The 116,256-nt window shown below is 48.7% G+C and overlaps 2 protein-coding genes and 1 long non-coding RNA gene across 10 annotated transcripts; 1 reads left to right on the top strand and 2 right to left on the bottom strand.

Moving 5' to 3' along the window:
• Window positions 1-17,345: 17,345 nt before the first annotated feature.
• Window positions 17,346-63,813, bottom strand: TEDC1 (tubulin epsilon and delta complex 1). Of its 2 annotated transcripts, none has more exons than XM_077332275.1 (8): window positions 63,647-63,813; window positions 60,893-60,971; window positions 58,832-59,034; window positions 50,382-50,549; window positions 48,977-49,075; window positions 31,864-31,950; window positions 27,083-27,283; window positions 17,346-18,005 (listed from the first exon to the last, which is right to left on the bottom strand). In XM_077332275.1, the coding sequence occupies exons 1-8, from the start codon at window positions 63,776-63,778 to the stop codon at window positions 17,625-17,627; spliced, it is 1,350 nt and encodes a 449-aa protein (XP_077188390.1). In that variant the 5' UTR covers window positions 63,779-63,813; the 3' UTR covers window positions 17,346-17,624. The 2 variants fall into 2 exon arrangements, with proteins under 2 accessions (XP_077188390.1, XP_077188391.1); XM_077332276.1 differs by having other exon boundaries at window positions 63,701-63,796.
• Window positions 63,814-69,571: 5,758 nt separating this feature from the next.
• Window positions 69,572-81,886, bottom strand: MGST3 (microsomal glutathione S-transferase 3). Its single transcript, XM_077332274.1, has 6 exons — window positions 81,731-81,886; window positions 75,162-75,285; window positions 72,375-72,448; window positions 71,776-71,833; window positions 70,542-70,614; window positions 69,572-69,783 (listed from the first exon to the last, which is right to left on the bottom strand). The coding sequence occupies exons 2-6, from the start codon at window positions 75,276-75,278 to the stop codon at window positions 69,668-69,670; spliced, it is 438 nt and encodes a 145-aa protein (XP_077188389.1). The 5' UTR covers window positions 75,279-75,285; window positions 81,731-81,886; the 3' UTR covers window positions 69,572-69,667.
• An 8,207-nt stretch (window positions 81,887-90,093) lies between these two features.
• LOC143835114 (uncharacterized) lies at window positions 90,094-96,045 on the top strand. Of its 7 annotated transcripts, none has more exons than XR_013230002.1 (7): window positions 90,094-90,236; window positions 90,781-90,896; window positions 91,334-91,617; window positions 91,972-92,249; window positions 92,573-92,865; window positions 93,371-93,416; window positions 93,765-96,045. It is a non-coding gene; the product is annotated as an uncharacterized LOC143835114 (long non-coding RNA). The 7 variants fall into 7 exon arrangements; XR_013230000.1 differs by having other exon boundaries at window positions 93,371-93,474; window positions 93,771-96,045; XR_013229999.1 differs by having other exon boundaries at window positions 93,371-93,474; window positions 93,768-96,045.
• Window positions 96,046-116,256: the final 20,211 nt, after the last annotated feature.

Here is a 116,256-nt window from a genome sequence, read left to right as displayed (position 1 = left end):
TCTGTAGACGGAAAACGGGGGCTGGCGATTGCCCCATCTCAGGGTAGGCTGATGAGTGGGGACCATGGCTCAGTATCATGACTTTGCTTTGCCTTTCTCTCCAATCCCATGCTACTGTATATGCCGGCGTATAAGACGACTGGACGTATAAGACGACCCCCCAACATTTCCACTCAAAATATAGAGTTTGTTACATTACAGTACCTGTCGTTATCACCATTGTACGGCCACAGCGCGACTGCAGTGCCTCCGGCCCGCCCCTGCATCTCCGTGACCGGCACTAGTGTGCAAGTGCGCATGTGCAAGCTCTGTGTAGACAAGGGGTGGGACGGAGCGCCGCTGCTTCCCGCCGAGCAGAACGGGCCGGTCATGCCGAAAAGGCTGGCACCCCTGTCTCGCTGCTGATGCTCACCGCAGCCATGCTGATGACCTGCCGCGGCCGCGCTGGATACCACGCGATACTGGATGGTATGTAGAATGAGGTGGGTGGGCATTGGGAGGCCACTATGGGCAGCTATGTCTATCCCAATTGAAGTGCACCCAGCGTATAGGACGACCCCCCCCCCACACACACTTGGAGGCATGTTTTTCAGGGGGGGGGAAGTAGTCTTATACGCCAGCAAATACAGTAATTTCTCCCAGGATAAAGTGCTCCACAATGCCATTTTCTTCCTCTTTTAAGGTGAGTTGTCAGTCTTTTGAGTACTTGACTGCATACTGCTCCGTCAGTTGTGCAGCCCGTCTCCAAATGCCCTCAGAAAGGAAATCGTCTCGCTGGCCTGCTAATGGGAGCAGAGCCTTTCAATTCAGCAGAGTCAGGAATCCACTCTGCTACGACCGTCCTTCAGCCTTTTTGGGATGGAATCCAAAGGTCATTTTCAACTGGCTTAACTCGCCTCCTGCAACAGGAACGAGGACAATCTTTCCTGCCAGTTTCCCTGCCTGCTGAACTACTACAAATGCTTTTTTTTCGGGGGGGGGGCTCTGAAGCCTCAGGAATGGTGCAGAGGTAAGGCTGTCAGCCCCCAGGTGGTGGTGGGAGATCAGTGATTTCAACTGATCTCTACATCAGGGGTAGTCAACCTGTGGTCCTCCAGATGTTCATGGACTACAATTCCCATGAGCCCCTGCTAGCAAATGCTGGCATGGGCTCATGGGATTTGTAGTCCGTGAACATCTGGAGGACCACAGGTTGACTACCCCTGCTCTACATGACAGAGATCAGTTCCCCTGGAGAAAATGGCTGCTTTGGGGGGTGGACTCTGTAGCATTGCACCCTGCTGAGGCCGCTCCCCTCCCCAAACCCTGATCTCCCAGGCTCCACCCCCCAAATCTCTAGGTATTTCTCAATCTACAGCAGGCAGCCCTTTGTGTGTGCACCTGTGTGTGGGGGTCTATAGCAGAAGAAAGGATAGAAACTGTCACCATTCCTTCCCAGTGACAGGAAACATCAACCCATGGGGGTCTTTTTGATAGGAAGGAAGACCCTGAAGGCAGGATTCAGAAAAACAGCATACACAAAAAAATCCAAGGCTGAAACATGACTGGAAGGGGGAAAAGGAAGCCATTTTGGTAGTTTGGGTCTAGGGCCAAGCAGGGTCCTTGGCCTAGAGTGAGTTACCCAAAATCATGCCAGACTGGAATACCATTTTATGTGTTTGTGCATGTGTGTTTTATTTGAGCTGCAGAGAAAAAACAAAGTCACAGGGAACTCATGTTTATCAAAACCTGTGCACAAAACAGAGGGTTGTATAGGATCTTATATATCTACCTCATAGGATTGGCTCAGAGGCCTGGACTGATACAATAATGCCCTCCCCGAAGTCTCCAGGTCAGTCCTGGAGCCCTTATCTGATGCCTCTGACGTGGCTGGATAGCCAGGTCAGGACTCCTCCTTCAGGTTTGTACTAAACAGAGCATACTCCGAAACAACCATCTACTTCTGGCATCAGCCTGTCCTAAACATTGATCGATCAGGGATGTAAAGTCATAGTGACCCAGAATCTTAGTTTAAATACGCCCAGGCTATCTGCATGCTACTTTGGGCATAATTCTTTCGCTTATCTATATTCGAGCTGTTCTGCATTCCCCTGTAGGCGAAAGGTTACAAAGCAGACAGCATTTCTTAATACAAAGACCAGCGAGCGATCAGATCTTAGTCTCCAATACAGAACTAAAAACCCATTTCTGATAGCTGTATGATCAATCCGAAGGCTGTAATCAATTCCTTTAAACACCGCGTCCTCAGTAGGGAGAAGCGGGTCTGACTGGATCTTTCTTCCAATGACAGGTTTGAAAAAGGGAATCATCAAAGAATATTAAAAATATATGCAAATACCAGCCAGGCACGAAGTCTCAGTGCATTGACACTGATAGGAAATTTGAGTACTCAGTTATTGTGTCATTGTTAATGCATTCAGAAGGGAAATGTAGTCATAATCCGAATTTAACATATTTTTTCTCTTTTAAAATTCATGCCGGCTCTTAAAATAACTAACCCTTGAACCTGTAAAGATACGCCTCAGAAAATCTTTTCCTTGGTGCCAAAGTTCTAGGAGGGGTACTTTGGATTAATGGTGTGTTCACCCATTAATTGATTAATAAATCTGCATATTAACAAACCTTTTAAAAAGAGAGAGCTCTTTTAAATATAGGTTAATGCTCAAAGCCTAAGAACCATGAAGGGATGCTTAGCAATAAAAGGAAACATTACTGATTTACTTCGGTGTTCAGTTTCAAGCTCCCCACTTGAAGAGGGATGTAGACAAACTGGAGTGTGTCCAGAGGAGAGCAACAAAGATGGTGAGTGGTTTGGAGAGCAAAGACGTATGAAGAAAGGTTGGGGGAGCTTGGTCTGTTTAGCCTGGAGAGGAGACGACTGAGAGGGAATCTGATAACCGTCTTCAAGTATTTAAAAGGCTGCCATATAGAAGATGGAGCAGAATTGTTCTCCCTTGCCCCGGAGGGACGGACCAGAACCAAGGGGATGAAATTAATTCAAAAGAAATTCTGTCTAAACATCCGGAAGAAGTTTCTGGCAGTCAGAGTGGTTTCTCAGTGGAACATGCTTCCTCGGGAGGTGGTGGGTTCTCCATCTTTGGACATTTTTAAACAGAGGCTGGATAGCCATCTAACGGAGAGACTGATTCTTTGAAGGCTCAAGGGGGTGGCAGGTTACAGTGGATGAGCAATAGGGTTGTGAGTGTCCTGTGTAGTGCAGGGGGTTGGACTAGATGACCCAAGATGTACCTTCCAACTCTATGATTCTATATGTACCTCATTTTTCTCCCCAATGGGAACCTCAAGTGGCTTGCAGCCTTCTCCTCCCCTCTACTGTATCCTCACAACCACCTTGTGAGATGGGTTAAGTTGAGAAAGTGTGACTGGTCCAAGGTTATATGCCTCTCCCCTACTTCCCCAAGCAAGGAGAAACTCCCGGGGCTCCCTGGACAGCAGAGTGATGACCTAGCCAACCCATCCCAACCAAATGGCCTAGCCAACCCAACACCAACCCATCAAGAGTGCACTGAAGACATGTGGCAGTTTTGAACTCGGCTCCTTGCCGGACACTGCATGCCCGATCCCTGTGTTTCCCACAGCTGTGCCAAAACAGGGATTGATTATTGATTGATTATCATATTTCTAGACTGTCCCTATTAACCTGTCATCTCGGGGCAGCTTACAACATTAATAGATATAACAACAATCAAAATCATTAATAAAAGCAATTAAACAATTGAATCAACTGAACAGTTGGTTCTCTTTGTTGGGGCAGGCGGTGAGAGCTATCCGGATTGCAGCAGGGGGAGGTCCTTTGTTGTTCGTGTGTTCACTTGGCCGAACTGGCCTCAACTGTAAGCCTAGTAGAAGAGCTCCGTCTTGCAGACCCTATGGACTTGTGGTAGGTCCTTGATGTTCTCAGGGAACCTATTCCACAAGGCAGGGGCCTGGGCTGAGAAAGCCCTCGCCCTGGCCCTGGCCCTGGCCCTGGCCAGTCAGACTTCTTTTGAGTCAGGGGACTACCAGACAAGTTGCTATTGTGGAGCGAAACACCCAACAGGGGAAATATTCAGACAGGAGGTCCCTTAGATTCACGGGACCCAGACCGCATATGGCCTTAAAGGTAAGGACCAAAACCTCGAAGCAAACCCAGAACTCTACGGGGCCACAATACTGGTCTAACGTGGGCCTTCCCTCTTTTACGCTGCGTGGAAAAGACTGCGGTGTTTGTCTCCTTTCCTGGGCATGGGTACCCATACAAGCATTCAAACAGGACCACTGCAAATGGTAGCTCCACATTCTTAGTTCTGTCTGTTCTCCTTCAGCCTTCCCCTCCCGTTCGCTAGCCTTCTGTGGGCTGGAATGTAGGGTTCATTTGTGTTTGGGTACAGTGAGGGCACACCCTCCTGGCCCATGTCCAGCACAGTACATGATGTGGTTACCATAAGAACACTGCATGATCATCTCCTGATCACTAATCTTCAAACATTAGATAATAGGGCTTGTAGTTAACAATGTATCGTTAACAATGTATCAGCATACAGCTGCGCAAAAAGGCAGCCTTGAGACACTGTGCACATGCGCAACGGTAATTTGTGGGCTCTTGAGGGAGTCAAGGGAGTCAGCTGGACCAACTCCCCTGTACGTGTGTATCGTTCCAACACTGAAAGATTTGAGGCAGCGCTCCAAAGGCAGGGGAAATCTGCAACGGGGCAGATTTCTTTACCAGTACGGAAAGCAAAATCAAAGATAGGAAAAACACGAACACAAGTGGTTTAACAGTAGGCTTTAAAACACTAATACGAATAAGAAATGTTTCCTCCCAAGAGATGGGCTAATTACACCACTTTCTGAGAACCATAATGCTCTGCAGTAGATAATGTATAAATTGAGCTTCATTTTCGTGATGCTTTTCTTGGGCTGGGGGCAGGAGATGCAATCATGTGGTGAGAATCATTCTGAGATCTGTAACAATGAGTGGAAAATCTGTGCTTCAAATGTGTGTGACCAGCAAATGGTGCTTTGCAAGCACCTCTTTTGCCCTCACTGCCTCCTTCACTCCAGAACATCTGGACTGCAGCCCTCCTTGCTCCCCCCCCCCCCCAGGGTTGCCTGCTCCTTTCCAGTTTTGGTTTGTTGTGTCATTCAAAGGCTCCCCTATAATTGCAGCCTAAACCTCTTTCAGGCATAAGTAAACTCAAGCCATTTTCTCAGTGGGTTTGGAGGCATTTTTTGTGTGTTTCTGTTGAACGGGCACCGGGCCGATCTCTATCCAGCTGTGCCGTCTGCCTGTTCTCTGCCAACCTCCCTCTCTGAGAAATCTGACTGCACCACCTTGCTGGCAAAGAGCCAGCGAGACAGCGATGTAGCTCATTTCTCCCTCTGCCCCTGAGATACCAGACATGAGCAGGCTGCATAGCTGCTCCAATCTGGGCTTAAGTCATTTTCCGCCTAAACTCTCTAGTAAAACAGTCGGCCAGATACCGCTTTAATTTTGCCACATTCCAGTGTGCTCAAATAGTCCCTCCAACGGCGTACAGAGATCTGTAGGAGTTGTGTTTGAAAACTGGTCTTTCTGGGAACCGCTATCCTGAAATTGGAACATATCTTTGTGGCTTGAATTGATACTCAAGCATGTTAACATTTGAATGGTTATGGATGAGATAAACATCTTCTGTGACAGCCACAGGGGGAAATCTTTACGGTAGGCAACGAAAAAGGAAACAGAAATATGTTACGGGAGAAGAGTTGGTTCTTATATGCTGCTTTTCTCTTCCAGGAGTATCAAAGTGGCTTACATTTGCCTTCCCTTTCCTCTCCCCACAACGGACACCCTGTGAGGGAGGTGAGGCTGAGAGAGTCCTGATATTACTGAAGAAGAAGAGTTGGTTCTTATATGCCCCTTTTCTCTACCCGAAGGAATTTCAAAGCAGCTTACAGTTGCCTTCCCTTTCCTCTCCCCACAACAGACACTCTGTGAGGGAGGTGAGGCTGAGAGAGCCCTGATATTACTGAAGAAGAAGAGTTGGTTCTTATATGCCCCTTTTCTCTACCCGAAGGAGTTTCAAAGTGGCTTACATTAGCCTTCCCTTTCCTCTCCCCACAACAGACACCCTGTGAGGGAGGTGAGGCTGAGAGAGCCCTGATATTCCTGCTCGGTCAGAACAGCTTTATCGGTGCTGTGGCGAGCCCAAGGTCACCCAGCTGGCTGCATGTGGAGAAGCGCTGGCTTCTAATCTGACAAGCCGGGTTTGATTCCTCGGCTCCTCCACGTGCAGCCAGCTGGGTGACCTTATTTATTTATTGGGCTCTCTCAGCCTCACCTCCCTCACAGGGTGTCTGTTGTGGGGAGAGGCAAGGGAAGGCGATTGTAAGCCACTTTGAGACTCCTTCGGGTAGAGAAAAGCAGCATATTATTATTATTATTATTATTATTATTATTATTATTATTATTATTATTATTATTATTATGCGATTTATTGCCCGCCACTCCCTTGCGGCTCGTGGCGGGTTACAACATTCTAAAACCCCATAAAATCCATTAAAATCCGTTAACGATAGTTACAATCCCTCAATTAATAGTTAGCAGGCTAACATGGCAAGATTGGCTAGTCCACTTCTCCCTCCCCCTACTAGCAGGTGGAGAGGGGATAGTGATGGTCCCATATAAGAACCAACTCTTCCTCTTTCAACCCATCAGTGGTTACCGGCACTGGGCACAAAAGGGAACATTGATATTCAAAGGCAGCAAACCTCTGAATGCCCGTGTTTTATTTTTATTTAGTTACATTATTTATAGCCCAGCTTTCTCCTTGGAACTCAAGGAAGATTACACAGAATGGGTCAATACCATCGACAAGATGGGCTATTTGGTAAATAAGGAAATAGGATTTGGGTTGTACAATCCCCCAGAGGTGTAAAAAAAAAAACCTGAATTAAAGCAAAGCATAAGTGTTAATACGGCACACTAAATGATGTAAAATTAGTCCATGGACATCTGGAGGACCACAGGTTGACTACCCCTGCCTTACGGAATAATTCTGTTTGCAGAGTCAGCAGAAAGCCAGGAAAGTGAGAGCCTTGCTCGTTTCCTCAGGTCAGTCCACAAGAGACAAACAAACCAACAAAAACCAGTGCCAAGGCCGATGGCGCAAAACCAGATAAAATATTTTATTACTCAGTTAAATTCCCCTGTGCCTTTCGCCAACAGGTCTCGTCAGGGGAATCTGTTTGTCTTGCAGGAGTTTCTTCAAAAAGAGTCACAGATCTGTAGGCCATTCCATGAGCAGCACTGGGGGAAGGCCTTGGCCTCTGAGCCTTGTTTGGGGTAGCTGGTGGGCCACTGCATGAAACAAAATACTGGGCTGATATATTGGGGCTCTGATGATGATGATAATGATGATGATGATGAAGAAAAAGAAGAGTTGGTTCTTATAGGCTACTTTTTCTCTACCCGAAGGCTTACATGTAAGCGGCTTACATTCGCCTTCCCTTTCCTCTCCCCACAACAGACACCCTGTGAGGGAGGTGAGGCTGAGAAGCCCTGATATTACTGTAGAAGAAGAAGAATTGGTTCTTATATGCCGCTTTTCTCTACCCGAAGGAGTCTCAAAGCGGATTACAATTGCCTTCCCTTTCCTCTCCCCATAACAGAGGTGGGTGAGGTGGGTGAGGCTGAGAGAGCCCTGATATTGCTGCTCAGTCAGAACAGTTTTATCAGTGGGGAGCCCGAGGTCACCCAGCTGGTTGCATGTGGGGCAGTGCAGAATCGAACCCGAATCAAACCCGGCATGACAGATTAGAAGTCCACACTGCTAACCACTACACCAAACTGGCTCTCCGGTAACACATAAAGCTGCCTCATTATGCATCCGATCCTGTCCTGCACTTCCTTTCTTCCTAGCCTGGGGGGTTGCGTTTCAGGTGACTCTGCTCTAACCATTCAGCAACGGCTTCCAACAATCTGGCAAATGTACCGGAGGGGGTGAGGTCTGGGTGGCATCCACATATTGGTGACAGCCCAGCCCATAGCTCCTGACCAGCTGAGCCAGAAGGTGCATAAAGATGTTACATAATGTGGGGGAAAGAACTGCTCCCTGCAGGACCCCACAAGGGAATCGATAGGGATGCGATAAATCCTCCCCCACAGCCACCCTCTGTGTCCGGTTCTGGAGAAAAGAGCGCAGCTACTGTAGGGCTGTCCCCCGAATTCTGGTCCCAGCGAGGCGGTGGCCGAACTACTCGTGATCGACCACATCAAAAACGGCTGTCAGATCGAGCATCACAAGAATGGCTGAACCATTGCAATCCAGTTGGCACTGGAGATCATCCACAAAGGTGACCAACACCGTCTCCACCCCGTGGCCAGGACAGAAGCCAGACTATTACGGGTCTTGGCCCGAACCTTCCTCCAAGTATGCCAGGAGCTGGACCTCTGCAGACCTTTCAACTACCTTTCCAAGGAACACAAGATGCGAAACCAGGTGGTAGCTGGCTGGGTCCCACGGGTCCAGCAGTAAAGGGCGAACCACCGCCTCCTTCAGCACCTCCAGGATGGCTGTTGGGGAGAGCCCTCCGACCCTCTGCCTGCCGTTTCAGGCTCAAGCAAAGTGGAAAGAAAAAGGTGTTAAAATCCTTTAAAAAATTCTACCCTTATTTGGGCAGGTTGACCCACCCCCTCTCAAACTGGCCAGTGATGAGCCTAGAGGGGGTGGGAAGGGGAGAGGCCCAAGCATTTAGCTGCCCGAGCCCCCGCTCACTACCGGGAAGATGTGGTAAAAAGGTGCGGCCAGTTGATATCACTTCCTATCACAGAATCATAGAGTTGGAAGGGGCCATACAGGCCATCTAGTCCAACCGCCTGCTCAATGCAGGATCAGCCCTAAGCATCCTAAAGCATCCAAGAAAAGTGTGTATCCAACCTTTGCTTGAAGACCGCCAGTGAGGGGGAGCTCACCACCTCCTTAGGCAGCCTATTCCACTGCTGAACTTCCTGGTACCTCGTAGCCTGGAAAATATTTCAGCGGTACCTCCATGGTCAAAAGGTTGAAAAAGGCTGGACTAGAGAACTGGACTGACATGGCAGTACCAACATCGTTAAATTATTTCTAGTTAAAGCATTCTTCCGCTTTCGTGCCTGAATAGTCTAAGAAAATTCAGACCAAATCTTACTGTGATTTGGGACAGCAAAACTTATTTGTTGAAGGGTACTATCTTTTTTGGGTGCAGGGGGGAATTTCTTGGGGTCCCACCCTTCTGTTATATTCCATCTACTCTCATGCTTCACACCCTTTAAAAAAAATTCCCAGGCACTCTCTCGAGGCTCACATCTTGGAGGAAAGCGAGCCTCATTGGTATGCATTTCCGCAGGGATTTGTGTAGTCATTTTGCTTAGAAGGAAGCTGCCAAAACCCATTACAGTCTATGAAATATGGATGGGTCAGAGCGGAGGGACCGACGTTTTCGCTGTCGCTGTTGTCGGAACCAGAGGGCACGCCAACTGGAGCTCCGCACAGGGGAGCATCTCCCGGGGGCAGAGTCAATGGCCATTACATGAGTGGGACATCTGCCGACACAAAGATTCACACTTAAGTTAATACACTGTAGGGATTCCAGCCGCAACCTCCCCGAAGATGCTGTACAAAGTCCTGGCGCGGCAGCCCATTAATACTGGCACTTTCCAGCCGAAGAACGGCCACCGAGAGAGAGTGATTAACTCACACCCAGCTGCTGAATCCACAGTATCGTCTTTTTCTTATTTACAAGTTGTAAAGCACAGCAATTTGCATCAGCAATCTTATTTATGACGTTACTAAATAAGGCTCGACCGGTATCTGATTGCTGGCCATATATATATATATATACTTGGCAGGGACCCAACTGGTCATCGCATCCCATCGCATCGCATCTGGGGGTGACCTTAAAAGCCTCATTAACTTTGAAGGCTCAGGTCAAAAAGGTAGCCGGCCAGGCATTTTCCCACTGTGCCAGGCCTGGCTACTAGTGCCCTACCTGTCACCTGAACACCTAGCCACAGTGATTCAGGCGACGGTCACCTCCAGAATAGATTTCTGTAACTCGCTCTACGCGGGCTTGCCCTTGGGTTTGATCTGGAAATTACAGCTGGTGCAAAGTGTGGCTGCAGGGACATCTTGGAGGGCGCACATCCAGCCTGTGTTGAGGCAGCTGCATTGGCTACCGATTGCTGCCCGGATCAGGTTCAAAGTTTTGGTATTAAGGCCCTTCACGGTCTGGGACCCACATACTTGAGGGCCTGCCTCTCGCCCTATGCCTCCCACAGGGCTTTACTCTCAGCCGGTATTTTATTCTCAGCCCCCAGGAAGTGCATCTGGCCTTGACCAGGGCCAGGGCCTTTTTGGTCCTGGCCCCACCTGGCGGAATGAGCTCCCGGAAAAGCTACAGGCCCTGCATTAGCTTTCAGCGTTCAGCAGAGCCTGTAAGATGGAGGTTGTCTGCCAGGTTTATGGTTGAGGCCAGCTGACTGACTGATCTCATGAACCTAGCATCCCTGCATCCATGGGAAACACATGCACAGTGCTGGCCACTTCAAAGAGCATCCTCCTTCCTCACCCCCCCCCCCTCCCCACTAAACCAGCAGATCTCAGAAGAAACTTCTTACTTCTGAAATCCCCTATCGACCCAACCTAACACCAGCTTGTCAAGAGCCTTATTGCTCTATATAGTCACCCAGCTCAAACCAGGTCCCAGGTTTCCCAGATCAATTTGATCACTTTGATCCTGGACATCCTGGATAAATCAACCTTTCGAGCCCACATCAATGAGGGAATCTGCGATCCTTTGTCCAAAGCCCACATATCTAGCTAAGGAAAGGGTATAAAAACCCTTCCCTGGAGCCCCCCAGGATGCTCGCCTCCCTCTGACGGCGCCCGACTCGGATGCTGGTTTCATTCGTGTTGCTGACCCCCCTCCTTCAACGTACCCAACTTCTCCATCTGTGCAAGATAGGTAATTGTATGAACCTTGCTGTCCTCTTCCTCAAACGTAGCCATTTCCTATCTTATTTCTTCCTGCTATAGGTGTTAGTGTAATTGCTTAGTCTTATTCTGTAAAGAAAGCTACAATGTTATTTTAAACAGTATTTGTTGTCTGCCTTGGATTCCTGAGGAGCTTAATCACCTTGTAAACTGTGCAAAAGATATCCTAGTTGGTATCCCCTTTTTATTTTATTTTATTGTGCTACTTCAGACCAACACGGCTATCCATTTGTATCTACCCTTTTTTGCACAGCTTAATTTTTGATCGGAACATTTTGGGATAACAGGACATTTCGCTTAACAGATTTGAGACGCCTTCTGGTAGATAAGAACCAATCATTCTTCTCCTCCTTGACAGACCTAGAAGGGTTTGCTGAATGGGTTGGGATTATTTATTTTTTAATTTGCTAAACATTTATTGGGTGATATGACCATATACGGTCTCGATCCACCCACACCAAATGGCCAATGACGGGGCTAGAAGGAACAGGGAAGGGAGGAGCCTGGGTGGGCGTTTACACAGCTGCTCTTCCCAACCATATTCTGCATGATCGCACCACTTCTGGGGTTTCTTGAAGCCTGAAGAATCTTTCAGGGGTTTCTCAAGGGTAAAAGAGTTGAGAAAGGCTGGTGTAAGCATTGTGAAATGTGTAACACGAACCATAGCAATGTTGATTTTCAACAGCACCCTTGCAAGGCAGAAAATACTTGGGCACACTTGATTGAAAACTCCACACCCTTCCAATTCCTGAAATGCCGTCAAACTGACAGGTCCAACTTCTGTAATGTTATCTGTTAAATGGATTAAGCTGTCAACGACCTCCCAAAGCGACTGGATACTCAATAACCGTTCTGTGACTGGTTTGTGGAGGCGCATACCTCTGCTGCAGCATCTGTGGAGAGGCACCGGGAAGGGCTGTGACTCAGCGGAAGAGCATCTGCTTGGCATGCACAAGGTCTCAGGTTCAATCCCCGACACCTCCAGTTTAAAGTACGAGGCAGTAGGTGAGAGAAAGACCTTCTCGAGGCCTGAGACCCTCGAGAACCGCCGCCAGGCTGAATAGAAGCCACTGAGTTGGATGGGCCAGCATGGCAGCTGTATGTGCTCATTCCTCTGCTGCAACCACAAAACACTCAACTACATCTGCAGTGCCAACTAATCCTCCAAGATCATGATTTGCATTGCTGTTTTTCATCAGACTAAGAACTCCTTACATGACCGTGGTCTGACGAAGAGTGCTTGCACTCGAAAGCTCACGCCCTGAATAAATCTTTGTTGGTCTTAAAGGTGCTACTGGACTCTGGACTCTGCTCCTATTGTTCTACTTCAGACCAACACGGCTACTCATTTGAATCTATTGCTGTTTCAGTAACTGAATAAAATAGCACTCTGTGAAATCCGCCAATTACCAAGGGTGAACTGGCCGTTAAAAGTCCCAGCAGGCCCAAAAGGGGGGGAGGGATCTACACCTCGACTGTTGCTGCTTCAGCCTGCAACCCCCAGAGCCATCATGTCCCAAAAGAGAGGTCCCACTGTGGTGATTCAGAAGTGGAACGAAGGGTGATGCCAGGCCCAGAGTGATGAAGGATTCACAAGGCCTGCCGTTTTCAGCACCTGCCCACCCACCCTGGCTTGGCCATGGCAGAGGCCATGTTCTCCTGCTCTGGCAAGTGAGGGGCTGGCCTAGGCTTGGCCACACCCTACCTGGCTCATGTTGTGCTGAAAAGATGAATTCTTTCTCCTTCCTTTGGGGAGGTCAGGACAAGCTGTGGCAGGTCCCTTTTCCAAGGCTGTTTCCCCCTTCCCATTCAGCCTCTGCCAAATGCCCCTTTTCTCTCTCCCTGTCACGGAATCACAGATTCATAGAGTTGGAAGGGGCCATACAGGCCATCTAGTCCAATCCCCTGCTCAACGCAGGATCAGCCCAAAGCATCCTAAAGCATCCAAGAAAAGTGTGTATCCAACCTTTGCTTGAAGACTGCCAGTGAGGAGGAGCTCGCCACCTCCTTAGGTAGCCTATTCCACTGCTGAACTACTCTGACTGTGAATTTTTTTTTTGTCTTGACAAAGGCCTCTGCGTTACATCTGTACTTGATCTCCAGCTTTGGGATTCAGTGGCATCTTCTTCGGGCCGGCGATTTCCTGACAGCGATCCATCCTGGGGCTTTGGGAAACAGCAATCTATCACTTCTGTAACAACTTCTTCACTTGGAGATGGCGCGCGATGTTTAACATGCCTTAGAAAGAGGCCAGTGATGTTCCTGTCTTATAGCTAACGGGCAGTGGCAGAAAACTGGGAGGTATTTTCCCACTGTTGCAAACATTCAACGTCATTTAGCAATTCAAATCAGGCTTCAACAGCACTGATGTTTGTTCATCTCGTTACCTACAGACAGAAGTTTTTTTTAAATGGCAATCAAACACCAAGATTAGGGAACTGACCTCTGGGAGGCTAGATTTCTTTCTTAGCAGCAGAACGGATTTAAAAAATAGAACAGGTCTGCCAAAAAAAAAAAAAAACACCTCCCACAAGCTTCATATCTATAATTAAACCCATAACGATTCCCTGCCCCGCATTTAAAGGCTTAGACGTGCCAAACCATGACGTATTATTCATCGAAAGACAAATGAGAAATGCAAGTTATTGCAATACCAAAGCGTTGTAGCAATTCAAAATTGGTCTCCTAAGTACCAAGATTTTGACCTGGATTCACCTCATTCTGGCGTTTATTTTTAAGATGGCAGCCAAACACCACGATTAGCAAAGTGACTCTCCAGCTCAATATCATCCTGGATACTTCAAAAATGATTTCCAGCGATAAGAAGAACGAGGAGAAGAAGGGCCTGCTGTCGAGCTTCAATTGACTCATGATGAGCCTGGCCACAGGCCTTTCCAGGCAAGAGAAATGCAGAGGTGGGTTTGCCACTGCTTTTCTCCTCAGACCTATTTATTTAAAACATTTATTAGCTGCCTTTCTCTCTTGAGGAACTTAAGGTATGAAGAAGAAGAAGAAGAAGAAGAAGAAGAAGAAGAAGAAGAAGAAGAAGAGTGGGTTCTTATACCCCACTTTCCTCTAGCAGTCTCAAAGCAGCTTACAAGCACCTTTTCGCTTCCTCTCCCCACAACTAACGTCCTGTGAGGTAGATGGCTGAGGAGTGCTCTGTGAGAACAGCACTATCAGGGCTGTGATGAGCCCAAGTTCTCACAGAGCCATCCTGTCAGAGACACCTCAGCCTCGCCTACTTCATGGAGTAGCTGTCACAGGGAGAGCAAGACAAGGCGATTGTCAGCTGCTTTGAGAAGGCTCCTAAGGGCAGTGAAAAGCAAGGTATACAAAATTACATTGAAAATTACCAGGTGTTTAAAAAAAAAAAACCTTCCATAAAGACTTCCTTGACAATGGATTTTGGAGATGTATGGAATATTTTCGAGTACTGTATGCTCAGCAGTACTACCAGAAATCACCTTTCTATATTCTCAGTGAGATTGGCTGGAAATTACCAGGAAAATAACGGCATTTAAAAATATCTAACCCACTTCTATTTTTAGCCTGCGTTCTGTGAATAGCATCGCTAAAGTAGAAAAGACCAGGGAGACAGAAAAAAGCCATTTCAATGCTGCAAAGCAGAAAGGAAAAGGGAAGTTACTTAAGCAATGATATGCTGTTAAATCCAGTGTTTCGTTTTAAAAATCCAGACCCGAACAGAAAAATGCCACATGAAGTCCCTGTGTTAGAGAGGGGGGAAATCACCAAAATAAAAGTTGCAATCCCAAGAACACTTCCCGGGAAGTAAGATCATGTAGAAAAATGGAACTTACTACGAATTTTATCTGCTTAGGATTTCTCTCAAATTCTTGCAGTTTCTTTAGACCAGTGGTTCTCAACCTGGGGGTCGGGACCCCTTTGGGGATCGAACGACCCTTTCACAGGGGTTGTGGCAGGGCAAGCAGCTTAAGGGGGGAGCCATCTACATAACAGCCTTGTGGGGTAGATTGACATAGAACATTCGTCTGTCTGGAGCAGCGGAAAAGAGCGAGATCGGCATGGTGGGACAAAGGGCAGAACTGTACTGAGAAACCCCGGGAAAAAAACAATTTATATACAATCATGAACAATGGATCTTTACCCCATTGATTAGTTTCAGGTTAATTTCTGTGAAAGAGCACTTGCATAATTTTATGGTTGGGGGTCACCATAACATGAGGAACTGTATTAAAGGGTCATGGCATTAGGAAGGTTGAGAACCACTGCTTTAGATAGTCAATGGTCTGTTTATTTCGGTGCCTTCCCGAACTTTCTCATGCTTCTAGCACACGTGTGAGCGTTACCGTGAGGTCATCTATAATCCTTCAATGATATCAGCCAGCTTTTGGCCAATGCAGGAGCCTGAGCAGGGAAACGGAATGACAGACGACTGGGTCCCTTCCGTTCCATCCTGATTAGGATCTGTGCCCTCTTTTTAATCTAGAGGCATGGCTTCAATGACAGCAGACGGAATTGGGCAGAGTTCCAAAGCAGAGCAAAAACTTGGACATTGTCCCTCATCACTATCGTTATTATTTTTCAACCCTACATGTATGCCCAGCTGGAACCATGGGAATCAGGGAAACAGGAAAAATATTATCGATGCACCCCTACAGCGAACAACAAAATAACAGCAGTTCCTTGAAAACGAGCCCCTAGCAGCGATGAATAGTTAAAATGGCAAAACATATGCAAAGACTTGTTTGGAAAAAGTTACTAATTTTGTTTCTTTCTGTGTTACAAAGTGTGGGTGTACTTTTTCTCAAATCTCTATAGAACAGTCTTCCCCAACCCCTGGGCTGGCGGACTGGTACTGGGCCATGGTGCCCTCGGTTCCGGGCTGCGGCAGGGGGAGAGGGAGGCGTGGGCACCAGTGCACCAGCGGGCGCGCCTCCTCCCCCCCGCCCCGCAGCACAGTGCTCGTTGTGTCGGTAGCAATCGAACAACCGATCGGTCTCAGGCTCCGGCACAGCGAGCGCCGCACTACGGGGGGAAGTTGCGGGCGCCAGCAGGTGCAAACACGCAGGCATGGAGCTGCCACATCTGCGCATTTGCACCCGCCAATGCGCCAGCACCTCCCCCCCCCTGGTCCCCGGCCCGAAAAAGGTTGGGGACCACTGCTATAGAACATACTTATAGGGTTTGGGTCTTTTTTTTTTAAATCACCCGTATTTATAGCCTTTTGGGACCTTTCGGCATTCCACAGGGCCTGCAGAACGGAGCTCTTCTGCTAGGTCTTTGGTTGAAGCCGGGAGAGTGGGGAAGATTGATGCCTCCTTCCCCCAACCGTGGTGTTAAGCTGCAACACTGGTTATCCTGTCTCTCCATCCTCTTCCCTCTAGAGGTACGGGTGGGGTGGGGGTTCCGCCATGTTGTTGGTTTAATGTACCTTATATTTTTGTGTCCATTTTAATGGTCTTTTGATGGGGCTTTTAACTGGACGTCGGTAAACCGCCACGAGCCCGCTTGGGAGTGGCGGGTGACAAATATGATGATGATGATGATGATAACAATAACAATAATGGAGTTCGCTGATTGGAGGGAAAAGTTCAGAAGCAGGACTCTCTGCCTGTCTACTCATCATAGATGAGGATGGGGTCCAAAGAACAGTCCAAAGGGCCAACATCCCCTCCTGATTAGGATCATCAAAGCCTCAAACAGGCTTTGATGACTGCCCCTTGCTTTAAAACTTTGGAGTGCTTTTCATCTGTCTCAACAATGCTGCTGTCAGGGGCCTCTGCACTCTGCCTGAACTCTTACAGCTTCCTGCTGGTACACTTTGCATCCAGGTACTCAAGAATTTCCTTTCTTGTTCGGGACGCCTTCCGCAAAAGAGATCCAGAGCACTGCCCACGCTCTGGAAACAAGAAGTGGAGGGGAGGTTTTAAATGCCCACTTGCAACCCCATGACTGCGAACATCAAATTACAATTGATGTAATAATGTATATTGATTGAACTTCCAGCCTCATGGGCAGAGCTTCAGCCTGCATCTCTGCTGCCTTACCACTCTGCGCCACAAGAGGCAGCTGGCTCAAGGTTGACTCAGCCTTCCATCCTTCCGAGGTTGGTAAAATGAGTACCCAGCTTGCTGGGGGGTAAACGGTAATGACTGGGGAAGGCACTGGCAAGCCACCCCGTATTGAGTCTGCCATGAAAACACTGGAGGGCGTCACCCCAAGGGTCAGACATGACCCGGTGCTTGCACAGGGGATACCTTTACCTTTAATATATAATAATATAATATAGTATATGATAATGGATATTATTTCCCCCTATTATAAAACACAGGGCAATATACAGAATATTGTGGAAAATATATTCTGCAATAAGAGTCAGAATTACACACACACACACACACACACACACACACACAACATCGCAGGAATAGATTAAAAATAAAACATCGTCAGAAGAAGAGAAGAGATACACACATGAACAAAGCAGGGGAGCAACCTTAGGACATGGCCCAAAGTTGAGTTTTTAAAAGTTCAGTGTCTGAGGCCAGGGTCAGAGCCTGCTCCCTTCCCCACTTGAGAAATAATCTTACCAAAGTTGGCAACTGGTTAAGATTCTCACGCGTGTCACCTTTTCATTGGGGCGATTAACAGCACTTGACCGAGTCCCTCCACAGCGTCAGCCACCTTCCGCCGACATGCCTCCTGCCGTTGCTGCAGCTCGGCCGTTAGTCTGGCTTTTCTCTTCTGCAGCTCGTTGATGACGTGGGTCGCAGTGACTCCATCTCCAGCAGCTTTCGTTGCTTCCGGCGAGATGGAACCAGTTTTAATGGTGTGTGAACGCTTCCCTGTAAACACAAGCCTGTACGGGCCATGGGGTCCATCGACTCGACAGGGACTACTGTGGCCTTTAAGATCTGACAGTTTCCGCCTCACGGTTTCTTCTGCTCTTTGGACGATCCTGCAGAACTCCCTTTGGCCCAGCAGTTCTTGCTTTCGCACTCCGGCCTGCGGGGAGGAAACAAGGATTGGGTCACGCTCAGCAAAACAGCAAAGATAAAACAGATCTTGGTTGCGTGAGCTGGTGGATGGAGACGGTTCAGTGGGAACCTGGATGCCATGGGAAACACAGCCCACGTGACAATTGTCATTTACAATTGTCATTTTTGTTCTTTTCCTTCCCTTGGGTACTAACCGAGAATACATTTATACAAGGATTTTGTTGATGGTGTGATCTACAGAATGTGCAGGCAAACCCTCCAGCCTCATAAATCCCATCTCACCCTTCTGTCACATAGCAATCGGATGACAGACATAATTAAGAGATTTCACCGTGGGCAGCAGTGCACACACGATTCTGCCTTAAGCACATTATAGGAAACCGCATGGACTTTTACACAATAGCTAAGTGCCCTTGTGGCCCTTTCTTGCAGGCCCAGCAAAATGCCAATCGCCAGACTGGCCTAGGATTCTGGTTTTTCTTGGAGGGGGGGGGCATCATCTGGTCACTGTGGGTAGGCAGGTAGTTGTGAGCTTCCTGCATCCTGCAGGGGGTTGGACTAGATGACCCGGGAGAGTCCTTTCCTTCTTCCATGATTCTAGAAGAAGAAGAGTTGGTTCTTGTATGCCGCTTTTCCCTACCTGAAGGAGGCTCAAAGCGGCTTACAGTCGCCTTCCCATTCCTCTCCCCACAACAGACACACTGTGGTGAGGCTGAGAGAGCGCTGATATCACCGCCGGGTCAGAACAGTTTTATCAGTGCCATGGCGAGCCCAAGGTCACCCAGCTGGTTGCATGTGGGGGATCGCAGAATCGAACCTGGCATGCCAGATTAGAAGTCCGCACTCCTAACCACTACACCAAACTGGCTCTCTATGATAATATGCCCTAATATATTTCAGTGGACATCGAGGACATATCGAGGACATTTACAGAAACACAATAAATGTACATCTCGGTTGCTAATAAAGTAACTCAAGGGAATTATACAACATGCAAGATCAGAGCAGGTGCCCAGGGGACATAAGGCACCATCTGAATGGGGAGGAGGGGACGTGATGGTGATGTAAGTGCCATCATGTCACAGTTAATGTATAGTGATCATCTAGGGTTTTAAAGCCTGCAGGCATTCAGAGGTTGCCATTGCCTGCCTCTGGGAAGTGACCCTGGTCTTTCATGGTGGTTTCCCATCCAACTAGCACCTGGGTTTTTATGCCCCGCTTTTCACTACCCAGAGGAGTCCCAAAACAGCTTATAAACACCTTTACTGTCAACTCAACAATGGCCACATGATTGGAAAAGGTCAGTTTACATTCCAATCCCAAAGAAGGGCAATGCCAAAGAATGTTCAAACTACCGCACCATTGCACTAATTTCTCATGCTAGCAAAGTTATGCTCAAAATCCTACAAGCTAGGCTCCAGCAATATGTGGACCGAGAACTTCCAGAAGTACAGGCAGGATTTCGAAGAGGCAGAGGAACTAGAGATCAAATTGCCAACATACGCTGGATCATGGAGAAAGCTAGGGAGTACCAGAAGAACGTCTACTTCTGCTTCATTGACTATGCTAAAGCCTTTGATTGTGTGGAGCACAACAAATTGTGGCAAGTTCTTAAAGAGATGGGAATACCAGAGCATCTTATTTGTCTCTTGAGAAATTTATATGCAGGTCAAGAAGCAACAGTGAGAACTGAACATGGAATCACTGACTGGTTCAAAATTGAGAAAGGAGTTCGGCAAGGCTGTATACTGTCGCCTTGCCTATTTAACTTGTATGCGGAGCACATCATGAGAAATGCGGGATTAGAGGAGTCACAAATTGGGATCAAGATTGCAGGGAGAAATATCAACAACCTCAGATATGCAGATGATACCACTCTAATGGCAGAAAGTGAAGAGGAACTAAAGAGCCTGTTGATGCGGGTGAAGGAGGAGAGTGCAAAAGTTGGCTTGAAACTCAACATCAAGAAAACAAAGATCATGGCATCCGGCCCTCTCAATTCCTGGCAAATAGATGGGGAAGAAATGGAGATAGTGACAGATTTTATTTTCCTGGGCTCCAAGATCACTGCAGATGGGGACTGCAGCAAAGAAATTAAAAGACGCTTGCTCCTGGGGAGGAAAGCTATGGCAAATCTAGACAGCATCCTAAAAAGCAGAGACATCACCTTGCCAACAAAAGTGCGTTTAGTCAAGGCTATGGTATTCCCAGTTGCAATGTATGGCTGCGAAAGTTGGACCATAAGGAAGGCCGAGCGTCAAAGAATTGAGGCTTTTGAACTCTGGTGCTGGAGAAGACTCTTGCGAGTCCCTTGGACTGCAAGGCGAACAAACCGGTCAGTCCTAGAGGAGATCAGCCCTGACTGCTCTTTAGAAGGCCAGATCCTGAAGATGAAACTCAAATACTTTGGCCACCTCATGAGAAGGAAGGACTCCCTGGAGAAGAGCCTAATGCTGGGAGCGATTGAGGGCAAAAGAAGAAGGGGACGACAGAGAATGAGGTGGCTGGATGGAGTCACTGAAGCAGTAGGTGCAAGCTTAAATGGACTCTGGGGAATGGTAGAGGACAGGAAGGCCTGGAGGATCATTGTCCATGGGGTCGCGATGGGTCGGACACGACTTCGCACATAACAACAACAACTGTCATTTCCCTGCAACAGATGGGCTGTGAGATAGGGTGAGGTGGAGGGAGCTCTAAGAGAACTGCTCTGCAAGGACAGCTCTAAAAGAACTGTGACTAGCCTAATGTCACCCAGCTGGCTGCATGTGAAGCAGGGGGGGAAATCAAATCCGGATTACCAAATTAGAAGCCACCTCTCTTAACGACACCAAGCTGTTGCGTATGTAATATATATAAGCTCAGTTTGGCCTGAGCCTCAGCTGGTTCTCAAAAGTATAAATGTTTTACGTGTAACATATGCCTGAGAATAAATAAGTTGTCATTTAGAAGTGGGGTAAACAACACTAGGTCATTTTGACAGGACCTTCCCTCCCACCCGCCATTTTACAATTCTCCAGAAGCTTTCAAACAGGACAGCTAATGGTTCTGAGACCTGCCTGGGTAATTCCCTTAGGATCCTTGACGTTCACTGTCATCAGGCTCTGCTGAAGTGAACTAAATCAGACCGATGCGCATTCTTTTGGTACCACCTCTGCATTTCCTGCATTCAGGAGGTGTCCCCCCCTCCTAGGATTTGCTGATGTGGACAAAGGTCTTGCCACGGTTTCCCTTCTTGGTAAAAGGAGAAGGGGTCCTAATCGCTGTTGCCTGCCTGGAACTCTTTTTAACAGGTGACATCCCTGGCTCCAGCTTCTCCGGGTAAATCAGCCTCTTTGCTGTATTTAGGGAAGAAAGCTTGTTTTCTTTCCTTTCAGATGGCTCATCGCAACAAGAACTTAGACAAAGGGGAATCTTCCTGCCCACAAGTGCCTGCCTCCCATTTAAAGTCTTCTCCCCAAAGCCAGTCATGTTCTTCCCCCCATGATCCATCACAAAGTGTTGAGGGGTAAGGGGCAAATGACACCCACCCACTGTTTTTCATTAATAACCTACTCAGCTTTTAATGAACAAGTCACAGGTCTCCCAAACCCAAGTGCATCCAAACTGCAAGATGGCTCTCACCTCCCCCCTCCTTTTTCTCTCTCTCCTGTGCAGGAAGTGACACAGGGAATTTAGCTTTAGCTTTTAAAAATCTGAATTTTAACTTATGATATTTTAGTTTAAAGTATTTGGAAGGTGGTCACTTGGAGGAGGGCTGTAAGCGGCTCCTGTTGGCAGCAGAGGAGAGGACCTGCAGTAGTGGGTTTAAACTACTCGTAGAACGGCACCAGCTAGATATCAGGAAAAAAATTTGCAGAGTAGTTCAGTGGTGGAATCGACTGCCTCAGGAGGCGGTGAGCGCCTCCTCACTGGTGGTCTTTAAGCAGCAGCTGGACAGAGACTTATCCTGGATGCTTTAGGCTGATTCTGCATTGAGCAGGGGGTGGGACTAGATGGCCTGTGTGGCCCCTTCCCACTCAATTAATCTAGAATCATAGATTTCTTCTTTATATTTCTGTATATTTAGTATATTTATATTATATTGTATGTTTTATTATTTATTTGATGATTTATATCCCACTACACTCCACGGACTTATGGCGGGTTACACAACAGACTAAGAACCCCCCATAAAATCCCCTAATACCCTTAAAACGGCGCTATAATCCCTAATCTTCCCCCATCTACAGTCAAACGACCATCACAAGTATGGATTCGCAGAATAACATAGCATTGGCCGGAGGAGAAGCTCCAGTTGTCCCTGAAGCCCGGCTTCAGCCAAAGACCTGGCGGAAGAGCTCCATTTCACAGGCCCTGCAGAACTGTGGCAGTTATATGTCACCTGCCTTGAGCCTTTGGGGAAGGGTGAGATACAAACACAAGGATTAATTAATTAATTAAAACCAAAACAGCCACCCACCCTTTCCAATCAAGCCTACAGTCTTAAATGCCCCAAACCACACCCCTGGAGCACAGGATCTTGCCAGGACCTGTCATTTTCTGCAATTGGTGAACAGGGCCTCCAAGGCGGAGCTATTTCCACCAGGTTTATGGTCGAGGCAGGACTGCAGACAACTGGTTTCTAACATAAATCAATCATTCTTGACAGAAATACTGGCCTTGCCACTGGGAGGGGGAGGAAAATGGGAAGATCGGCTCCTTCCTAACAACCCCCCCAAAAAGGGAATTTTAGTCGGGGGCGGGCATTAGAAAAACTGTAAAATGTTTTTCACTTCTTAACATTTGTATGCTGTTTTATTTCTGGTACCCATCCTGAGCGATGTGGTAGGGTGGGATAAAAATAAAAAAATATTATTATATTATATTACAACATATGTCTCATACGTTTTGGAAGCGAGAGGCTCCTATTTAAAGCCGCCATGAATTGTTATTCTGAGACACGCGGAAAAGCAGGAGGATGTGGGACTGCAGACAACTGATTCCAGACAGACATGAGCCGTCCTTAACAGAAGAAGAAAAGCGAATCCTTTGAATGGTGTCTAGGTCTAAGTTTTGAGGCTGGACGCTGGAAAGAAAGAACCGCACGGCGAGTTGCGCACTCAGAAGCAGGAAGCGAAAGCACAACCATTGTGTAGTTAAATTAGTTGGCTTGCGTGGTACGTTGTAAGCTTTGGAATCCTTTTTAGACCTGGCACGCCTTTAGAAGCCAGGGAAAGCAAGGTGCAGAAGTGAAGCACATCAACACAGAAAAACACAGCCAAGTGTTATCTGCAATTCGACAGAAGGAGAGATTAAAAAACAATCCAAATAAGTAAATTAGGCTCTCCTGGTCTTAATGAACGCATTTTGGGTTTCAGAAATAAAAAATTGAAAATAAATAAATAATAAATAAAAAGAACAGAGGCGAGCAACTGTAACACACCCTTAATTGAAGGATGCCACAGATGGGGGGGGGGGGGGAAGTGTGGAGGGGAGACTGAAAGAGGGGAAATAACAACAACAGATGCCCGAGAGCCAGTTTGGTGTAGTGGTTAGGAGTGCGGACTTCTAATCTGGCGAGCCGAGTTCAATTCTGCACTCCCCCACATGCAGCCTGCTGGGTGGCCTTGGGCTTGCCATGGCACTGATAAAACTGTTCTGAACGAGCAGTAATATCAGGGCTCTCTCGGCCTCGCCCACCTCACAGAGTGTCTGTTGTGGGGAGAGGAAAGAGAAGGCGACTGTAAGCCGCTTTGAGCCTCCTTCGGGTAGGGAAAAGCTGCATATAAGAACCAACTCCAATGTGTAAGACAAAACACAGAGATTCTTCTCAAAACAACCAAACAAAAAAGCAACCCAAGGCAAGAAAAGGCAAACCCCCACTCCTTCGAGGAGGCACACTGTGGAAAGGAGATGCTCCAGCATTGACATGTCGTTTCATATGGCAGAGAACAACAATGGGGGGGGGGAGGAGGAGAGCATCATATTGTGACAGCAGGATCTAAGCCCTAAGAAAAGACCAACCCCCAGTGGAGGATGAGCAGTTTATTTCTCATACCGAGGATATACATTTTGAAAATGAGCGGAGCCCGAGAGCACTGAGCACCTCCAAGTTTGAGATGCATTCATGCCTCAGCTGAATACCTTTCTTACCTGGAAATTTAAAACACACACACACGCACACACAGAGAGAATGGCATCCGTGTTGGCAAGATGTTCGGCTCTCCCCTCTGTGATTTTAGAGGGAAAGCCCTAGAGATGAAAGAATCTGTCCCTGTAATTTGGGAGTGTTGGAGATTGTAGAACAGTGGTTCTCAGCCTTCTTAATGCCACGATCCTTTAATACAGTTCCTCATGTTGTGGTGACCCCCAACCATAAAGTTATGCAAGTGTTCTTTCACAGAAATTAAACCGAAACTGACCAATGGCGTGAAGATCCATTGTTCAGGATTGTTTCTCAGTTCAGTTCTGCCTCTTGTCCCACTGTGCCGATCTCGCTCTTTTCCGCTGCTCCACAGATGAACGCTCTATCTCGATCCACCCCACACAGCTGTTGTGTGGATGGCACCCCCCTCCCAAGCTGCTTGCCCTGCCGCGACCCCAGTGAAAGGGTCGTTCAACCCCCACAGGGATCCTCACTCCCAAGTTGAGAACCACTGCTGTAGAACATGCGTTATTCAGATGGCCATTCTATATGCCAGTTAGAGCTCATCTTGACTCAGCAAGGCTGGGTAAAAAGGGAAACTTAAGTTCCTCCTGGGGCAAGGGAAAGAGCCCACTTTCAGGCAGGTTGCTAAATTTTGGATACTGAGCATGCCCAAAGATAATTAGTGGTCCAAAACGGGATTCCATTACCTAAAACTAACTTCAATGCACCAACAGTGTTTTCATACTTTTTAAAGTGTTTGTTTTATTTTATTAATAATCTGTCTGTGTAAATTATGTTCTAGCTAGAAATAAATCCTGAAATGAGTGGCATCCCTCCAATTCCCAGGGCCGATTGACTTTCCTGGCTTCACTGAGCCTGAAGATTTTAGTAAAGGAGTGGTGGAAGGGACCTATCTGTGCCCTCCCCATCCTCAGGCAAAGGGCTCAAAGCCACAGCTGCCCCCCCCCCACACACACACATTTCAGCCCTCCCTGCCCAGTGTTTCCAAGTGCAACAGAAAGGAGAAGAGGGGAGGGAGGCAGGGAGTAGCTCTGTGCTGCTTAGGTAGCAAAGCTATCTGCTCAGGAGCTGGGAAGGTAGACAGATTGGTTCCTCTGCACCGTCGTGAGTGTGAAGGTATATGCCCTTGGCCTGAAAGGTGGTGACGACACGCGTAGCATGCCAAGCAAAGGAGGTTGCGGTATGCAGCGAGCAGGAGGCACCTTGCCAGCCTCCCCAACACGAGGCTGGACAGATGCATCTCTGGCATTCTCCTAATGCTCTAAATCCTGGCTGGGTGCCTCTGAAGGGGAGGAAGCGCCAGGTCCACCTTCGGAAAGGATACAGGCACAACCAGCTTCCCTCCCTGAGCCTTTCTGTTCCCTTAAAAACAGCGTACAATGCCTGCAGCAGTAGTTCTCAACCTTCCTAATGCCGTGACCCTTTAATACAGTTCCTCATGTTGGGGTGACCCCCAACCAAAAAATTATGCAAGTGTTCTTCCACAGAAATTAAACCCAAACTGACCAATGGCATGAAGATCCATGGTTCATGACTGTATAGAAATTGGTTTTCTTCTGGGGTTTCTCAGTTCAGTTCTGCCCTACCACGCCAAAATCTTTTCCCCTGCTCCAGAAAGATGAACGCTCGATCTCAATCTACCCCGCAAGGCTGTTGTATGTATGGCGTCCCCCCCCCGCCAAGCTGCCTGCCCTGCCGTGACCCCTGTGAAAGGGTCATTCGACCCCCACCGGGGTCCTGACCCCCAGGTTGAGAACCACTGGCCTACAGGGTAAAACTCTCTGGCATAACTCTCTCAGCACAACCGGGTTTGATTCACTGTGCAGCCAGCTGGGTGACTGTGGGCTCGTCACGGTTCTTTTAAAGCCATTTTCACCATGCAGTTCTCTTAGAGCAGGGGTAGTCAAACTGCGGCCCTCCACATGTCCATGGACTACAATTCCCAGGAGCCCCGTGCCAGCAAATGCTGGCAGGGGGCTCCTGGGAACTGTAGTTCATGGACATCTGGAGGGCTGCAGTTTGACTACCCCTGTCTTAGAGCATTCTCAGCCCCACCTACCTCACAGGGGATCTGTTGTGGGGAGAGGAAGGAAAAGATGTTTGTAAGTTTCTTAGGGAGTCCTTCAGGCAGTGAAAGGCAAGCTATAGAAAAAAACCCATCTCTTCATCGTCTTCATTTTGTCCTCCCAAAAAGTCTGTGTGGTAGGTTATGCTGGAAAGGTGTGACTGGCCCCAGGTCATCCAGCCAGTTTCCATGGCAGAGTGGGGATTTTAACCTGAGTCTTCCACCCTAGTCAGACTAACCCAGCCTTTCTCAACTTTTTTACCATTAAGGAAACCCTGAAACATTCTTCAGGTTTCGATAAACCCCAGAAGGGGCCCGATTGTGCAGAATATGGTTGGGAAGCAGAGCTGTGTAGTTGCCCACCCGCAGCCCCTCCCCTTCCCTCTTCATCCAGGCCCATCATTGGCTACTTGGGGGGGAGGGGCAATCAACATGACCATATATGTCTGGATGCAGGCAAGAGAAAGTACCACTTAGGATCGTGCATGGTCCATTCAGGCAACGTTGGCTTCACCGCTGTTGCGGACACACAACAGTGGTTTGGGACCCCGGGAAAATGCCAGAGATGCTTCTTCCTGGAGGACAGCTCACAGCTAGCAGACTGCAGATCCAGCCTTGCTAACTCATCCTTCCTGACCTTTAATTGATGGGCCCTGTGAGCTGAACCTAAATATATCACAGCTTGCTCTGTCAAATTTGTTAGAACGTGCTGCAGCAGTAGGGAAAGAGAGGGGGATGATGAAGTGAATTCTCTGATTAATGTCATGTGACTCAGGTCTTAGGTGCCTTTTGCAGCAGGGAGAGGAGAACAGACAAGAGACCGCGAAGCAGAATTCTGACCTCATTAGGCAGCATTCTGATCGACTCTTACCTTTCCTTGGCAGCTCAATTTTCGGCATCTTATGAGTTCACGCACTGTGTCGCCGAGGGCCAGCAGGTCTCCCTTGCATCTGTCGATTTCTTCCGCAATTCTGACCACACTGTAACAGGTCAGGCCAGAGTTTGGTGAGAGAGTGGCTTTGTGACGTCCGTTGCGTCTTGGGTCTTCCGCTTCAGGATCCAAAACAGACTCCTGTGGGAGAGGGAGGGAGAGTTCTCAAAGGTTCATTAATTGCTTTTGTGGTCCTCCCTTTGGTAGAAGAGCTTGTTCCCATGCCTGACCTAAAATATTTTAAAACAAGACAAGATGACATCTATTTGTCAAATACTGTGAAGCTCTTGAGAGACACAGATTCTCTTCTTTGAAAATACATGAAGGAATCTCCTTTCCAGCACTAGCACATGGAAATAGGACTGCATCTTCCCTGAGAACAAGGAACATGAGTTCACCAAGGAACAGAAAAATTTACTCTGGAACAGCATCAGTAAGGTATAGGTAAAGGTATCCCCTGTGCAAGCACCCTTGGGGTTACGCCCTCCAGCGTTTTCATGGCAGACTCAATACGGGGTGGTTTGCCAATGTCATTACCGTATACCCCCCAGCAAGCTGGGTACTCATTTTACCGCTCGGAAGGATGGAAGGCTGAGTTAACCTTGAGCCGGCTGCTGGGATTGAACTCCCAGCCTCATGGGCAGAGCTTTCAGACTGCATGTCTGCTGCCTTACCACTCTGTGTCACAAGAGGCTCATACAGCATCAGTAGTATACAGCAATGTTTGTGTCCCAACAAATTTACCAATCATGGCTAGCTCTACCTGATGATATCAGGGCCAGGACCATAAGCCATTCTGCAGGGCCTGTAAGAGGGTTACGGTCTCAGGAAACAGGCCTCCCTGCCTATCTAGCCAACCCAATTACTGAGTTGACATCTCTATATACTGCCCCCTCCTCTCTCCACAGAGAAAAAGCAGAGCTGGGAAAGCACTGCTGTATTTCATACTACTGCAAAGATTGTATTTTTGTATTATAGTTGCATTTTATATTTTTAGAATTTGTGTAAGTTTTATCTGTAGATCTTAGAGAACTGTTGTTGTAACCTGTCCGGAGCCCTCGGGGACGGGTGGGTTAAAAGTTGAAAAATAAATAAAATAAAGACTCCGCTGGAACATCAGATGCTAATGCATCCGTCTGCCACAACAATTAGCGGCTCGTAACGGCAAATCATCCCAATTACATGTGGTTTGCTGCGCGTGCTTTAATGTGGTGCCCTGGTTAACAACAGAAATTACACTCAGTGACCGCTGAAATCAGAGCAAAGTTCACGCAGCGAAATGGCAGCATGCTAACCATGGCTGCTTCCCCCAACTAGATAATTTCTACTCTCATCTGTGGGGGAAGGGCTGAGAGAAACCCGAGCTGCAGACTTTTAAAATATATATGAGGGGCAGAGCCCGTTGCATTAAGGGATACAGGTGCTAGATTGAGGGTGGGTGGGGTAGAAGAACTCTGCTGATGGCCTCTCCCTCCCCCCAGGACCTGGAAAGACTACAGGCTGGAGGCCCCCGGGAAGGGAGCTTACCGACAGGGGCAGCTTTCATGCAGCAGGGATCTGCAGCCTCCAAGCCTCAGAGGGAAGTGGAGGAAAGAGGAGGTGGTCAGGGGTGGGGGACAGAAGACGATTGGCTGATTGCTGGACAATCAGGCAAACCAGTTGGAGGAGGAGACACTCAAGGGCAGGACAGTTGCCCTGAGCGGGTGTTAAGCGCCGAGTAGCACTTAAGCCATGAGACCAGCTCCTCCTCCAAGCCCTTACCAGAAATATTAAGTGGAACAGATGTGCATGAAAATAAAATTCTTATGTTTACTAATTCAACAAAGCCAAAGAGAGATCTTAGTTTCCTAAATCACTGAAACAGGTAATGGTTTGCTAATTAACAACATGCAAAAACAATTGCTGGTAGTCTCCCTTAGTTTCACTGTAAGAATTTAAATTAGGTATTAATTAATTAATTAAATTTATATACCGCCCTCCCTTGTGGCTCAGGGCGGTTTACATAGAACATAGGAGAACATAAAGATAAATGCATTATAATTCAGAATAGCATCAACTGAACAGTAATAACAGTCGTTTTGTAACAATTCGTATTCACACTAATGGTAGCGACATTAACCCTTTAAGTATGCCGCCAAAAGGTTGGTCAGTTCAGGGTTGACTAGGATGAAGAAAGTCCAGGCTGTGATCACTGGTTCCAAAACTTACACTCGCTCTTAGAAATCTTCTAGCCCCTTAAAAATCTCTAGGATCTAAAAATATTCGAGAAGCCTTTGTTATGAACCTTACTGACAAGGCTCCGTGGAAGCCGGCACACATATGCTTAGTAACTTGGGATATATTTTATGAGAAGGTATTATGTAAAAGAACCTTATCACTAGATGCTGCAAGTTTTAAATACGACGGGAAAACAGTTTCTTACGGCTGAAAAAGTACTGAAGGGTCATATTTAAGCAGAATGGATATACTTGTTCTTCGTGTTACCTTATTGATTTTTAACATAATTCAGTGCCATTCGGGGAAATCTGCAATTCCAAATATGCTACCCGACTGCAGTTTCAGTCAGTTCCCAAAATTTAGTGCCCTGTAATTGGCACTGACATTTAAGCATCTCTCTTTGGAGAAGCCATTTGGATTATAGCAAAAGTACGTATTGCCATATTTTAGAAGGCATAAAAGATGAACAGGCATTTCTGTTTGCGATGATGTATGAAGCGAGGTTTTCTCCTGTCAGCCTGAATCTCATCTTGCAGTCAAGACAATGATAAGCAGCCAAATGAGTAAAGAGACGCTGGCTTGGATCCAGATGAGATCCACTAACAGAAAGCGCTTCTGTTAGGGAACTTCCCCCACCTGTCCCCTTCCCATTGCAGCCCACTGATCCCCAAATGCTGTTTCTGGGAGACAGGGAAATCACCACCCCCAACAGCTTGGGAGCAAACCAAATCTGGAGGAGGCAGATTTTGCTAGCAGAAGAAGAAGAGTTAGTTTTAATACCCTGTTTTTCACTGCCTGAAGGAGCCTCAAAGTGGCTCACAATCGCCTTCCCTGCAATGTAGGCGAGGCTGAGAGACCTCTGACAGGTCAGAACAGCACTATCAGAGCTGTGAAGAGCCCACGGTCGCCCAGCTGGCTGCATGTGGAGGAGCAGGGAATCAAACTTGGCTCGCCAGATTAGAAGCCACCGCTCTTAAGCGTGACACCACACTGGCTCCTGGAAATAAAAGCCAATGTTATCTAGGTGCCTGATAACAAAAGCTCCTACTTAAGTTCTTGTGGGACAGAAGAGATCCCACAGAACACTTGTATTCCACCCATGCATGCATTGTTCCAAAGCACAGAACCAAGCCAGGACATGTTTCAAGGGTAAGGGCATGCAGCGTCATCCCCCTTATCGCCAGAGATGGCCGTTGATCCACTCTCGTCAATTGACTCCACTCTGAATCCTGTCTTGAATTTCAAAGTAGGCTTTGCAAGAGAACCTGCCCACCCCCAGCTGTGAATCTGGGTGCTGAAGACGATATAGTCGTATTCACAGTGGCCACAGAGCATGCCCGTGGAAATTTCCCCGTCACCATTTTCCTCTGCCACCAGGCTTTTTTGGGGGGAGGGGGGGAATCAGTAAAAGAAATGGGACCGATGTAGCAGTTCCCAGCTTTTATTCTAAAAAGTTGTCTTTAGCCCTTTTGGTTACAGAGTTGAAAGAATAAATGTGTGGTTGGGGGAGGGGGGGTGTCCAACACAGTATTTCTGCTGACGCAGGCCTTCTGTCTATGAAGTTTGATATCCGGACCGCTCCTCTCTTGGGGCAGCCCCAAATGCTACCCTAAATCCCTCTCCTGGAAGAGAGGGATGCTCAGAGGCAGGATGATCTGGGCTGCTGTGGGACGATGAAACGTGTGCTCCAAAAGCTGAAAAACCTTGTGCCTGTGGAAACACTGCCTTGGATCCACCCCAACACATCTCCTCAAAATGCAGCCCAAAGGGCTAGAAACCATTATTAAAAAAGAAAACGAAAGGTGGAAACTTGTATAATGTTGAAACAGTTTGTTACAACGTTGTAGAGCTATAGCTAGTACTGATTTTTTTTTAAAGCCCCAAATAACCTCTTGAATGAAGGGACAGTCTCTGCAAGGTTGGCTTATCTGGAAGGAGGAGACAGCAAAACACACCCCTCCAAAGACTGTTACGCTCAGCTGGTTCTGACAAGCTGGAGGTCCCTGGCCCACGAGAGGTGCACCTAGCCTCAGCCATGGCAGGGTCTTTTCAGTCTTGGTCCCCACCAGGTGGAACGAGCTCCTGGAGGAGACAAGGATCCTGTCGGAACTTGCCCACAGGCCCTGTGAGACAGAGCTCTTCCACCAGGCATGTGGGTGAGGCTGGGCTTCCAGTAACATCTAGACACCCCCCCCCCCAACACTCTCCCCTGTAGCATCTATACTCTGGCAACCAACCATAGGAGAGTAAGGTGGAAGACGCTTGGCACTAAGGACCCATATGTTACTTTAGATTTTAACAGTTTTATCCAGTGTTGTCTTAAGGGGAGGGTTCACCGTCCTGAGACGGCTGAGTCAAGAGGGGCGGTCCTACAAATCAAGTTGTGAAGGAATGAACGAACGAACCAAGATGTAAATGTACTGCACTCCTCATGGTATTAACTGTCTTTTAACATCTCTATTATCTGTTGCCTCTGATCTTGAGAAAGGCAGGATAAACCATACCATCCATCGCCAATAAACAAGCTCCAAGGGCTTCCACTTGAGAAAGGCGTCCAATCGGCAGCTTTCAGACTCCATCGACTGCAGCAGCTGAGGGAGAAAAGGAAGAAAAAAGAGAGAGTGAAAATTCCTGCCTCATTAGCCCTCTGCAACAGCAGCACTAAGACCTCTCCCGGGCTTTGTGCGAATCTACACCGCGGCAGCTACAATTCTGAACCCAGCCCCAAGATTCTGAAGACACAATTTTGTTAGTTTGGCCCAGAGGCAAATTTGACTCTGTATGGAACTAAATTATGGTGACCAGATTTTAACATTGGTAAAGCAGGACACCATTGACCGGGGGGGTTCTTGATTAAAAATTTGGTCTATATGGAGCAACAAAATTTTTTCATAGAATGCATAGAACGCAGAAACAGTATTGTAATACATATTTTTAAATTTCAATATAAGTGCAATTTGCCAGGTGCCCCTCCAAAAGTGGGACAATCTGGTCACCTTAAACTAAAGGCCGGCTTGGATCTCACCTAGATTTGCGTGGGAGCAGTGGGGTGGGCGATTTTTGCCAACTCTGCCCCGCCCCAGGCTGCCCAAAATACATCCTGAAAAGCTGAGCATGAGGGGTAGGGGGAGGACTCTCAGGAATATCTTAGTGGATGGGGTTGAGAGGTCTCCTGCAGGGGATGGGGTCGGCATAAATCATCCCCACCACTGCACCTGCTGAAATTTGGGTAGGATCCATGCCGTGACTCTTTTGAAAAAGGAAAATCAAATCTTTAAGATAAGGTTAAGTCTAAGGAATAAATGGAATGCTAGAATACCAAGCAGAGATTTCAGTGAGGCTAAATCATTTCTTAGACATTCATTACAGAAAGGGAAATTATAGAGGTAAACCATTGCCAGTAATCTAAAGGTGAACCAGGCATTTGAGTTGTCATCAGATTTAATAACAACCATCAGTTTTTACACTGAGAAACTGTGGTTTACTAATGAACAGGTTACTTGTCAGTAATATTAACCTGTGTATTTTCAGTTAAGTGTGTGGTCTCCTATACTCTTTATGTCTTGCTCTGAACTTTGACATAGCTGGGCTCTTTAATTTAAAGGTTGCAGATCAAACGGAGTATCGTGGCCAGATAATCGGAGGTGATGGTACCGCTTTAGTCTGCTCTGGTTCAGCCTCACTTGGAGTACTGTGTTCAGTTGTGGGCACCACAGTTGAAGAGGGATATAGACAAACTGGAGCGTGTCCAGAGGAGGCAACAAAGATGGTGAGGGGTTTGGAGACCAAGACGTATAAGGAAAGGTTGGGGGAGCTTGGTCTGTTAAGCCTGGAGAGGAGACAACTGAGAGGGGATTTGATAACCATCTTCAAGTATTTAAAAGGCTAGCATATAGAGGATGGAGAAGAGTTGGTCTCTCGTGCCCCAGAGGGACAGACCAGAACCAATGGGATGAAATTAATTCAGAAGAAATTCCTGACAGTTAGAGCGGTTTCTCAGTAGAACAGGCTTCCTCGGGAGATGGTGGGTTTTCCATCTTTGGAAATTTTTAAACAGAGGCTGGATAGCCATATGATGGAGAGGCTGATTCTGTGAAGGCTCAAGGGGATGGCAGGTTACAGTGGATGAGCGATAGGGTTGTGAGTGTCCTGCATAATGCAGGGGGTTAGACTAGATGACTCAGGAAGTGCCTTCCAACTCTATGATTCTATGATTCTAAGATCCCTTCTTTATAGAAAGAAATAAAAAAATTATTAGATTGCACATTTATATACAGCTTTAGGGCTCCAAATGTATTATTGGAATCTGCAAATGGGAAAGTGGGACCTGATGATCTTGAAGAAGCTTCCCGAATGAATTGAACTGGGAACCTCTGCTTCACAGCTCATGCTTTTAGCTGACCTACCATGCTATATATGGCCCGGATCCTACTGAGGCAATAAGCCTGTATCTGGATTGTTCCGTTTTGGACTGTGAAGCAATACATCATGGACTCCCCCACTCACACCAAAAAAAATATTCTGCATCAAAAACTATTATGGCAGGAACAAGGTACATCCATGCTGGTCAAACCAATGCCTGCTAAGCCAGTGGTTCTCAACCTGGGGGTCGGGACCCCTTTAGGATTCGAACGACCCTTTCACAGGGGTCATGGCAAGGCAAGCAGTTTGGATGGGGGAGCACCATCCACACAACAGCCTTGCGGGGTAGATCGAGATAGAGCATTTGACTGTCTGGAGCAGTGGAAAAGAGCGAGATTAGCATAGTGGGACAAGAGGCAGAACTGAACTGAGACCCCCCCCCAAAAAAAAATATATATATATACAAATAATGAACAATGGATCTTCACGCCATTGGTCAGTTTGGGTTTAATTTCTGTGAAAGAACATTTGCATAATTCTATGGTTGGGGGTCACAACAACATAAGGAACTGTATTAAAGAGTCGCGGCATTAGGAAGGTTGAGAACCACTGTGCTAAGCAGTCTGCAAAAGTGTGGCATCCAGGCTACCATGTGACAGCTGGCAACCCCAGAGCAGATCAATACGTTGCAGTCAATACAGCCACTGGTCAACTGCAAGTTCTGCAAGGGAATGGCACTACAGACAGAGCCCATCCAGGCCTTTACTCCTGCCAAGAGTCAAGAGCAGCTTTTTTCAACTTTTTCACCGTTGAGGAACCCCCAAAACATTATTCAGGCTTCGCAAAACGCCAGAACTGACACGATCATGCAGAATATGGTGGGGAAGCTGTGTACACGCCCACCTGTGTAGCTGTGTACACACCCACCTGGGGCCCCTCCCCTTTACACCCCCTTCAGGCGGTCAACATGACCCTACATCAGCGGTTCTCAATCGCCCTAATGCCACAACCCCTACAGCAGGGGCAGCGGTGATACACACACACACATGCGCACCCGCCGCTGCTCCTGCTCACTGAGGCGCTGGCCTCCTCCATGCAGCCTCAGTGATCTCCGCGGCTTCCGTGAGCATCGAGGCAGCATGGAGGAGGCCAGCGCCATGCTGCCACTGCTGTGACCCCCGGGAACGACCCCTCGAGGATCGTAACCCCCATGTTGAGAGCCACTGCCCTATATGGTCATATCACCCAATAAGTGTTTAACAAATTTTAAAAAATATATTAAAAATTAATTAACCCTTCCAGGGCCCTCAGGAAACCCTAGAATTTCATGAGACCCTGCTTGAGAAAGGCTGGCATAATCAAATAAACTAGTTCCAGATAGGTTTGGGTCAACCTTACAAAGCGGGAAAATGTCGGGCTGGCTTCTTCGTGCCCACTTTTCCACGTAAGACAAACAAGTCAAGCAGACCTTTCCCCTCTACCATCCCCCCAGCCCTCGCCTTGACAAGTGTCAGGTCTTGCCACTTCTGGCATTGCTAGCTGTCTCACCAATAATTCAGAAACTGAATATTTTTTCTTAGCTGTAATGCTTTAAATTAGGATGACAGTGCTGAATCTATTAAGGGAGGGGGGGGGGGAAGCCCCGTGGCAAGGCTAAAAACTTGTTAGAGAATCTGAAACAAGTCCCAAGCGGCAGGAGTCACTGGGATCTTAAATTATTAGGAGCTGGTTAGGTTTCGAGAGTTTATTTTTACACTTCATTATAAACACACACACACTTCAGCCTTGCACCAAGCAATATAGCTGGGACCAGGAAAGAATTTGAATAAATAACTGGAGAGTAACAAAACCCAAGGGTGTTTTCCATAGAAAGACCTCCCTTCCTCTCTAATTTGTTCAAGCTGTCATTCCTGTCTTTTCTAACGCAGCGTAATGTTTTGGCAGCTCTCCCAAGAGTTGCGATCTGGGGGGAAAAAAGAGCATCAAATATTGTTTACAGCCAGAAGCTCTTAGAATATTCATTTAGGGCATCTCCAATTAAAATTCAATCTGGGGGGGGGGGAGTGTCAGATGCGCCACATCTATGCTAGGTCTTCTGAAATTTTTCGGCATGGTAACGGAATGGTACGTTTTGTTGCAGATTGGCATAGGGAGGGATGGGGTTCGGTCACTTGTGTATAGCTTCTGGGCCAAAAGAAAGGTGAGGGAAGCTTACAGGTATACAGGGCCCAGGTGTCACAAAGCAGCTGGCTTTCTAAGAACCCGCTTTTCACTATTATTTATTTTTTCGATTGCGGCACTGCCCCTCCCTGCAAGCGGGCTCACAGCGGTTTGAAATAAAACATAGTTTACGTTTATTCAGTTTATATCCCGCCCCTCCTGAGAAGTCAGCTCAGGGCAGCTTACAACTAAAAAGACAAGTAGCCTTTATAATAGTCCATAAAAAAAAAAAAATCTCCCCCCCTCCAATTAAAATATAAACCAATCAGCCCAGACCAATAGCAATAACAAGATGGCGGACAAAACCCAGAAATAACTCCCCAACTCTCCCCCTTGCTATCCATATCATGCCATATGGTAGTCAGATGTACTAGTTTGACATAGGGCGGGACCCACAGATCAATCAATCAACCCCAGGATCTCCCCCCCCCCCCTCCCAGCCTCAACCAAAAGCCTGGCGGAAGAGCTCTGTCTTACAAGCCCCGCAGAACCTTGATAGCTCCATCAGGCCTCTCGGCTCTTCTGGGAGCTCGTTCCACCAGGCAGTTGAAACTGATTATAAACCCCCTCAAAATGCCCACTGCTGGAGATGATGTAGACAAGATGGTAGGAAGCCACCCCAAAGCAGCTTACAAACACCTTTCCCTTCCTCTCCCGGCAACTGCCACCCTGTGAAGTAGGTCGGGCTGAGAGAGCTCTTAAGAGAACTGCAACGAGCCCAAGGTCACCCAGCTGGCTGCATGTGGAGGAATGGGGAAGCAAACCCAGTGCTCCAGGGCAGTGTCTCCTGCTCTTAATCACTACACCACATGCTGGCTCTCAAGGTTAAAGTTCAGCTGCTGCCCAATTATCTCCAAACTAGAATACAACTAAAAGAAGCAGTCATTGAACAGAAGCGTATGGCGAAAGCTTTCCTACAGAATCGCTGAGGGCCGGACACGACTGAACGGATAACATCATCATAGAATACACAGATCCAGATTTGGGAAAGGGGAGGTGGATCAGAGCAGGACTTTGCCAATTTCACTGTATTCCGGCCCCTGACCACAGCATTCCAGGATTTGGTGCCACCACTGCATTTTGGCAGGCGAGAGGCTTGCTGAGCATTCCCAAAAGAGATTAACAGTGCCTAGAGACAGGCAGCCACACTGGCCTCGATGCCTCCAGAGGATCTGTGCTAGTTTCAGAGGCCTTTGTGTATTCCTAGGGAAGCCAAGCACGGCCTGAGAATCCCCACAAGCTATACTGCTGCCCTTTCAGGCATCACTAGGTTAAAGACAATGCTGACCTGATGATAAAACAGGGACCGAGACTAGATTTGAGGACCTCCAGGTTCTGGTAGACTTCTCATTCAACTCTTCTATCCACATTCCTTATAATCCCCTCTTCTGTTTATTTTATTTGGGACAAGGTGACTGTAATGGGATGTAAGTAGTATGTGATGTAATTCAGAATCTAAGTCTCTGCTCTCAGGACAAGATAACAAACTGAGCACCTTGTCACTTGTGGGGAAACTTGAAAGCTTGAAAGCTCACACCTTGAATAAATCTTTGTTGGTCTTAAAGTTGCCATTGGACTCAGTTTTTGTTTTACGACTTCAGACCAACACGGCTAACGACTTGAATCTATCTTGGCAGACTTCAAGGAATGCTGGGAGAAGATGTGGGTTGTGCAGGCTATCAAGGCTACTTGGGGCCAACTCTAGGCATCGTTTGGTGTAGCGGTTAAGAGTGGTGGTCTCTAATCTGGAGAACCGGGTTTGATTCTCCATTCGTCCACATGAAGCCAGCTGGGTGACCTTGGGCCAGCCACATCTCTCTCAGAGCTCTCTCAGCCTCACTCAACTCACAAGGTGCCTTTTGGTGTAGTGGTTAAGAGTGATGACCTCTAATCTGGACAACCGAGTTTGATTCCCACTCTTACCAATGCAACCCGCTGGGTAACCTTTGGCTAGTCACAGTGCTCTCAGAAATCTCTCAGTCTCACCTAGCTTGGAAAGTGCCTTTTGGTTAACCCAGAGTGGTGTAGTGGTTAAGAGTGGCAGCCTCTAATGTGGAGAACTGGGTTTGATTCCCCACTCCTGCATACACAGCCAGTTGGGTGACCTTGGGCCAGTTGCAGTTCTCTCAGAGCTCTTTCAGCCTCACCTATCTTGTGGAGAGAGGAAAGGTAGGCGATTGTCAGCCATTTTGAGACTCCTTCGGGTTGTAAAAAGTGAGGTACAAAAAAACAGCTGCTGCTTCTTCCCTGGGCTGCAGATTTTCTTGGGACTGGAGCACCTGGCAGAATAAGCGAATGCTACAGTGCCCTGGGAGGAGCCTCTTGTGGCGCAGAGTGGTAAGGCAGCCGCCTGAAAGCTTTGCCCATGAGGTTGGGAGTTCAATCCCAGCAGCCGGCTCAAGGTTGACTCAGCCTTCCATCCTTCCGAGGTTGGTAAAATGAGTACCCAGCTTGCTGGGGGGTAAATGGTAATGACTGGGGAAGGCACTGGCAAACCACCCCGTATTGAGTCTGCCATGAAAACGCTAGAGGGCGTCACCCCAAGGGTCAGACATGACTCGGTGCTTGCACAGGGGATACCTTTACCTTTACCTTACAGTGCCCTGGGAAGGTTCCATCGGCATGCTGGAGTGCTTCGGATGACGCACCTCTGGGTGCTTCCGCTCTTCCGTAAGCAAACATTAGATGTTTGACTGAAGCTTTTAGAATTCAAGACGCCGTCTCTGCCTGATCCGGGAAAATAAAAGCCGGCTGTAGCCTAAGGGCCTTTTGTGGCAGTCGATATTCCGAGCACAAAAAGCACAGGGCTCTTTGCCCATTTGTCATGTCACCCGGCCCAAATGTCTTTCCTCGGGGATGCGTTTCTGTGGCGAGGGGACTGCATTTCCCACCAACGACCGTGATCTATTTTTTTTACCGGAGGGGAAATGAAATTCTTCTCCCTGGATAACGTGTCCGTTGAATCAATTCATGATTTCATTGTTATTTTATTAAGGAGTAAGCCTTCCAATGCGGCATCAATCCTGAGCAAAATGCTCTCTTGGTCTTCTCTTTAACGAGTGAAAAATATCAGCAGTGGCCTTTCCCTTCCCTGCAGCAATGTAAACCTTTTTCTCCTCTTATTTTCCCGTCTTCGGCACTGAAGCGTAGGCCCGTTGGCTGGTTTGGAATGGGGCCAGCGGCCTCTCACCCTGAGGTGATTCTTGCCACCCCAAGCCCAGTTAATAGGTTCTGTGCAAACTGGATCCTTTCGGAAAGGGTCGCTGAATGGGACTCCCACATTTCAGAGGCAGCCTAGGGCTCAATCTGCACGGAGTTTTTATTCCAATCCCAGGTCGATTCAATCCCTGCCGTCTACGCTGAATGCGATCTCCATTTCGATTTGGGGGGATTAAAATTTTTCATCTGCAACAAGCAAGTCTAGGAGAACCTCATCCAAGTCCCTCACATGGCCTGGTGGTCTATAACAGACTCCCACCACAATACCACTATTATTTCCTACTCCTTTTATTTTTGCCCAAAGACTCTCAGCTGAACTCTCATGCCCAGACACATGTATCTCCTCACAAGTATATACATTCTTAACATATAGTGCTCTTCCTCCCAAGGCAGTCTGTCCCTGATGGGCTGTGCGCCAGTTCAAAGAATTCCTAGTTCCTGGTTGCAAGATTAATTCTTTTAAAAGTTTAAGGTGACTGTGCTCCAAAATCCACACTTCTGGCAGCAGAGATTTGCCTCATTCTGTGAAAGGCTGCTTGCTATCGCATCTTGGCTCCCCCCCTCCCCCCGCTCGCTTGCAGATTCAGCCCCTGTGAGGTAGGAGAGGCTGAGAAATCAGCATGGGAGGCAGTTCTCTTAATTCTGGAGGATGAAATCAGGGGTCCTAGTCTCTGCTCATCTTGCCCTCCCCCCCCACTCGCCCACTCACAGCCTCGTCCAGATTTGTTTCTGTTTCAAGTCGGGGGTGGGGGGTGGGGGGAGCACAAAGACTCGGCTTCAAATCGATCTGAATTCAGCAGGATCGAAAACAAGGGGAAGGAAACTCAGTGCAAATTCACTATTCATCTAAGTGCCAGGTGCTGAGAACCGAAGCCGGCTGGAACACCTTGTGTGCTTCCTGCAGCACCTGAACGACGGCCTTTGGACTAAAGCAGGATTCGGGCGGTAGGCAGCATCGTCACAAGATCGACTTATTCAACAAGTGAGCCGACGGCATTGTTCCCTAACGGCACGAGGGTGAACGATGCAAAATCTAAGAAGCGGTGGCAGATTGCCTTAATGAAACTGTGCAGCCCTGGGCACAATTTATCACATAAACACATTTTACAGGTGGACCTTGAAAGGTCAGCGGATGTAAGATTCTGAAATCGCCAAAGAACTCATTTAACACTGAGTGGCCAGAAATGAAAAAGAAAAAAGAAAAAAACACGCGGCGGGGAGGGGAAGAACACGTAACTGTGTATGCCTCGGAAATATAAGATGAGGTCAAAAACCAGTAAATCACACGTGGTGTGTCCTTGCAAGATATGACTATGCTGTGTAGCTACATTCAGGTTGCATCCGTGTAGTACAGCATATGCTGGCAGGGGCTCATGGGAATTGTAGTCCATGAACATCTGGAGGACCACAGGTTGACTACCCCTGTACTAGGGTATGGAGGTCAGGCACCATATCCAGAGCACCATGCTTGATGGGGGTGCCACCGGGACCCATTAAGCTGCTGTGGGCAGTGGAAAACACACACTGCCCCTGATGTCCACCCCAGTGGGCTGAAGACAGCTCAGTGATGCGCATGCTGGCTGCAAGTGGCTCAGCCCCTACAAACCACTAACCTGAGGCTGGTTGTAGTGGCTACTCATGATGGTGTGATGCCCACCCAGTGTGAACTCCCACGGACTTCCCTCTGGAAGTGTTTTTTCTGTGTCTGAGTGGAGTTCATTAGAAAGTCCATTAGTTAAGGTCTTTGCGTCTTATCTGATGAACTGCTGGGAGGAGCTTTTAGAGCTCCCATGCTGTTTTATTCTGGTGTTTTTGGTCAGAAAAAAACTTGCTGATGAACTCCACCCAGTCACAGGAAAAGTGCTTTCTAGTATCAGTCAGTCCCCTGAGAGAACGCCAGATAAGGACAGGAATGTGATGCTAATGAATTCCACCCAGATACAGGAAAAGCGCTTCCTTGTTCCAGTCTCCCAGATAAAACAAGTCTGTGATGTTATCCCCCAGGAAGTGAATAAATTCCCTGGCAACTATTCACACACACCACACTTTGGCACAGCGAGATTCCCATCTTGCTGTGTCCTACCTCTGAAGATGCCAGACACAGTTCCTGGCAAAACGTCAAGAGTCTAAAACTTCCAGACCACAGCCACACAGCCCCAGAAACCCACAACAACCCAAATAACACCAGCTGGCAATAGCCCTCTCACACACTACTATGCTAAAGAGGATCCCCTTCTGAAGCAATTGCTTTCAAGATTAAAGTGGATGCTGAACTTCTCCAGAAGGGGCTTGGCGTGACTTTTCGGTTTTAATTGAAACACAATTGCTGCTTCACTCTATCAGTTCCACGTTTCTCCTGTCCAGAACTAACTCCCTCACTTACAATAAATCAGAGCAAGTCACGTCATGGGGAACATTCCCGCGAAAATTTGTTCTCGGACTCATTAAAGGCAAGGCAATGTCTCCTCTGGTTAATTTCAGAGCCTTTCCGTGCACTCAATATGCCTATCTTTTGAAGGATAGCAAAGAGACAAGGCAATTTGGAACATCCTCCAACCACAGGCATATTTACAGTGAAATGTGCTAGCTTTTTCCCTCCTCTGCAGTGCTGGGTATCCTTCAAGGTAACCTCAGACAAAGCATCTGAGCCTGACACAATTCTTTCTGAATAGATCCAAAACTGTCTGACACTGAACTCATTAACTGGAGCTAAAGCCACAGTCTGAAGTCACAACAATGCCGTGTAAAGTCTTTTATTAGAACAGGTGCGTCCTGCCTTCCTCTCAGGACTCAAGGCTGCTTACCAATACGATGTTGGGCTGCAAAACTGAAAAAAACAACAACCTTGAAACCCAAGGATGTGTAACAGGCAACCTACAGTGCCCACTCATCTGTTCCACTTAATATTTCTGGTAAGGCCTTGGAGGAGGAGCTGGTCTCATGGCTTAAGTGCCGCTCAGCGCTTAACGCCCTCTCAGGGAGGCCACTTTGGGGGTGGGGGGGGGGCGGGTCAGCATGACCATATATGGTCATATCACCCAATAAATGTTTAACAAATTTTTAAAAATATATAAAAATTACTTAACTCCCACCCATTCAGGAAACTTTCAGAGCTGTCACGAAACCCTATAGCTTCATGAAACCCTGGTTGAAAAAGCCAGTTCTATGAATCTGGCGGAGAATTTGCTGCTTTTTAGCCCTTGCCAAAAATTCTCCAGAAGAAGGCATCCTGACATGCTGGTTCAAAGAAACGGGAGGCCAAGGAGCCCTCGTCTGCACCTCTTTAGGCAGGCGTTCCAAAAAGAACACCTACATCATCACTGAAAATGCCACGGCCCAAGCTAAAGGGGAACAGACTTGGAAGAGGGCACAGCAAAGAAGTTAGGAACACAAGTGGTGCACAGCTTCTTGACGACACAAGATGTGAAAGGCTTTAAAGGTAAAAATCCTCCCAAATCTAGGTGGTATCGCCTATTAGGACATTATTTATTTATGAGATTTCTATAACTGCCCCTCTCAGCACAGCTATCTTGGGTGGTTTACAACAAGTTATAATAAACAATCTACAACACCTTTTGTGTGCCTCTTGTGGCGCAGGGTGGTAAGGCAGCTGACATGCTGTCTGAAGCTCTGACCATGAGGCTGGGAGTTCGATCCCAGCAGCCGGATCAAGGTTGACTCAGCCTTCCATCCTTGCAAGGTGGGTAAAATGAGTACCCAGCTTGCTGGGGGGTAAAACGGCAATGACTGGGGAAGGCACTGGCAAACCACCCTGCATTGAGTCTGCCATGAAAACGCTAGAGGGCATCACCCCAAGGGTCAGACATGATTCGGTGCTTGCACAGGGGATACCTTTACCTTTACCTTTAACACCATTTGACAACATTAAAACTGTTACTTATTAACTTCTATGGCTCACTAACATCTATGACCTTCCTGTCGCAAAAAAACATCTCCAGAGAGAGACACCCAGTCGGGAGATTGACAGGCGGTGAATAATCTGGAGGCTGCTATGACTAGGACTAAAATGCTGCTGATTACTTATGTTTTTAGTATGTTTTAGACTGCGAACTTTATTATTATTCTACTGGTTTTAAATTATTTTTATTATTTCATCTGTATGTAAACTACCCTGAGCCATATGAGAGAGCGGTAAAGGTAAAGGTAAAGACATCCCCTGTGCAAGCACTGAGTCATGTCTGACCCTTGGGGTGACGCCCTCTAGCGTTCTCATGGCAGACTCAATACGGGGTGGTGTGCCAGTGCCTTCCCCAGTCATTACCGTTTTACCCCTCAGCAAGCTGGGTACTCATTTTACCGACCTCGGAAGGATGGAAGGCTGAGTCAACCTTGATCCGGCTGCTGGGATTGAACTCCCAGCCTCATGGGCAGAGCTTCAGACTCCATGTCTGCTGCCTTACCACACTGCGCCACAAGAGGCTCATATGGGAGAGCAGTATACACATTTAAATAACTACATTTCAGATCACTGTAGCTGCCAGGTTGCTGATTGAAGAATTCCCTTTTTAGTCTAGAGGGGAAGAGAGTTGTAAAGGAGAGCCCTTCTGAGGGCGCTCTAGCAGCTTGCTAGCCTCAACCGAACACCAGGTGGAAGAGCCCTTCAGAACTGTGGCAGGTCTTGAAGGGACCACAGCACTTCTGGGAGCTCATTCCACCAGGGGACAGTCCACCAAAAAGGCCTTGGTTGAGTCCAAGTGTACATCTCTCGGGCCAGGGATCACGAGCATGTTCACACTGGCGAAGCAAATCACCCTCCAGGGAATATAGTCAGGCGGTATGCCGAGCGCAATCCGCTCATGGCCTTGAAGGCCTTATTGTGCAAGCTTTTGAGGATCTTAGAACCCTTCATCAAACTGGACGATAACAAGATTTTTTTTAAAGCTTAAAAGGCATATGATGACATGGTCTGACCTTGCATGCGTTCTTGGGGAGATGCGCACAGGCAGTTAGCTTCACTAGGGCTGAGGTCTTGAGTCACAGCTTGGCTGAAGTGAAAAGCCAAAACCTTAAGCAAACAGGTGAGCAGTGTGAAGCACAGATGTTCTATATTCCAAGTGGCCAGGTCTGAAACCAGCAGTCCCCAACTGTTTTGAACTTGCAGGCCCATTTGGAATTCTGGCACGGCATGGAGGGGGCAGTAGCAAAATGGCCGCCACACAACAGCTGTGGCAGGAGGCAGAGCCAGCCACAAAACTGTTGCCACAATTTAACTTGGCCAACCCACCGCAGATCCCTGTGCTGCGTTGGCCGCTGCCATCAAAGCAACGTTTTAAAAAATCTGCACAGCTAATCAAATCTCCAGTAGTCAATCAGAAGCCTACCTGGCCCCACCCACTTCCTAAAAATACCTGGAGGTCATCAGAAAAAGTGCTGGTGGGCAGCGCATAGGGCAGGGGTAGTCAACCTGTGGTCCTCCAGATGTTCGTGGACTACAATTCCCATGAGCCCCTGCCAGCAAACGCTGGCAGGTTGACTACCCCTGGCATAGGGGACCCGATCATAAACTACAGTCTCTGTATAATACTAAAATATTTCCCTCATTGTCAAAAAAAAGTTGACTGCTTCCTTGAGGGCCAGACAATATGTATTTATATTTATTTATTATTACATTTCTACACCGGCAACTCCCGGACTAGCCGGCTCGTGGGGGTTCACAACAGAACCAAACCATTAAAACAGAGGACGGCAAGATTGTCATCTCGCTGATAATACATACAAAATCCACAGTTTAAAGATTGGCAAAGATGGCAAGCATAAAATTCATAGAAGACGCAAATGGCCATGTTAACCAGCCCCTCCCCCTCCCCAAATGGCCAATGACAGGCCTGGAGGGGATGGGAAGGGGAAGGGCCTAGGTGGGCGTGTTCACAGCTATACTTCCCAACCATATTCTACACAGTCTCACCATTTCTGGGTTTTGTTTTTTTTTTGAAAACTGAAGAATATTTCAGGGGTGAGCGAGGAATTTGCGTCAACCAGATGTAGGCTGGGGCAATGGATGGCCCCATGAGGATCCAGATGCCACAAGGGTGGGGGGGCGAACCAATCTTATAGCCCCATGACCTCAACCAAAAGCCTGGCGGAAGAGCTCCGTCTTGCCGGCCCTGTATTATCTACCTGCTTCTTTTATACCCTTGCCTTTCTCTTCATTGGGTTCCCAAACAGCCCACACTTTCCTCCTATCCTCCATTTTATCCTCACAACCACCCTGCGAGGCAGGTTAGGCTGAGAGTGTGAGACTAGCCCAAGGTCACCCTGCAAGTTGCCAGGGTGGAGCGGGGATTCCAATGGGGTCCCTCAGATCTGAGTCTTGACACCAACCACTACAGCAAGAGTGGCTCAACTGTGGCTCTCCAGATATCCATGAACTATAATTGTACTCCATGGACATCTGGAGAGCCAAGGTTTAGCCACCCCTGCACTACAGCAAACCCCCTTTCAGTGTAGGACTATCGGCTCAGTTCACTTTGTTAAGGTTTAACAGCCTGTAAGCCAGCTGCCTAAAACTTCAAGAATTCTTATTTTTTTAAAAACAAAAGCTTCCTACATCAACAACACAATTTTGGCATAAACTGCTCAAACAGACACAGTCTTAACCTTATAACATCAGAAAAGCATGAGTATTTCAGCATCCATTTTCTCAAAATCCCTATCATTCTGCTTCACATTTTGGAAAGTAGAAGAAAACACAGGATAATAATGCGTCAAATCCTGCCGTTTGGCGGTCACACAGTAAGGCTGGTTGGAAGGTGTTTGGAGAAAAGGCCCCTTCATCTTAGCTGTCGGGAGTGCATTGCAGCACGCAATCACGCCTCAAACTAGCAACTGGTAATATGTTAAAACGCAGAGGCCAGTCAAATTCCGTGGAATATTCCATTCCGAGATAAAAGTGGAGAAGTGCAGGGCTGTTCCCATGCAGGAGGCAGCATGCATTACTTTTTTAAAAGATTTGCATTCAGTCAAACCGCAGTGAACTAGCAAGGCGAAACCTGCACGAAACCTCCTTGCGGAGCTTGTCCGAGGCTGATGTAATAAACAAGGAAGGTAAGCAACTGGCGTGAAATTTGCAAGGGGAGGAAAGGGAACGGAGATCAAGGGAAGACAATTAGCGAATGACTAATCTGTTTTAAGGATCTTCTTTGCAAGCTGCCTCCGGCACTTGTGTGTGTGCTGTCAGAGAGAGGGAGAAACATTTGAATGCAACATTTTAATGCAGATAAGCAGACCAACAATTAGAAGCGAAAACAGCAGTAACTCCTCACTCCTTGAACGCAGGCAGCCTGGCTGGCAGGATTTGACACACACACGTTAGAGGGACGCCAAGAATTACATTAGCACCAAGTGGAGAAACCTGAAGAGCAGTTTCCAGAGCCTGAAGATAGTGAATTTCTGGAGGCTGGAGTGTGACAGGGTGAGCAGAGCAGCTGGACGTAAGTCAGATTGTCATGAATATCCCTGCATGTCAGGGAGCATCATAAAACTCCTCCATAGCAAAGGCTGCCAGGACCAGAAATGTGCTGGAACAGCTACCTTGCTCTTCACCTTCCCTGCTATACTGCCTGCCATCCTCAAAGGGGGTCAGAGAGAGCCTGTGTGGTGAGGGCCAGTGTGGTGCAGTGGTTAAGAGCAGCAGACTCTGAGCTGGAGAACTGGGTTTCATTCCCCGCTCCTCCACATGCAGCCAGCTGGGGGACCTTTGGCTGGTCACAGTTCTCTTGGGACTGTTCTCACAGAGCTCTCTTGGCCTCGCCTACCTCACAGGGCGTCTGCGGTGGTGAAAAGAAGGGAAAGATGTTTGTAAGCCCCTCTGGGACTCCTTCGGGTAGCGTGGGATATTGTAGCTCATGGATATCTGGAAAGCCACAGTTGAGCCACTCTTGCTGTAGTGGTTAGTGCCAAGACTCAGATCTGAGGGACCCCGTTTGGAATCCCTGCTCCACCCTGGCAACTTGCAGGGTGACTTTGGACTAGTCTCACACTGTCAGCCTAACCTCCTTCTCAGCTAGCTATACCTCCCATCTTTAATCTGTTATGCCCAATGGACTTCGGTTCACCTGTGAATGGTGGCCTTGGAGGCCAATCATAGCAAACTGGGCCCTTTATGCTAGATGCCTCTTTAAAGATATGACAGAGGGTTTGCTTTTCACTGTGAAGGCTACAGCTTTTGTAAAAAGCTCAAGGACTTCGTATCAAGCAGCCTCTTCAAGGTCCAGTGCATCAAAGAACTAACCGCCATGATGGAACCACAAACATGAGAGGTGCCCTATTGCAGTGGTCCCCAACCTTTTTATCACCGGGGACCACTCAACGCTTGACAATTTTACTGAGGCCCGGGGGGGGGGGGGTAGTTTACTCCTCTTCTCTCAACCACTGCCCTAACGCTCTCTGACTCTGGTCGCTATGGTAATGTTTAAACATCCCTTCAAAATAAGATACAGACACGCCACAACAATGAACATAAGGAACATTTTATTTACATGGAAATTTTAACTCATGACAATGACAAATCAGTGGGAACCCTGAGCTTGTTTCTCTGCAACGAGATAGTCCCATCTGGGAGTGATGGGAGACAATGACACCCGAAGTGTGTTGTAAAGGGCCGGGGGGGGGGTTAAGTAAAGGGCTGGGGGGGGGGAGAAGGCGTCCTTTGCGGCCCACTTCCAATTAGTCGACGGACCACATGTGGTCCGCAGCCCACAGGTTGGGGATTGCTACCCTATTGGATCAGTACAGTGTTCCATTTTTGCCTAGCGTGCTGTTTCAGAATGGCTGACACGTTGCCTTGAAGGGCTAAGAAACAGGGCGCAGAGGTCAAGGCCTCCCCTGATGCTGCCCTCATCACTGCGTTTCAGAGGGTTACTGTCTCTGAATGTAGAGAGTTACTTTCCTTGTTACTTATTTTATTTATTTGATCTTTTTATAAAATATACAACGCCCTCAGTTTTATTTTTCATTTATTTGATGTGATTTGATTTCTATACCGCCCTTCCATATGGCTCAGGGCGGTTTACATATAACATCATAGGGGATACATGGAATGAATCAACATACAACATAGTCAATATACAACAATATTAACCCAACAGAGGTTCTAAACAACAACTTCAGTGGTCCCAACAATAACAACATAACAAGCTAAACTCTCTAGAGAGGTCAGACTGCTTCAGGCCATGGAGGGGATTATCAGAGGTGGGGGGGGGGGGGACCTGTGGTCGGTCTCAGGCAAATGCCTGGTGGAGGCGTTTAAAAGTAGCGAAGACAAAAAACAAGCTGACTTAGGCTCAAATGAATGTTCATTGAAATAAACTGAGCCAGAACAAGCCCCGGTGTCTTGCTCACTTTCAGAGAACCAAATTCTTCTTCAGTGGCTGTAATGAAACTTAATCAAATATGGATAATAAGTATAGTACAAATCAGCGTTCAATTGAAAATGACATTAGTCTAAATTTGAGTACCTTGAATGTATACAATATTGTATTTGTATACTCAATTCCGTGATCACCTAAAGAAACAATAATGTAATAACATGCAGCTTGTTTTTGTCTTTGCTGAGTTTGGTCAGCTGACTGGCCTTCGTTCCTGCAGTTTAAAAGTAGCAGCACAACCCATACGCAAAGTGATCTGTTGACATTCTCCCAGTGGCTGGTAGCCACAAAATCAGCAATTCCCACTTTACAGGAAGGATATGGCACACGGACTGAAAACAGTACTGAAGTTAAAATACATACAGATTTACTGGTGGCACCCCCTTTGTTGGGCTTCCAGTGCATCATTATGCCACATAAAGGGACTTACCTGTGCACAGGTATCTGGTTGTCTCAAGGCATCTGCTTCCATGACGGAGAAATGGCCAATTGTGGGGTTAGCGTGAGGACCGACTGTGTACGAATGTACCTGGAATGAAGGCATGGGTTAGAACAGTGATTCTCAACCTCAGGGTCCCTTGGGGGGTCGATCCACCCTTTCAGGATGTTGCAGATGAAATGCTGATCGCCACTTTGGGGTGAGAAGGCAAATTTCCTTCAGACCAGACTGACCAGAGATTCTGGTTTTTTTTGGGGGGAGGCATCATCTGGACATGGAATTGGGCTCATTGTGGCTAGGCAGGTAGGTTGGACCAGATGATCCAGGAGATCCCTTCCAACTTGATGATTCTATGATCATCTCTCACAATGTCAATTCTTTTACTCCATGAGGACATATTTGGGGGTTAATGGGCTGCCTCCAACTGACAGCAAGTGAAACCCCACACAAAGACTTCCCCCAATCCCACTGGAGTTCCCAAGACTGCCTTGGCAAGTTTGGAGGCTGTGCCTAGAGAAGGCAGAGTTCAGTAAGGGTGTGATGCCACTTTGACACTCTAGGCTGCCTTCCCCAGTCTCTATTGTCTTTGCCATAGAGAAATGGAGCATCACTACATGGAGGCCATTTTTTGCTCCCACTCCTCAATTTATTGGGGATAAGAAATTGGGCCACAAATGGATGAATCCCTAGCCCAGGCATCTCACTCATACTCCAGGGGGCCTGCAGGAAGAGTATTGGGCATAATGCATTAGAAGGGCAGAAACATGTAACAAATTGCAATTGATTACTGGCTCAATATCAAGTGCTGTTTTTTGGCCTTCAAAACTTTACGTGGCTTGAATCCAAAGGACCTGAAAGACAGCCTCCATCCACATGCACTCACCGGTACTCTCAAGATTATCCAAAGCAGATACTGCAGTGAGGCCCCACAACTGTGGAAGCGCACTATGGCAGGAGGGGGGAGGACCTGCATCGGGGCCTTCTCGGTGGACATTTCTAGATTCTAGAACTTCCTCCCTTAGAAACAATCTCTAAACCCCTCGCTACAGGCCTTCTAATGACTTTATTCGGGACAGCCTTTTAAATTTGATTTGCAACTCTTGCATTTAACTCTGTGCTTGAAACACAAAGCACAGGCTAACCTCACTTAAGCCGTCTTTCGACCCACTGAATGAAGGACTAGAAAAGGGTCCCTTCAGAAGTACAACCTGTGCCACTTAGACCATTTCTGCACTGGAGGATCCATGCCAGGCTGCAGGCTGGAGTTTGAGGTGTGGCAGGTTGCCCCGCCTCTTCCTGTTCCCGACCGGGGAACATTTGGCCTCATGCATCCTGGATTTGTGCTCCCGTACAGTTCCCAGTGCGGAACAGTCTTAAGAGCCCTCGAAACAGGTACCTTGTGCCAGAGCTTGCACTGTTCCTGCCATTCGGCGTGCCAACTCCGCCATCGAAGCTGCAGGCGGCCGCTGATCCACTGCAAGTAGCGAGCGTCTCTCTGTCCTTCCCTGTGGGTTTCTAGAGCCTGGTCTTTTCCTTCCCTCCAGCTTCTCAGGGTGGCATCGCACTAAGGTTGAGAAACAACAACAAGCAGCTGCTTTCTGACAATACAGGATGACCGGCAAGCGATCTCTGACGTCTCAGTTTCGCTGTGCTCTGAGGCCGCATCTCTTGCAGGGTGAGGCCTGTTATAGCGCATGGGACTCATCCTCCTAAGAGTGGATTGCCCTGAGCCACCTTGTACAAAAGTTACACTAATAAGAAAAATCTGGAACATCAAGCTGCACCCTTAGAATGTCTTCGTTTTCATTTAATGCTGGCAAACCGAAGAGCTTCCGGAAAAGCAGGCTTTTGCCACTACTCTGCATTTTTGTTTAACATTTATTGACACTCTTGTCATTTTTGTCAAGGACCGAATCATTTGCAGCTTTTGAAAGCTGTTGTAAGAAGAATACTTGTCACTGAAGAAATTTATGGCCGAAAGCGTTTATAGAACTGGGGAACGCTCTGGCAAGTCTTCTACTTGTTTACCAGAATTCTAGTGGTGTAGTTCCAGTTTTTTTTTTTCTTTTCATATTAGGCCTCCTTGTGGCAAAAGCAAGATGGAAACCAAGAATAACCATGGCTCCTTCTCATAAGCCACTATGCTACACTCCAGCCACCTCCAATTCATCTCCCTCCACCTGTTCCAAAAAGTCCAGTAGTACCTTGAGAGTCCAGTAGTCCAGTAGCACCTTGGGGTAGTGATTAAGAGTAGCAATCTCTAATCTGGAGAACTGGGTTTGAGTCCCTCTTCCTCCTTCACATGCAGCCAGTTGTGTGACCGTGGGCCAGTCACAGTTCTCTCAGTGTCTCCTACCTCACAAGGTTGCACGGAAAGGAAGGGTGTCATAATCATACTGCTTACTTTTACCTTGTGTTGCTTGTATTGCTTGGCCTGCCTTGCTGCAGGTTTTCTCTCCTGTTTGCATATCACTGTGATATGCTGCTCCTCTGTGAGCATTTGATCCCTTGATTGATTAGCATGGGTGTGAATGTAGCTAGCTGGCCCAGGGTTTTATGGGGGTCCCGTGTTTGAAGCTGTGGGACCGAAAATCTTTCCCACTGTCTTGGGGACTTTGCCGGCACCTGCATCTGTCCTAGGCATTTGCTCAGGTAAATGCCTTCACGCCAAAACCGTTGGATGGAGGGCAGAGGTAGGAACTTTATTCTTAGCAAGAGCCCCATGCTATTCAGCTTGCTATTCTTTAAATAAAGAGATTTTCCTCCAACGAAGTCTGCTTATTGGGCGTAACCGACAGAACTTCACAATGGGCAGGCTATTGTAAGCTGCTTTGAGACTCCTTTTTAAGCGAGGTACAAAAAAACAGCTCTTCTTCGAGCCCAGCACAATTTTCCAGGTGAGCTTTTGAGACTTCATCTAACTTTTCAAAGCTTATTCCCCCTCCCCAAAATCTTCTGGATCCCCACTCCTACTGGACTCCTTTTTAGTTCTTCTACTGCAGCCACCCTCTGAAACTGTTCCAAAGAGCTTCCCTTCTTGTTACCTTTTTCTCGACCCCTTTGCCAGTTTGCTTTTCTCTGGGCCCTCCGCTGTCCAGATTTTTCTTCTAAACTTTCATTTCAAAAGACCCTGTTATTTAAAGACCTATTTCCCGGGGCTTCTGCAATTGAGAAAAAACAACTGACATTTAGACTGGGGAGGTGCGACGATCTGCAGCCTTCGTTGCCGGCTGGTCGGGCAGAGAGACTCGAGAGCACTAGAGAGACATTCTCCGTAAGTACTGCAGCTCAGCTGCCATCCCCTCCGAGACGGATGTCTGCACCGGTACCAATATGGGCTTTTTTGACTTGAAGAGCAGGATGCTTGCTGACAAAAAGAAGCAGCCAGCCACTCACTTTCCCCAGTCCCCCGTGTCAGCAGCAATCAATCACACTTGTCACCCCATCAAGTGACTCGCCAAAATGATGCATAACAGGGTCACCAAACATCCCAAGCACCAGGAGGGATGGGCGAAGAGACCAGGGTGCTACAACAGACTGAAGAGATATTGGAGGCAGCCGTTGGGGCCAGGAGGCACAAATAATGCATTTTAAAAAAAGAAATGGGGAATGAAAATGTCATCCTCATGCAAGTATGCTAGCAGGGGCAGGGCAGCAAACAGTGGCATACTCATTTTATTTGTGCAGTACAATTGTATCCCATCCTCCGTCCAAAGAGCCCAAGGCAGCTCTGTGTGCCTCCCTTATTACACTGGCAAAAACCTGTAAGGCTGTAAGAGTGACTGGCCCAAGGTCACCTTGCAAGATTCATGGCAGAGGAAGGATATGAATGTAGGACAGGCTTTCTTAATCAGGGTTTCGTGAAACTTTGGGGTTTCTTGATGACCCTGGGAGGGAGTTAATTTTGTATATATATTTTTTAATTTTAATTTTTTTATTCACCCATATTCTGGATAATCATGCCACTTCTCAAAGCCTGAAGAATGCTTCAGGGGTTTCTCAATGGTAAAAAAGTTGAGAAAGGCTGACCTAGGATCTCCCAGTTCTGAGCCTGACACCCTAACCCAACATGTCAAACATATGGCCCGAGGGCCCTTCTTTGGCCTGCAAGCAGCTGAGGGGAAACTAGTCCAAATGTGAACCAGAAGGGCCTGGATTAGGGTATTATGCCCCCTACTGCAGCCTATCCCTTTCCCAAAAGCAGGCCCTTCCCCCTCGAGATTGTCCAACCCAATCATAAGGGACAAGGAGGGCTGGTATGGCCTCGAGTTGAGGAGGGGTAGAGGGGTATAGGTACCTGGCATATTTTAAAGGCCATTTTAGGGGTATATGGTACATGTGGCTCGGTTCGACAAAGTGATGTTTATGTCAGATCCAGCCCTTGTAACAAATGAGATCGACACCTTGGTTCTAATTCTGCGCTAGTTTTGGGCACCTGCATGAGGCACTACCAAGAGCAGCGCAGGTCCAGGAGCCGTTGATATATATATTATTTTTGTTCTGCAGTTTGGTCCTCGACACGGGGAGGGAGCTGCAAGGCTTCCCTGCACCAGGAAAGCTCCGCGGAACCAGCACTCTCGCTGCTCAGCTGCCCCCTGCTGGCACGTTGAGTCAGCGCAACAGGAGAAGAGCCCGCAAACATTTGAGCTGCTTTTCGGCAAAACCCAGGGTTATTTTACAGTCTCCCTCTCAAAGGCTACTTTAAATAAAAACTAGCAATTATCACAGAAGCAGAATTTGGCCTCCCGCTCCTAACTCTCTGTAGAGGGGGAGGCCTCCGCAATTCTGAGGGCAATTTTCTCCTTGCCGCATCCCGTTTATTGTCGGGAGCCGGGGATATATGAGTCGCTTGAATTACCTATAAACAGTATTCTTGATCAAAATTGGAGGCAATTTTATCATTGTAGCAATGCCCCAGGCTGGCAGATTGTGACGGCCCTGCAGGCTTATGGATTGGCTCGGGAAATGAACCAGCCTCTTTCTTTTCATACCATTGACAAAGTGGGTGAGAGAGGGAGCAATGCCTGCATCTCCAAAAATTACTGGAATCGCTGAGAGAAGTCTGGCATTTCTCTAAATCTCCGCCGTTCTGAGTCGCTTCTCCTTCATCACAGAAATGCACCTGACGAGTGACATTCCCCCCAACCCAAGAAGATCCCGCTGAACTCCCAGCAGAGCAGTTAACCCACTGGAGAGGCTTTTGTACTTTAGAGCAGGGGGTAGTCAACCTGTGGTCCTCCAGATGTTTGTGGACTACAATTCCCATGAGCCCCTGCCAGCATTTGCTGGCAGGGGCTCATGGGAATCGTAGTCCACAAACATATGGAGGACCACAGGTTGACTACCCCTGCTTTAGAAGACCGTTTATGCACTGGGAACTTCACTGCCCCAGCTCCCGTGCAGGAGCACAAATCGGGGGCGGATGAGGCGCACCGGGCCAAATACTCCCCCGTGTGGGTGCAGGAAGAGGTGGAGCAACCTGCCATGACTAAAACTCCAGCCTGCAGCCCAGCATGAAACCTCCAGTGCGTAAACGGTTGAAGAAATGTGCCTGACAAGTACCTTCTCATTTACAAAAGCCTTCCCAGCAGGTAATTGTGCCCTGCTGAGAGGTCAGCGGAAGCTTCTTAGGATGGGTAGAATATGAAGGCAATATCCTAAACCTTCGTTGCATATAGTGAGCCCAGATGGAGAAGGCAGTGGCTTATCTGTTCCAGCAACTATCCCTTTGTCATGGTCTTGGACTTGGGGGGTGGGTCAAATACCATTCTCCTGGTCTCCACAAGAACTTAGATGATTAATTAGTGGCAGAGAAGAATACGCCTTTTCCCAAAAGGTAAGACAAGTGGTAGTGACAGCCAAGGAAAGTTAGGAGGTTTCCCATCAATCTTCCTGACCACACACACAGAATATTTGTTGCTATGAAAAGGGACACAGAGATTTCATTTAGGTAGGGAGGCACGGGGGAAGGAAAGCTGGAGATTCAGAAGAACTAGTAGGTTGCAGAAATAGATCATGACTATATCGTTGCGCTGCAGCACAACAGCAATTTCTTATTTCTTAAAGGTATCCCCTGTGCAAGCACCGAGTCATGTCTAACCCTTGGGGTGATGCCCTTTAGCGTTTTCTTGGCAGACTCAATACGGGGTGGTTTGCCAGTGCCTTCCCCAGTCATTACCGTTTACCCCCCAGCAAGCTGGGTACTCATTTTACCGACCTCGGAAGGATAGAAGGCTGAGTCGACCTTGAGCCGGCTGCTGGGATTGAACTCCCAGCCTCATGGGCAGAGCTTCAGACTGCATGTCTGCTGCCTTACCACTCTGCGCCACAAGAGGCTCTACTCTTATTTCTTAGTCAGGCTCAAAAAGCCCTCTAGTTCTGGGGGTGGGAAGAGGCCATGGATGCTAAAGAAAATGGCACAGCTGTGGGAGGGATCTTCCAAACTATGCATCTTCCCATCCAGACTGCTGGCTAATCTACACAGACAGCATTCTGTCTGGAAAAGATCATACAAAATAAGTTTGAGAAAAAACATACTGTGGACAAGTAATGCCTGGGAAGTGGGGAATCAGAGAATGACGTCATGAGGTCGCTCCCCCCAAAAAACACACTGCAGTTTGGAAGCCAAGGTGGACAAAAACCTCTATGAGGATGCTCTGAGCTCAGTTTACAAGCAATGTAGAAGAAGAGTTGGTTCTTATATGCCACTTTTCTCTACCTGAAGGAGTCTCAAAGCGACTTATATTCGCCTTCCCATTCCTCTCCCCACGACAGACAACCTGTGAGGGAGATGAGGCTGAGAGAGCCCTGATATTACTGAAGAAGAAGAAGAGTTGTTTCTTATATGCCGCTTTTCTCTACCTGAAGGAGTCTCCAAGCGGGTTACATTCCCCTTCCCTTTCCTCGCCCCACAACGGACACCCTGTGAGGTAGGTGAGGCTGAGAGAGCCCTGATATTACCGAAGAAGAAGAGTTGTTTCTTATATGCCGCTTTTCTCTACCTGAAGGAGTCTCCAAGAGGGTTACATTCGCCTTCCCTTTCCTCGCCCCACAACGGACACCCTGTGAGGTAGATGAGGCTGAGAGAGCCCTGATATTACTGACGAAGAGTTGGTTCTTATATGCCACTTTTCTCTGCCCGAAAGAGGCACAAAGTGGCTAACATTCGCCTTTCCTTTCCTCTCCCCACGACAGACACCCTGCGAGGGAAGTGAGGCTGAGAGAGCCCTGATATTACTGAAGAAGGCTGGTTCTTATATGCTGCTTTTCTCTACCTGAAGGAGTCTCAAAGCGGCTTACATTCGCCTTCCCTTTCCTCTCCCCACAACAGACACCCTGTGAGGGGGGTGAGGCTGAGAGAGCCCTGATATTACTTGCTCAGTCAGAACAGCTTTATCAGTGCTGTGGCGAGCCCAAGGTCACCCAGCTGGCTGCATGTGGGGGAACATGGAATCAAATCCGGCTCGTCAGAGTAGAAGGTTGCACTCCTAGCCACTACACCAAGCTGATTATACTGCCCCAAACAGTTACTTGTGTGGTTTAGTAGGAGATATGCTACTAAATGGTAGTTATTTGCATGTAGCTACTTTTGTGTCTATAATTCTCACCTCCCCCAAAGAGCAACAGGATCCAATAACCAAAAATGAAGGGGGAAGGGGAAACGGAAAGGAATGAACACCTATGCTTGGCTTCGTATTAAAAGACTACAAAGGCAATTTTTTTACTTACCATGGACAAAGGATATCCAGTTAAGCAGTGCTTTTAAAAGGCACAATTACCAGAAATTAAAAAAAAAGAATTCACGAAGAAGCAATGACTGAACTGCATTTTTTGGAACGCAACCATATTCTATACGTACCAAGAGGATTGCAACCATCTGGTTGTTCCCGACTGTGATCATACTCTGTAGCAAATAACACCTGGGGCCCAGGCTAGGGAATTCTGCTCCCTTCTCCCCGCCCTCAATCCCTTCCCCACAGTGTCCTGAATGATCTCATCTTACATTAAAGCGAATTCCACTTCCCCTGGCAAGGGGGAACACGAATACACAATGCGGCTCTTTCTCAGCCCAATCAGGTTTCGTGCCCGGGCTTTGAGGAGCACAGAGCTTTGTGACCTGCCACGGAACTCGGTGGAGGATCAAGGAGACCCAGAAAGGTGGGAGTTGCAGACACAGGAAGCCCATCCCGATTCCAAATGAGAAAAGCCCTTTGCTCACTCGAGTGCAATGAAACTAAACGGATCTGACATTTTCTCATAATGAGAACATATGGAGGCAAAAATGGCAATTGTCTCGCCCCCCGCAGGAGGTCAAGTTTGACAGAGAGTTTGGGGCTTTGGCGCTCCAACAGGACAATGCGGCAGCTCGAGTCAGAATGAGGCAACCCAGATTCAAATCCCCACAGTCAGAATGCTCATTGAGGTACCTGGGACCGGCCTCGCTATCTCTCTAGCTTTCCCGTGTCACAGGGATGCTGTGAAAATAACAGGAACGGGATCCCTGTGTACTGTGAATTGGAAATTGCATCGAGATGGCTCTCTTCTGTCTTCCCATTAATGGCCTGGGTATCTAGCGATTTTTATCTCTGCAGCAAAGAAAGCAACCTCTTGGGAAGGCGCCACACGAGGACTTATTGCTTGTCATTTTTACAAAAACGAGACGGAAAGCTGGCGCTGGGCAGACTTTCAACAGTGTAGCTTCCATGTAAAGGCAGAAGTTATCCCATCTACTCCTCAAAGTCCGGTGGGACCAGTATCACCATTTCAGCCACCTAGTGAGGCATTTTCCAAGGGACTAGTTCAAGGATGAAGAGCTTTTTCCATCCTGGCCCCCACCTGGTAGAATGAGCCCCCAGAGGAGATCAGGGCCCTGACAGAACTTGAACAGTTCTGCAGGGCCTGCAAAAGGGAGCTCCTCCACCAGGCATTTGATTGACCCGTGCCATCACATCCCAAGGGCCCTCTTCCTTTTTCCCCTCCTATGGCACCCACCATAATTCCACCGAACCCACTGGGCTATCAGTATGAGTTAATTTAATGTTTCCAACATTTTTTTAGTGTTGCATGTTGCTTGTTGTTTCACTTCATTCATTATTGTTAATCTAAGTTATCTGTACGGTTCCTATTCTGTTCTATGTGAACCACCCCAAGCCTTCAGGGAGGGCGGTGAATGAATGAATGAATGAATGAATGAATGAATGAATGAATGAATGAATGAATGAATGAATGAATGAATGAATGAATGAATGAATGAATGAATGAATGAATGAATGAATGAATGAATGAATGATCCCTTAGACTGGAACAGTCATCGCATCTATGCGACTATCAGGCGTGAGAATGGGGTATTTTGCTGACATTCTCAGGTTGTCATTTACATGCCTGACACCAGCTTGTATGAGACCTTTTTGAGGATGCACAGTGGTGAGGCATATTTCCCCTGAATAAATCATCACACCAAGACCAGATGTAGATCAAGGCCTCTTGGTCATAGTAGTCTTCAGTGACTGGTTTAGCATTAAAGTGACGGGAAGCGCTAGGCTTTTTGTAGTTCGCTTTACACTTCCTGATGGAGACCCAAAGCAACCTACAAACACTTTTCCCTTCCTCTCCCCACATCAGACACCCTGTGAGGTCGGTGGGACTAAGCGAGTCTGAGAGAACTGCTCTCTGAGAACAGCCCTAAGAGAACTGTGACTAGCCCAAGGTCACCCAGCTGGCTGTGTCTGGAGGAGCCAGAAATCAAACCTGGTTTCCCAGATTAGAAGCTGCTGATTTTAGCCACTACACACCGCCTTTAACCACTGCCCCAAGATCTGTAATGTAAAGGCAATGCACATGACTCACTGTGCATATCGTTACTTCATCCCAGAGCTTCACTCTGTTCAACATCAAAAGCTGTTCCACCAGGTTGATTCTCCACAGGAACCAGGAAAACAGCAGCAGCAGCTCCCTGCTCCCCATCAAACCATCAGAAGGGAGCTCATAGAATTGCAGCCTTCTGTAGCCATGGCTGAACGCCACACTCTTAACAAAATGGATCTGAGTGCCTAAGGAGGAGGCAAGACATACAAACAGGTTGGGCGTCTGCAACTGACCAGACATATTACAGTCACAACACGAGCTGCGTTGTGTACAGAAAAGGGCTTGCAGCAGGCACTAGCCGAAAAACAAGCATTCAAATCTTTTCAGAGAGTACATTTCAGTGTAGGGGCCACAACTGAGAAGGCCCTTCCCTTAGTGACAGCTAACCAAGCTATCCTGATATCTTTCTGCTTGGTTCCTCTAGCTCTCCCAGAAATAAAGCATGAGCATAGGGGAAGAAGAGCAATTTATAAGATTGCACAGATTAATCACCCAAACAACATCAGCTCAAGGTTAGTAATCTGCTTTCCTTATTTGGGGTTTCTAGAACCGTGGTTCTCAACCTTGGGGTCCTGACCCCAACTGCGGTCGCCTGGCCCCTTCCGCGGGGTAGCCAGGTTGGTGGCTGAGGTGGTGGCACCGCTGGTGGTAGCAGGTGGCAGTAGCTGGCAACTGTGGAAGCAGGCGGCGGCCAGTGGAGCTATGGCAATGGCCGCCTCCACTCCACCCCTAGACTGCTGTGTACCTGTGTGTGCACATCTGTGCACGCCACACGCATGCCGCCCCTGCCATTAGGGTCACTGCGTTATGGTAATTGAGAATTGCTGCTCTAGAAAATGCCACATAGAGGTGACCAGGAAGCTTGCCTGTGAAAGAACACTTGCATAATGTTACGGTTGGGGGTCACCCCAACATGAAGAACTGTAGTAAAGGGTCGCGGCATTAGGAAGGTTGAGAACCACTGCTTTAGGGCAAGGGATCCTCAGTTGGTTAATGTTGCTTGATCATAATATTCTTGGGGGAATATAATCAGAAAGGTGGTCCCGCAGCTATGCAGGCCAACCACCAGGTTCTGTTAAAGGGACTGTCCCCTCAAGGGATCTTCCAGTGAATTGTATTTGATACACTGGGACGAGGTGAGAGTTCTCTGCGCTGATTTTAAGCCTGAGTCTCCACGGCAGAGAAAGCATAAGCTGGTCACCATATTCCCAAGATTTTCATCCCTGGAGCTCCCAACAGGAAGCAGTTGTCAATGCATAAGCCATAACACATGATGCTTAAACCACCTGAAGGAGACTCCAAACGCAAGGCCTACTTGGATGTCCCAGGAGGGCAGTTCAATTAATCTCAGTAGCCAGCTGCCCAGTGGACAACAGATGCAGCCAAAGGATTGACACCATGGCCAGGAAGACCAGCCAAAAAGTTCCATTCTCCTGACACTTCTGACTGTTGCTACCACTGAGGGCATCCAATGTTTTACATTTCACTAACTAGCTTCATCTGTCAGATCTTGGAAGCCAAGCAGGGTCCACCCTGGTTAGTATTTGGATGGGGGACCGCAAAGGAAGACCAAGGTCTCAATGCAGAGGCGGGGAATGGCAAACCACCTCTCTTGCTGTGAAAACCCCATGGGCTTCTCGTAAGCTGCAACTTTAGGGTAACTTTCCACCACCAACAACTTGTTATCAGTGGTGTACTTTTATTGACAGTATCATGGGTCTACTCTAATTAATTTGAGGTTATCGTTTGTCGGCCGACAACACACTGTGACACTGATTTTAGGCACTTATTGTGGTTCGTCTTTCACTTCCTTGAGGTTAGCGCCTTCTTCTTCTAACCTCGAAACAGCACAGTACTATGAACAGTTGATCCTACGTTTGGGTCACATAACTCCCCTGAAATCAGTTAGATCCAATGACTCCCTTCCACTACATCTACCAAGGGAATCTGAAGCAGAAAGGAGCCACTGGATCCAACCCAAAGGACTTAGGCACGATAACTCTGCACACGAAAGCAACATAAATTAACACAGTATTGTGCTACCTGTATCAACAGGCTCCTTCCATTCTCCACCTTGGATCTGCTTCAGTAGAGAGTACAGCAGCTTCCAGAAAATGATGCTCTGTTTAAGAGGAGACAGCAAATCTCATGAGATCCTAGGAAGAGCTCTGCTGGATCTGACCAGTAGCTCATTTGATTCAAGCTATTTCCATATAACATGTCTCATGGAAGCCCAGGGTGCAAAGACAATCTTATGTATTAGAAGATCTGAGCAATGTCTTAAACTCTCGTTATACCAAGGAGAGAGACATGGGGGGAGGGAGGGCATCAGCAACCAATTGGATCAATAGCTTCCTCAGGACCTCTGTTCCAAATCTCATTCATCTCATTGAGGGACCTGCTGGCAGGTCAAGATAAATCCCACAGAGGTTCTATTAATCTTTGCAGGTAAGCATAAATTCACACATTGCCCCTGGTGGGGGGGGGGATGGCTATCCCCAAACTGACCCTTATGAGGAAGTGGTTTGACCATGGCACAACCATGCTACTCAGATTAAGCCCTGGGCAAAGAATCAAATCTAGCATGTGGCCTGCTTCATGTCTTCCCCCGGTGTTCACCAGCTAGTGGCATTCAATAACACAATGCCTCAAAAATTCCAAGAGATTCCATGTGGCTGTCACAGTTCATATATTTGTCTAGTCAACTCAGACTTCTGTGAATTAGCTGAATTCTCTTATAAAACCATTTGAGCTAGCATTCAGATCTTTGTGGCAGTAAATCTCAAAAAGTTAACTGTGCATCCTGTGAAATGCTTTTTAAAAAAAGAGTTGTTTTTTATTTATTTATTATTTATAAATCATTTATTTATTTAGATTTCTACACCGCCCTTCCTTATGGTTCTGGCCGGTTTACATTAACTCACACTTTTCACTACAAGAAGGATTCTCAAAGCAGTTTGCAATTGTCTTCCCTTCCTCTCCCCACAACAGCTAGATGGGGCTGAGAAAGCTCTGACAGAGCTGCTCTACGAGAACAGCTCTAACAGGGCTGTGACTATCCCTAGGTCACCCAGCTGGATGCTTGTGGAGGAGTGGGGAATCAAACCCGACTCTCCAGATTCGAGACTGCTGCACAAAGCAGCTTACTTTCTAACCACTTTCATTGGTGCAGTGTTGTGTGGTGTAGTCATTAGAGTGCTGAACCAGGATCTGAAAGACCCAGGTTCAAATTCCTGCAGTTGTCATGAAAGCTCACTGAGTGAACCCAGACCAGTCACACAAACACCTGATCTACTTCTCAGATGTAAGCTGCTTTGGGTCCACACTGAGGAGAAAGGCAAGGTATAAATGAAATAATTAATAAATACGGTATTGTGAAAGGATGCAGAATTCCTCTCTGTCATTTCTTCATTCTATACATAATTTTATATATCTCTTGTCATGCCTCTCTTATTAGCTTTTTTCCCCTTCTTAACTCAAACAAGAAACAAAAAACGGACACAGGGCCACAGGGCTGTGTGTGCTGTGGGTAGGCGGGCCTGGGAAGGAGGGAGGGCCGGGAGGAGAGCCTCAAGAGCAGGGCTGGCAATGGTGTTGGAGTCACTGCCACCTCCCAGTGGGGCCAGGGCCACTGGAGGCTTCCATGCCTCATGAGCAGGGCTGGCATCTTCAGAGGTAGTACACATCAAGACAGGAATCTCTCCACACCCAAGTGCGCAGTGTGTGAACAGTATCTGGGTATTTTATTTACTGGGGGGGGGGGGGGTTTACATATCATACTCTTGTCTTTATCTGGGAATCCCCCAGAATAGGGGTAGTCAAACTGCTCCAGAAGATGGACCGGAACTAGGAAGTGCTTTTCCTGTGTCTGTGGAGTTCATTTGCAGATTTTGTTGATTTTCAGAGTCTCAAGATAGTAGCTGTTGGTGTTGCAAGCAGCACCTTTCATGGTCATTTATTTTGTATTGCAGACTGAAATAACCTGAGAAATCAGCAGTAGTTGAACATGCTCTAAGCCAGTCTGGACATACATAATCCCATTTGAAGACAGAAATACTGGACAGCACCAACAGCTACTATGTTAGACAGGGAAGCCATTGAAATTTACAAACACCAATACAGTTTCAACAAACAAAGGAGTTTGAAAATCAACCCAAACCGGTTACCAGCCCCCCCAAAACACCAAAATTAAAACCATGGGACTCTAAAAACACCTCTCAATGGTTCATCTGATATATAGGGGATACCCTGACTGATGGGCTTTCTAATGAACTTCACAAACACAAAAAAACTTCCTGATGGACTTCCTTTCCAAAAAATGCTAAAAAGACAGCAGCTTCACTGCAGTCAGGATTTGCCCCTTTCCACCATCAGGCTTGGCCCAAGATCTCACAAAAAGCCCCGGAAAGCTTGCCCGTGTCTGGTTGCTAGGCTTGCCAGATCCAGGTTGAGAATCTCCTGGAGTTTTGGGGATGAAGTCTGGGCAGGGCAGGGACCTCAGTGGGCTACCATGCCCGGGAGGTCCATCTTCCACAACATACATTTTCTACTGGGAAAACTGATCTCCGAAATCTGGAGATTAGCTGAAATTCTGGGGGATCTCCAGGCCCCACCTGGAGGCTGGCACCCCTACCGGCTGCTCATCCCGCGGCTTCCCATTTGGTATGGGGGTAAATTTGTTCATTTCTACAATGGCATTGGCTTTTGGGGCGGCCACACGAGATGCCGCCGACTCTAGCATGAAGACGAGGGCGCTCCTGAGCGTGTGCAAAGTGCCCTTCTCTCCTCAGCACCCACCGCCTCCGGCCGGTCGAACTTAGCTAAGCGAAAAGTCTCCGGAGAGACTCGCACCCCGGGTAAGGCCAAGCTCAGAGCCCCGATAGCCGCCTGAAGATCCGCCGCCGCCCGGCCGGACTTCTGCCTCCTCATCGCCTCAGCCGCGCTTCTCGTTTAAACAGAGCCATTGCGCATGCCCGGACGCAGGAGCGGGAGAGCGCGTGCGCCGAAGGGAGGCCGCCTCTCATTCGGCTGAGCGGGATGCGGAAGGATCAATACACAACTCAAGCCACGGCAAGGATGAACGTTTAAAATAGTCCCTTGTCTCTCTGAGAATCGTCAAGATCCATGCGCTGTTGCGTGGATTCGCCCCGGGAGTTTCGGCGGGTTGAGCGTCGTCTGCAACCTGGTTGAGGCTGAAACGCAGCGGTGCAATTTCGTCGAGAGACGAACATCTTAGGAAGAATGTGATTGGCTAAGACAATGGGGGTAACGGAGTGGGGTTAGTTGGCTGAGGTTGCCAGCCTCCCGGTGGGGCCTGGAGATCTCCCGGCATTAGGACTGCGCCCCAGACTGCAGTTAGTCCCCCTGGAGAAAAGGGCTGCTTTGGAGGAGAGGCCAAGTGGCTCTCCAGATGTCCGTGCATTACAATTACCAGCGTGGCTATTGAGTCTGTGGGCATGTTTTATTTATTTAATAATAATACTTATATTTTCATTTAATAACCTGCTGCTCCCGCATAGTGGCTCGTGGCGGGTAACAACGATCCCCCATAAAACCCTGGCCAGGTGCGCCTCCCTGGGGCCCAGGACCTCCAACACATTTTATTCCTACTCCGCCCTTCCCAGGTCAGCTCAGCGTGGCTGGCAGCCATTTCACTCCTATAAATCAATCAGGGCAAGCTATAAAAATAAAGTTACTGTTTAAAACACTACAACATTTTAACATTAAAAGACCGTCTCCTAATAATTCGAATCTTTCCAAGGGTTGCCCAGAACATGGAGGGGTGGGGGGGGGAGGGATGGCTTCTTGCCCCAAGCCACCCACTGATAGGAAGCTTACTTTGGATCTTTACATCTGGAGTGCCACGGTTTGGCATTATACCAAGTTGTTAGTTGCAAAGTTGTGTCCGACCCATCGCGACCCCATGGACAATGATCCTCCAGGCCAGGGGTAGTCAAACGGCAGCCCTCCAGCAAACGCTGGCAGGGGCTCATAGGAATTGTAGTCCATGGACATCTGGAGGGCCCCAGTTTAACTACCCCTGCTCCAGGCCTTCCTGTCCTCTACCGTTCCCCAGAGTCCATTTAAGCTCCCACCGACTGCTTCAGTGACTCCATCCAGCCACCTCATTCTCTGTCGTCCCCTTCTTCTTTTGCCCTCAGTCGCTCGCAGCATTAGGCTCTTCTCCAGGGAGTCCTTCCTTCTCATGAGGTGGCCAAAGTATTATACCTTGCAGGGGGCCCTAAATGTTGCTTTGCCCAGCTCCACCTCCAAATCTCCAGATATGTCTGGAGATATGCTCCAGATACGCTCAACCAAGCCAGCAACCATGTTGATGATGTAACTTTCTAATAAATCTCATTTATTAGTTTCACACTGCAGGCTGCTTTGAAGCTCTTGTTCAAAAATATCAACTTTGGAACCCCTGGCATGTTGAAATTTTCCCCAGGGGCGTCCCAATGCTGAATTTTTAATGTTGGAAGCAGGCTTAAGGGGAATCGATCCATACAGACTGGGCTTGTGATGAATGGGGTGATTCTGAATCCTATGCATAAGGCCAAGTTTTGCAGAACTGACACAGAACACTTCCCATGGTCAAACACTTCTGTGGTCAGTTTTATCCTACCACTGAATAGGCAGATCTCTCCAATGGCTCTTAAAACATCCATTAGGAAATGAATACTCTCCTAAGAAGGCAGGATATTGTATCAAAGCGGTTTATGGCCTTATGCATTTTTGATTAATTTTTGGCAAGGTTGGATTAGGAGGAGGGGTGTTACTCCACCACCACCCCTACCAATTCCTCATTTGATAACTCCCATGGTGGAGAAGCAGCCTGCATTTCTCTCCCTGCCCTCATGGCTAATTGAAAGTACACACCCATTACTCTTGTGGAAAGAGTTAAATGCCTCAGAATACCACTTCTTCCTTCCCAAGAGGCCCTTCCCAGCTGCTGTTCACTGAAAGTCACTCCGGAAACGGCCCTTGCTGCATTCCATTTCAAACATACTGAGCCTGTCCCCCTCCTCCAGCATTCAATTGGGTGGGGGAGAGAGGAGAAACAGATTTCCTAAATTTGAAGCAGAAGTTGAACATGCTTACCACTTTTGATCCCTCACTTGCCGTTGTTCTCGTTAAAAAAAATCCCTACCAAACTAATGTTGTGGTTTAAGAAAGTTCCCTTTTTGAATACAGGTAATGAATGAAAAACAATAAAACCAGAGTCCAGTAGCATCTTTAAGACTGGACTCTGATTTTATTGTGCTACTTCAGACCAACATGGCTACTCATTTGGATGAATGAAAAACAGGCAGCTTGGGGGGGGGGGGGAGAGAGACAATCCATCTGGACCAGAAAGACTTCTCTGGCTCTCTCATGCATACCTACAGCACCATCCCTTCCCATCTATCCCCAAGACAATCTTGATTTAGAGAGCAAAACCTGCTCAAGATCCCCGGCTCCAAAGGTATCAAATTGGCCTCAATCAGAGTCAGGGCCTTTTCAGCCCTGGCCCCTGGCCTGGTGCTTACAAAGAGACAACCATTGGAAACGATCCTCACACTATGTCAGTCAGTGATCACGCCACAAGGCATCGGTTGCAAGACAGGAAGACCTACTCCAATACAAAACCCAACCTTGCTCACTTGAATATTCCCATAGGGCGAACAAAATGAAAGCAATTATCCACATGGTTTCAGAAATTTAAGGATGTGAGAATCCACCTTTGTTTGCTTGGCATAGAGGACGTAATATAAAAGAATTTTTGTCCTCCAGCAACTCCCATAAAAAAAGATCGGGATTACTTGCCAGTGGGAAACCATGTTTGTGGATCCTGCCAAGCATGTAGTCTCATGCTTGAAATGTTTGAATATGAGAATGCCTTCAATAGCTTTAGTGTTAGCATTAATCCTTCATTAACCATGCAACAAAATGGGTAATTTATGGAATATTGTGTCCTTGTCAATTTCTTGATGTGGGCATCAGCTCCCAACCTCTAAAGGTCTGGATTTCCGAGCGCCTCTGCCACCTGAAACATGGAGCAGCTGACGCTTTGTATCTAAATTTCACGCCCCTGAAGACTTGCATTTTGGGGGCATTGAGAGAATAAAAACGAGAGTTCATGAGAGGATGGATATTAATAGGTTTCTATTACATCATGAGAGCTACTATATTTTTGCATTTGAATCTTTAGGAAACAATGGTTTCAATTCTACTCGGGACCTAGTCTGATCTCTATGATACTGTATCATTAAGTGGCGCCATTTATGTTTTTGTGGTGAGAACTGAACGGAAACTTCACCTAGGAGCAGAATTGGGGTTTTCCCTATAACATTTGAGCTGTATTGCCTATTTATAATTCATAATTTACGGTAAAAGTTATTAACAATGTTGTTTTATATTAGAAATTTAGAATCACTAATTAGTAATGAATGATGGATGTTGATTTTAATACTCTATAAATGTGAACACTATAACCACGAGGTTGTATTGACATACATGTTCCATTAAAATTTCTTATGTACAGATAAGTGATAAGTGAAGATCTTTTGTATGGAAAGGTATTACTTTGAAAGAATGTGGAAACTTCTATGCACAGTTTAATTTGCTTTGGGAATTGTATCACAATGTAATTTTTATATTTGATATTGTATTACAATGTATATTGATATTATCATCATTTCTCATCCTAAGTCAGCGGTTCTCAGCCTTCCTAATGCCACAACCCTTTAATACAGTTCCTCATGTTATGGTGACCCCCCCCCCCCAGCCATAAAACTATGCAAGTGTTCTTTCACAGAAATTAAATCAAAACTGACCAATGGCGTGAAGATCCATTGATCATGATTGTATATAAGCTGTTTTTTTCCCCAGGGTTTCTCAGTTTAGTCCTGCCTCTTGTCCCACCATGCCGATCTTGCTCTTTTCCGCTGCTCCAGACAGACGAACGCTCTATATTGATCAACCCTGGCCTCGCTGCTTGCCCTGCCACAACCCCTGTAAAAGGGTCATTCGACCCCCAATGGGGTCCCAGCCCCCAGGTTGAGAACCACTGTCCTAAGTATATTGCCACTTATGAAAAAATAATTTTGAAATCATACTTTTCTATCCATAAGTTATGGAATTAGTTTAGGGAACAATTTGAAAGCCACATGTCAATTTTCTCTACTTTCCCCACACCTGGAGGTTGGCAAGCATATCCAGTTGATTTTAAAAAGCAACAGAGCTCTTAAGACTTGACAACTTGGTGGACCATTGTCTCTTTGTAAGCATTAAGTGGGCAAATGTCTCACAGAACTGCCTGTAGCAGTTACACATTCAAGCCCATTGACTTCTGTGTACTCACATGGCCATAACAGTTAAGGATTACACTGCCCTGTCTGTTTCTCACCACCACACTCCAGGGCACACCTCCCATGCAGACTAAATCCCACACAAAGTCTGTGGATTGCATCTCTGAGAGCCAGCTTGGTGTAGTGGTTAAGAGCTGAGGCTCCTAATCTGGCAAGCCGGGTTTGATTCCCTGCTCCTCCACATGCAACTGCTCGGGCTCATTACAGTCCTGACGGTGCAGTTCTGAGCAGGCAGTCCTGTCAGAGATCTCTCAACCTCACCGGGTGTCTGTGCTGGAGAGAGGAAGGGAACGGTGTTTGTAAACCACTTTGGGTAGTGAAAAGCGGGGTGTAAAAACCAATTCTCTTTTTCCCCATGGAATCACTTTTCTAAGCAAATTTCAAAAATCATATCTTCAGTGGCGGGTACAAGCATCCAAGGAACACAGGAAGCTGTGAGCCAGGTGCATGAGTGTGGATGGGGTGTGGGGAAAGTGAGACAGAAGGTGTTTTAAGGGGCGGGACTGCATTGTCATACTAGGGAAACTCAGCCTGACCCCTTAGCACCTGCAAACTTTGATGCAGGATGAGGGTAATGAACAAAACCTTGGCTGGCTTGGGAGCAATCTGACCTCTGCCTTGGAACAAAGTCTGCAGCACTATCTCTCTCCCCCCACCCCCAGCAGGGTATCAACTTTCCTGGAGTTTGCCCTTTGGTCATGATGGAGTGGCTGTAAGGCTTCCTTGCTTAGAAACTGAGCGAGAGATGCAACCTCCAGCCTCCGTCACAGTCCCTGCTTAGAGTATAGGATCCCTGCTGGATCAAGGATCAACCAAGGGTTAAATCCAAAGCTTGGCTCAATCAGGGCACAGGGCAAATGGAGCAATCAGATATCTTTGTGTATCTGGCGGTGCTGATTACCAGAATGGGAGAAAGGTGCCAATCTGATTCTGGGTGAAGGGCCATAGCTGGTTAATAAGCTGAGTCAGGTTAACGGTAGAGCACCAAAACCCAGTACATCCTGGATTTATATTTCCTGCTTCCTCCTGGTGGGAGATTGCAAAAGGAATCTCTGAATTTTGTGAAGCCCTGTTGTCAGTAAGAGGTGTGCTCCGGTGGAGAAAGCAGTCAGGTTGTTCAGAAGAGTGTTGGAGGAATGTATTTGGTGCTCTCATTTTGCTTATCCAAGTCCAAAGAAATGTAATGGAATAGGGTTGGCTAAGCTAAATAGCCACTTAGGTCAGGGGTGGCCAAACTGCAGCTCTCTAGGGGTCATGTCCCTGGGGCTCATGGTAATTGTAGTTAATGGACGTCTGGAGAGCCACAGTTTGGCCACCCCTGGCACAAGCGAACAAGTTCCAGCAAGGAAAGCAGAAGAACGACAATCAGCAATTCATTTTGAGTTTTATTTATGTATTTTTTTTTACAAAAGTCAGCCACTACAGAAGGGAAATTCGTTCTCAAAGGACTTCAAGTCCAAGAAACTTCTTAGGAAGCTCGACAGTTGATCCACTCAAGGTGTTGGAGAGCCGAATACAGAGAAGTCCCTGCCAAGCCCAGGAGGGCAAAAGAGCCAAGGGCTCCTCTGTTCCGTTTTTTGGGATCTGCAAGAAGAAAACAACACCGAGAGAGTTCACAGTTCGTTTGTAAGGTTTACACCAATGTACAAAGACAACTGAATAACACGATGACTCAATTGTGATCTTAAACACCCCCTTTTGTATGCAAATATTTCTCTTTTGCATTCCTTCGATATTTTAATTGTGTATTTAAACTTTGGTCTGAATGACCGTAAATAAAATTTGACTGACTTTGACTCGAAAATAAACCAAAACGGCAGCACTCTCTAACTTCTTTCCACAGGAAGCTGCCTGCTGAGTCAGATCCTTGGCCTAGCAAGCCAGGTATTGTCTACTCTGACTGGCAGAGGCTCAAAGCAGAGGTCTGTCTGGTCGCCTGCCACGTGATCACTGTAGCTGGAAAGGTCAGGGACTGAACATGGAATCTCATGATTGCACAGCCGTTGCTCTATCACTGAGCTATTCCCCCACCCCTTTACTCTTTGGGCATAGAAGCATCTTTAGCTGGCACTGCCAAGGACTCTTGGGAAACAAACCAGATAAAACCTTGTTAAGAATTTCCCATTTGCCTTTTTTTTTTTGTAAGCTAGAAGGGCTCATTTAAGAGAGGAGAGCACGTAGGGACTACCCACACATCATCATTTGGTTACTGTGCTACGGAGCCCTTGGATGTAACACAAAAGAGAAAAGGACCAGGAGCTGGAGTTCAAAAACAAGCTGGAGCCAAGGGAATTAGTTGCCTGGAAGCAGCGGCTGATTGTCATTCCCAATGGAAGACTCACCTCCTGTGTAATAGCCATGGGCGAAGAGCAGTCTTCCAATGATCCACGCTACACCGAGCCCTGCAGCGACACGCTGGGGAGGGAGGGAAACAGCAACTATTAGTGTTCACTGGGAGAAGTGGTGTTGGCCAACAGGTGGCTGAACAGAGGAGGATCTACCCAGTTCTAGATCTCAAGATGCTAACCCTGAGGTGGTCCACAGAGGTGGCCTCGTAGTCAAACATCAATGTAGTACGTTGCCTAATATCACAGGAGGATTTGAAATACTGTATTGGAGGGAAGGAAAGGGCTAAGCACACCACTTTGGTTAGCTCGGCGTTGTGAGAAGAAGAACTGTACCCTACTTTTTAATTCCCGAAGGAGTCTCAAAGCAGCATACCCTTCTTCTCCCCACAGGAGGCAAGGCTGAGAGAGTTCTGAGAGAATTGTAACTGGCCCAAGGTCACCCAGCTGGCTGCACATGGAAAAGTGGGGGATCAGATCCGCTTTCCAGATTAGAGGCTCCTGCTGTTAACCAGTACACCCAGCTGGCTCTACAGACTCTTGGATTTCATAGTCACAGTGTATACAAAGCCTACTAGCCATGAATATTGGAAGTGTACATGATGATCTATAATCTTCCTGATACCTCCATTACATGGACACCCAACACCTGAAAATATCCACTAACTAACACCTGCAGATATCAGAATGATTATAGGTAGAGCACAGCTCCTGGTATGCTCAGCTGGATGCCCACCAATGCCCATTTCCTTCTTCCCCAAAGCAAAGAATTAATCCTGGATTTCCACCAGCAGGCATCCGTTTTCCGTCTGCTGGAAAACCCATCTGGAAACAGCTGCCTCCATCACAGGAGGACACTTGGATTGAAACCTCACAATGTTCTCTGATGGGCCCTGGTCTCCATGGCAGCCATCTTATCAAAATTTATCTCTACCCACAATGGCAGCTGTTACCTATTCATAAAGGTCCAGGAGTGCCCACAGGTACAACAAGGTTGGGGAGTCCTGCCATATTGCGTGTTGGACACCATTTCCTACAAATCAGCAGAATCCCAGGATATGGGGAAATGCTACGAGAGCTTGACTAAGTGGGAAGGTATGGGGAACCAGCTGCCTTAAGAGTCCAGCAGCCACATCTGGCTTTGCTGACAGCAAGCAGGGTTGAACCAAGAGAAGGCATGGTCCCCTGCTGAACAAGCTGCATTCAAGCGAGGCCACAGTTTCGTACTTACTGGGTAGTAGGCGCCACCTGTGGCAAGGAAGAATAGAACGGAGGGGTACACTTCCAGCCTGAAAATAGACACACAAATGTTTGCAAAGCCCTGGAATGCTGTAAATCTAGAATCACCACCAGCACCCTTTCCGATTCCCCCAAACTACCCTGGCTCAAACAAATTATCCAAGGGAGTGGAAAGCCAAGCTTCTGGTTGTCTCTAAACTTGAAAGAAACCTGTGTGATGCTAAACATGGCCCAATTAAAATCCTTATCGATACCATGAGGGAGTAACAATGCTTCTCTTAAGTAGTTCATCACTAGATACTGCCTTCACACGAATTCTTTATAGCATTTCCTCCTATAAATCAGGGGCAAGTGTATCAAATGTACTAATGTAGTTTCCCAAAACCAGTTCAAATGGAATCATGGGGAGTTTGCCCATCACTAAACGCTACTCAGTTTTGTACCCAGGGGAAAAAAATAGCGTCATGGAGGAATGACAACTGCTTGTCAGAGATTTCTAGTTCCTTTTCCACCGACAATGCAGCAGGTCAGAATTGAACCGCATCCCCACCAACGCCAAATAATTAGTAGTTACCACAAATGATCACTCACGTGTTTTGATGCGCCCTCTGGATGCAGTTGAAGATGTGCCCGCTTTCCGGGTCTGTGCTGTACATGATTGGGTACTGTGGAGGGAGAGGAATCATTGTGAGTAGCCAGCCATGCCCTGATCTGGTTGGAACTGGCTAGCCCGACCTTGCAGGACCTCAGAAGCTAAGCAGGATTGGCCCTGGTTCTTGTTTGGATGGGAGACCACCAAGGAAGCCCAGGGTCATGACACAGAGACAAGCAATGGCAAAACATCTCTGGATATCTCTGGCTTTGAAAGCCCTATGGGGTCGCCATGTGTGAGATGCAACTTTCCACTAGCAGATGGCCATGTCAGGAGGAGATTGTGGTTAAGCCCGGGGAGACTAAAGAATGCTTGACACATCATTAGTGGAGACCACTTTATTTCTCATGTGAACATGACGACCACTGGCTCCCTGGTATACAGACGTTAGGAACATATACTTTGGAAGAAAACAATTATACATTACAGTTCTAGGGATATACTTTCCAAACAATGACAACAATTAATCCTGGACTGAGGGGGGTGGTCATACTATGCTCCCTCCAGGTGAGCAATGCCTGAAATACAATAGCATTGACAAAGGTGGCACTGCTCCAGAGACCATGACCCTTAAGCTGGATACATGTTCACATGAACACAAAAAGGCTGCATTCTACCGAGTCAGAACACTGGTCTCTCAAAGTCAGTATTGCAGTGATCAGCCCTCCAAGGTCTCAGGTGGAGATCAACTGCTACCTGAATCCTTTTTAAATTTGAGATATCAGGGATCAAACCTGGGACTTTCTGCACATGAAACAAGCGTTCCCCCACTGAGCCACGGCTCTTTCCAAAAGAAGATCAAGCTATAAAACGGGGATGAACAAACTGTGGCTCTCCAGATGTCCAGGGGTAGTCAACCTGTGGTCCTCCAGATGTTCATGGACTACAATACCCAGGAGCCCCTGCCAGCGCTTCGTGGCAGGGGCTCATGGGGATTGTAGTCCATGAACATCTGGAGGACCACAGGTTGACTACCCCTGTTGTAGTCCATGGAAATCTGGAGAGCCACAGTTTGACCACCCCTGCTATAAGCTATACTGAATAGGGATGGGCATGAAGCGGGTAACGAACTAAAGTTCGTCACGAATTTTGGCTGGTTCATGGTTCGGGAAGCAATGCTCCTAAACTGAAGATCACCAGGAACTTCCATGAATTTTAAGCCCTTAGACCTCTGCCTTGCCCAATTTGCAGACATGGCATTTGTGCACAAGAAAATATACTTTCCCTCCTCACTGCAGGCGCAGGATGTTCCTCTTGGAGGAGATACTGAGAGTGCTGGAAACAATCATGGCGCCTTGAGCACAGCTCAAGAAGAGAATTTTCTTTCATCATTCTAAAGGAGCTACACTTTGCCTTACAGAGGGAAACCAGTCCCTACCAAAAGTATCCAGTCCCTACCAAAAGTATCCCATAATGACCTCTTTGCCTAGGTTAATCTGTCACCGTGAATCTAGCTACGGCCCTTGTTTCCCACACACAGCTTTGTGAGGAGAAGCTGAAGGGAGCCAGCGTTGGCCAGCCTTACAGTTGAGGCCTTCCACCCTTTTCTCAGCCTGGTCCAGAGTTCGTGAGCTCTACCCTGCTGGTTCTATTTAAATCCACCAGGCAGGCATCTGACTCACAGGGATGAAAAGCACATACACACCCTTTGGCGCTCTGCCCGGCTGTGGCCCCACAGCCTCCCAACGGCAGCTGAGACCAGCACGGGCTTAGAAAGCTTCCCTCATTTTCCAGAAGACGCCTCCATGTCAGAGATTCCTGGCAGCCCACTCCCTCCCTCCTCTCCACTTCTAGGCCAGGCTTGGCTACTCCCAAAGACACACACACAGTGCTAGAAACCAAGGCAGAAGCAGGCAGCCTTATGGATTTGCAAACATTTCCTTCCTGCCAAAGGAAAGTATTTACAAAAACCTAATTTGTTACCAAATTCCTCACAAGTTAGGCCAGTCAGATAAGGCAACAAGAATTAGCATTCATTGCTACAAGATATCCCCGGAGGGGGGGGGTCATCTATAATCTATAATAATAATATATTTATCCTAATAGCCTGCCCTTCTCAATAGACTCAGGGCGGGTAATATCAGATAAAATAAGTTTTCTCCCCAAGTGGGACAAAAAAACCCAGCTTACGATATTGTTCTCTCCTTATCTCCACAACGCCCAACCGAGAGGTAGACTTAAGCAATGAGAGAGTGCGACTGGCCCAAGTGGGAACCTGAACTCGTGTCCCAGACTGTAGTACACCACCTGCACTAATTTCTCATTTGCTAAATGACTAAAGGTGAATTGCTAGTACTCTTTTTCTGTAGCCATAGGAGGTGAAAGCGAGGCTCTGGGGTGAGTGGAACAGATTTATTCAAGTCCTGGAGAAGGTATTAAAATTTGTGTCAGGTTCTTTTTTTCTCAGGAGGACAAAATGTCTTTTTAATTCTGGGGGTTGGGGGGAACAGTGTGGGAAGGCTCCGGGTGAGGTGATTCTAGGGCCACCATAAAGCCTAACTGTAAGGAAAGATACTCAGATTTGCATTAAGGTCTTGATACTGGTAGCAGAATGTATACCATTTCCACACGCATTTCTAACTCTATGATTAGCAGTAGCAACAGTTTCCACAACGGGCCCAGATTCAGAGGCCAGACTGCTGCTCTCCACATGTCATGAAAAACCATGTTTTCTGTCCCTTTAAAAACCCACCAGGGTAGGCTAACGGAGGACACCCACAACTTACGTCCACATTATACTTCTTGCGCGCTCTCCCAACATTTATTGCGAGGTGTGTTACCAAAATAAAACTGGCGGCACCAGTCAGGACCACATAACCGTATTCCTTGGACAGAACCACCATCTTGACACTGTGAAGAAATAAAAGGAGAGTTGTCAATCCTAGGCAAAGAACAAGATGCTCCCCAAATGCATGGGCACCATTCAAGAGACAAACACAGGTCCCAAATGCGATTGTGGTATATTCCACTAAACTATGTCCCAGGAATATGAGCATTGTGCTTTCCAGGGAGATGGGACAGAGATCTTTGTACTCTTCCCAAGCTGCAACTGAGTGGATTGAAAACTTTAGGTATCTGTATTTAGGGGGGGTTGCCCATTCGGTCTGCATAACCATTTTACGTTCTTGGCCACAGTTTTTATATTATTCTATGCTTCCTGTATGTAATTCTGCCATACGATAAATAATATTGCCTTATACTCTGATGTAAAAAGGGACGGGAGACACAGATCTATTCAGTCCACCATTTGACATCGAGGGCCTCAGGTAGAGTAGGGTTTGCTCCAACCCTGCTCCCTGAAATCCTTTCATTGAAAATGGCATTGAAACTGACTCTGGGACCGTCTGGACGCAAAGCACAAGTTGCATCACGAGCAAAACCACAGTGGATGCTAGTCTCTGTGAGGATCTCCAATCACTCCTTATAATCAGGTTTGTTTATGAAAAGCAAGCTCTTTATTGAAAGAATAATGAACTTGCCATCATAGCAACTTTGCTAAGACTAAAGATCCTAATTAAACTACTCCTTTATCTACTCTTTGCCCTTGACCCCTCTCTGTGCCACATGGTTTGGGCACAAAGACAGTCCCTGCGCAAAGGCGCCTGCTGAGATTTAAAGTCTCAGAAAGGATGGCAGATCCCCGGTCCCTCACAGTAGGGAAGTAGGAAGCTTGAGGTCCAAGGCTACCTTCATTCACACCTACACCAGTCAATAGCAAAAGAGCAGAAACCAAGGCAGTGAGGCTGAAAATCAAAAGGTCCCGAATACTCCCAATGGAATGCATGCAAAGGTGCTTCCGCAGGCACGACCATGGGCAAGAATCAAATCACGGAACAGAAAGACACCATGTAAAATGTCATGGCACAGCACATGGCAAAAGCACATCATAAGTACAACAAAGCACAACATGATGTAGTGTGACACAAGCCTAGCACCTGTATTACAACACAAAAGCATAACGCGGTCATTCATTCATTCATTCATTCATTCATTCATTTGATTTTTAGACTGCCACTCTCGGCACCAGCCATCTCATGGCAGTTTACAAGCTATAAAACCAATACAAATTACAGAACATAAAACCACATAAAAGCCTGTTTTTACAATTGATGGTGGCATAATCGATTTCCTCCCTCCCAGACCCACAGCCCTGTTGTTCCCAGTCTTTGGTTCTTACATAGATGACCCTGGGTTATGATAGTCTCTACAGTTCTGGTGACACTAAGGGCCAAGGACTCTGTTCCTTCATGGGTGGTGGAAAGTGCCATCAAGTTGTGACCCTGTAGGATTCCCACAGCACAAGACAAACAGAGGAGATTTGCCAGTGCCTGTCACTGCGTGGTGACACCCAGACTTCCTTGTTCTCCCAGCCAAATATTTACCAGGGCCGAACCTCTTTAGCTTCCAAGAGCTGATGAGAGTGGGCTAGATCATCATTACCACGAGAGAATACAACGGCAAGTCAGTCTCTGCAGCGGAGACCCAAAATCTGCCTGGACAATTTTCCAACAGGTGAAAACCCGTCCGCCATGATACAAACAAAAGAAATGAGGTTCAGGTTGGTGAGAGCAAATAACAGTTCATTCCAATGGAAAATAATTTCTCAAACTTTCCAAATCATCAAAACGAACTCCTAGGTATATTCCGTTTTCGGTATCTTCGTCAGTGATACTCTTAATATTTGATCAATGAATCCTCTTTAAATAAATTCTTTTCAATGGTCAAAATGTATCAGAAGAAATAAACTTAATCCTATTACAACAACAACAACAAGCCTTTAATAGCATATAGAAGTACAATATAAGAGGGGAAAGTGCAAAAGGATCCACTGTTAGAGAAAACACAGGCAAAGATCATGCTTTAGAGGAAGACATAATACATTCACGATTTCTCATGGCAAAATATAAAAATTTTGCAACTGGTTCAATTATATCAGGGTTCTGGGATGTCAAAAGAAACTGAATCTTACGTTCATCCGAAACTTAATCCTATATGATATGTTAGTGAATATGGTTCAGTCTCCAAATGGTTCTTCAGTATCTGATCTACAGAGGTCTACAAGTATTAGTATATAAAGTGTAATTGCACTTTTTAGAATGTTCAAAGAGCTGAAATTTGCCAGAGATTCCATTAAAGGTGGGAAATTAGGTGTCCTGGGGCCCTTTCACCTAGCATTAAAGCTGGCTCACCAGTAACTGAGTCATGATCCCTTTGTACCCAGTGGATTCAGAATGGCGAAATCAGTCTTTTTATAACTCCGTAAATGAGATTTTAGAACTGGTTGCACCTGTTTGCATAACACTCACTGGGGTGAAGGTTCAGAACAGCAGGTGAGCGGCAATGCACAGTGAAATATTCCGATAATGCAGACTCCCACTGCATGGAAAGACCATTTCAGCAGGATAAACCTCTGCAGCTCAAATCTAAGAAATGTATTGTGGCATTCTATTTTCCAAACCAGAGCTCATTTCTCATGCATTTGATAGGCACAGAGATCTCTACTTATAGCTATAAAGAGCTGAAGGGCAATGGAGTATTGTTATGAAGAGAGCTCAGAAGCCCTGGTTTCCCCACCTAGCCTTATAGAATTTGTCCTTGTGGAAGGCACTGGATTTAGCTGCATGAAGCTGAAATCCATCGATGTCATGAAAAAAAAGAAAGAAAAACCTTTGTGCAGACCCAGAGAGATATCATCTTATTATCTAAGTGCAAGCAAGCTGGAAATGGGCTCAGGTTGAAATACCTACTGCTATTGACCTACTGCATACAGTAGTGGAAAGAACCCGACGTTTTCAAAGGAACAGTATAATCATCTGCTTGTCCTGTACAGTGAAGGCCATCAGGGAAACGTCCCATCTTAGACCTGGGCCTATTCTGCACACATTGGATAATGCACTTTCAAAGTGCGTTTGCAGCTGGATTTTCCTGTGCAGAACAGGATAATCTACCTCTAAAGTGCACTGAAAGTGCATTATCCAATGTGTGCAGAATGGGACCTGGACTCTCAGGTAAAGAACACAAGCTGGAACCTGGCAGTGCATTCCAAAATAGGTCAACCTACCTACAGCAGGCATTTCACAGGAATAAGAGGGCACCGAGCTTTGAAAAGCCATATAACTACACGGGGGCACCATACAGGCACTGCCAGTCTGTACCCCAGCATTGAGGAGGGGCAAACTGAGCTAGGCAGAAGATTATAGAAGCCTTTCTCAACTACCATTGAGAAACCCTTGAAACATTCCTCAGGTTTCAAGAAACCCTAGAAGTGGTGCGATGGTGTAGAATGTGGTTGGGAAGCAGAGCTGTGGACATGCCCACCGGGGGCCCCTCCCCTTCCCACCCCTCCTGGCCCATCACTGATCATTTCAGGAGGGGTGGTTGGGCCAACATGACCATATACGGTCATATCCCCCCCCCCGATAAACGTTTCACAAATTCAAAAAGTATATTCAAAATTAATTCACTCCCATCCATTCAGGAAACTCTTCCAGGCTGTCACCCCCCCCCCCCCAGGGTTTCATGAAACCCTGGTTGAGAAAGCGTGCCATCTATAATGAATTTAGAGAATCCTGATTACCAAAGGGCTTACACCATCATAAACTAGGATGCCTTACTCTCTGTTGTATTCATTAGAGAGTGAATAGAGGAGGTTGCCATGGGAGGAACGTTAATATCTATGCGGAGGTGGAAAATGTTGGGATGGCGTTACCTGTATAAACAAATTCGCCAAATTTTCACAGATCCCATGTGCTCAGAAATACCAAGGAAAGAGAGACTGCTTTATCTGGTTTAGAATGGTAGAGGACAACAATCCAGAGATCCCATTTATTGGCCAGGTTTGGCTGCTTGGCAACGAAGCTTCGCAAAGAATGGCTGAAACATAGTTACACTGCCCATCCCTAAGTGCTAATACATATTTTAATGATTGGGGTTTTATTCATTTATGTAATGTTTTGTGCTGTATCTTCTATTTTGCATGGCTCTTCTATGACTGCGAGAGAATAAATTCATTCATTACCATTCTGCACTCATTTCAGCCCGAGGAGCAACATTTCCCAGCCAGCCTGTCCTCGCTGGCTTTTAGCCAAATCTTTAGCCCTGGGAAGCAAAACTTAAGCCAGGCTTTCTCACCCAGGGTATTCTTGATGGCCCTGGAAGGGTTTCCCAAAGGGGTCGGAATAAAGTCATTTTTAATAGATTTTTAAAATTGGTTAAACACATATCAGGTGACACGACCGTACGTGGTCATGCCGACCCGACTCCTCCCTCCAAAATAGGCCATGATGGGACTGGAGGGGATGGGAAGGGGACTTCCTGGGTGGGCCTCTGCACAGCTCTGCTTCCCAACCATATCCCTGCACCATCACGCCACTTCTGGGGTTTCTCGAAGCCTGAAGAAAGTTTCAGGGGTTTCTCAATGGTAAAAAAAGTTGAGAAAGGCTGACTTAAGCCCGGGGTGGGGCAGAGCCATTTAGAATAATATAATCATAGAGTTGGAAGGGGCCATACAGGTCATCTAGTCCCCCCCCCTGGTCTACGCAGGATCAGCCCTAAGCATCCTAAAGCATCCAAGAAAAGTGTGCATCCAACCTTTGCTTGAAGACTGCCAGTGAGGGGGAGCTCACCACCTCCTTAGACAGCCTATTCCACTGCTGAACTACTCTGACTGTGAAAATTTTTTTCCTGATATCTAGCCTAGATCGTTGTACTTGTAGTTTAAACCCATTACTGTGCATCCTTTCCTCTGCAGCCAATTTGTACATAAAAGGATGGCCCGAGCCACTATCATTCACTTATACAAGGGCCTCAGTGCGTCCGCCTCACTCCACATCGCTGACAGAGGTCGTGTCCTTTGCACAGCCCCCATTGTGGGGGAGGACAGCACCCATGATTGGGGGAAGGAGAGATTTGAGTCTTCCACTCAGAATTCTGTACAAGCACCCAGTGCCCTTATCCAGAAAGAAGAGCTGGCTTTTTTAGACCCCACTTTTCAAGACCCAAAGGAGGCCCAAAGAGCCTAATCAATGTCCTTTCCCTGCCTCTTCCTACCTACGAGGTAGGTGAGGTTGAGAAAGGCCAGCTCTTAGAGAACTGTGATTAGCCCAAGGTCACCCAGCTGGCTGTATGTGGAGGAGGGAGGAATCAAACCCGGTTCTGCGGATTAGAGTCAGCCGCACCACCATGCTGGCGTTGAAGCCAGGATCTCACTTTTAAGTCAAGGCCACAAATAAAAGAAGGGCCAGTGCATTCCTTCCTTGGCCTATGCATGATTTTTTCCAGCCATTACCGAACACGTGCGCTGGCAGATCACACCCACCACAGTTCCTGGAGCGCAATTTCAAAGCTGCAGAACTTCCTGCCAACCAATCGCCAACTACTGGCACAAACGCACAGGCAGGACACATCCCGGATGATTCACAGGGGGCTTGGGGAAAGGGAGACATCTTAAGTGTGTCAATGAGAATGTGGAACACTGTGAAGGCAGGGGAGAGACCAAGGTCAGGCCGCACTTCCGATGGAAGAGGCATATGGGAGGGGGGAGATGCCTGTGACTGTGCGGAAGAGGAAGCATGCCTGACATTGACTTTCAGCTCCTGGCAGTCTGGGTGGATGGCAAAGCTGGGAAAAGAAGGACCGTGAGAACAGCCCTAACAGAACTGCGACTGGCTCAAGGTCATTCAGCTGGCTGCACCTGAAGGAGCGGGGAATCAAACTCGGCTCTGCAGACTACAGGCAGCCGCTCTTAATCTCAACACCACGCTGGCTCAGAAGCAGCCCCAGCAGTGGGTTTCTAGACCTCGCTTTACTCTATCCTAAGGAGTGACAGAATCATAGCGGCTGACAAACAGCTTTCCCTTCCTCTCCCCACAACAGACACCCTGCGAGGTAGATGGGACAGAGGGCGCTCTGAAAGAAATGTCCTGCAAAAACAGCGCTAAAGGCAACTGGGACTAGCCCAAGGTCACCCAGCAGGCTGCAATGGCAAGGGGGGTTAACAAAGCCCGGTTCTCCAATTTAGAGTTAGCTGCTCTTTAACCACCACACCAGGCTGGCCCTCTGCACAAGCCCAGAGAACACGGTGTGTGTGTGTGTGTGGGGGGTGTTTTTCTGCCCCCAGGACGCCGCGGGTGGAAGGGCGAGTCCACATTAGGAGCTGGGGCTGAGCCCACCCCGGACGGCTTCTGCAGCGGGAATGCAAGCGACGACGCCCGCTCGATCGAGCTCTCCCCCGGGCAAAGGGGGGAAACAAGGCGAGGAGGCGCCCCCACCAACTCCACGCAGCCCCCGACCTTACCTCTTCGCCCTCGCACGGAATTCCCAAGCTGCGACTCGTCGCCGCCCCGGAGCGAAGAAAGCGAAAAGGCGAGGCGGGCCGGCCCACTTTGGGAAGGGCCGCCAGCCCACGCCGGAGCTGATCCGGCGCGGCCCCGCCTCTGGCGTAGAGACGCCGGAGGAGGCAGGCTTGCAGGCAGGGCGTGCTCAGAGAAAGAACGGGCCGGGCGCAGGAGAATAGCCGCTCCTTTCCTGGAGATGAGCATGAAATTCGCCTCCGGGATCGCTATTCTTCTTTTTTAGTATCGTTGCTTAGTTTAGTCATCGTTATTGATTGTAATGCTTACTAATATTATTGATGGATGATATAATATACATTATTATACGATTATTATTATTGATGTATTGTTATTAATAGAAGAAAACTCGGTTTTCCTACCCCGCGCGGGGGTGGCCAAACGCTGGCTCGCCAGATGTCCAAGGATTGATCTACCCCCCCCCCATTTGAAAATGTTGCCATATTAAAAAATTCTGGTGAGGCTGAAGCTGTACAGTTTGTCCTGAAATAACTTTTTAAAAAGCCGTGTAAAAGAGAAAGAGTGTACCAAGTTGCCAACCTCCAGGTGGTGACTGGAGATCTCCTATTACAACTAATCTCCAGGTGATGGCAAAAATGGCTGCTTTGGGAGGTGGACTCAGTTTAGGGTTGCCAGTCTCCAGGCAGGACCTGGGGATCCCCCTTGGAATTACAGATTACCTTCAGACTACAGAGAGAAAAAGGATGCCTTGGAGGGCAGAGTCTTTGGCATTGAGCCCCACTGAAGTCCATGTACTCTCCCAGGCTCCATCCTTAAGCCTCCAGAAATCCCCCAGCTTGGAGCTGCCAATCCCCACTAGCATCCAGGGGGAACTTGGCAACTCTAACTCTATGGCATTATACCCCGTCAAAGTCCCTGCCCTTCTTAGACTCTAGCCCCCCAATCTCCAGATATTTTTCAACCTGGAGCTGGCAACCTTAGTTCAAGAGGTTTTCCTATGACTTAGCATAGAATCATAGAGTTGGAAGGAGCCATACAGGCAATCTAGTCCAACCCCCTGCTCAACGCAGGATCAGCCCTGAGCATCCTAAAGCATCCAAGAAAAGTGTGTATCCAACTTTTGCTTGAAGACTGCCAGTGACTTGTACTTATGTTGCGGCAGTAATACCTTACACATTGCGCTGTATGAGACATACCTCCCTAAGTGCTAGAAATTAGTGCCAGTGGCACCTTTAAGACCAACACGGCTTAATTCTGGAGATCTGCTTTCACGTACCGTTGTCTTCAAGCCTTACATATAGGTGGGGGAGTTAATTGCTAGGAAGGGCTAGTTGGAGTCAAGATGCATCAGTAAATGGGAGATAAATATAGCTCAGGTTGCATTAAAGCAACCTGTGCATGATCTGTGCATGGCAGCAAATTCGCATACAAACACAAGAGTGAACAAAGAAATGGGAGAAGTTTGAGTCCAGCAGCTCCTCCAAGACCAGCAAAGTTCAGTTCTGAGGATAAGCGTGAACTGAATGACTTTGCAAGTGTTAATGCACACTTCAGATACATTGAAACAGATTCCCTCCAGCATTACATAGAGGTGATGGCCGGGTTAGTTGTCAAGCAGGACTCAGAGTTAAGATGCATTAAGAGCAGCTGAGAATAGAAGAATGCTGTGAATAGCAACAAATTAGCATACCAATCTTAAAAAAGCTAACAACACTCTGAGCGCTCTGAGTCCAGTGGCACCTTTAAGAACAAGCAAGTTTAATTCCAGGTATAGGTAAGAACTGAGTAACTTGGCATGTGTAGTGAGATAAGAACACAATATCTCTGTTAAGCCCTGGGGGTTCCATTGTCCTGAGTGTTGTAATAACTTGTGATTCAGCTGTTACCCATTCTGCTAAGTGTTAATAAACTGCAACTGATTTATGAGGACACCAATGGGGGTGGGGGGGTTCAAGGCAATTTAGAAGTAGAGGTAGTCTGCCTTTGCCTTCCTCTGCAGAGTCTTCCTTCCTTTCCAAGTATTAACCCCCCTTAGCTTCTAAAATCTGATAGGCCTGGGCTATACCATGCCACCTTCCTTCCTGTCTAAGGTATTTGTTTGTTTTGGCTGTCGTCCACTTATGGTGCCCCCATAGGCAAGTGATGTTCAGAGATGGTTTTCCTGCATGTAGCAATGTGGGCTTTCTTTGGTGATGTCCTATCCATGGTAATACTTACCACAGCTGTCCCTGCTTAGCTCCCAAGAGTGGGCTAGTCTAGATTATGCAGATCAGGGGACTCTCCAAGGCTTACCCTGGGGTAAAAGGCTGGAGGAGGAGCCTCCTGCTAGCTGACTCCTTTATTTCCAAGATGGTGGAAGGCTTAACGTACATTAAGGGTTAACATACATTAAACAGAAATCCGGTGGCGCCCCCAAAGACTAACAACATGTGCTTCCAGCAAAAGCATCGGTGAATCTTTATCAGATGCATTTGGTTTACATTTGTGGGAGGCATACTGATACTTCCGGCAGCAGAAAAGCAGGGAGGTGTTGCCAAGAGAGATCCCTTTGGAATGAGAAACAGAAATCTCAGCCAAGTAGCCAATGACAGACCTGTCCTCCATTAATCTATCCAATCCAGTCATAAAGCTGTTCGGATTCAGCAGGAAAACCTCTGTGTAGGCTAAACAATGAAAAACATGATAGAAAACCTTAACTAGCACTCTTGGTTAGTTCCATTGAGCTAGCTTCAAAGCAGTGGTCTTTTTAGTAGTCTTTAGCCTTCTGTGTGTTTCTTGGCAGTGTGGACATTCAATGGGCTGCCTTACAGCAATCGTCTATGTCTTGCACGTTAGCATGGACAGCATACAGTCAGCATCAGTAAACAAGCCTGTTTCAATATTAACCCTTCTTCTGTATGAATTACTATAACATAAATAATAAAATCCAGAGTGCAGTAGCACCTTTAAGACCAACAAAGGTCTTAAAGGTGCTACTGGACTTTGATTTTATTGTGCTACTTCAGACCATCACGGCTACCCATTTGAATATAATATAAACAGATAATGCTCATAAGTAAATGCATAGAGTTTTACTCAATTTTCTAGAACAGAGATTCTCAGTCAGGGGTCCGCATACCCCTGGGGTCCGTGGGAGCTCTGGACAGGGTCCATGGCATTTCCTGACCTGCCACAAGCTGGGGAACCCAGCTGCTTCCATTGCCCCCCCCCATGAGTTCTCTTGTGGTTTCTGTGCCTGGGAGGGGGTAAGGCCTGCACACCTACTCCCACCTTAAACCATCACCTGTCTCCCCCCTCCCCCAGTCCTCCTCGAGCTTGCCTCTTAATTCAAGTGGTGATGTCATATCCAGTGACGTGTAACTTCTGGCATGGTGCAGGGGGAGAAATATTAAATAATTACTTGCCCCCAGAATCACACGAGAGTTCTTTCTCCAGGGAACCATTGTTGTGGGGAAATGCATAGAGTGCAAATACATGTGGGAAACAGATCATTATACTCATGCAAATAATTTTTCTTTCAATATTAAGGATTTTATAACATGTGATTCAAAAAATGTCATATATATGATTAAATGCAAACGTGGTTTAGGATGTGTGGGAATGCCTACAAGAGTATTAAAAACCCAGATCATGGAGCAGAGAGGCCATCTCCGAAAACCATACCATAGAGTGAGAAAAAACATAAAACAGACGAATTTACTTTCTTTGGTATAGACAAAATTAAACCGGCTTCTTAATAAAAACAGCCAACTATATTTGCAACAACGGGAATGTTATTTCATTTTTTTATGTTAATACTTCATTTCCTAATGGTTTGAATACTAACTGGGACTTAGAGCCAGCTTGGTGTAGACTTCTAATTTGGCGAGCCAGGTTTGATTCCACGCTCCCCCACATGCAACCAGCTGGGTGACCTTCGGCTCACCACAGCACTGATAAAGCTGTTCTGAGATATTAGAACCAACTCTTCTTCAGTAATACTAGGCCTCTCTCAGCCTCACCCCCCTCACAGGGTGTCTGTTGTGTGGAGAGGAAAAGGAAGGTGATTATAAGCTGCTTGGAGACTCCTTCCGGTAGAGAAAAGTGGCATATAAGAATCAACTCTTCTTTTTTATGATAGAATATTCCTCATGTTCCTATCTCTTTAAATTGACTAAATGCATGACACCTGTTTGAACTTCTCTATGCATGATAACCTTTAACAGTTAAGCCAGTTAACCCCCCTTTTGGGCATGTCAGTAGAACAACCCCATTACAATAGAGCTTAAACTTATATGATACACTCAAGTTGTATTTAGAAAAATTATTAATCTCCAAACTAAGGCATGTTATAAATACAATATTGTTTATTTTATAGGTTTTAATTGTTGTTCAGATTTTCTGTATCATTTCCTGAATGATTTCATATGGCATTTTACGTTACAGAACTAAGGAGCAATCATTGAAAAAGTTCAGGAAAATGGGTGAATTAAATACCAGGGACCTCCTTCTGGTTGCTCAAGATATTTATCAAAGGAACTTCTGGGGGTGTGGCAGAGAGGCATGGCCAGCTGACATCACTTCCAGGACACCACAAAGCTTGAAAAATTGAAAAATTGTTTCAGGGGCCCCTCCATGGGCGGCATGTTGAGAAAGTCTGCTCTAGAATGTTGCAAATAAACATCCACTTAAAGGGACCTTCATAGCTAGAACTAACAAACAAATGCGACCTTATCAGTAGGCACACTAGAGGCAAGGAAATTTATGGCAGCTCCCAGCCCACGTCGACCTTCTCACGGCTTCTGCTCAGAGAGTTCAACAAAGTACTGATCTCTTCTAGTTTCTCTCTCCCTCCATTGGGCAGTTAAAACTGCCTATGCCCATGGCCATCACCACATCCTCTGGTGGTGAATTCCACATCACTCGTGGTATAAAGGAGGATTTCCTTTTGTCCATCCGGAATCTTCTGCCCATCGGCTTTGAGTTCTAGTATTTTGAGAGAGGGGGTAAAAGGCTTCTTTGCCCACCTCATGCATCATTTTATCAACTTCTATCATGTTCCCCCTTAATTGTCCTGCTGTGTCTGTAGACCTGCCAAGGACGGAGGCAGGATCATAAGCCTGCACTGTATTGACCGATGCACAGCTAGATCCCGTCTGCGAGATCCCGACAGTTTCAAGTGAAACTGACCTATAGCGTGCACTGGTGGGAAGATCTATTGTGTGGCTTTTGTGTATAAGTTGGGATTGGTTGTGGGTTTCATTGGTTCCGTTTTGGCCTCTTTCTGGGGTCACAATAAAGAGCTGAAATGAACTCCCAGTGTCCTGGTCCCTAACAGTCCCTTAATTGTCCCTTTTGTGAATGGAAAGTCCCAGAACCTTCAGCCCTTCTTCGTAGGAGAAGTGTTCCTTCCAACCCCCTGCTCTTGTATCCAGTGCCCTGAAAAAAGACACTGGTGACCTCTCTGGTCATTTGCTCGAGAGCCCTCTTGGGGTAAACATTGCAGTCCCAAAGGACACGTCCTTTTGCTCTTCGAATTCAGCTGCACCTCCTGTGTGTCTGCATGCACCAGGACTTGCTAATAACGAAAATGTCATGTTGGTTGCCTCGGCCACCCTCACTTCATTCGGTACTGACAGCCGGCCACGAGGACAAAATGATAGGCCTATACAAATTATAGGCAGCAGCACTTGAAGGAAATGCGAGAATTGTGATCGCCCATAGGACGCCATGCTCATGCTCTGTATAATGCCTCAGTTCCCAACTTGCTCAGGGTTTTTTTTTGCTGTACTAGAATAAAGACTGCGCCAGAATAAAGCTAACATGAGAGCCAGTTTGGTGTAGTGGTTAGGAGTGCGGACTTCTAATCTAGCATGCTGGGTTCAATTCTGCACTCCCCCACATGCAGCCACCTGGGTGACCTTGGGCTCGCCACGGCACTGATAAAGCTGTTCTGACTGAGCAGTGATATCAGGGCTCTCTCAGCCTCACCCACCTCACAGGGTGTCTGTTGTGGGGAGAGGAAAGGAAGGTGAATGTAAACTGCTTTGAGACTCCTTCGGGTAAAGTGGCATATAAGAACCAACTCTTCTTCTTCAGTAATATCAGGGCTCTCTCAGCCTCACCTCCCTCACAGGGTGTCTGTTGTGGGGAGAGAAAAGGGAAGGCGACTGTAAGCCTCTTTGAGACTCCTTTGTGAAGAGAAAAGCGGCATATAAGAACCAACTTTTCTTCTTCAGTAATATCAGGGCTCTCTCAGCCTCACCTCCCTCACAGGGTATCTGTAGTGGGGAGAGGAAAGGGAAGGTGAAGGTAGGCCGTTTTGAGCTTCTTTTGGGTAGAGAAAAGCGGTATATAAGAACTAACTCTTCTTCTTCTTGTGTCTTGTGAAAATGCTTTTTAAACGCAATTGTGCCTCATCAACATGTTCTCTCCCTCGCATGGGATCAAATAAGCAGGGAGCAGGCATGCTACCTCGATAAGCTGCTAGCGGCTCATTAAGTAAACCAAAACTCGCGGGTGCCCTTGGAACTCATGCGTGCTCTGCCTCTGCTCAGGTGCAGCCAGAGGATATAACCAAAGTCCACTTTTGATAAGAGCACCTACCGGTTCAGCTTGAGCCCTGTTTGCCAGGTGCAGATAGGAAGCCAGTTTCTTAGTGGACTGTGCTTTCGATGGACGGCGTGAGAGGGTTTTTGTGCACACCCCTTGGCAATTAGCCTGACGGAGTTTCTATGGGGTCCATCTGGCCCCAGCACAGTAGCCAACTAGTTCTTCTGGTGGGCCAACGAACAGGGCAGGGAGGCTGACGCCTTCCCCTGAGGTTGGCTCCTGGTTCTGGGATTCAGAGGCTGAGTGCGGACGTTTCCCTCGGTCCCCACGGGTAGTAGCCATGGATGCATTTCTCTTCCATGAATCTATCACATCCCCTTTTCAGGATGTCTATTCCTGTGGCCATCACTGCATCCTGTGGCTGTGAATGTCACATGTCAATTTCCCTTTGTCCTCCATCAACTGCTCACCGGATGCCCTCAAGTTCTAACATTTTGGAAGAAGGAGGAAAATTTCTCTGGGCCAACACTCTTGACCTGCTTCCCTCATATGCGTCCTAAGCAAAGGAGTCCCAGACACTTCAGCCCTTTCTCCTGGGGAAGGGGATCTAACCCATGACTCATGGGGGGCCTGTGGAAAACGCTGCATGGATGCGCACAATCCAACCCTGTCCTTCATGGACTGCTTTGCAAGACATTCTTGAGCACACAGCAGGAGTCTTGATGGACCGGAGGCCGGTGCTGAAGCCCGTGGAAGTTCTTGGTCAGGGGGCCTGACATGACCTGCCGGCAGAGCTCTAGAGGAAATCCACCCCTCACTCTGGAAGCTTCCATGGCTGCCAGTCATCCCCCCCCCCCCCCCCGCAGGGCAGGGAGAAAGGCTCTGCCAGCCTGCCTCAGGACTTTGGCCCCAGGGCTACAATTTGTGTTGTCGTTGAGTCCGTGATTTTTTCATTTTTGCACAGGAGTCATTTTGCTTCATGTTGTGTGTTTGGAACTGAACCCTGAGAATGGGTGAACTGAGGAAGGCAGCACAATAATGGGGCGGGGGGGGGGGGGGTTTGGAGTGGCTGCCAGCAGGGCCTGCCCTTCTGCGTGGAGCTCCCCCTTTGCAGACACCACACACTGGGGTTGCAACCTCCCCCTCTCTCCCCAAGGGGGCAACCTAGAGATCCCCTGCTCTTACAAGAAGCCAGAACAGAAAAGGGTGAAGAGGAGGTGGGGTGGTACCCATAAGGAAATACTAGAGGAGAGTAACACTCCAGTGGAAAGTAGCCGGGTGAAGTTAAGGGAGAGGAGAATGAACAGGATAGTGATTAGCGTCTGCTACAGACTGCCTGACCAGGGCGCGGGGCTAGCAGGAAAATGGACAGGACTGAGCGGTTTCTGAGCGGAACAGGCTTCCTCAGGAGGTGGTGGGTTCTCCATCTTTGGAGATTCATAAACAGAGGCTGGATAGCCATCTGGCAGAGAGGCTGATTCTGGGAAGGCTCAAGGGGGTGGCAGATGACAGTGGATGAGTGATAGGGATGTGAGGGTCCTGCGTATGATACTATGATTCAGTGATTCAGTGATTCTGTCTAGTGCCCCTGGATTCTGCAGCCCTCCTATTTCCCAGCCCCCGGGCTGGTGAGAAGGCCTCCGTATCTCTTCTGTGGCAACCAGCTCTGGAGCCAGTGGCCTACAGCCTCTCATCAGGGCTCCAGGGCTAGCTCAGCCTGCCTCTCTTTGGACATTCTGCCCGCTCTGTGAGGTCAGCAGGCCGCTTACTCAACAATGGTGTCAGCAGGTGAGGTCACTAGAGTGGCTGTTGGCAAAACCACCTCTCTCGGCCAGCCTGCAGGTGCTGGGGGGAGGAGGGGGAGGCTGGAGGAAGATCATCCCCCCTCCCCTCCCCGAACCCAAAGAGAAGCATCCTGATCAAATGAAGCCATTTTTCACATCTGAGGTTCTTCCTCTGGTGAGTTTGCCAAGCCCGCAAGCAAAGTCCACATGCTGGTTATGGGTTTTCAAGTGGATGTGAGAATCACATTGGGCAGGACAGAAGCTGAAAACCATGTGGTGGGAAGTGCCTCCCCTTGAGAATTTGGCTATTATATTGACTGGGAGAACAAGTGCATGCGGAAGAGATTTTCTCCCCAAACCCATTTCTCGGTTTTCAGCAAGAGGCAGGAGGTCTGTCCCCCCAAGTCCTCCCCAGTAACTGCCCATGAGTCCCCTCAGGACAAAAACAAGGACCGGGGTTAGCTACGGACCACAGAGAGGCTCTTTCAAATCTTGCCACTTCTGGGGCCTTCCAAGAGGTATCTGTGACTCTGGAAGGCCCACCATCGGCCCTGGAGGCCCTCTAGCCGAGGCCCTGAGAGACTCTAGTGGCAGCCCCCAAAGCTCTGGGCACATAAGAGCCCCACTGGGGATCAGTCTTCTCCCCCCAAGTGTCTGGGTGAGGATGGTCTCGATTTCCCTCCTGTGCTGAACACTCTTTTCTCTCTTCTGATTGGCAGGCCTAATGCAGCAAATGCCAGTTGGATCTGCCCCGAACGTACCTGTGAGTATGTGGGTGGGAAGGAACACCCCTCCGATTCTCAGGCCTCCTGGTAACAAGGGTGCCAGCCTTCAGGTAGGGCCTGGGAATGCCCTGGCATTCCACCTCATCTTCAGACTACATAGAACTGTTCCCCTAGAGGAAAGGGCTACTTTAGAGGGTGGACTCTTGGGTCTTGTACCCCTTGAAGGTCCCAGACCCACCAAGACTCCACTCCCAAATCCCCAGGTGTACTCATCCTGGACCTGCTGACCCTTTCTGCAGTTGGGGTCCAAGCATCCCTGGAAAAAAGAAACCTCCCTTGGGCTGTTGGAGATTCAGGATACTCATTTCCAACTCCACCCTCTCCATCCTGGCTTTTGGGTTCTGCTCTGAGCTCAGTGTTCGCCCGCAACTGATGGGCCTCTTAATGAAGCCCCCATCCAGGGCTCCTGAACATCTCCCTCAGAGCTCCTGTGTTGCCTCCTTCCCCCTCAGGCCTAGAGGCAGGGGAGAAAACCTCTTCTCTTCAGTCTCTCCTCAGCTGACGGTCACCGTCTTCTTGATGTCTGATGTCTGTGGCTTACCAAAAGAGTGTGGCACCTACCCCAGCAGAGGTCTTGTGGGCTCATCTGGGTTCGTGAAAAAACTGCTGGACTCCCAAACCACAGCTCGTTTCCTGAGGAGATCCAGCAGCGGCCTTCTTCCCAATGCTTCTCTCCACTTGGACAGATCCAGGCTCCTGATATTTGGGCGGCACTCTGTGAAAACCCTACAGGAACTCTGGTTCCCCAGTGACAGCTGTTGGGGGTTGCAGGTGGGTGGCAGAAGGGGCAGGAGGCCCACCCTCCCTTCCCGCCCTCCCTTCCCCTGTGCCTCCATGGAAACATCAACCCGCCCTTTGGGTGCTGGAGACTTAATTTCCTCCAGTGCACTTCCACACTCTCTGTCCTGGCTTCTTGGCCTTGTCTTTGCGGTCAGCGTTCAGTGTTACTGATGGGCCCCTTAATGAAATCCCCATCTAGTGCTCCTGCATCCACAGTCCTTGGGGATTTGGGGGGGAGCTGAGCATCACCCTTGGAGCTCCTGTCTCGCATCCTTCCCCCTAAGTCCAACAAGCAGGCAAAAAAAAAAAAAAAAAACCCTCCACCTCTCTGTGGTCTCTCCCTAGGTGACAGTCTTCGTCTTCTTGGGGGCAGCCAGCTTCTACCACCATGTGCCTGTGGCCTCCCCAACTAGTATGGCAGCTATTCCAGCAGACGCCCCGGCTGGTTAATCTGGTTTTTTTGGAAAAACACTGGACTCCCCAACCATTTCATGAGCAGATCTGGCAGCAGCCTCCCTCCTACTGCTTCTCTCCACTTGGGAGGCCCTGGCTGCCTTTGAACTGCAAGATGTCCAAAACCTTCAGGAACTTTGGTCTTCGTTGAGAGCTGCCAGGCGTTGCAGGTGGGTGTCGGGAAGAGCAGCAATCCCTCCCTCCTTTCCCATCCCTTCCTCTGGGCCTGGAAACATGAACCATCCCCTGGTCCATGGGAGACTATCCTCCTTTGCAACTCCACCCTCTTAGTCCTGGCTTTCGGGTCATGTCCTTGAGGTCAGTGTGCTCCCACTACTGATGGGCCCCTGACTGAAGTCCCCATCTGGAGGGGGCTCTGGAGTCCATGTGCCATGGAGCTTTGGGCTGAGTGTCTCCCTCTGAGCTCCTGTGTTGTGTTCTTCTTGAGCCCAGAAGCAAGCGAGAAAACCTCCTCTCTTCGGTCTCTCCTCAGGTCACCGTCACAGTCTTCTTGGGGACAGCCAATTTCTACCTCCTGATGCCAACCCATTCCCAAAACATGTGGCACCGACCCCAGCAGAGTCCCCACTAGGCTCATTTGGCTTCCTGGATAAACTGCTGGTCTTCCCTACCACAGTCCATTTCCTGAGGAGATCTAGCAGCAGACGACTTATTCCCACTGCTTCTCTCCACTTGGATAGCCCCAGGCACCTGACGTTTGGTCTTCAGGATGTGGAAAACCTGCAGGAAGTCTGGGTCCTCCTTGAGAACTGTCAGGGGCTACAGGTGGGTGGCAGAAATTGCAAGAGACCCTCCCTCCCCACCCCTGGAAACATGAACTGTCCCTTGGGCTGTTGGAGACTGAGTTTTCTCCTTGGGAACGCCAACCTCTCTGTCCTGGGTTTTGAGACTTGTTTTTAAGGTCTACATGCACCTGCTACTGATGGGCTTTTTGTTGAAGTCCCCATCCAGTGCTCCTGAATCCACAGGCCATGGGCATTTGGACTGAGCTGAGCATCGCCCTCTGAGCATCGCCCTCTGCCTTGTGTCCATCCCCCTCAGTACAAGAAGCAGGGGAGAAAAATCTCCTCCTCTCTTTGGTCTCTCCTTAGATGACATTCTTAGTCTTCTTGGGGTAGGCAGGCAGCTGCTATCACCAGATGCCTGTGGCTTCCCCAAATACTATTGCACCTACCCCAGCAGAGGCCCTGGTTGGTTCCTCTGGAAAAACCGCTGGACTCCCCAACCACAGTCAGTTTCCTGAGATCTACCAGCAGACTTCTTCCCACAGATTCTCTCCACTTGAACTTCCCCGGGGGCCTGAAATATGGAGTGCAGTAAGTAGAAAACCTGAAGGAACCCTGGGTCCTCATTGACAGCTGCTGGGGGTTTCAGGTGGGTGCTGGAAAGCGCAGGAGACTCTCCCTCCCTTCCCTACTTTCCTCCCTCCAGGCCTTCCTGGAAACATGAACCCTCCCTTGGGCCATTGGAGACTCCTTTGGAACTCCACCCTCTCTGTCCTGGGATTCAGGTCTTGTCCTTGATCTCAGCATGTACCTGATACCGACAGGCCTATTGATGAAGTCCACATCCAGTGCTCCTGAATTCACAGGCCGTGGGGACTTGCGCTGAGCTGAGCATCTCCCTCTGAGCTACTTTGTTGCATCTTTCCCCTTTTGTCCAAGAAGCAGGAAAAGAAATCTCCGCTCTCTCCTTTGGTGACACTCACAGTCTTCTTGGGGGCAGCCAACTTCTACCACCTGATGCCCATGACGTCCTTAAAGAGTGCGGCACCACCCCAGCAGAGGCCCCACTTGGCTCATGTGGGTCCGCGGAAAAAAAGCTGGACTGTCCAAGTGCAGCTAATTTGGTGAGGAGATCCAGCAGCTGATGTCCTCCTACTGCTTCTCTCCCTTTGGTGGCCCTGGATGCCTGAAAGTTGTACTGCAATATCTGAAAAACCTGCAAGAACTCTGGGTCTTCTATGAGAACTGCCAGAGGCCTTCCCTCCCTTCCCCCACGCCTTCTAAGACGTATGAACCTTTCCTTGGGCCATTGGAGCTTTTAATTCCTCTTTGGAACTCCACCCTCTTCATCGTGGCTTTTGGGTCATTGAGCACCCGCTGCTGATGGGCCCTTGATGAAATCGCCATTCAGGGCTCCTGAGTACTTGGGCCATGGGCATTTGGACAGAGCTCAGCATCTCTCTCTAAGCCTTCCTCCTACTGGAATTTGGATTGCTGTATGCGGAAAACCTGAAGGAACTCTGGGTCTTCATCAAGAGCTGCCAGAACCCTTCCTTGGGCCATTGGAGCCTTTAATTCCTCTTTGGAACTCCACCCTCTTCATCGTGGCTTTTGGGTCATTGAGCACCCATTGCTGATGGGCCCTTGATGAAATCACCATTCAGGGCTCCTGAGTACTTGGGCCATGGGCATTTGGACAGAGCTCAGCATCTCTCTCTAAGCCTTCCTCCTACTGGAATTTGGATTGCTGTATGCGGAAAACCTGAAGGAACTCTGAGTCTTCATCAAGAGCTGCCAGAACCCTTCCTTGGGCCATTGGAGCCTTTAATTCCTCTTTGGAACTCCACCCTCTTCATCGTGGCTTTTGGGTCATTGAGCACCCGCTGCTGATGGGCCCTTGATGAAATCGCCATTCAGGGCTCCTGAGTACTTGGGCCATGGGCATTTGGACAGAGCTCAGCATCTCTCTCTAAGCCTTCCTCCTACTGGAATTTGGACTGCTGTATGCGGAAAACCTGAAGGAACTCTGGGTCCTCATCAAGAGCTGTCAGAACCCTTCCTTGGGCCATTAGAGCCTTTAATTCCTCTTTGGAACTCCACCCTCTTCATCGTGGCTTTTGGGTCATTGAGCACCCATTGCTGATGGGCCCTTGATGAAATCACCATTCAGGGCTCCTGAGTACTTGGGCCATGGGCATTTGGACGGAGCTCAGCATCTCTCTCTAAGCCTTCCTCCTACTGGAATTTGGACTGCTGTATGCGGAAAACCTGAAGGAACTCACCAAGAGCTGCCAGAACCCTTCCTTGGGCCATTGGAGCCTATAATTCCTTTTTGGAACTCCACCATTGGAGCTTTTGGGTCATTGAGCACCCGCTGCTGATGGGCCCTTGATGAAATCCCCATCCAGGGCTCCTGAGTACTTGGGCTGTCGGCATTTGGATGGAGCTCAGCATCTCTCTCCGAGGCTTCCTTCTATTGGAATTTGGACTGCTGTATGCGGAAAACCTGAAGGAACTCTGGGTCTTCATCGAGAGCTGCCAGAACCCTTCCTTGGGCCATTGGAGCCTATAATTCCTCTTTGGAACTCCACCCTCTTCATTGTGGCTTTTGGGTCAATGAGCACCCATTGCTGATGGGCCCTTGATGAAATCGCCATTCAGGGCTCCTGAGTACTTGGGCCATGGGCATTTGGGCTCATCTGAGCATCTCTCTCTGAGCCTTCCTACTGGAATTTCGACTGCTGTATGTGGAAAACGTGAAGGAACTCTGGGTCTTCATTGACAGATGCTAGATGTTGTGAGTGGGTAGCAGAAATATCCGGATGCCAAATCCCTACACGATGGGCATCCTCTTTCTTTTGGATAGCTGGATGTGGATCTGGAAGTCCAGAATCTGATATTCATATACAACTCCATTTCCCAGTGGAGAAAAACCTGCTCATTGACCAAAGGCTAAATAGCTCCTGCACCATGAGTCTTTCATACATAAGCACTTAGGTCTCTGGTCAGTTTTGACCTGCCAAGTGGAACCTGAATGCTGGCATGCTCAGGTCCTCCTGCCAGCCCTAAAGAAGGGCATGCGCTCCCTTCTAGGATTGCTGAGATGGAATTTTCTTCTTTTCATTAGAAGAGACCTAGATGAACATAAACTTATAAGAAATAGACAAAGGCAGGCATCTAGCAAGGCAGACAGGCAGGAAGTCAGGGAAGGGAAGGGAAAGGAGAGGGAAGGAGGAATGGAGATGGAGGGATAGAGGGAGGGAAAACGGGAAGGAAGGCGAGGGTGGGAAGGGAAGAAAGTTTAGGTGGGAGGGAGGAAAGGGATAGTGGAGGGTGGGAAAGGAGGGAAGGTTGGGAGGGAAGTGAGGGTGGAAAGGGGGATGTTGGGAGGTAGGGAGGGAATGTAGGTTGGGAAGGGAGGGAGGGGAGGGAATGTTGCGTCGTAGGGATGTGAGGGAGGGAGGGATGGTTGGGAGGAAGGGAGGGAAGGGAGGTAGCAGAGGGTGGGAAGGGAGGGACTATTGCGTCGTAGGGAGGGGAGGGAGAAAATATTGGGGGGAAAGCACGATGTAGAGGGTGGGATGAGAGGGAGGGGAGGGTGGATGGAGGGGAGGGTGCAGAGGGAAGGAAGGGAGGGAATGTTAGGGGTAGGTAGGAACAGGAATGGGGTGGGAAGGGATGGTGGAGAGGAAGGGATGGTTGGGAGTAAGGTAGGGAAGAGAGGGAATGTAGGGTTTGGAGGGCGGAGAGAGAGGGATGGTTGGAAGGGAGGTAAGGGAGGGAGAGAAGAGAGGGAATGGAGGGTGGGAAGGGAGGGAGGGAAAAGTGGGAATGGAGGAAATGTTGTATCGTAGGGAGGGGAGGGATGGTTGGGAGGAAGACAGGGAAGGGAGGTAGTCGAGGGTCAGAACGAGGGAATGTTGCGTCGTAGGGAGGGGAGGGAGGGAATTTAGAGAGGTAGGGAAGCCAGGATGTAGAGGGTGGGGAGGGTGGATAGAGGAAGGGGTGGGTGCGGTGGGAGGGAGGGAGGGAAGGGAGGGAGGGAATGTTGGGACATAGGGAGGGGTGGGAAAAGAGGGTGGAGAGGAAGGGATGATTGGGAGGGAGGGAAGGGAGAGAAGGGAGGGAATGTAGGGTGGGAAGGGAGGGTGTGGAGGGCGGAGAGGGAGGGGTGGTTGGGGGGAAGGGAGAGGAGGGAAGGGAGGGAATATTGCGTCGTAGGGAGGGGAGGGAGGGAACTTGGGGAAGGAGGGAAGGCACGATGTAGAGGGTAGAATGAGAGGGAGGGGAGGGTGGATAGAGGGAGGGGTGGGTGCAAAGGGTGGAAGGGAAGGGAGGGAATGTTGGGAGGTAGGGAGAGAATGGGGGTGGGAAGGATGGGTGCGGAGGCCTGGGAAGGAGGGAAAAGAGGCTAGAGAAGAAGGGATGGTTGGCAGGGAATGGATAGAATGGAAGGTGAGGAGGGAGGGAAGGGTGGGACGGGAGGGAAGGGAGGTAGCGGAGGGTGGGAAGGGAGGGAGTGTTGCGTCCTTAGGAGGGGAGGGAGAGAATGTTGGGAGAGATGGAAGGCAGGATGTAGAGGGTGGGATGGGAAGGGGGGTGCATGGAGGGAAAGGTGGGTGCAGTGGGAGGGAATGTTGTAGGGAGGGAAGGCAGGATATAGAGGGTGGCATGAGAAGGTGGGGATAGTGGATAGAGGGAGCGGAGCATGTAGAGGGAGGGAATTGGAAGGGAGGGAATGTTGCTTCGTAGGGAGGGAAGGGGAAGGATATTTGGGAGGAAGGGAGGGAATGGAGGGTGGGAAGGGAAGGAGGGAAAAGTGGGAACAAAGGGAATGTTGTGTCGTAGGGAGGGGAGGGATGGTTGGGAGGAAGACAGGGACGGGAGGTAGCTGAGGGTTGGAAGGAGGTACTGTTGCACAGTAGGGAGGAGAGGGAGGGAATTTAGAGAGGTAGGGAAGCCAGGATGTAGAGAGTGGGGAGGAGGCAATGTTGCGTCGTACGGAGGGGAGGGAGGGAATGTTGAGAGGGAAGGAAGGCAGGTTTTGGAGGGTGAGATGAAAAGGAAGTTAGGGTGGATAGAGAGAGGGTTGGGTGCAGAGGGAGGGAAGGGAAGGAATGTTGGGACATAGGGAGGGGTCCATTTGAGGGAGGGGAGGGTGGATTGAGGGAGGGGAGGGTGGATAGAGGAAAGGGTGGGTGCAGACGGAGGGTGGGAGGAAAGGGAGGGAATGTTGCATCATAGGGAGGGGGAGGAATGGTTGGGAGGAAGGGAGGGGAGGTAGCTGAGTGTAAGAAGGGAGGGAATGTTGCGTCATAGGGAGGGGAGGGAGGGAAGGTGGGGAAGGAGGGAAGGCAGGATGTGGAGGGTGGGGAGGAAGGGATGGTTGGGAGGGAGGGAGAGGAGGGAGGGAGGGAATGTAGAGTGGAAACGAAGGGTGCGGAGAGCGGAGAGGGAGGGGTGGTTGGCGGGAAGGGAGGGAATGGAGGGTGGGAAGGGAGGGAATATTACATCATACGGAAGAGAGGGAGGGAATGTGGGGAAGGAGGGAAGGCAGGATGTAGACGGTGGGATGAGAGAGAGGGGAGGGTGGATAGAGGGAGGTGTGGGTGCAGAGGGAGGGAGGGAAGGGAAGGGAGGGAATGCAGGGTGGGAATGCAGGGAGGGAAGGGAGGGAAGTTTTCATCGTAGGGAGGGGAGGGAGGTACGGTTGGGAGGAAGGGAGGAAAGGGAGGTAGCGGAGGATGGGAAGGGAGGGAATGTTGCGTCGTAGTGAGGGGAGGAAGCGACGGTTGGGAGGAAGGGAGGGAAGGGAGGTAGTGGAGGGTGGGAAGGGAGGGAATGTTGCGTCGTAGGGAGGGAATGCTGGGAGGGAGGGATGCTAGGATGTAGTGGGTGGGATGAGAGGGAGGGGAGGGTTGATAGAAGAAGGGGTGGGTGTTCACAGAGGTTGAGAGGAATGGGGGGTAATGTTGAGATGTAGGGAGGGAAGGAGATGGGGTGGGAAAAGAAGGTGGAGAGGAAGGGATGATTGGGAGGGAGGTAATGGAGGATAGGGGGAATGTTGGGAGGTAGGGAAGGAATGGGATTGGGAAGGGAGGGTGCGGAGGGCTGGGAAGGATGGTTGTGAGGAAGGAAGGGAATGGAGGGAATGGAGTATGGGAATGCAGGGAGGGAAGGGAGGGAACTGTGGGAAAGGAGAGAATGTTGCATCGTAGGGAGGGGAGGGAGCGAATGTTCAGAGGGAGGGAAGGCAGGATATAGAGGGCGGGATGAGTAGGTGGGGATGGTAGATAGAGGGAGTTGTGGGTGCACACGGAGGGAACGTTGGGATCTATGGTGGGATAGGGCATGGGGGTGGAAAGAGAGGGTGTGGAAGGTAGAGAGGGAGGGAGGGATGTATGGTTGGGAGGAAGGGAGGGGACGGAACGAATGGTGGGTGGGAAGAGAGGGAGGGAAGGGTTGGAAGGAAGAGAATGTTGCGTCGTAGGGAGGGAAGGTATTGTTGGGTGGAAGGGAGGGAAGAGAGTTAGCTGAGGGTGGAAAGGGAGGGAATGTTGTATCATAGGCAGGGGAGCGAGGGAATGTTGGGATGGTGGGAATGCAGGATGTAGAGGGTGGGATGAGAGGGAGGAGAGACTGGGGTGGGAATGGGAGTGGGAAGGGAGGGTGCAGAGGGCTGAGAGGGATGGTTGGGAGGAAGGGAGGGAAGGGAGGAAATGGAGGGAGGGAATGTAGGGAGGGAAGAGAGGGAACGGTAGGAATGCAGGGAGGCAAAGAAGGGGGGAAGCCAGGAAGGGAGGTAATGTTGCGTTGTAGGGAGGGGAGGGAGGTACGGTTGGGAGGAAGAGCGGAAAGGGAGGTAGTGCAGGGTGGGAAGGGAGCGAACGTTGCGTCGTAGGGAGGGGAGGGAGGGAATGCTGGGAGGGAGGGAAGCCAGGATATGGAGGGTGGTATGACAAGGATGGGAAGGTGGATAGAGGGAGGTGTGGGTGCAGAAGGAGGGAGGGAGGAAAGGGAGGGAAAACTGGGAGGTAGTGAGTGAAGGGAATGGGGTGGGAAGGGACGATCACATTGAAGGGATGGTTCAGAGGGAGGCAAGGGAGTGAATGTTGCTTTGTAGGGAGGGGAGGGTGGATAGAGGAAGGGGTAGGTGCAGACAGAGGGGGAGAGGATAGGGAGGGAATGTTGAGATGTAGGGAGGGAATGGGGGTGGGAAAAGAAGGTTGAGAGGGAGGAATGGTTGGGAGGAAGGGAAGGGGGGAATGTTGGTAGGAAGGGAGGGAATGGAGGGTGGGAAGGGGGAACTATGGGAAGGGAGGGAATGTTGTGTCATAGGGAGGAGAGGCAGGGATGGTTGGGAGGAAGGGAGGTAGCAGAGGATGGGAAGGGAGGGAATGTTGCGTCGTAGGGATGGGAAGGGAAAGAATGCCAGGAGGGAGGGAAGCCAGGATGTAGTGGGTGGGATGAGATGGAGGGGAGGTTGGATTGAGGGAGGGGAGGGTGGATAGAGGAAGGGGTTGGTGCAGACGGAGGATGGGAGGGAATGTTGTGTCATAGGGAGGGCAGGGAGGGACGGTCAGGAGGAAGGGAGGGAGGGAGGGAAGGGAGGTAGCAGAGGGTGGGAAGGGAGGGAATGTTGTGTCGTGGGGAGGGAGGGAAGCCAGGATGTAGTGGGTGGGATGAGAGGGAGGGGAGCATGGATTGAGGGAGGGGAGGGTTGATAGAGGAAGGGGTGGGTGTTCACGGAGGTTGGGAAGAAAGGGAAGGAATGTTGAGATGTAGGGAGGGAAGGGAATGAGGTGGGAAAAGAAGGTGGAGATGAAGTGATGGTTGGGAGGGAAGAGACGGTGGGAAGGGGGAATGTTGGAGGGAGGGAAGAGAGGGAATGGGGTGGGTAGGGAGTGTGTGGAGGACTACGAGGGATGGTTGGGAAGAAGGAAGGGAAGGGAGGGAATGCAGGGTGGGAATGCAGGGTGGAAAGGGAGGGAATTGTAGGAAGTTAGGGAATGCTGCGTCATAGGGAGAGGAAAGAGGTACGGTTGGGAGGAAGGGCGGAAAGGGAGATAGGGGAGGGTAGGAAAGGGTGCGAATGTTGAGTCGTAGGGAGGGGAGGGAGGGAATGCCGGGAGGGAAGTCAGGATGTAGTGGGTGGGATGAGAGGGAGGGGATGGTGGATTGAGGGAGGGGACGGTGGATATAGGAAGGGGTTGGGTGCAGACGAAGGGCGGGAGGAAAGGGAAGGAATGTTGCATCGTAGGGAGGGGATGGAGGGTTGGTTGAGAGGAAGGGAGGGAGGGAAGGGTAGCGGAGGGTGGGAAGGGAGGGAATATTGCGTCATGAAGAGGGGAGGGGATGGTGGATTGAGGGAAGGGAGGGTAGATAGAGGAAGGGGTTGGGTGCAGACGGAGGGTGGGAGGAAAGGGAATGTTGCGTCGTAGGGAGGGGAGGGAGGGTTGGTTGGGAGGAAGGGAGGGAGGGAAGAGAGGCAGTGGAGGGTGGGAAGGGAGGGAATGCTGGTAGGGAGGGAAGCCAGGATGGTGGAGAAGAAGGGATGGTTGGAAGGGAGGGGACGGAGGGTAGGGGGGAATGTTGGGAGGTAGGGAGGAAATGGAGGGAATGGGGGTGGGAAGGGAGTGTGCAGAGGGCTGGGAGGGATGGTTGAGAGGAAGGAAGGGAAGGGAGGGAAGGGAGTGGGAATACAGGGAGGGAAGAGAGGGAACGGTGGGAAGGGAGGAAATGTTACGTCGTAGGGAGGGGAGGGAAGTATGGTTGGGAGGATGGGTGGGAAGGGAGATAGCGGAGGGTGGGAAGGGAAGTAATGTTGCGTCGTAGGAAGGGGAGGGCGGTAATACCAGGAGGGAGGGAAAGCAGGATGTGGTGGGTGGGATGTGAGGGAGGGGAGGGTGGATAGAGGAAGGGGTGGGTGCAGACAGAGGATGGAAGGAAAGGGAGTGAATATTGCATCATAAGGTGGGGAGGGATGGTTGGGAGGAAGGGAGGGAAGGTAGGTAGCGGAGGGTGGGAAGAGAGGAAATATTGCATCGTAGGGAGGGGAGGGAGGGAATGCTGGGAGGGAGGGAAGCCAGGATGTAGTGGGTGGGATGAGAGGGAGGGGAGTGTTGATTGATGGAGGGGAGGGTTGATAGAGGAAGGAGTGAGTGTTCACGGAGGCTGGGAGGAAAGGGAGGTAATGTTGAGATGTAGGGAAGGAAGGGAGGTAGCTGAGTGTGGGAAGGGAGGGAATGCTGGGAGGGAAGCCAGGATGGTGGAGAGGAAGGGATGGTTGGAAGGGAGGGGACAGAGGGTAGGGGGGAATGTTGGGAGGTAGGGAGGGAATGGAGGGAATGGAGGGTGGGAATGCAGGGAGGGAAGGGAGGGAACCGTGGGAAGGGAGGGAATGTTGCGTCGTAGGGAGGGGAGGGAGGGAATGCCGGGAGGGAGGGAAGCCAGGATGTAGTGGGTGGGATGAGAGGGAGGGTAGGGTTGATTGATGGAGGGGATGGTTGATAGAGGAAGGGGTGGGTGTTCACGGAGGCTGGGAGGAAAGGGAGGTCATGTTGAGATGTAGGGAGGGAAGGGAATGGGGGTGGGAAAAGAAGGTGGAGAGGAAGGAATGGTTGGAAGGGAGGGGATGGAGGGAAGGGGGTAATGTTGGGAGGTACGTAGGGAAGGAAGGGAATGGGGGTGGGTAGGGAGGGTGCGGAGGGCTGGGAGGGATGGTTGAGAGGAAGGAAGGGAAGGGAGGGAGGGAATGGTGTGTGGGAATGCAGGGAGGGAAGGGAGGGAACGGTGTGAAGGGAGGGAATGTTGCGTCGTAGGGAGGGGAGGGAGGTACGGTTGGGATGGGGGGGGAAGGGAGATAGCGGAGGGTGGGAAGGGAGGGAATGTTGCATCGTAGGGAGGGGAGGGAGGGAATGCCAGGAGGGAGGGAAAGCAGGATGTGGTGGGTGGGATGTGAGGGAGGGGAGGGTGGATAGAGGAAGGGGTGGGTGCAGACAGAGGATGGAAGGAAAGGGAGTGAATATTGCATCATAAGGTGGGGAGGGAGGGATGGTTGGGAGGAAGGGAGGGAAGGTAGGTAGCGGAGGGTGGGAAGAGAGGAAATATTGCATCGTAGGGAGGGGAGGGAGGGAATGCTGGGAGGGAGGGAAGCCAGGATGTAGTGGGTGGGATGAACTGGAGTGGAGGGTTGATTGATGGAGGGGAGGGTTGATAGAGGAAGGGGTGGGTGTTCACGGAGGCTGGGGGGAAAGGCAGGTAATGTTGAGATGTAGGGAGGGAAGGGAATGGGGGTGGGAAATGAAGGTGGAGAGGGAGGGATGTTTGGGAGGGAATAAATGGAGGGAAGGGGGAATGTTGGGAGGCAGGGAGGGAAGGGAGGGAATGGGGGTGGGTAGGGAAGAGAGGGAATGGGGTGGGAAGGGAGTGGAGGGTGGGAAGGGAGGGAATGTTGCATCGTAGGGAGGGGAGGGAGGGAATGCCAGGAGGGAGGGAAAGCAGGATGTGGTGGGTGGGATGTGAGAGAGGGGACGGTGGATATAGGAAGGGGTTGGGTGCAGACGGAGGGTGGGAGGAAAGGGAGGCAATGTTGCATCGTAGGGAAGGGAGGGAGGGTTGGTTGGAAGGGAGGGAGGGAAGGGTGGTAGCGGAGGGTGGGAAGGGAGGGAATATTGCATCGTAAAGAGGGGAGGGAGGGAATTCTGGGAGGGAGAGAAGCCATGATGTAGTGGGTGGGATGAGAGGGAGGGGACGGTGGATTGAGGGAAGGGAGGGTAGATAGAGGAAGGGGTTGGGTGCAGACGGAAGGTGGGAGGAAAGGGAATGTTGCGTCGTAGGGAGGGGAGGGAGGGTTGGTTGGGAGGAAGGGAGGGAGGGAAGGGAGGTAGTGGAGGGTGGGAAGGGAGGTAGTGGAGGGTGGGAAGGGAGGGAATGCTGCTAGGGAGGGAAGCCAGGATGGTGGAGAAGAAGGGATGGTTGGAAGGGAGGGGACGGAGGGTAGGGGGGAATGTTGGGAGGTAGGGAGGGAAGGGGGGAATGGAGGGTGGGAATGCAGGGAGGGAAGGAAGGGAACGCTGGGAAGGGAGGGAATGTTGCGTCGTAGGGAGGGGAGGGAGGGAATGCCAGGAGGGAAGCCAGGATGTAGTGGGTGGGATGAGAGGGAGGGGATGGTGGATTGAGGGAGGGGACGGTGGATATAGGAAGGGGTTGGGTGCAGACGGAGGGTGGGAGGAAAGGGAGGCAATGTTGCATCGTAGGGAGGGGAGGGAGGGTTGGTTGGGAGGGAGGGAGGGAAGGGTGGTAGCGGAGGGTGGGAAGGGAGGGAATATTGCATCGTAAAGAGGGGAGGGAGGGAATTCTGGGAGGGAGAGAAGCCATGATGTAGTGGGTGGGATGAGAGGGAGGGGACGGTGGATTGAGGGAAGGGAGGGTAGATAGAGGAAGGGGTTGGGTGCTGACGGAGTGTGGGAGGAAAGGGAATGTAGCGTCGTAGGGAGGGGAGGGAGGGTTGGTTGGGAGGAAGGGAGGGAGGGAAGGGAGGTAGTGGAGGGTGGGAAGGGAGGGAATGCTGGTAGGGAGGGAAGCCAGGATGGTGGAGAAGAAGGGATGGTTGGAAGGGAGGGGACGGAGGGTAGGGGGGAATGTTGGGAGGTAGGGAGGGAAGGGGGGAATGGAGGGTGGGAATGCAGGGAGGGAAGGGAGGGAACGCTGGGAAGGGAGGGAATGTTGCGTTGTAGGGAGGGGAGGGAGGGAATGCCGGGAGGGAGGGAAGCCAGGATGTAGTGGGTGGGATGAGAGGGACGGGAGGTTGGATAGAGGAAGGGGTGAGTGCAGATGGAGGGCGGGAGGAAAGGGAGGGAATGTTGCATCATAGGGAGGGGTTGGTTGGGAGTAAGGGAGGGAGGGGAGGGAAGGGAGGTAGCGGAGGGTGGGAAGGGAGGAAATACTGCGTCGTAGGGAGGGGCGGAAGGGAATGCTGGGAGGGAGGGAAGCCAGGATGTAGTGGGTGGGGTGAGAGGGAGGGGAGGGTTGATTGATGGAGGGGAGGGTTGTAGAGGAAGGGGTGGGTGTTCACGGAGGCTGGGAGGAAAGGGAGGTAATGTTGAGTTGTAGGGAGGGAAGGGAATGGGGGTGGGAAAAGAAGGTGGAGTGGAAGGAATGGTTGGAAGGGAGGGGACGGAGGGAAGGGGGTAATGTTGGGAGGTACGTAGGGAAGGGAGGGAATGGGGGTGGGTAGGGAGGGTGCGGAGGGCTGGGAGGGATGGTTGAGAGGAAGGAAGGGAAGGGAGGGAATGGTGTGTGGGAATGTAGGGAAGGGAGGGAGGGAACGGTGGGAAGGGAGGGAATGTTGCGTCGTAGGGAGGGGAGGGAGGTACGGTTGGGAGGGGGGAAGGGAGATAGCAGAGGGTGGGAAGGGAGGGAATGTTGCGTCGTAGGGAGGGGAGGGAGGGAATTCCAGGAGGGAGGGAAAGCAGGATGTGGTGGGTGGGATGAGAGGGAGGGGAGGGTGGATTGAGGGAGGGGAGGGTGGATAGAGGAAGGGGTGCGTGCAGACGGAGGATAGAAGGAAAGGGAGTGAATATTGCATCATAAGGAGGGGAGGGAGGGATGGCTGAGAGGAAGGGAGGGAAGAGAGGTAGCGGAGGGTGGGAAGGGAGGAAATATTGCATCGTAGGGAGGGGAGGGAGGTAAAGCAGGATGTAGAGAGCGGGATGAGTAGGTGAGGATGGTAGATAGAGGGAGGGTGGGTGCAGAGGGAGGGAACATTCGGATGTTCGGGGGAAAGGCATGGGGTGGGAAGAAAGGGTGTGAAGGGCAGAGAGGTAGGGAGAGATGGATGATGGGGAGGAAGGGAGGGAAGAGAACAAATGGAGGGTGGGAACGGAGGGAGGAAAGGATGTGAAGGGAGGGAATGTTGCATTGTAGGGAGGGGAGAGAGGGAACGTTTCAATGCTGGAAAGGCAGGATGTAGAGGGTGGGATGAGAAGGAGGATAGACTGGATAGATGGATAGGTGGGTGCAGAAGGAGGGAGGGAAGGGAGAGAATGTTGGGATGTAGGGTGGGAAGAAATGGAGGAGAGGGTGGGAGGGGGAGAGACGTTTGGGAGGAAGGGAGGGAAGGGATATAGCTGAGTGTGGGAAGGGAGGGAATGTTATGTCATAGGGAGGGGAGGGAGGGAATGTTGGGAGGGAGGGAAGGCAGGATGTGGAGGGTTGGATGAGAAGGAGGGGTGGGTAGATAAGGTAGGGGTGGGTGCAGAGGCAGGGAGGGAGGGGATATAGGGAATGTGGGGGCCTAGTGAGGGGTGGGAAAAGAGCGTTCAGAAGAAGGGATGTTTGGGAGGGAGGGAAGGGAGGGAGGGAGGAATTGAAGGGAGGGAATGTAGGGTCGGAAGTGAGGGTGCGGAGGGCGGACTGGGAGGGGTGGTTGGCGGATAGGGAGGGAAGGGAGGGAATGGAGATGGGTAAGGAATGTTTTGTCAGTCGGAGGGGAGAGTGGGGACATGGGGAAGGAGGGAAGGCAGGATGTAGAGGGTGGGATGAGAGGGAGCGGAGGGTGGATAGAAGGAGGTGTGGGTGCAGAGGGAGGGAGGTAAATGTGTTGGGAGGTAGGGAGGGAGTGGTGTGGGAAGGGAGGGTGGTGTGGAAGGGATGGTTGGGAGGGAGGCAAGGGAGGAGATGTTGCATCATAGGGAGGGAGAGGGATGGTTGGGAGGAAGGGAGGGAAGGGAGGTAGCTGAGTGTAAGAAGGGAGGGAATGTTGCGTCGTAGGGAAGGGAGGGAGGGAATATTGGGAGGGAGGGAAGGCAGGATGTGGAGGGTGGGATGAGAAGGATGAGAAGGATGGGAGGGTGGATAGATGGAGGGGTGGGTGCCGAGGCAGGGAGTGAAGGGAGGGAATGTTTGGATGCAGGGAGGGAAGGGAATGGGGGTGGGAAGTGAGGGTGGACAGGAAGGGATGGTTGAGTGGAAGGGAGGGAATGGAGAGTGGGAATGGAGGGTGCAGAGGGAGTAGAGTGAGGGATGGTTGGGAGGAAGGGAGGGAATGTTGGTATGTAGGGGGAAGGGAATGGGGTTGGGAAAGGAGAGTGAAGAGGAAGGGATGGTTTGGAGGCAGGGAGAGAAGGGAGTGTGTGGAGGGTAGAGAGGGAGGGATGGTTGGGAGGAAGGCAGTGAAAGGAAGGAATGGAGATTGGGAAGGGAGGGAGAAAAGGGTGGGAAGAGAGGGAATGTTGCATCCTAGGGAGGGGAGGGAGGGACGGTTGGGAGGAAGGGAGGGAAGTGAGGTAGCCGAGGGTGAGAAGGCAGGGAATGTTGCATCATAGGGAAGGGAGGGATGGAGGGAAGGCAGAATGTAGAGGGTGGGATGAGAGGGAGGGGAGGGTGGATAGATGGAGGGTTGGGTGCAGAGGGAGGGAGGGAAGGGAGGGAATGTTGGGATTTAGGGTGGCAAGGGAATGGGGGTGGGAAGGGAGGGTGGAGAGGAAGGGATGGTTGGGAGGGAGGGAAGATAGGGAGAGAGAGAGAGAGAGAGAGAGAGAGAGAGAAAGAGATAGGTAAGGATAGTTGGATGGATAGAAAGCCATATTCAGACTTTTCAGCTTTTAGAAATTTGCTATCTTAAAGAAAAAAATTCCAAATTGCAATGCTACAAGAAAATTCAGCATAATTATTGATAAGGATATGATTATCAGGTTAAAAAACCCTCTAAATCTCCACAAGACAGAGAGAAATCTAAAACAATAGAAGTGAGCACAATTATTGATAAAGATATGAATATCAGCTTCAAAAAGGACTTTCCAAATCTCAACGATACAGAGAGAAATCTGGAAAAGTAAAAGCGTGCACAGTTAGTGATAATGTTATGAATATCAGCTTTCAATGAAGACTTCAGAAATTATTGTCTGCGCCACATGACTCAGAGATTTCTTTCTAATAAGATCAATGTTTGGAAATTCTTTATATTTTTTGTCATGTTCATTATTTTATGTATAAATAAAATTAATTTTATTTATGTGTTGGTATTTTTTCCCATTCTGGAAATTTGGCATTTTCTTCATCATCTTCCTTTTGGGGTGGGGTCCTATCAGCCATTGACATAGGATTTCAACCTTTCCCATGGAGACTTGGGCTCCAGAGCTTCTGAGGACATCCAAGGCCTTTAAACCATTGAATGAAATGTGGAAACTGCTCTTTGCTCGAGGACAGGAAGAAAGTTTTATGAACAAACATTTTTTCTGAGAAAAGGAAAAGAGGACTTCTTTCTCCTCTATCCCAGGCATAATTTTGCAAGTCCCTTTCATGCCACCCCTCTGGTCATTTCACCAAGCTGAAGAGCCCTCACCTCTTGAGCCTCTCTTCATGGGGAATGTGTTCCATCCCTCTTTTCTGAAGCCTCCAAAGGCAGAATGCCTCTTTTGAGGTGCAGTGATGAGAATTGTGGCCAGTATTGAGAGCCAGTTTGGTGCAGTGGTTAGGAGTGTGGACTTCTAATCTGGTGAGCTGGGTTTGATTCTGTGCTCCCCCACATGCAGCCAGCTGGGTGACCTTGGGCTCGCCACGGCACTGATAAAACTGTTCTGACCGGGCAGTGATATCAGGGCTCTCTCAGCCTCACCCACCCCACAGGGTTTCTGTTGTGGGGAGAGGAATGGGAAGGCGACTGTAAGCCGCTTTGAGCCTCCTTTGGGTAGGGAAAAGCGGCATATAAAAACCAACTTTTCTTCTTCTTCTTCTTCTACAGCTGTTTCTCTCAGCCTCACCCACCCCACAGGGTGTCTGTTGTGGGGAGAGGAATGGGAAGGCTACTGTAAGCCGCTTTGAGCCTCCTTCGGGTAGGGAAAAGTGGCATATAAGAACCAACTCTTCTTCTTCTTCTTCTACAGCTGTTTCAGCACTTGAGAAAAGGCACAACAGGGGAACAAGATGGCCTGGTTCTGCTCTGTGAGCCCCCCTGGTACTTTTAAGTAGCCCAAACTCACCCTCAAAAGTGGTGGCCGCACCCATGAGTCAGTCCCATGGATGCCACAGCATCTAGCCTATCCCTTACAAGCAAACCAGTAACGGGAGGCTAAGTTATGAACCAGGCCAAAAGAAAAGCGGCATATAAGATCCAACTCTTCTTCAGTAATATCAGGGCTCTCTCAGCCTCCCCTCCCCTTCCTAATATCTCCAGCATATTCGTTTTGAAAGGCATCCTGTTGAACAGGACTTCTGACTGAAATGTTGGAAGAATCACGCATGATCTCACTCCCTGATATTTTGTGACTGGCTCTGCTTCCTGCAGCCCCTATCTTGGGGATTTGCACCCACCACTATGGGTCAGAATTCCAAAGGTGACCACGGGCTAAAAAAGGTCAGGAATCCCTGATTTAATGAGAGAGACCAGAATTTGAACCTGAATGATTTGCATGAAAGGCAAGATACAATTTTTTTTTGGTCATTCTGTTTTCTGCAATGTTTTGCCTTCCTCGGGTTGGTTTGCTACTTTTCCAACTCACAGTTAGAAATTAATTTATGAAGAATAAGAAGAGTTTGTTTTTTATACCTGAAGGAGTATAAAACAGACACTCTGTGAGGTAGGTGGGGCCGAGAGAGCTCTGACAGGGCTGCTCAGTGAGAATGGCTCTAACAGAACTGTGAACAGCCCAGCTGGCTGTGTGTGGTGGAGGAGAGGGGAATCAAACCCGGCTCTCCAGATTTAGAAGCCGGCCACTTTGGAAATGGCCCTGTAGACCCTGTAACGGAGCACCTAATAACCTCCGAAGAGGCCTTGCTGGATCAGATCTTTAATGCGGTCCATCTGGTCTAGCAACCTGTCTCACACGCTGGTCAATGAGTTGACCTGGAGGTCAACAACAAAGCACAGAGACCAAGGCCTTCTTTGCTGCTCCTCTTTTCCAGCAATGGTATTCGCAGGTTTGCTGCCTCTGGGTATGGAGGCTCCATTCAGCCACCATAGAATAGAATCATATCATCAGAGTTGGAAAGGGCCATACAGGTAATCTAGTCCAACTCCCTGCTCAATGCAGGATCAGCATGAAGCACCCCATTCCACGGGCCTGACAGTATTCTTACTAATGTGCAGAAATGCCCAAACTGTCCAATAATACAAAAATATGTTTTTCATCTGTCTTGTTTATCTATAGAAGGTGATCCAGAGGTAGTCAAAACTAGGTCCAGAACTTACACTCATTTACATTCATTACACTCCTGTCTTCCTCAGTCGCTTACTTCTAAATGTATGAATACATAAGGTAAAGGTAAGGGTATCCCCTGTGCAAGCACCGAGCCATGTCTGACCCTTGGGGTGACAGCCTCTAGCGTTTTCTTGGCAGACTCAGTACAGGGTGGTTTGCCATTCCCTTCCCCATGAATACATAGACGTTACTAAACCATCATGAAATTAATCTATACCTTCCACACATACTTTACTTCTCATTCATTCACAAATGCCCAAAGTAACTCAATATGTTCAAGAATCTGTAATGAAATCTATAGTACAAAAAAATTCATAAACATAATGTACTGTCTGAAAATACTATTAATCATTCAACCTGAAAAAAAAAATCATTGTTTTAAGAACATACCTCTAAATATCCATCAGTCTCACAGCTCAGAGTTGTAGTGGAAAATCCTTGCTCGGTAATCTTTCAGGGAAGGACCTCAAATGAATGCTGTGAATCTTGCAAATAAGAATATAGCACCCTGCATGACAGGTGCAACGCAGGTGAAATTAAAGGGATACAAATCCTCTTTCAACATCTTTTCCCTTTCTCTCCCCACAGCAGACAACCTGTGAGACATGTGGGGCTGTGAGAGCTCTGTGAGAACTGAGAATGGCCCACAGTCACCCATCAGGCCTCAGGTGTCTCAAAGCAGTGTCCAATTGCCTTCCCTTTCTCTCCCCATCTCTCCCTGTGAGCGAGGTGGGGCGGAGAGAGCTCTGTGAGAACTGAAATGGCCCACAGTCACCTATCAGGCCTCAGGTGTCTCAGAGGAGTTTACAGTCGCCTTTCCTTCCCCTCCCCATAGCAGACTCCCCATGCGGGAGGTGGGGTAGAGCGAGAGCTAGCTCATGGTTTTGTGTAGCTTTAGTGCCTCACTTGGAAGCTGGCGACCCTAAGAGGAGGTCTCTCTGTGCACAGCAGTCTTGTAAGCGAGAAGCGGCTTTTAGGTGGCCTCCCTGGCACCCAACTGTTAGGCAGGAGGGGAAAGGCCCCCCCCCCCGAAGGAAGGCTGAAGTACGGCCACAGACTCCCCCGCGTGGCTCTCGAAATGCCTCCCTGGTCTCAGTCAGGGGCTGTCAGAATCTTATCCAGGGGTAGTCAAACTGCGGCCCTCCAGATGTCCATGGACTACAATTCCCAGAGGCCCCTGCCAGCGAATGCTGGCAGGGGCTTCTGGGAATTGTAGTCCATGGACATCTGGAGGGCCGCAGTTTGACTACCCCTGCTCTTATCAGTTAGAAGTTTCCATCACAGTAGGCTTGAAGGGGGGGGGAGCACATTCACCAGCCAACTGCCAGCTCTGTCAGTGGTCCTGCTTGGCCTCTGGACCAGAAGTGGAGGCCGGACAGTCTCTGTCCAGGAGGATTTTGCTCAAATATTTTAACAGTGAAGCAAAGTGTTAAAGATATACAGAAGAAGAGCTGGTTCTCCCCCCCCCCCTCATTTTTCACTATCCAAAGGAGTCTAAAAGCGGTTTACTGATTGTGACACTGGTCTAAACGGCTGTAAATAAATGTCTTGGTCTTCTTGGTTTACAAGTACCTTTCTCTTCCTCTCCTTACAACAGGCACCCTGTGAAGTATGTGGGGCTGAGAAAGCTTTGAGAGAACTGCTCTCTGAGAACAGCTCTTAAGCGAGGTGTGACTAGCCTAAGATCACCCAGCCGGCTGCATGTGGAGGAGTGGGGAATCAAGCCCAACGCTCCACATTAGGGTCCCCTGCTCTTTAACCATCGCACAACCTTGGCTCTCAGACAGTAACTATAGTGCTGCTCACGGAACGCCATTAAAGGTAGCCATTAAAGTGCATTAAAAGGTACTTAATTAAAGGTACTCAGTGCGTTTGAAAACATTTTAAACAGCACTTAAAGAACAGTCCGACACAACATTTAGTGAAGGTTTTCCTGCCACAAACAGTTTGCTTACTAAATTTTATATCAGAGGCACAAAAGAAGCACAAAAGATGGATCACAGTTCCAGTGTGGTGTAATGATTAGACCAGTGGTTCTCAACCTGGGGGTTGTTCTCAACCTGAGAGCCAGTTTGGTGTAGTGGTTAGGAGTGCGGACTTCTAATCTGGCATGCCGGGTTCGATTCTGCACTCCCCCACATGCAGCCAGCTGGGTGACCTTGGGCTCGCCACGGCACTGATAAAACTGTTCTGACCGGGCAGTGATATCAGGGCTCTCTCAGCCTCACCTACCCCACAGGGTGTCTGTTGTGGGGAGAGGAATGGGAAGGCGACTGTAAGCCGCTTTGAGCCTCCTTCGGGTAGGGAAAAGCGGCATATAAGAACCAACTCTTCTTCTTCTTCTTTTTCTTTTGGGGGTTGAATGACCCTTTCACAGGGGTCACGGCAAGGCAAGCAGCTCAGCCGGGAGGGCGGCGCCATCCACAGAACAGCCTTTCAGGGTGGTTCGAGATAGAGTGTTCGAGATAGAGTCTGGAGCAGTGGGAAAGAGCGAGATCGGCATGGTGGGACAAGAGGCAGAAATGAACAGAAACCCCGGGAAAAAAACTATTTATATACAATCATGAACAATGGATCTTCACGCCATTGGTCAGTTTTGGTTTAATTTCTGTGAAAGAACGCTTGCTTAATTTTATGGCTGTGGGTCACCACAACATGATGGTCGCGGCATTAGGAAGGTTGAGATCACTGGATTAGAGTGTAAAACCTGAGTTCAAATCCCCACTCTGCCCTGGAAACTCGCTGGATAACCTTGGGCCATTCACACACACTCAGCCTGGCCTACTTCAGAGAACTGTTGTGAGGAGAGAACAGAGGCAAGGAAAATGGTTCCCCATGGGGAAGAAAGGTGGGATATAAATAAAGCGTGGTGTTGCAGTTAAAATTGGCTTCTAATCTGGCAAACCAGGTTTAATTCCCTGCTCCTCCACATGCAGTGCTCTGGGTGACCTTGAGCTAGTCACAGTCCTGTTAGTACTGTTCTCATAGAGCAGTCCTGTCAGAGCTCTCTCAGCTCACCTACCTCATAGGGTGTCTGTTGTGGGGAGAGGAAGGGAAAGCAATTCTAAACTGTATTGAGATTCCTTCAGGCAGTGAAAAGTGGGGTATTATTATTATAACTTTTATTATTATTATTGGTTGTTTGGCACAGAGGGGATTGTCAGCTGAACGGGGATCCATGCCTAGCTGATTCCTGCCCCCTCTCTGAGCCCCATCTAGAAGACACGCTGCCCTTTGATGTTAAAAGCCGCAAAATCTCAAGCAGAATGGCTTCAAACTCAAAGGCTGCGTTAATTTTTTGTGTCACGCGGCGCTGCCGATTCGCACGTTGCCCTGACAACATCTGGGAATTGTGCAGTAATTCCTGAAGCGCAGTGCTGAGGTGAGGAATACTGAACCACCTACTGGTGACATTTTTCAATCCGGCTCTTTCTGCAAGGATCTTTTCCCATTGCTTTCGACCTCACAACAAGAAGCCTGAAAGAGCACGACCTGCTTAAGGCCACATCCAGTCCCTCCAACCACTCTGCCACAGTGGCTTAAGTCCATTCAAAGTCGCCATTGCGCCTAAGCAGATCTCATCACTGTTGCGCCTTTCCTCCTCCACTGAACGACGTGGCTTTTAACAACTTGAGTATACAATAAGCAACCCCGCTGCATCCAGCTGAAGGTGAATCTAATCCCAGATTCTATCCCCAATACCTAAATAGGATCTAATCCCAGATCCTATTCCCAACATTGCGCTGAACGGTGGCAGATGGTCTCTTAGCAGCCTGGCAAGCCAGGTTTGATTCCCTGCTCCTTCACAGGCAACCAGCTGCGTGGCCTTTGGCTCATGACAATTCTATAAGTGCAGTTAGAATCATAGAATCATAGAGTTGGAAGGGGCCATACAGGCCATCTAGTCCAACCCCCTGCTCAACGCAGGATCAGCCCAAAGCATCCTAAAGCATCCAAGAAAAGTGTGCATCCAGTTCGGGCAGAGCAGTTCTGTTAGAGCTCTCTTGGTCCCACTTACCTCACAGGGTGTCCGTTGCAGGGAGAGGAAGGAAAGGCGATTGTAAGCTGATTTGAGACTCCTTCAGGCAATGAAAAGTGGGATATAAAAACAACTCTTCTTTTTCTTCTTCTGTGTATACCAGAATTTTCCTCTTAAGACCAAGGTTCTCAACCTTCTAATACCGCAACCCTTTAATACAGTTCCTCATGTTGGGGTGACGGCAAACCATAAAATTACGCAAGCGTTCTTTCACACAAATTAAACCGAAATTGACCAAATGGTGCAAAGATCTATTGTTCATGTGATTGTATATAAATTGTTTCCCCCCCCCCCCCGGGTTTTTCAGTTCAGCTCTGTCTCTTGTCCCACCATGCCGATCTTGCTCTTTTCTACTGCTCTATCTCGATCTACCCCACAAGGCTGTTGTGTGGATGGCACCCCCCCAAACAAGCTGCTTGCCCTGCCACGACCCCTGTGAAAGGGTCATTCAACCCCCAAAGGGGTCCCGACCCCCAAGTTGAACCACTGCCTTAAGAGAACTCTCAAATGAAACAGACAGAGTTCAACTGGAGAGGTGTTTATTAAAAGGACAGAGTAAAACAAAATGGTCACAATAAACACACAAGCTAGAGCTAACTAATAGGAAAACAGGGAGGAAAGAGGAAAAGCTTTTGCGGGAAGGGTAATATTTTCCAATTTGCAGAGGTCAAGGAAGCAGCAACAGAATGACTTGTGTTTCACAAAGAGTAAAACAGTGACATTCCCGGCCTGGCCCCTGAGAGAAAAGAGTCCTAACTCAATTTTTTCTCTTGCCCCTCAGTTTAGGGAGGGGCTGTGGCACAGTAGAAGAGCTTTCAATGTAGAAGGTAGAATGCACTGGTTGTAAAATGTATAATGCACTGGTTACCAGTCTGTTTCCGAATCAGATTCAAGGTGTTGGTATTGACCTTTAAGGCTATACGCGGCCTGGGTCCCGTCTACCTGCGGGACTGCTTGGTTGCTTATGCCCCCCGCAGGGCACTCTGCTCTGCGGGTATAAATTTACTGGTTGTCCCGGGCCCACCGGATGTTCGCCTGGCCTCGACCCGGGCCAGGGCCTTTTCAGTCCTGGCCCCAACCTGGTGGAATGAGCTCCCAGAAGAGCTAAGGGCCCTGCGGGATCTACCAGCTTTCCGCAGGGCCTGTAAGACGGAGCTCTTCTCCCAGGCATATGGTTGAGGCCAGGGCAGCTCTCCCACAAATCCATCAGAGGATCCCCTCCAATATTGAGATCTCTAACATCGAGATCATTGTTAGATCTATTGTATTGGTGCCATCGTCTTCTGAATATTATTCTCCCCACCAGGCTGAACTTGGGGGGAACTCAGGTAACTAATATCAGAATTGTGACCACCGCCGCTTATATGTTATATGTAACTTTTGTTGATGTTAATTGGGGTTTTTATGGGGATTTTATTGTGTTTTAACTATTTATGTTGTAAACCGCCCTGAGACCTATTTGGAGAAGGGCGGTCTAAAAATTAAATAATAATAATAATAATAATAATAATAATAATAATAATAATAATAATAATAATAATAATAATAATAATAAGGTGCCAGGTTCAATCCCTGCGTTGATTGCAGATTTATTTATTTATTTATTTATCATACTTATATACCGCCCTCCCCGGAGGCTCAGATGGTCCAGGATTCAATCCCTGGCATCTCCAGTTCAAAGGGGCAGATGGGAGGTGATGTGAAAGACCTCTGCCTGAGACCATGGATAGCTGCGGTCAGGCAGAGTAGACAGTGCTCACTTGATGGACCACTGTTCTGATCCAGTGTAAGGCAGCTTCATGTGTATTCAGCTGTCTTGCACCATTTAAAAATATTTTTGTTCATGAAGCTTTGTTCTTCAATCTACAAGGACCCGTTACTTTGGATGTTGAAACCAGGTATGGATCTGTGCTTGTTAATTGTGCTAATTAATGTGCTAATTAATGAATTAACTGTGCTAATTAATTGGTTGATTGATGGTTTTATCCTGTTGTTATGAACTGCCCCGGATGTATTCAAAGAGGATTGTATACAGAATAATAAAGCTCAGAGGAAAGTGCTCTAAGGACTGCAGCCGTAGATGATCATTGTGGATGCTTAGAATGCGTGTAATTGGGATATGTATGTATATATGTGTGTGTGTGTCTCTGTGTGTGTATTCCAACTGCACAAAATCTATCAAAAAGCACAT

This window comes from Paroedura picta, chromosome 4, assembly GCF_049243985.1.
Source record: "Paroedura picta isolate Pp20150507F chromosome 4, Ppicta_v3.0, whole genome shotgun sequence".
NCBI classification, from domain to species: Eukaryota; Metazoa; Chordata; class Lepidosauria; order Squamata; family Gekkonidae; genus Paroedura; species Paroedura picta.
The sequence above is the reverse complement of the archived record's forward strand: the minus strand, read 5'-3'. Positions and strand labels throughout refer to the sequence as shown.

Coding starts and splice junctions, on each gene's coding strand:
- TEDC1 (XM_077332275.1), bottom strand. CDS start 63,778: ATGAGGAGGCAGAAGTCCGGCCGGGCGGCGGCGGATCTTCAGGCGGCT. Junction 60,972..63,646: donor AGTTCGACCGGCCGGAGGCG/GTGGGTGCTGAG, acceptor CCTCTTAAACAG/AGCATCATTTTCTGGAAGCT. Junction 27,284..31,863: donor TTGTTTATTGGCGATGGATG/GTATGGTTTATC, acceptor CCTCTCCCACAG/GAGTCTGTTTTGGATCCTGA.
- MGST3 (XM_077332274.1), bottom strand. CDS start 75,278: ATGGTGGTTCTGTCCAAGGAATACGGTTATGTGGTCCTGACTGGTGCC. Junction 71,834..72,374: donor CAGAGGGCGCATCAAAACAC/GTGAGTGATCAT, acceptor GTCTATTTTCAG/GCTGGAAGTGTACCCCTCCG. Junction 69,784..70,541: donor CCATGGCTATTACACAGGAG/GTGAGTCTTCCA, acceptor TTCTTCTTGCAG/ATCCCAAAAAACGGAACAGA.